Source organism: Vombatus ursinus, unplaced genomic scaffold, assembly GCF_900497805.2.
Source record: "Vombatus ursinus unplaced genomic scaffold, bare-nosed wombat genome assembly UNPS02014772.1, whole genome shotgun sequence".
NCBI classification, from domain to species: domain Eukaryota; kingdom Metazoa; phylum Chordata; class Mammalia; order Diprotodontia; family Vombatidae; genus Vombatus; species Vombatus ursinus.
In genome coordinates, this window is record NW_020954550.1 from 33485608 (window position 1) to 33629786 (window position 144179).

Genomic DNA, 144179 nt, shown 5'->3' on the forward strand with positions numbered 1-144179 from the left:
GCTCCCCCGCCCCTAGTCCCCACCCGTAGCCCCTCCTATCTCTGGCGCGCCCGGGGGCCGCCTCCCTCTCCTTCCCCCTTCCTCTTTTCCTCTCCCGTCTTCTTCCTTCCCCTTCCCCCTCCTTCCTCCCCCTCCTCCTCCCTTTTACCTCCCCCGTCCCTCCCCCCATTCCTCATTCACCCTCCCTCCTCTCCCTCTCCCCTCCTCCCTCTCCTTCCCCTCCCTTTCTTTCCCCGCCCTATCCCTCCTTCCCTCCCTCCCTCTCTCCTCCCCCGCCCTCCTCTCTGTCGTCCCCCCTCCCCCTCCAAGGCGCCATGCGCAGGCTCAGTTCCTGGAGGAAGATGGCGGCAGCGGAGAAGCAGAAACACGACGGGCGGGTGAAGATTGGCCACTACATCCTGGGGGACACGCTGGGGGTCGGCACCTTCGGCAAAGTAAAGGGTGAGAGGCCTTGGGGCCGAGCCCTCCCGCTGCCACGGAGCTGGGGGCTGCCCTCACTCCCCCGCGCTTCTTCCCCCGTTTCCTCGCATCTCCATCCCTCGGGTCCCCTCCTCCCCCTCCCCCCCGCTCTCCCTCGCGCGCCGGGACCCGGGAACTCTCGCGCCGCGTCCGGGAACAGCCCGGGAAAGCCTCGGTGCCCCCCCGGATCGACATGGCAACTGGGTGGGGCGGGGCCGGGGGCTTGGAGGCGCCCCTGGCCGCGCGGGCGTCGGGGGCGGGGGGGGGGTGGTGGTGCTGTTGGCCGGCTCTGCGTGACTCGGACCCGGGTCCTGCTCCTGGGCAGCGGCCAGATGCTCGTCGCCTGGCCAGCGGTCCGAGGGGGTCTGTGGTTTCGGAACGGGTCCGACCCCGTCGCTTCAGGAAGTGCGAGCCCCAGGGCGGTGGGGGTCCCCCGGCTCCCGCTGCTTCCTTCGCTGGACGGGGCCAGCCTGCCGCTCCCGAGATCCTCCCGATGCCCAGCATTGACTGTATTTCCGTCCTCTCATTTACGAGGCGAATGTATTTGGCCGTCGCCGAACAAATTAATTAATCAAGGCGACACGAACCCCACCCGCCAGCCTGTTAAGCTTTGCGGGTGCAGTATAGGACACGCCACCTGGTCTTGTTGGAGCACTTTTCATCTTCAGGGGTCTTGAACTGCTCCTCCCATTATGATGTATTGCTAGGTCTGTGTTTCGACAATATACTCCATGTCTTCAACTATTTTTGGATAATCAGCAAGTGTCCTGTATTCCATGTATGCCAAATCTGTTAACTATTTTGCATGCTTACACCAAATAAGGTTTTTAGTTTATTGTTGCTACTATTGACAGCATTTACCATACATGATGTTATTAATTTTTTGAGAAACAAAATAAATTACATTTTTTTCAACTGATTGGAAAGAAAAACTATACAGGGGTTCTCTCTGCCAGCCCTCCTGTTTCAACACCATGTTTGTGAAGTGAAATATCAAGGAACTTTCTGTCTCCTGTTTTTAACCAAATGCTGAAACATTGCAAAACAGGTGCTGTTTAAACATTTGACACTGGCCACTGGGTAGAGTAATAGATGAAATAAATATGGTGTTTACGATAAATTGTAACAGGAAATTTATTTCTCTTCCCAATAATTTTTCTGTTACATTAGTTTTGTGTATGTAACATACCTGGTACGTAAGTGCTCAGTAAATATTTGTTTTGATTTGAAAGGTATATAAAAGTTTGGATGGTGAAATAAATAAATCTTGCTCTTCTAGAGCTAAATAAACATTTTCTGATTTTATCTAGGGATGGGAGAGGAGAACCCTCCCTTCTCTTGCCCTTTCTGAGTCATAGAGGTGAAAAATTGCTGTATAGCTCACAGGGAGAAACTACCTAACACTACTTGTGAAAATCATCAAGGCCAACAGTAAGTTGAATAAATGTAAGGAACTTAAGCAAAATATCAGAATAGGTTAATTATAGTCATTAAGGTGGGTCTCTACTAGTCTAGGATGTGTGTGATCCTGATGTGAGTTGTTTGGCTCTGGTATTAGAGCTTATGAGTTGTTTATTAGTATTCATGTTTGGAAAAAATACTTGTTAGCATCCTAAAAGGATATTAAACTATCCTTGTTATTTCACCTGAAATTCTACTTGAATTAACACTAAGATCATCGACCTGATAGAAACATGGTATTTCATTTTGTCATTGTAGAGATGCACCCCCCCTTAAAAAAAAAAGATTTCAAACATAGAAACATTCATTTAAGATTTGAAAACACCAGAGGTTGGAAGGCAGAATAAATGAGTTGCTCAAGCAACAATTTGTTGTGAATTCAATGAGATCTTTTTGTTTGCTGTTATGATTGGCAGGGGAAAAGAGATCCTTTGGTAATTTTTAGCTATAGCATTTTGTGAGAAAATGCTCCAGAGCATCATTGGTAGTACAAAGATCTTCTTGCACGTAGTAGATAGGTGTTAAGTAAACGGACTGTTAGCTTTGTGCAAACTTTTTTTTTCCACTATAGCTATCAGGATGCCTATTTTATTTTATTTTTTTTAATACAGATAGAACCATTGGAAAAGCATTTTGATCTTGTTTCCTTTATATAAAACTTAATAGTTTACAAAAAGTACTTTTTGGTTGTTGTTGGATCCTTACATCACAAGTATTATTCCTGTTTTATAGGTGAGAAAAACAAGCTTAGGGATGTTACTGACCTTATTCCAGGTTACTGGGTAGTATCATAGTGAGTCACTGAGCCCTGACACAATCACAGGTCTTAGATAGCAAGGTCATTGCACTTTCCCTCCCATACCACAATGTTGAATTCTATTGTTCCTCAAAATTATAATGGCTCTTTTTGTTCTTGGTTGCCCAGCCATCAATACCAGTAAGAGACAGTCCTTTAAATTTTGTCTGTGTGAGATAGTTGTGAATTTCCTGTATTTTTAATTGTTAAAATTTAAATTCCAAGTAATAGTGTTTTACCTGTAAACATTTACCTGTAAATGTTTCCAAACAAAACCAGTTTCTTTTAGGTTGAAATGGATTGGTATAGAAAAAATTTTTAGTGTTTTATTTCAAAAATTATATTTGCTAGTTCTTCTTTTAAAGTACTTTTCCCCTCCCTGCCCCTCTTAGCATAATTGGGTCACTACTCTAACTCTATTTTCAGTTAGTGTAAGTAGAAGCATTGTAAAATGGAAGGGAGACACATTTTTAGTACAAGTGCTAGACAAAAATTGCCTTAATTTGGTGACTAGAAACTACACTATCTACCTGATATTTATTCCATTTAGAATCACATTCTATCAGATTTTAATCTTTTATAAAATCAAGATCATCCATCTGGTCTAGGGGAAAGCATTTGTTACAATGTTCTAATGCATTTAGACAAAGTTACTTGTGGAAGAGATAGAGATAACTTGGTCTTATTAGTTATTCAGTTAACAGTTTTGCAGTTTGGAAGTAGGAAAATTTGAGTGTCAGGACCTTTGCTGTTATGACTTGCAAATCCTCAACAGAACTCTCTGTGGCTGTAAATAAACATATGCTTTTATCTTTCTTGTTTGGACTCCAGGCTGAATGTTCCAGCTGAGCATTGTCATAAGCAAAGCTCTTGGGAGCTTTTGGAGTAAGATTATCAAGTATTGAATAAAGTGGGGAGTATTTAGTGATGCAAATTTCAGATAAAAGTTTTTCTTAAGTACCTAAATGGCTGGGGATGGCTGCTTAGGCAATTATTAGTGTGTTATAGATAATAGAAGAAACTTGAGCTGGATTTTTGTAAAAGTTTGTTCTGACTTGTAGAAATAGCACTGGACTTGTAGTCAGAAAACCTGTATTTGAATCTTGCCTTATAAAAGCTATGTGAGTTTGGAAAATCAGTTAATTCCCTGGATCTCAGTTTCTTTATCTGTAAATTGAGTACTTGGAAGAAAATAAACATATATTAAGCACCTACAATGTGACAGGCACTGTGTTAAGTGCTATACAAATATTACCTCATTCAGTCTTCACAGCAGCAATGCAGTGTAAGTGTTCTTATATTTCCATTTTACAGTTGAGATAAAACTGAGGCAGACAAAGGTTAAGTGACTTGCCCAGAGTCACACAGCTGGTAAGTGACTGAGATGGGATTTGAACTCAGGTCTTCCTCACTCCAGGCTGGGTGCTGTATTCACCACAGAGCCATCTGGCTGCCTTTATAAGAACTCTTCCAGTTCTAAATCCAGGTGACTATGGTCAGAGTTGGAAAGGACCGTGGAAGCTATCTTGTCTGACTCCTTCATTGAAAAATTTTTATTCATATATTTTGTTTTTACATTGCTTACATTTTCCACAGTCTCTCTAATCCTCCCCCCTCCCAGAGAGCCATTCCATAAAGCACAGAGTTATTTTAAGGAAAAAAGAGGAAGAAAAGGGAAAAAAAAATCAGAAAAAGTGATTAGTCAACTGAAAACATTTGAAAATTTATGCAATGAAAATATTTGCTATGTGTACCTCTTAACTGCTCTCTCATCTCTCTTCTTTTGGGACATTTTTATTCTTAGTAATTTTGCAACATTCATTTTCTGTTGATTGTACTAGCTTCCTTGTTTTGCAGATGAGGATGCAGAAGTCTAGTTAACTGATTTACCTTTTCACAGATGTAGCAAACAAATAGTAGAGCTAGGATTTGAACTCTAATTTGCAACTCTAACTTCAAATCTATTGCCTGTCATAGGAGAGGCACTCAGGCCTGTACTCTGAGCCTAATTTTCTTGTTAGGTACAGTTCTAAAATATCTGGTTTCCCATACCGCAGACAATGAAAGAGAATAGTGTTGGCTAGAAGCACAGTGCTAACAACAAAGGAAGAGACCATTTTTTTCTACTCCTTTAACTTCAGTCTCTGGCATCCTTTCTCATGTTTCTGAATATACCCTTGATGTCATCTTCTTTCATCTTTTCCTGCATATTGCTTCTGTAATCATTCTTCTCTAATCTTCAGTCTTTTCCCTTCTACTGACTTTTTCTCTACCTTAAAATGTCTTTTCCAACCTTAAAAAAAAAATCCTGTCATCCCTTTAAGCTGTCATCCTATAACTCCTCCCTTCCACAGCAAAAAACTTTTTATACTTTATCTTGACTTTTTTTCTTCTCACTCACTTCTGAATCCTTTGGACTCTGGCTTCCAACTTCAGTCAATCAACCCAACTGAAATTCTCTCTTAAAAGTTGCCATTGATTTCTTAACTGCCAAATTTAATAGTCTTTTCTTAATTCTTGGCTTCTCTGCAGCATTTAATGCTATTGATCACCTGTTCTTCCTGACTATGTTCTCTTCCTCATGTTTGCCTCCTGCTTGTCTGTCTTGCCTTCTCAATCCTCCTTGCTGATTCATCATCCATATTGTGCCCTCTAACTGTAGGTGTATCCCTAAGACGCTGTAGGCTTCCACCAAGGCTTCTTAATCCTTTTTTATTTCATGGACTTCTTTGGCTGTTTGATAAAGCCTATGGACTTTTCAGAAATGTATAAAATCAAATTCATAGAATTACAAAGCAAACCAATTATATTGAAACAGTTACAAAAATTGTTTTTAAAAAGATCACAGATCCCACATTAAGAACTTCTACAGTCTCTCTTAGTCACCTCAGCTCCTGTGGATTTAATATCTTGATGCAGGTGATTTCTCCATCTATATACCCAGCCCCACCGAGCTTTTGTCCCTCATCATCAGTGCTCTATTGGACATCTCAAACTGACTGTCCTGTAGACATCTCACACTTACCATTTAGAACTTTAGAATTTAGTGAGTTCTAAAATAGAACTCACTAGCTTTCCTCACAAATCACCCCTATTCTGAACTTACATGTTATTATCCAGAGTTGCATTCTTCTCGATCAGCTAAGTTTGCAACTTCTCTGTCATTTTCTAGTCATCATTGTCACTCACTTTATGCAGCATGTCCCAAAGTCTTAGTATAATTTTAAGTTATAAAAGCTTAAAATTGCTGTGATACTTTTGGGACACTTTGCATATCCAGTCGTTTATCAAAATAGTCATCTGGATTGCACAGTGGATAGATAGACCATGGGTCTCAGAGTCAGGAACGCTTGAGTTCAAATCTTACCTCAGACACTAGCTTTCTGACCCTGGGCAAGTCACTTAACCTCTTTGTGCCTCAAAAAAATCAGTATTTATATTAAGTGCTTACTAAGTGCTAGGCACTGTACTAAGTGCTGGGTATACAGAAAGAGGCAAAAGACAGTTCTTGCCTTCCAGGAGCTTATGATCTAGTGGAGGAGACAACATGCAAACAAATACATAAAAAGCAAGCTATATATATGATAAATAGGAAGTAATTAACAGAGGGAAGGCACTAGAATTAAGAGGGATTGGGGAAGAGGTAGTAAATGAAAGGATTTTAGTTGGGAATTAAGGGAAGCTAAGGAGATCAGTAGCTGGAGTGGAGGAGGAAGAGTATTCCAGGCATGAGGGACAGCCAGAGAAATGACCAGAACCAAGAGATAGAATGTCCTGTTCATGGAACGTCCAGGAGGCAGTGTCATTGGATCAAAGCGTATGTGTTGGGGAATAAGGTGTAAGAAGACCGGAAAGGTAGGAGGGGGCTAGGTTATGAAGGGCTTCAGCTTTGAATGCTAAATAGAGCATTCTGTATTTGAACCTGGAGGCAATAGGGAGCCACTGGGGTTTATTGAATAGGGAGGTTAACTTGGTCAGACCTGTACTTTGGGAAAAATCACTTTGGTGGCGTATTAGAGGGTGAATTGGACTGAGGAGAAACTTAAGGTAGACAGACCCACTGGTAGGTTATTACAATAGTGGTGGCAGTGTCAGAGAGAAGGGGGCATATGGAAGAGATTTTGCAAAAGTGAAATTGACAGGCCTTGGCAACAGATTGAATACGGAGAATGAGAGCTAGTGAAGAGTTGAAGATGGTTGTTAGGTTGTGAGCCTAAGGTACTGGGAGGATGTTTTTGCTCACTACTGTATAGGGAAGGTAGGAATGGGGAATGGTTTAGGGGGAAATATGAGTTCTGTTTTGTACATATTGAGTTTAAGTTGTCTGTTGGACATTCAGTTTGAGATATCTGAAAGACAGTTTGGAGATACAAGATTGGAGGTCACTAGAGAATTTGGAGCAGAGTAGGTAGATTTGAGTCACTAGCATAGAGGTGGTAATTACATCTGTGGGAACTGATGAGATCACCAAGTGAAGTAGTATAGAGGGAGAAGAGAAAAGAGCCCAGGACCCTGAGGGATGCCTGTGGTTAAAGATGTGATCTGGAGCCTCAGTTTCCTCATCTATTAAATAGGGATAATAACAGTACCTAATTCACAGAGTTGTTATGAGGTTCAAATGTGTAAATCTCTTTGTAAATCATAACACACTATATAAATGCTACGTATCGCCATTATTATTATTAATAAATTTTGTCATTTCTAGTTTAGCAACATTTCTTATAGATGTTCCATTCTTTCCACTTGTTCACACAACTACCACCCCAGTTGATTTCCCTCCCTCAAGTCTCTTACCACTATAATCTGCCTTCCATGCAGCTGCCAAAGTGATTTTCCTAAAGTGTCGGTCTGACCAAGGTCATACCTCTCTTCAGTAAATTCCAGTGGTTTCCTATTACCTCAAGAATCAGATATCAAGTCCTTTGTTTGGTATTTATACTCTTCATAACTTGTACTCTTCTTGCCTTTCTGCTTTTCTTTATTCCCCTCCTTCCTAATGTTCCTTGCACAGACCACTCCATCTCCTGTCTACATGCCTTTGTACTCTCTGTTCTCCATTCCTGGAATGCTCTTCCACCTTCTACCGCTTAGAATGCAGCCCAGGCACCACTTTCTGTAAAAGGCCTTTTCCATTCTCCAGTCTAGGCAGGCATAGAATGAGACATGCATTCTGAGATATGGCTAGTGTTTGACAAAGCATTTTTTTTTAAATGCACAGAAGAAAAAAGTGAAAGGGGACACAGATATAGCACTTTTCTTACTACTTTATTAAACTCTGTATCTTCAATGCAGTTAATGTTTGTTGATTGATTGAAAAAAAAACGCACAAAAGTACCAGAAAGAGTTTCTGATACAGTCCTCTTGCCTGTTTTTTATACCTTGAAAAGATTGTGTTTATTGGTTAAATTCACAATCAAAAAGAAAACTTTAAAAAGCTATTAGACATGAACCAAATATAATGTAAGTCAAATGATAGTCTTTTCTTTAAAAAAAAGTTTTACCTTTTAAAAACACTATAGTCATTTCCCCATATGCTCCTCTTTTCTCATTGGATACTCCCATGCAACAAAGAAAAACAGTTAAATAAAATTGGCAGACAGTATTACTGAGTCTGCACATGTGGTTACATAAGCAGCATTCTTTGCCTCTAATCCCACATTTCTACCTAGTGGACAAAGTGTGTTTATCATCTGTTCCCTAGGGCCAAGATTGGTTGTTGCAGTTAATTTGGGTCTCGTTGCCTATTGTTTTCATTTATGCTGTTGTAGTCATTGTGTTTACTTCATACTTATCTTCCCTGTTTCTCTAAATTTCCCATATATTATCATCTCTGTGTAATGATACTAGATCATGCTCATCTACCACAATTTGTTGTTTTTCTTCAACTGATGAGCGCTCTTTTTAGTTTATTTAGGTATATTTGGGACCACAAACGGTACTATTTTGCAAATTATTCAAAGAATGAACAAGTAGGGCTAAATGGAAGCAGCCTAATATATGTGACCTATTAGCTCAGGAATGATTTTGTGGGCCTCTTAGTTAACAAGTATGTATAACACATACACACATATACACATATACATACTCTACATACCAAATGAAATTTTTGTGTAATATTTGTCATTCATTACATTAAAGGGAAAAAATACTGAATAAAAGTTTGTTGTAACTTTGAAAATGACAAACTTTTGCTAGAAAAGAAATGATCAGAAGGACTTAATGATTCTTGTGTATTCCACTCCTGATTACCTATGGATTTTACATGGACTTTATTGTTGAAGTAAGTTATGGTTGTCCTTTAGGCCCTAAATAAATGCTAGTTGGATTGCTTTGGACAGGATTGCATTCACTGCTGGCCTCTGTCATACCATGGAAATAGACCTGGCATATTCCTATAACCATTGTCCTTCCTGTCAGTAGCTGTAAAGATGGGAAGCAGTGTATGATTTTTTGATTATGTACGTTTAAAAATTTATTATCTTTATCATGTTCCCCTCTGGTAACTTTGATAATAGCCTCAGGGCGATAGTAACCTAATTTATCTTTTGAATGAATAATAGGAGATAGGCAAATTGTCTACTGTCTATAGCAAAAGTAAATTGGAATTTAAATATACTTTGGTGAAATGCAGGCAATATTTAGTAAGTAATAATTTTGATCATGAAAAATCATTTAATCATGATTTATGATTAAAAATTGAACATCTGTATGCTACTCCAGTATCTTTAGATGTGTTGTCCAAAAACCCTCAAGAAGTTTGGAGCAAGCCAGTAGCTCTGTGTTTAAACTAATGATTCAGACAGAAGAATTTTTTTCCTAATGTTGTGTTTTTCTACTTGGAATATAATTAAAAGTACTTAGGGTTTTTGTTTTGTTTTATTTTTTTAGGAAAAAAATATGCATTTTATTGAGGGCATTTTTTCTAACATTACTATAGCTTTTCAATAAGACCTTCCCTTTTGACAAGCAAAGCAAAAGTATTTTTACTTTGTTTACTCTGTCTTGACAGCGTCTGCCTCATTTCACATTTGTAGCCCCACCACCTCTTTAATGAGTGCAGAGTTATATTTCACTATTAGCCCTCTAGAAGCAACTTGTTTTGCACTTAATTTGATTTCTGATGTTGTTTAGTGTTTTTCTTTTACATTTTTGCGAACAAGGAATATATGTTCTTTTGGAATCTATTGGAGGTAGCTAGGTAGTACAGTGGGCAGTGCACTGGATTTGGAACCACCAGGAAGACTCCTCTTCCGGAGTTCAAATCCAGCCTCAGATACTTACTAGCTGTGTAATCCTGGACAAGTCACTTAACCCTGTTTGCCTCAGTTTCCTTTTATGTAAAATAAGCTGAAGAAGGAAGTGGCAAACAACTCTAGTATATTTGCCAAATAGGGTCATGAAGAGTCAGGCATAACTGAAACAACCGAACAACAAAAACTTTAACCTGGTAGTACCAGCACTGTTCTTCTCTTTTGCTTTGGACTCTCTACTGTGTATTTTTTACCTGTGCCATTGATGCACTTTTTTTTCTTTTCTTTTGCATCAATATCACTAGTCAGTTAGCCATGAAACATTTACTAAGTGCCAGGCATTGTGTTAAGTGCTGAGGATGCAAAGAAAGGCAAAAGGCTGGCCATTCATCCCCTCCACCCACCCAAACTCCCCTCTTCTTCAATAAAAACCTTCTCTTGTTGCCAATATAGTCAATCAAGACAAATTAGTGTTGGTTGTGTCTCCTTCCATACCTGCAGTACATCACCTCTCTAATAGGAGATGGGAAGAATGCTTCATCATCACTCTTCTGGAATTGTGAATAATCATTGTATTGATCAGAGTTAAGTCTAGGTTATTTTTCCTTACAGTGTTGTTTTTATTATGTAAGTTCTCCTGGTTCACCTCACTCTACAAGAAGTTTGTCTGAATTCATCCTTTTTTTTTTTTTCATTTCTTAAGGCACAGTAGAATTACTTTACATTCATATACCATGATTTGTTCAGCTGTTCCAGTGGATGGCACTCACTTTGTTTTTAATTCTTTTCTGTAACAAAAGGTGCTGCTATAAATATTTATGTGGACAATAATAGCTAGAATTTATATGGCCCTTAAAAGTTTTCAAGGCATTTTATAAGTATTATTTCATGTTATCTTCACAGAAACCCTGCAAGGTATTTGCTCTTATTATCATTATTCTTATCCTCAGGAAACTGAAATGGATAAAGGTTAAATGACTTGCCCAAGTTCACACAATTAATATGTGTCTGGAGTAGGATTTGAACACTGGTTTTTCTGACTCCAGGCCTAGTGCTCTGTCTAGTATACCACCTAGCTGCTTTATGGTCCCTTTCCGTCTGTGTTTGATCTTGTTGAGGAATAAGCCTACTATTAGTATTGTTAAGTCAAAAGATATGTACAGTTTAGTGACTTTTGGAATATAATTCCAAATTGTTTTCCACAGTGGTTGGACTACTTTACAGGTCCACCAGCAACAGTTGTCATTTTCCTCTTTTCTGTTGGGTGTGAAGTGAAATCAGAGTTGTTTTAATTTGTATTTCTCTTGTAAATAGTGATTTGGAGCATTTAAAAAAGGGCTACAGGTAGTTTGTGTTCCTTCTTTTTAAAACTTTACATCGTTTGGCCGTTTTTCTGTTAGTTTTATAGGTTAGTGCCTTTTCCCTTTGTATTTTAGCTATCAGGCTTCAGATATTTCATTGGAAGATTCCCCCTCTCTGCATCGCAGTTTCTTTCTTTATTCTAGTTTTGTTGATTTTGTCCTAGGAAAAAGTCATTAGCAAAATATTTCATCTTTTGTTGTTCATTCTTTCTTTGGTTATGAAATTTTCCCTTAAACCATAGATTTTTAAAAGTCTGACTTTTCTCCTCTTGGGTTTTTTTGTTTGTTTGTTTGTAAATTATGTGACCTTTCATGTTAAGGCAGCTTATCCATTTGGAATTTATTTTTTTAATGGTGGAATGTTAGTCTAAACATAATTTCAGTCATACTGTTTTCTCAGTTTTCCCAATAGTTCCGGTTGAAAAGGAAATCCTTTCCTAGTAGTTTTTTTGTTCTTAGGTTAATAAATACTAGGCTACTAGTTCCTTTGCTTGTGGATCTTGGTTATTGAGTCTGTTCTATGCATGAATTTACAGTGAGTTAACTTATTATAGTTCCTGAATTTCAATCCATAATTAATAAGACCAACATGCAAGTAATTTCCATCTTTTTCTCCACCCATCATGCTCTGAGATGAAAAGAAAATGATTTTCTCTTCTTCAAAAATTAAAGCCTTGAAGCATTTTTAAACTGATTCAAAATTATTTGAGGAAGTAGGGCAATAAAGGGAGGACCTTAAATAGTCTTTTCAGAGTATCCTTAGTCCTTGTGGAAGGTGACTTATAGGATTATTGGTCCAACTGAGTCCTAATTTTATCAAATTTTGTTTTTCCTACAGTTGGCAAGCATGAGTTGACTGGGCACAAAGTTGCGGTGAAGATCTTAAATCGACAGAAAATTCGAAGCCTTGATGTGGTAGGAAAAATTCGAAGAGAAATTCAGAACCTCAAGCTTTTCAGACATCCTCATATTATTAAGCTGTAAGTTAGGATTGTGTTAAATTAGATCCACTCTTTTCTGTCATCTTTTGTTGATTTCTTTACTGTTTAAAAAATAAGAAAGATGGTTAAAATTCTGTCTTTCTGTCTTTGTTTTTTCATTCATTAATAATATTTTACATTTCTCTAAGACACTTCTGTGCACAAAGCACTTCAACATAGATTTGTGAGGAAAGCGGGGCATGGATCAGGCTCCTTTTACCAGTGGGGAGGCTGAAACCTCAGTGAGGAAGTGGGTGACTTCCTGAAGAAGATGCAGATAATAAAGACCTGAAGGAACCAGGACTTGGACTAAGAGCATCTGAGCTGTAGCCTTGTGCGGTGGTCTCCAAAGCAGAGACCACACCATGTTCTGTTTACATGCTTTTGTACTAGTTGTCCCACATGTCTGAAATGCATCCCCTCCTTACCTCTGTCTCTCAGAATTCCTGACTTTGAAACATCCAGACTCAGCAGCACTGCCACCTTCCTCATAGAACCTTTCCTGAGCATCCCACGCCAGCTTCTGATCCTTTCTCCCCTAAGTCACCTTGTATAAAATTTGTATATACTTATATAGCCAACTCTGCCAAAATGCTACATATGCATTTTCCCAAAACCACTGCTCTATAGAGTATAACACATTAGCAACTATAATTTATGGGGAAAATGAGGTTTGGGGCCTAACACTCAAAAATTTTGTCAGTAACACTTTTGAAAAAAGACAGGAACCTTAAGAAAAAAAGTAGCACAGTTTTCTCCATGATAAATGATTAAGAAATACGTAAATGTTACAGTAGTGGCCCTATCCGTGGCTTCTGGCTACTGTTCTGCCTGCCCCTGGAACAAGTTGGGTTGGCCTCAACTCTGGGCCTTGGGCCTAGAGACCCTGAAGGGGGAATAAAAGTGGGGTAAACCAGCCTATATATTCTGTACCAGAATATATAAAATTGTGCTTTACAAAGAACTGAAATTTAGTTGTGGAAGTGGGTGTTGGAAGAGTTGCAGCTTGTGAGTTATTATGAAATGGTATAATTTTCTGACTGTCATTACAAAGAAATTATGAAGAAGCTAACTTGAAATTCACGTTATGCTCAAAATGTTCCCCAATATATCAATCCCATTGGAACAGATTCCCTAGCTAGATTGTAAGCTCTTTGAGTATAGGTACCGTTTCAGTTTTGTCTTTGTATCTCCAGTACCTAACACTGTGCCTGCCACAGAGTGATGCTTAAGAAATGATGAAATATTTTCACCATGGAACACTGTTATGTTAGCATATTTACACATTTTAAAAAATATATTTTAGGGGTAACTGGTAACATTAATTACTAAAAGATACCATTACCTTATATTGTTAAGCCTTTTAAAATCTGTTTTGAACTTTTTGTGAAACTTTAATTTGCTACTAATTGTTTTGAATTTAACTAGATAATTATTTGTCTCACCAGGTATCAGGTCATTAGTACACCATCTGACATTTTCATGGTGATGGAATATGTCTCAGGGGGAGAGCTATTTGATTATATCTGTAAAAATGGAAGGGTAAGTGATTCTAACTTCATACAGAAGTGGCGCGTTTTATAATTATGCCTTAGAAGTATAAAAGTGTCAGTTGGAGAGGGGTTGTTTTTTTTTTGTTGTTGTTTGTTTTTTTCATGATAGGTTGATTTAACTCAAATGCTGTGATCATTTAGTCCAAATGGTCCAGTCCAGTTTCCTCAGTCACTCTTTTCTTTGAAATCATGGAGTCTCATACAGTTTTTAGAACCGGAAAGATCTTAGAGATCTAGTCCAAAACTTAGTTCTTGGAGACGCTGACTTGCCCAAGTTCTCTCATATGTTTATATATATCTATATCTATCTATCTATCTATCTATCTATCTATCTATCTATCTATCTATCTAAATCTATCTATACATATATATATATATATATATACTATATATATATATATATCTATGTGTGTGTGTGTGTGTGTACCCTCCATTTATTAGTAGTAGAGTTGGGTGGTTTTCTTCCTTCCTTTCTTCTTTACTTCCATCCTCTTTCTCCTTCTCTTCCTCTTCTTCTCTTCTCCCTCTCCTTCCTAGCCTTGTGCTAGGGGCTAACTCCCAGTACAATGCTTTTTCCAGTTTACTACAGATAGAATTGAGAAAAAAGAAATCAGATGGCCTATAATAGGTAGAACAAGCTTTATGATAGAGGTAAGATTTAGAATCATAGAATTTTAGAATTGTGAGGGACCCCAGAAATCGTCTTATTTAGTCACATTTTATAGATAAAGAAAGATGTTAAGTAATTTCCTTAAAATCACACATTTAGCAACAAAACTAAAACTAGAATGCAGGTCCTTGATTCTTAGTCCAATCTGCTTCCCATACCATTGCCTGTCTTGTTTCCAGCTAACCCAGGTTGATTCATTTTGTTAATATCTGTTTTACATGTTTCATTTCACATTTGCTTCCAGGTCTTGTCTGCATCAGTAGATTTGGGGGAGTGGATTAAGTCTGTAGTAGTTGTTTGGGTGTGGTGCTATGATAATGGTTACTGCCATGTTACAGGCAGAAAATTAAGTATTGAGAGTAAAATGGGCTCTAGGAATTAAGTAGCTCATAGTAAAACATAAGTCTTCCAAATACATTTAATATAGCCAGTAAATATTGAAGAAATAGATGCTCTTTCATAGAAAATAAGCAGTTTATTTTTTTAAATAAGCAATTTAAATAGACAATTTTAGAACTATGAATTTAAATTTTTTGCTTCCAAGTCAGTGGTATGCTTTTAAAAGAATTTGAAATAGACACTTCCTATCAAAGCTATTTTAAGATATTTAATTTTAAGACAGTAAAAATGTCAATAAGTTCTGGAGGTAAAGAAAATATTGCCATTCCCAAGCTATATTTTTCTGTCTACTACTAACTTCCTATGAATTTAGGTTAAAATAAGCAACAAGTTGTTGGCTTTTTCACAGATTCTTTCTTCCCTTGGTGTTTCTAGTCATCCCCCTAGGAGAACTTGTAAATATTTCTTACTTTGTATTTTAACATTTAGGAAATTTCCCTTCCATTTGTGGCAGCTTGGTGACTCTATGTGAATAAAGCTCTGGGCCTTGAGTCAGAAAGACATGATTTCAAATCCAGCCTCAGACACTTACTAGCTGTGTGATCTGGGCAAGTCATTTAACCCTATTTGTCTCAGTTTCCTTATCTGTAAAATATGCTCTAATTTCTACTCTTAAGTCTTTATTTCGCATTTTGTAACTTCTACCTAGTTTTCCTCTGGGACCAAATAAATCTCTTCTTTGTGATAGTTCTTAGTGTACTTGAAAACAACTATCATGTCTCCTCTAAATCTCTTCTCCAAGCTAAATATTTAGATTTCCTTCAGCCAATCTCCATATGGCATAATCTTGAGGCCTGTCACCATCTGGTTGCCCTCTTTTGGTTACTTTCCAGTTTATTGTACTTCTAAAATGTAGCACCCAGAACTGAACATAATCCAAATCTTGCCTGATTATGGTGGAGTACAATAGGGTTATTGCTTAGTTCTGGATAGTCTATTATTGCGTCTCAGATAACATAGCTTTTTTGATTGTTCAGTTACTCTGTTGACTCATTGAACTTTAATTCCACTAAACCTCTTAGATTTAAGACAAACTACTGTCTTACCATCCCTTCTATGTCTTATATTTTTAAAAATTTTTTAAAATTAATTTATTTATTTTTAGTTTTCAACATTCACTTCCACAAGATTTTGAGTTCCAAATTTTCTCTCCATCTTGTCCGTCCCCCTCACCCCAAGATGGCATGCATTCTGAATACCCCTTCCCCTAATCTGCCCTCCCTTCCATTTCTCCCCCCTTCTCTTATCCCCTTCCCCTTCAGTTTTCCTGTAGGGCAGGATAGATTTCTGTATCCCATTTCCTGTATATCTTATTTCCCAGTTGCATGTGAAAATAATTTAAAAAAAATTTTTTTTTTAACATTTGTTTTTCAAACTTTGGGTTCCAAATTTTCTCCCTTCCTCCCTCCCTCTCTCCCTTCATTGAGAAGGCAAGCAACTGGATACAGGTTATACATGTGTAGTCATACAAAACACTTCCATAGTAGTCATGTTTATTTCCCGCAATCCTATCCTGCCCCCCCATTTATTCTGTTCTCTATTTTGACCCTGTCCCTCCTCAGAAGTGTTTGCTTCTGATTGCCCCCTCCTCCAGTCTACCCTCCCCTCTATCATCCCCCTGTTCTCTTGTCCCCTCCCCCCCATTTTCCTGTAGGGTAAGATAGATTTCCATACCCAATTGACTGTGTATGTTATTCCCTCCTTAAGCCAAATCCAATGAGAATAAGATTCACTCATTCCCTCTCACATTCCCCCATTTCCCCTCCACTGTAAAAGCTTTCCTTTGGGGATCTCTTTATTTCAATTTCTGTTTTGCCCTCTGGTTCTAAAATATCAGGGCAGTTTTCCTTGATAATTTCTTGAAAGATGATGTCTGGCTCTTTTTTTGATCATGGCTTTCAGATAGTCCAATAATTTTTAAATTCTCTCTCCTGGATCTATTTTCCAAGTCAGTTGTTTTTCCAATGAGATATTTCACATTGTTTTCTATTTTTTCATTCTTTTGGATTTGTTTTACAGTGTCTTAATTTCTCCTAAAGTCACTAGCTTCTAATTGCTCCATTCTAATTTTTAAGGAAGTATTTTCTTCAGTAAGTTTTGGACTTCCTTTTCCATTTGTCCAATTTTGCTTTTAGGACATTCTTCTCCTCATTGGCTTTTTGGATCTCTTTTGCCATTTGGGTTAGGCTATTTTTTAAGGTGTTATTTTCTTCAGTATTTTTTTGGGTCTCTTTTAGCAAGCTGTTGACTTGTTTTTCCATGATTTTCTTGCATCACTCTCATTTCTCTTTCCAGTTTTTCCTTTACTTCTCTTACTTTGCTTCTCAAAATCCTTTTTGAGCTCTTCCATGGCCTGGAACCAATTCCTATTTTTCTTGGAGGCTTTGGATGTAGGAGCTTTGACTTTGTTGCCTTCTTCTGGTTGTATGTTTTCATCTTCTTTGTCACCAAAGTAAGATTCTATGGTCTGACTTTTTGTGCCGTTTGCTCATTTTCCAAGCCAATTACTTGAGTTTTAAGCTCTTTGTTAAGGTAGGGGTCTGCTTCCAGTGTGGAGAATGTACTGTCCCAAGTTTCAGGGGTTTTGTGCAGCTGTTTTCAGAGATACTTCTAGGGACCTGTAAATTTTCAGTTCTTCCAAGGTGGTATGATAGGGAGCGAGACGAGAACTCTTTTCTGTCTTGAAACTGTGAGGAGGGTTTCCTCTCCACCACCACTACAAGTTCCACCATGCCAGCACTCCTCCTCGCCCCAGGACCGCCACCCAGAACTGTGATCCATATCCAAACACAGGCAAAGCAAGAGAATCCTGTACCAGCAGAGAGATCCCTGCAATCCCCCTCTGATCAGCCAATCTATTCCCTCTCAGTCTGTAGGCTGGAAGCTCTGGAATCAGGTGCCACCCGGGGCCTGCGCTCAGGGACTGGGGCCGGGACTGAGCTTCACGCTCTCTCTCTCTCATCACAGTCACAGACTTTTCTCATTGACCTTCTAAGTTGTCTTTGGCATTCGTGGGTTGAGAAGTCTGGAAACTGCCATAGCTGCATGTGATTCAATCTTCTGAGGTCTGCTCCATGTTCCCTGAGGCCTGGTCTTTGCCTGCACACCCATGCCGAACTGCGTTCCTCTCCCCGCCCCACCCAGCGTGATATACCTTTCTGATCAACCATCCAGTGGAAATTTGTTTCATTCTGTCTTTTTGTGGGTTCTGCTACTTTAGAATTTGTTTAGAGCCATTTTTACAGGTATTTGGAGGGGTTTGTGGGAGAGCTCAAGCAAGTCACTGCTTTTGCTCCGCCATCTTGGCTCCACCCCCTATGTCTTATATTTTTGAAGCAGACTTTTGAACCCAAGGAAGTTTTTATGTTTATTCTAACTTAATAGAGTCAGCCCTACATTCTGGTCTGTTGAGATCTTGAATCCTGACTCTTAAGCATTATTTTGGCTCATTCTCCTAACTTTGTGTCATCTGTACTTTTTTTTTTGTTAGGTAATGGGGTTAAGTGACCTGCCCAGGGTCACACAGCTAGTAAGTGTTAGGTGTCTGAGGCCGGATTTGAACTCAGGTCCTCCTGAGTCCAGGGCCAGTGCTCTATCCATTGCGCCACCTAGCTGCCCCTATCTGCACTTTTGATACTGTGTTATCTATATTGGCAGTTATGTAAGTTATTGATTAAAAAATTAAACAGTAGAGGGCCTAGAACACATGCTTGGGACACTGCTCTGAAGACTTTCTTCGAAGATGATAATAAGCCAATTATGACAACTCTTTGGGTTAGACCACCTAATTGTATTATCATCTAGCCTGTATCTCTTCTTCAATTTGCTTAAAAGAATAGAATGAGTGACTTTGTCAAGTGCTTTGCTAAAATCTAGGTAAAATATATCTTTAGCATTCCTCTGATTTACCTGTCTAGTAACTCTGTTAGAAAAAAAAATGAAGTCAAGTTGAGATGACCTGTACTTGAAGAAGCCCTTTGTGATCATTGCTTTCATTTTTGAATGTTCACTATCTCATCAATGATATATTTTAGAGTTTTACTAGAAATCAAAGTTAATGTCACTGGCCTATAGTAGACTACACTAGTATTCTTTCCACTATACCACAGCTTCCTTTCAATCTAAAGAAAACTAGTCAGTAATTGGGCAGCTAGGTGTGCAGTGGATAGAGGAACAGGCCTGGAGTCAGAAGACCTGAGTTCAAATCTGGCTTTAGACATTTACTAGCTCTGTGACCCTGGGCAAGTCACTTAACCCTGTTTGTCTCAGTTTCTTCATCTGTAAAATGATCTGGAGAAGGAAATGGAAAACTACTCCAGTATCTTTGCCAAGAAAACCTCAACCTCAAGTAGGGTCGTGAAGAGTTGGACATGACTGAAACAACAAAGTCAATAATTATATCTAATACCTGATATTTACATAGTGCCTTATATTTTTCAGAGTTGATGCATTTCTCTCTCTTTCTCTCCCTTCCTCCTCCTTTTCCTCTCTCCCTCTCTCCTCCAACCCCTTCCTTTCTTTGGAATTTGAGACGTTTGCCTTAGTTAGCTCTTTTTTTTTTTTCCTTCAAACCTAATTTGACCTTTATCAGGACTTTTTTTTTTTAACCTTAGTCTGTGGTTTACAGGTCTGTGGATTAATTTTGGGAGATGGGGAAAAATTAAATCTTTATTTTCATTAACCTCTAACTGATATTTATCATTTCCTTTAATTTTGAAAGTAGGCAGTGAAACATTCTAAGAAAGGAGTCGATGACATTAAAAAAACAGCTAAGAATCCCTGGTCTCTGAATTCCTTGTGTACCTACACTGATGTCTTCAGGTAGCTTCCTCTTTTTTCCTCATCAGGATTATTTCTTCAAAATTTCATTCTTTAGAACTTCCCATCCATTCTGTTCTTATTTTACATTGTACTCCTACCTATCCTCTTTATTTTTATAATGAAAGCAAGCATTTATTCAATGTTTTCGGTTATAAAGTACTTACATAAATCCCCTTTTGATCTTTCCAACAACCTTATAAACTTGTTAACATAAATATTATCTCCATTTTACACATGGTGAAATTGAGTTATTATGTTATTGTTAACTAAATCTCAGCTTAATTACTTCATAATCATACAGTTAGGAAATGGCAGTTAGGACTAGAATCCAGATCATTTAACTGCAAATCTAGTATAATTTCTACTATACTACAGTTCCTTCCCAATCTGATGAAAATTAATCAGTGATTTAATCTAATATCTGATATGTGTATATATGTGTGTGTGTCATAGATAGATCAATCGATTGATAGTACTTTCTGCTTTTCAGAGTTGATACACAACTCTCTTAATGCTCCTGATGATCTCCTTGTAGGCAAGGAGAGTGCTGTTTTTGTCTTTGAATCCCCAGTGCTTGGCTCAAAATATGCGCTTTACAAATGCTTAATGAATTGAATTAAATTGTATCCTCTGTAGTATCCTTGCAATAGTGAAGAAAGGTCGATACTGTCTGCATTTGTCACAAGAGGAAGCTAAGCAGAGATTTGACCAATGTCAACAGAGGTAGTAAGTAGTAGAATTTAGATTATCCAGGGGTAGAGAACCTGTGACCAGGAGGCCACGTGTGGCCTTCTAGTTCCTTGGGTGCCACTTTTTGACTGAGTCCAAATTTTACAGAACAAATCCTTTTATTAAAGGAATTTATTCTCTGAAGTTTGGATTCAGTTAAAGGGCGCACTCGGGGATTTAGAAGGCTACATGTGGCCTCCAGGCCACAGGTTCCCCACCCCTGGACTATGCCTTCAGGACCCTAGACTCCCAACTTAAGTTTTCTTTTCACTGTTTTGGCCAAGTGCTTAGACTAGGCATTTGACATAAGTCACTATACTTATTCAGAGTTTGACAGTTGGGCATACTAGCATATTTAACCAATTATATTATTCAATTATATCTATTTCCTTTTTACTTACTGGGTCTGATATCATTAGAAATTATTGTATCTACTATGTACCAGCATCCAAATCCTCCATTTTTCAACATCTATTAGTTATATTTTATTTATGGATATTGAGGTTATAACTTTCAAGTTTGTAGTTTCATTGGTAGACATTTTTGGAATTAGAGAAAACACAGTGACTCATTTCATTTTTCAGGTAACTTTCTAATGCTAAGCTAATTTTCAGAAATATAAATTCCATAACTTTGTCAAGTGTCTTAAGTATCATTAGATTCAAGTCAGTAAAGTGCACACATTTGTATATTTCTGTGTGTTTCTACACATACACACACACACAAACACACACATTTAGATTTTCCCCTTTTCATGTGTAATATTCTGCATTTTTATTCCATTTGTTTACTGTTTCTATTTCTAACACACTTTTTTTTTTAAATAAAGATTGAGGTTAAAAATGATGAAAAACCTTTGGCTTTTTGGTTATCATAAATCATAATCTTTTCTTTTTGAAAGTCATTTTCCTTTTTTTCTGTTTTTATACTTTATATCTTTAAAAACAATTATTTTAGGAGATAGGTCTGTAGATGAGTATGCGGAAAGAAGTTTTTGGAAATGAAGATATAAAAAATATAAAAACAGATTTTTAAGAATCTGTTTTCATAATTTTAAAAGATACTTTTGTGTTTCTTTTGTCATTTGATCTTTATGGTACTCTGTGAAGTAGGTTTCATTCTAAATTTCAGTTGAGGAAATTGATATATGAAGAGTTTAGGTAACTTGCCTGGGACCAACATTCAGTAGTTATCAGACAGTGTGTCTGATTTTATCTTTGTTTCCCTACTGCCTTACTCTTTATACAGTTTGTAGTAAATGTTTATTGGTTTGAATTTTTCTTTTGCTTTTCCTTTTCTAAGCTTACATTTACAAACTTTTCTTTTCCGCTGTACCATACTTTTCTCTGTATGACATAATATCCATTTTTTTAATAGATTTTTTCCAATTAACTCTCCTTGGGAACTTCTTTAATCTTCCCATCTATTCATTAGGAAAGCTTTTTTTCATGTATATTTTAAAATGAAAGGCCAATTTTTCATTTCTTAGAATGTAATTTTACTTAAAGATTGGCAGTCTTTTTAGGGAAAGGATATCATAATTCTTCATTTTTTTTCTTCTTTCAAAATAACATCCTAGTTTATTGTTGTTTTTTTTCAAACTTCATACAATTTAAGATATGAAAGTTTGTATTTAGAATGTTTAGCACATTGACCTATTTAAGAATATACTTAAATCCCCTGGAAGGGTTGGGGCTTAATAGCTTATTTGTTAAGTGGAGCATCATAGTAATAGACATGATCCAGCAGTCAGTATCTATCCCAGATAAATTTGTGGGGAGATTTTGGTAAACCAGGAAATGTGAATAGATGAGAAGAAAAGCATTAATGAACACTAAAATTACCATTAATATTTTGATGGCATGAATTATTCTATAAAGATGTGGTTTTTTTTTTTTAGTAAGCACAGAACATATGGTGACTATGTTTTATAATATGTATTTAACATTTTCTGCATTTAGATTAGAAAGAATGTATGTGTAATAAAGACTATAAAGAATATAGGCTCTAGTGAAAAGTATCATTATTACTCTTTCTGGTCCTCCTAAAACAATTACTTATTTTCTGAATTAGTAATGTTACTTTCCAATACAAATAAGAAATCTTTTAATCTAAATATTTCTGCAGAACATCTTTAAAAAAACCTGTGGTTTTGTTGATGCTTTAAAAAAAAATCAATAATACTATGATTTTCCAATCCCTTCCCCTAGTTGAACCTTCTCTTGTAACCAGGAGGTATAGTTAAAACAAATTGAAACACTGAGCATGTGTGACAACATTTCTCATTCCATATGCTATTGTCAGTGGAAAGTATACTACAAAATAGTTAAATCATGCTAATAAAATGAAGTCAGAAGACAAAAAAATTTAAGCTTTTAAAAATATTTGTAAACCCCTCTTCATCCCGCCAGATTATAGATTTTAGTACATAGTTCCCATCAGCACCTCTGTAATGGGCTATAAGTAAAATATCCTCCTTTAATAAATTGGCTTAGGACTGCTTTTGCATTAAGAGGCATAATAGGAATAATGGATAATGTAGTTAAATTACAACCAGAAATGTTTCCATAGTATAATGAAAGTACTATTTTATTGCCTTTTAAGTTTGTATCCATTCTTTTTTTTTTCCCCTTCAAAGGTATAATGTATGTATGAACTCTAGATTCTTAGTTGTTCAGTGTAACTGGACCATTTAAACATTGACTTTTTTTTTCTAATACGATTACTTTAAAAAAGTATTGCTGTATTTTTTTACATTGCATTCGTTTCTAAATATACCTTTCCTTCATCTCCTTTGTTACAAACCTCCCTATATAACAAAGATTAAAAAACAACAACAAACCAGTTTAGTAAGGTTAACTACATAAGACAATGTATAAAATATTCCACATTAATATTTTCTAATGTCTTCACTGGAATGAGAGAGATACATTTTCTCATATCTTTTATTGCCAGAATTGGTCATTCTAATTATAGTGTTCCATTTCATTTTAATTGTTTTTTCCATTTATGTTGTCATTGTGCATATTATTTTCCTGCTTCTGTTTACTTCACTCCATGTCAGTCTCCTAATGTTTCTCTGAATTTCTGATATTTGTGTCTTCTTTTGGCACACTAGTATTCCATTACATTCATATACCACAGTTTGTTTAGCCATTTCCCAGTTTATGGGAATCCACTTTGCTTTCAGTTTTTTGTTATCACAAAGAATGCTTTTGTGGATATTTTGGTATAAATGGGAGCTTTCTGTCTTTACACCGATGGAGAATATATACCTAGCAGTTGGATCTCTGAGTCAGAGAGTATTTTAGTTGTTTTTTTTCACCCACATAATTCCAGATTGTTTGCCAAAATGGGAAGAACAATTTATAGCTCCAGTGGTATGTCGGTATGTCATTGTGCTTGTCTTCTTGCAGCCCTTCCAACACTGACTATTTTAATCTTTTGTCATCTTTGCTAATTTTCTTGGTGTGATGTGAAAGTCCAGAGTTGTTTTAATTTTCATTTCTCTTATCAGTGATTTGGGAAAAAAAACTTTTGTATGGATGCTGGTAGTTTTCAATTTTCCTTTTGAAAACGGTTTGTCCACAATATGCTAGATTTTTCCTACTTGATAGTTTCCCTTTTTAATCCTGGCTGCATTGATTTTGTTTATGCATTTTTTTTAATTTCAGGAAATTGAAATTGTACATTTTATTCTGTACTCATCTGTCTCTTGTTTACGAATTCTTCTACTAACCATAGTTTTGAAAAATAGCTCTTTCCACTCCCCTGAGTTTAAAAACAAACAAAAAAAAAAGAACTTTTATAGTTGAATCTCATATCCATTTGGAACTTAATGAAATATGTGATATGATATTTTCCCAAACTACTTATCAATTTTCCTAGAAATTCTTAGATAAAAGGAGTCTTTCCTCAAGTAATATGGTTACTTTGAAAGAATCACATCTACAAAGTTGTTTTCCTGACAGGTTTTGTAGAATAGTGGGTTTGGGTTTTTGTTTTGGGTTGGGGGGAGGGACGGTTTGTTTTTTGCTGAAAAGTATAGTTTTCTCCCCTTGTTCTTCACTTTTGTAGATAATTCACATCTTATGACTTTGCCCTAAGTTTATTGTATTGTCTTGGGCTCTGTCTCTTAATTTTGAGATAAAACCTTTTAATCAAATGAGAGTTCAGTGAGATCCAAGAAGATCTAGTGTTTGTATGAATATTTTAGTTAATAGGGTCAATGTTACAGAGAGGTAATAGACATTTTTCCAGATTCACAAAATTCTATCAGCTTGCTTCTTCCTTGAAGAATAAAGGAGTAAAGTTTTACTTACTATTTGTATTTAATTTTCTTTTCCTGTTGTGTTTTTTTATTAGTTTATTTACTTTTAGATTTCAACATTCACTTCCATAAGATTTTGAGTTTTAAATTTTCTCCCCCTCCCGATTCTTTCTCCCACCCCAAAGACGGCATACAGTCTGATATAAGCTCTACATATGTACATTCATGTTAAGCATATTTTCCCATTAGTCATGATGTAAAGAGCAATTAGAACTAATGGGAGGAACCACGAGAATGAAGTAATAAAAGAACAAAGGAAAAGGAGAGTAAATAGTATGCTTCCATCTGCATTCAGACTCTATATTTCTTTCTCTGGGTGTGTATAGCAATTTCCATCATGAGCCTTTTGGAGTTGTCTTAGATTCTTGCATTGCTGTGAAAAGTCATGTCTATCACAGTCAGTTATCCCATAATGTGGCTGTTACTGTGTACAATGTTCTCCTGGTTCAGCTCATTTCACTCTGCATCAGTTCATGTAAGTCTTTCCAGGTTTTTTTGAAGTCTGCCTGCTCAGCATTTCTTATAGCACAGTAGTATTCCATTACATTCATATACCACAACTTGTTTGAGTATTTACTTTTCATTAGTAAAATAAATACAATCATATTTTGTAATTGCTTCCTACACATTAATGCTGATCTCAGGCAAGTTTAATAAGTTCCTTGGCAATATGAGCTTTGTTTAGTTATGTTATTTTGTATATAATAGTGGTATATAGTAAACAATTCTACCACCAAAAGTGTCATGGAAAACTACTTCCTATATACTTATATTTTTATTTGGGACTTACAGTACTTTTCCTTTGCCAATTTCAAAGCAGTTTTATTAACTCATGTTTTTGAAGATGATGGGGTTAATTAAGCATTGTTACTGTTTTATAAACAACAGTGAAGACACCAACAGTTAATATTCTAAAGGTATATCAGTGGCAGTGTTACCAAAAAAAAATTATACCTTGATAATTCAAATAGTGATACCATAATGCCATTTTGTCAAATTATTATATCTTGAAACAGAACCAGCTTAATTACATTTTTTTAAATAGCATAAGTATTGTCATAGCACATTTATTCTTTTTTTTTTGAGCTGGAGAAATTTATTAATTGTGACTTCAGTTGAGTGAAATAAACACAGTCGTTTTTGCTAAATTGTACTTTTGTTTCTTTAAAGAAATTGTTATAAAGGATTGTGGAAGTGGGGAGAGATATTTGGAAATGAAAGTTGTATAAAAACAAAATATAAAAACAATTTTTTAAAGAATTAGACACTTATTAAGTTTCTGCCACGAAAAAGGCAATGTATGAAATGTTAGAAATACAAAAACGAAATGACAGCCCCTTGCCCTTAAGGTATTCTATTCTACTAGGGAGATGTGACATGTACACAGATAGCACAAGGTAGGGAATGGTGATCTAACCAAGATCTAACCAGAAAATTTTGGAGAGTTGTGGATTATTGGCATCTGAGCCTTGAAGGGAGAGAAAGATTCTGAAAGTTAAGAGATGAAGAAAAAAGGAATGAGTTCTAGCCTTTGGGGAGGGGAGGAATTGGGGTTTACCAATACAAAAAGCATGGAGATAATTCAGTCGTCAGTAAAGTAGGAGACAGGGTTACCTACTGGAGAAGGGGAGAAGGTTTGGAAAAGCTGCTATCGGGTGTGTGACAATGGATGTATAGTTTTATTCACAGAAATTTAGCATCTATAGCTGTTGGAATGAATGTCTGTCAAATACTTACACTGCCGACCTCACAGGTTTGTTGTGAGGAAATAAATTTGTGAATTTATGAATCGTGAATGGAAGCTGTTATTGGCTGTCTCTTGTGAACTCATGGAGGGCAGAGACAATGTCATTTTTAATCTTTTTATCCCTAACATTGGCATGGTGCATTGCCTGTATTGTAGATGTTTAACAATAAATGTTTGTTGGGTTTAGTTGAACTTATTCATGTGCCTGCTAATAGGAAGTAAATATGGAAGAATTCATATTGCTTGATAGTTTTCTTTCAGAAGGAATCCCTTAAAATGCTTTTTTCCTTTTCTTTAGCTGGATGAGAAAGAGAGTCGGCGTTTATTTCAACAAATCCTTTCTGGTGTGGATTATTGTCACAGGCACATGGTTGTCCATAGAGACTTGAAACCTGAAAATGTATTGCTTGATGCACACATGAATGCAAAGATAGCTGATTTTGGTAAGAATTTTTAAAATTTAAAATGTCAATTCTATTACTTATTTATTTTTGCTATCTTATATTACTTTTCCTCATACAAAGTATTGCACTAGTCATCCAAAGCCATATATAATCTGTCTTCTCACTTGTCAACCAATTAAGACAGCAGAGAGGAGTCAAAGGAGTTTTCTCTCATACTGTTCAGTTTTATAACCTTTAAAAACTTAGGTTGAGTATTATGACAGTAGATTGTATGACAGTAGTTTTTGCTAGGAATTTCTATGAAATTATATTTGCAAAAAATGCAAAGGTTGTAAGATAAATATATTTCATTAATATTCAATTCCTGTTTTTTCTTTTTATGCTGTTTGGGGAATCTTTTAAACAATGTACTCTGTTATGCCTTGTTCAGTTATTTCTCTCATATAACCTTTTAAATAAGTAATTTTCCTACTTAATTGTAGGAATTTTCTCATTCTTGATACAGGTAGCAGAGGAAATAGCCCAGTTTGTTTTGACTTTCTTGTTCAATACTTGATTAGAAATGTTCTGCTTAATAAACTTCTTAACTATTTTTAGTTCAATAATTTATTTTAACATTTTTTTGCAGTAAACATTTATACAGGGTGTCCCAAAAGTCTTAGTGCAGTTTTAAGCTATTAAAACTATTTAGGCTTAAAACTGCACCAAGATTTTTGGGACTCCCAGTAGGCATCAATTTAGACAATTTGGCATATTAAGAATGTTTAAAAATATGTTTTGTGCAGTTATCTTTTGAGAGTATTAATGCGGCTTTATTTAAAAGTTTTTAAAAAGTGAATCCTAAACAGATGGAACAATGAATGGTGTACTTTTGTAACATCATGTTCTACTATGATATTTCTGCTGGATATTTTCTTTTAATATCTTTCATCCGTACAGAAAAAAAGTTTAATTTTTTAAATAAATTGCATAAATGAGGTACAGTTCTCATATTTGGAATAATAACTGTACACTGATGTTTTCTTCAGGTAACTTACATATATTCCCTCTTAAAAGAATTTGTAGCATTATACAACAGACATACAATGTCCAGTGTATGTTACGTTAACATGTAATTCTATCTTCTCAATTCCATCTCTGTAGCATCGTTGGAATTCATCTCTTCCTCAATTCTCTCTGTTACTACTCTTATACACGCTCTCATTACCATCTGTCTGGACTGTTATAGTAGCCTTCTAATTAGCCTTTTTGTTTCCACTTCCCTCCTGCCACCCTGTCCTTTATCTTGTGTGCGAAATAATTTTCTTATAGATACATTTGGTCATAGCATTGCCACTCATATTTTCTTTATGGCCTCCCAAGTAAGTTCAGATTCCTTTGCCTAGCATTTAAGGCTTTCCATATCCTGTTACCACCCTACTTTTCCAGTTTTAGATCATATTTATTTTCCTCCATATTTCAGCTTGAGGAAAAAACCCCTTTAACCTGGAAATTGAGGGAGTTATAGATTATTTGGTATCTGGGCCTTGAAGTGGGAAAGATACTGAAAGTTAAGAGATGAGGAGGTAACAATGTGTTCTAGGCATTGGGAGAGGGGAGGAATTGGGGTTTTATCAGTACAAAAAGCATGGAGATGATAACTCAGTCTTTTGAACACTCACTGCTCTCATGCCTGTGCTCAGATGTTTACTCTGTCTGCTTTCTTTGCTTGTTAAATTCCTACTCATCCTTTGAAGCCCCACTCAATGCCATCCCTTCTATGAAGCGCTCCTAATTTCCTACTATTAGTAATAATCTTCCTTTTCAGTTCCTACATAACCTTTTATTTTCTAATTTTTCTTATACTTAACCGTGTCCTATTATGCATACTATAGGTATCTGTCTTGGTGTCTTACCTGTCTCCTAGAGTATAAACTTCTTGAAGATAGGTACTGTGTCCCTCAGTTTTGCATTTCCCTCTCACAGTGGTCTGTGCACAATAGCAACTTAAAGTGTTGTATTTATAAAACAGAAAACAGTGTTAGTGAAGGGGTGTATGTGTGTGTGTGTGTGTTATCTATTGATACTATGGAAATGGGAAGAACAGAGTGTATATTAATGAACAGATCTTCGAGTATTAAGTGGTATTTTTTAATGGTCACCATTGGTAAAAGAGAAAGGAAGCAACCTTTTTTTCTTTTTGTGTCTTTACTCATTGAGAACATAGAAGAAAGCTAATATGGCAAGGTTGAATGGGACTAAATGATGTTAAACTTTGAAACACTTGAAAAGACATTATTTAAAATAACTTAGACCTTATAAAATTATGAAAAATTACAGAAATATGAAGAGAGGAAGGTCATAGGTATAGCAGGGTACAGGTCAAAATATATGTCATCATTTTTGAGAGAATTATATTTATTGCAAAGAATACCTTATTACCAATAATTGAATGTATGGAAGAAAACATTCAAATCCAAGGGAATGCTTAAGCATTTTTGTTAGTTTTGAACTGGAAAACTTTAAAAATCAAGTGAGGGTGGACCAGCCTCAGTAACAGCCATTAAGAAAGAAAGTACACGGTATATTTGGGGTAGAATAAAATGAAGGGGAATGACATGAGATAAGGTGGGGAAGACAGTGGAATAAGTTTGTAGAGGAACCTTGAATGCCAAGTGGAGAAGTTCAGACTTTATTTGGTAAACAAGAGGGAGCTATTGAAAAAATTTTTATCAGGAGTGTGACATGACCAGGTGTTGTCCAGAGTGATGGAGCTGACTGTTCAGGTTTGTCTGGGCCAGATAATACAGAGATTTCAGTTCTTGGTGCCATATTTTCACGTGGACATCAAGTTGGAATGTAGCTAGATGAGCATAGTTGTGGGACTATGCCCTACCTTACAATAATTGGTTCATGGAACCGGGGTTGGTTGAACCTAGATAAGAGAAGACCTAAGGAAAATATGACTGTCTTCAAGTATGAGAAGGAGCTGTCGTGGTAAAGAGCCCTTGGATTTGTTCTGCTTAGCCCTAGAGTGCACTCCTCCTAGAAGCAATAGGGGAAAATTGAAGTTCAATGTAAGTTTAAAATTTCCTAATTATCAGCTGTCCTGAAGTGGAATGCATATGCTTGGGAAGTAGCATGTTCCCTTCACATAAGGTTTGTAAGTAAAAGCTGGATAATCACTTCTTAGGCATGTTATTTATGTTCCTGATATTGTTCAGATTAGATGCCCTCTGAGGTCCCCTTCCACTCTGAGTCTGATAACCTACCAATGATTTCCTTGATTAATACTTAAAATTTAGACCACTGTTCTATTGTGTAACTGAAAATTACTTTATTTCCTTGTGCCTCAGTTAATTAAAAAAAGACCCAAAAAACATTTAATATATGCAGAGTGTAGTACCCATAGCAGGAGGTAGATATAAAATTTAGATCAGAAAAAATCCTTGTCCTCATGGACAAGGTTAATAGTTAACAATGTTAGTTAATAATAGTTTATAATGGAATATAAGTTAATAATGGAATAAAACACCATTATAGATAAAATATATGATAAAATATAGATTGTGAGGATCGCATACTAGTTAGACCTCATGCAGAGGTTTGAAACAAGCTTTAAAGAAAACAGGATTATAGAAGGCTGAGGTGAAGATGCAGTATGTTCTGGGCATGAGAGACAGCCTGTGAAAAGTCAAGGAAGTCAGAAATTAGATATCATGTCTGAGAAACAGCAAGAAGCCCAGTCTGGCTAGACTTCAGAGGACAGGAAGCAGGAGTAATGCATGAGAAGACTGGAAAGGTAGGTTGGAGTCAAGTTGTGAAGGAACTTAAATGTCAAAACAGATCCTAGAGGAGCCAGTGGAGCTTATTGAATAGGGAACCATCCTGGTCAGATCTGTGACTTAGTATTATTACTTTGGCAGCTGTGTAGCAGGTGAATTAGAGTGGAAAGAGACTTGAAGCAAGGATACCAGGATAAAGTTGATGAGTTGAACTAGGATGGTGTTCTTGTTGGGGGAGAGAAGGGTACAAGTTTAAGATACTTTGGAGGTAGAATTGCAAGACTTGGTAACTGATTGACTACATGAGGTAAAGAGTGTAGTGACTGACGTTGTGGACCTATGTAACCTGAAGGATAGTGGTACCCCCAACAGAAGCAGGGAAGTTAAGAAGAGGGGTGGGTTTGTGGGGGAAAATAATTCCTTCTATTTTGGACATGTTGAATTTGAGAAGCTTACAGTACATCTAGTTGTACTTGTCACTTGGTGAAATGGGACTTGATATAAAGATGTGGATCATAGAGGTGATAATAATAATAATAATAATAATAATAATGCATGGGAGCTGATGACATCATTGAGAGAGTTATACAGTTTCTTATGAGAACTAGGACAGGGTTAATAGATAATTTTGAATTTCCATTCTTATGTTCAGCTTTTCTAGATTCCTGTTTTTCTGGTCTTTTCTTGATTGGTAAACTTTTTACATACACAGTGTATCCTATTAACCAAAATAACCAATAGCTTACATGTCTACTATTTAAATACTAGCTGTTCATTCAAGGTAAAACTATCATGTTGCATGTTGAAATGATTAAATGTTTAAATGTTTGGGGATGATAGTGATGATAACTGATTTTGTTGAAGCAGAATACAGGATGAAGCTTTAGTCATTAAATGCAAACCCTCAGTTGTTAAAAACAATACGGTGCCACTGGGAAATCCTTGAGTAGCTGCTTTTGTGCACTTTCAGGTCTTTCAAATATGATGTCAGATGGCGAATTTTTAAGAACAAGCTGTGGCTCTCCCAACTATGCTGCACCAGAAGTAATTTCAGGAAGGTAGTGTTTCCTTTTTGTTGTTGTTGTTACAGCCCCTATCCTTTAGACTTTTGTTAGTCTACAAATGTCATATTCCCAGTGAAAGAGAAGATAGTAGTTAGAATTTTCACTTTTCTTCAAATCTGTTAAATTGAAATGTTTTTAGTTATATTGTATGTAACAATATATAATAATACATATCTTATTTTATGATACATTAAGGTTTTATAGAACATGTTTGATAAGTTTAATAATCCCATTTATGGTAACATGCATTTAGGTACAAGCTCAAATTCAGCTAATGTAAATATAGTATGTACTTTAGTTTTCATTATTTTTCCCTAATGAAAGAAACCTAATGTTCTTAAAACACATGAAGGGATGGTACATGTTTAAATACATTAAGGCATAAGAGTGTAATAATGCAGACCTACATAATGCTTTAGAAAAGTTTTCCTTATTCATAATATGAATCTAATAAAAATGAAGTTCAAGTTCAAAGTATTTTAATGAGCATATTAATTAAGCTTTATGAAAATAGTACTTGATAGAGAAATTGCTTTAAATGTTGATTTAAAACTTGTGACAGTTAAAGTTTCATTTAACTTTGGATAAATCACTTCACCTCTGTGGACCTCGGTTTGGTTATCTGTAAAAAGACAGTGTTAGACTATATTATTTCTAAGGTCCTTTCCAACTCTAAATCCTGTGAACATCTGAAACTATACCTGCCACTTTAAGTCCATAGTTACCACAACTTTAAAAACACAGTCCCCATTAAATATTGTTCAGGATTCTTGCTTTGTTAGCACTTAGCAGACAGAATTGTTTTAATAGATTAGAAGGCAGGGAAAATATGAAATTAAATATTATGGAAGTGAAACTATTTTCACTAGTTTTTTTCCATTAATTTTTAGTAACCTATCTAAAATATGTTTTTATTTTTTTAAACAATCTCTTGTGTTCTAGCTCTTCAAAATTGTTGTGGCAATATTTTGATTACTTCAAAAATCACTGAGGAAAAGTAGTTTAGCATGAACAATATTTATATCCCTACCTAGCTTGTCCAGAGAAATGGTGTTTGTGTGATTGCCCTTCTTTGAATAAAGCAGGTGGATCTAATTTTAAACCTACAAGCTTCATCACCTCCTCTTTATAGCAACATGATGTGCAAAATCCCTGACTCCTTTCCCCTGGCTTTCGTTTGTGTTGTCTGTTGTCTGTCACAGTTTGTTATATTGTAACCATGTTTTGGAAAGGCAGTGGTGGTTAGGACCTAGACATTGTGGATTAGCATTAAATAATTGGCTTTCTTGTATAAAGAATGGGATATACCTATGCTGTGGAATGTTACTGGAATCTTTTTCTCTGTCCTTGGACAGGTTGTTTCTGCCAAGCCTGGAATGAATAGCAGTTACGACTGGCAACATTTAAAAACCTTTTAACTTTTATGAAAGAATATTCTGATAAGTGGAGTAATTAAAATTTTATCAGTTTAAACAGAGAGAAACCATTCCACAACGTTAATGCATTGTTCTTGGGGGAAAAAGACATGAAACAGAAAGTGGTAAAAATGACTGGTTTTAATAATTTAATAATAATGAATTTAGCATATGTTTATTAAACCCCTACTGTGTACTAATACGGTAATATTCATAACAAGATATAGTATGTTGATCTTAGTCTATGAATAGTTAGCTCAAATGATTAACATATCATGTTGGTGATGCCAAATTCTTAGAATCATCCCTTCTGTATGCTAGTTAGGTTTTCTTTATTTCTTTAGCACAGACAACACCATTAATCTTGTAATCTGTAAGACAGGAATGATAATAGAACCTACCTCCCAGGGTGGTTGTGAAGATAAACTGAGATAATATTTGTAAATCACTTTACAAACCGTAAAGCACTATGTAAGTGCTTATCATTATTATTAATTTTGGTTTTTTTAAAATTTTTTTAATTTTAATTTTTTAAAATTATTATTAATTTTGGTCAGCTTGACCTGGAACCCTATGTTGTTGGTCACAAAGAAATTTAAGTGAGAGTGTGGCTGTAAAAAGTTCAGGAGTATCATCATGAATAATAAAAAAATTAAGGCACATTCTCTACTTATGATGTATCTCTAATGACATTTTTGTTGTTGAAGGATGCACTTTGATGCTCTCAGTCCACTGATTTAAAGTGAAAACAATGCTGTTAATAATAATTTGTCTCAGGTTTAAAAGGCTTGTCAGAATGAGATTATGTGAAGAGAACCAGATTATTTGAACAGTCTGTAAGTTTATATATTGATATTCTTTGTTTTAAAGATTGAGACTACTGATAATAATTATGTTCTTCTATTTGGTGTGACTACAAAGACCATTTTGTGACTAATATAATTTTTTCCATACAGTGCAAACTTAAAATTACGATTAATTCTCTTTTAGATAATAATTAAACATATCCAAGTTCTGTATTATTTAATGGCATGTTTTTTCTAGGTTGTATGCAGGTCCAGAGGTAGATATTTGGAGCAGTGGTGTTATTCTTTATGCTTTGTTATGTGGCACCCTTCCATTTGATGATGATCATGTGCCAACCCTTTTTAAGAAGATATGTGATGGGATCTTTTATACCCCTCAGTACTTGAATCCTTCTGTGATTAGCCTTCTGAAACATATGCTGCAGGTGGATCCCATGAAGAGAGCCACAATCAAAGACATCAGGTAAAAAAGCAGCATTGTGTCTACTTAACAGGTTTAGAAGTTCTTCATACAAACTGATTTTGAATTCATTATGTATGTTTCACTACTGTTGAGTGCTATCATTATCTTTTTTTAAGAGATAAGATAATTTTTATTACCCAAATTATTAATTGGAATATAATAGAGTTTTGAGTTGATAGTCAAATACTACTATAATGTCCAAATAGACAAGAAGTGGAATAAAAGATTTTATCCACTTAAGTATTCAGAGAATTAGGAAATTGGTGGGGGTTTCATACTACCAGCTGGTACATGAAGATGTAAATTAAGAAAGCCCCTCATCCCAGGTATGAAAACGGCCGGGCTTCCTTCCTCAGTCTATGGCGAAGGAGAGTCTTTGGGCCTTATTTAGGCAGGTGATGGGGTCATGACAGGGTCTGCCACAGGTACATAGTTCATAGAGCAATTCTGTGAGGGACATATGTTCTCATTGTCCTTCAGCACTTCACTCCTCTGTCAGCTTCCAGATCTCTCCAAAGTGAGGTGTTTTCTTGCTCCAAGCTCTCTTACTTCTCATGAAGTTTATCATCTTTTTGGGTCTGCTTCTCCTGACTTCTCTGAGCAGCAACTCCTTTTTTTTTCTTCTGGAAATCATTCTCAGGGCTTTGCAACTGTTCCCGGTTCATGTAAGTAGAGACATTTCTGTAGGATGCTGTCAGTGACTGGGAGCCCTTTTGACATGCTAGGAACTTGGCTCTCACATGCCATCTTCCAGTAGGGCAGTGTTCCACATCTTCCAGGAGCCATTATTATTTTTAAAATAAGGACCCTGACTAATTTCTTCCCCTTTACCTCTAAAATTCTTTGGTTCTTTTGCAGACTGATGGGAGTTTGAAAGAGAATCTCTAGGTTTTTATCTTCAACCAGAAATGTAATGGGAGTTAGAATGATTTAGAAACTGGGGATATATTCAGTTATATAGTCTTGGATACATAATACCCAATATGTAATATTAGATACAGCTTTATATAAGACTTTAGTAAAAAGTGTTAACTAAATAATAGAACATTTCTTTTAGTACTTTGGTGGATCCTTGGTTTTTGGGAGGTGGTTTCATGATTTCTGCTGATGCAGATCTCAACTCCCATACACCTTCTTCTCCTGTGTAATTGTTGTCAGTGTTTTCCTAGAGAACCTCTACATAGGATCTATTCAGTGGGCTGGAAGCTTTCTTCTTCTTCGGCTAATATTGCACTTGAGCTGCCCATCTGTTCCTTCATTATCTTTATATCACTGATCCACTTCTTTGTCTAGTGGGTATAAGTAGGCATCAAGATGTTTCTAACAACTTTCATGCCAGAAGTGGTATTTCTTAAGTTTTTTTTTCCTTGAGAACTTTTTCAAAATATTTGAATTTGTATACTGTGTTCTATATCTGTTTTCTGGGAAATTAATACTTTTTGAGACTAGGTAAAAGACTGTTGGATTCAGAACTACTTAATGCTGTATACTGTATCCTACTGGTGAACTCAAGACATTAGAGTACTACTCTTAAATAACAGACATGCTTCTATCATTTATGTTCAGACAGTAATTAAAAAAAAGAAATTGAGAGATCTAGTCTATTGTAAGAGCCTCTTCAAATTTGGATATATCATACTGAAAGTAAGGGTCAAATAGGATTGGAGTTTAAGTTTTTAAAATGTGTATAATATATTGAAACCAATATTTACTTTATAATCAGGGGTTCTGGCTCATGAGTTTTTCCAAAGAAAAATCAGCAAAGATGTGATCATTTCTGTGGCTAAGAAGGTGAGGATGCTGCTTCTCAGTTTGGGGAGGCTGTGGATACTCAGCCTTAGGAGTATATATGGGAGGTTTTCATGGCCATAGAGGAAAGAGTGGCCAAGAGTAGGAGACAGCCAGAGATAAGCTACTGAGAGTACAAGAGTAAAGGGTGAAAGCCAGGTATGGGCCTAGCTTCTAAGTGAACAATGGTATTCAGAAAGGCAGAGGAAAAAATTGAATAAAATTTTTAAAAGGCCAAAATACATTCAAAAGATATTATATTAGGAGCAGCCAGGTGGTACAGTGGATAGAGCTCTGGCCTTGGAGTCAGGAGGACCTGAGTTCAAATGCAGCCTCAGACACTAGACACTTATTAGCTGTGTGACCCTGGGCAAATCACTTAACCTTGATTGCCTCACCAAAAAAAAAAAAGAAAGAAAGAAAGAAAAAAGAAATTATAGTTTGAGATAAAATCAACCAGAAATCCTAAATGAAAAATAATTTTGTAAGGTTTCTGAGGAGTTTGGAACAAGTAAGAATAGTAAGAAATTCCAGAATGGTTCAAAAATGATCCTAAAGAAGTTATTAAAATAGAAATTTGGTCAGTAATCAGAGGTCTCAAAGCAGAAGTAATGAAGGCAATCAACAGTGTAGACAACTTAGAAAATATTATATGATGGAGAATCTAAAGTCTTTGAAAAGAGAATGACAGATTTGGAACTCAGAAATACAGAAGTGAAAAAACTTGGCAGAAAAAAGCAAAATACAATAACTTTTGAAAGAACATATGAATTCTGTATAAGCAAAGCAATGACTCATCTTGAATAAAGAGTGTGCTATGCTAATTTAAGGATCATAGGTCTCCCAGAACACAAGATACATTTTTAAAAATTAATTTTTAGTTAAAAAATTTTTAAATAATATATTAAATTAAGTAAACTACCTAGAACTTTCGAATACAATGTATTAATCAGATTCATAAATCCCTGCCAGAGAAAACCCCAAGCTTAAAATTCTGAGGCACATTAATAGTTGAATTTCAAAATTGCTATACTAGATAACATGTTATAAGCCGTGAGGAAAAAAGGGGAAAGGAAGAAAAAGAAAGGGAATAAGCATTTATATAGTATCTACTGTGTACTAGGCACTGTGGTAAGAGCTTTTTACAAATATATAAAAGCCATCTGCTATTAAGGACTTTAAATTTATGTAACTCCAGATTGCTTTATGGTTATGAGAAATTGGAGAAAAAGAATGAAATAGAATGTTCCTCCCCTCTCTCTTCCCCCTCAAAAAAGTAGCTCAGATTGCAAAAATAGTGTGACTTGCAAATGAATGTAATTGCCAATGAAAAATAATGGACTTTCAGGCAAAAAAGAAGCATTTAAGGAATTACTCTAAAGCAGAACAAAGGAAGCAGAACATTCATATTGCAAACCTTTCAAATAAGAGAAACATAAGAAAAGAGTAAAATTATCCGCAAGATACTTAAGCAATGAAACAATTGTCATGTTTATAGATTATTGTTTAAAGAAAGAAAGGATTGACAGGTGAAAAAAAGAAAAAGGACAGATTTAAGGAGGGAAGGATTTAAGGGGATCCTAAAGAATCAGGAGAAGGGAACTTTATTAATACTCTATGGACTAAATCCAATGCTTTTCAATAAAGCATGCACAGTGCAGTAGAAAGATTGTTAGAATTGAAGTCATAAGGCCTGGAAAAAATAACATAATCATATTAAAAAAAAACAACCAAAACCTTTTATTAACCATATTAAGCATAAGTATAATATATTAAGCATATGTATAATATGCTTCAGTCTGCCCTTTGAGTATGTCAGTTCCATAACTACTCCAGTATAATTAAAATGATGATACAAGCTAAGTGAATATTACAGATCAAGTGCTTTGCTAGTCAGATTTCCAAGGGGTTACTTTGTAGAGAGTTAGATGAAGTAATAAAATTCATTTGGAGAAACAAAAGGTCTAGAATCTCAAAAGAAACAAAAATAGTGGAGAATTCTTAACCAAACAAGAGATAGAGGGGATCACAAAACTAAAATAGGACATTCTGATTTCATGAAATCAAATAACTTCTCCAGAAACAAAATTAATGCAGCTGGAATAAGAAGGAAAATTGTAAATTGGTTAAAAAATATTTGCATCAAATATCTCTGATAAAGTTCTGATATTAAAACTATATAGGGAACTAGCTCAAATAAATGTGAAAAGAGCCATTTTGTATTTGTTAAGTAGTCAAAGATAGGAGCAAATGGTTCTCAAAAGAGAAACTGAAAAATCTTAACCAAATGAAATGTTGCTCTAAATTGTTATTGATGAGAAATTAAAATTAAAACAATCCCAAGTTTCATCTTATATCCAGCAAATTGGCAAAGATGACAAAAGAAAGAAATGTCCATTTATAAGGGGAAATGGTAACTATACTCTTGATGGAGCTATGAACTGGTCCAGCCATTCTGATAAACAATCTGGAATTATGTTTTGTTTTGTTTTATTTTGTTCTAAGACTAAAATAGGCTTTGATTCAGAAATCCTATTGGTGGACCATAACCTCAAAGAAGACAAAAAGGCCCCACATATACCAAAATAGTCATTATAACACTTTTGTGGTACTAAAAAACTAGAAACACAATGGTGCCTGTCAATTGTGGGATGACTAAATTGTGGAATATGAATGTAATGGAGTAATATTGTCCCATAAGAAGCAATCACTTTGAAGAATTCAGCAAAACATAAGGTAACTTAGATAAGCTGATTCAGAGTAAAATAAGCAAAATGAAGAAAATAATATACACAATGTCTACAAAAATGTAAACACAGCAATAAGACAAAACTGAACACTGTATAATTATAATGACCATGCTAAGCTCTGGAGAATAGATGAGAAAATGCAGATCCTTTCTTTCATTAGATAAGAGGGGAACTATAGGTTTGGAATGTTGCATGTGCTATCCTTTGGGATTTGTGTGTCAGTTGGTTTTGCTGAATTTAAAAACATATATATTTTTTCCAATTACATGGAAAAACAATTTTTAACCTTCACTTTTTTATAATTTTGATTTTCATGTTCTCTCCCAAGCTCCCTCCCCCTCATTAAGAAAGCAAGCAGTTTGATAAAGGTAATACATGTGCAGTCATTAAAAAAACAAAAAACAAAAACATTTCCATGTTAGCTGTGTTGTGAAAGAAAACACTGACAAAAAATTTCAAGGAAAATAAAGAAAGTAAGAAGACAGTATGCTTTGATCTCTACTCAGATTCCATCCATTCTTTCTCTGGAGCTGGACAGCATTTTTCGTCATAGGTCCTTCAGAATTGTCTTGGATCTTTGTATTGCTGAGAATAACTAAGTCATTCACAGTTACTGTATGTAATGTTCTCCTGATTTTGCTCACTTCACTTTTGCATCAGTTCATGTAAGCCCTTCCAGGTTTTTTTGAAAGCTTCCTGCTCATCATTTCCTATGGCACAGTAGTATTCCGTTGCAATCATATGCCACAACTTGTTCAGCCATTCCCCAATTGATGAGCATTCCCTCAATTTCTAGTTCTTTATCAATACAAAAAAAGCTGCTATAAATATTTTTGTACTACATAACTCCTTTTCTTTCTTTCTTTCTTTTTTTTTAAAATCCCTTTGGGATACACACCTAATAGTGGTATTGCTGGATCAAAGGGCATGTACAGTTTTATAGCTGTTTGGGCATAGTTCTAAATTGCTCTCCAGAATGGTTGGATCAGTTCACAACTCCGTCAAATGAGTCAGTGTCCCAATTTTCCCACATCTCCTCCAACATTCATCATTTTCTTTTTCTGTCATGTTAGCCAATCTCATAGATGTAAAGTAGTACCTCAGAGTTGTTTTAATTTGCATTTCTCTAATCAGTAGTGATTTTGAGCATTTTATTCCATATGATTATAGATAGCTTTGATTTCTCCATCTGAAAACTGCCTGTTCATTTCCTTTCTCTGTTTATCAATTGAGGGATGACTCATAGTCTTATAAATTTAACTTAGTTCTCTATATATTTGAGAGATGAGACCTTTATCAGACTTGCTGTGAAAAGTTTTCCCCAGTTTTCTGCTTTCTTTCTAATCTTGGCTGTATTGGTTTGTTTGTACAAAACCTTTTTAATGTAATCAAAATTATTCATTTTATATTCCGTTATGCTCTTTATATCTTGTTTAGTCATAAATTCTTCATTTCTCCATAGAGCTGACAGGTAAACTATTCCATGCTTCCCTAATTTGCTTAAAGTATCACCCTTTATGTCCAAATCATATACCCATTTTGACCTTATCTTAGCATATGGCTTGGGATGTTGATCTGTACCTAGTTTTTGACAAACTGCTTTCTAGTTTTCCCAGAAATTTTCTTCAAATAGTGAGTTCTTGTCCCAAAGGTTTGAATCTTTGCTTTTATCAAACATAGCATTACTATAGTTGTTTCCTACTGTGTATTATGTATCTGTTCCATTACTATAGTTGTTTCCTGCTGTGTATTATGTATCTACTCTATTCCACTAATCCACCACTCTGTTTCTTAGTCAGTACCAGATTACTGCTTTGTAATGATTGTAATGATGATTACCACTTTGTAATACAGTTTGAAATCTAGAATGGCTAGGCTACCTTCACATTTTTTTTCCCGTTAATTTCCTTGATATTCTTGACTTTTTGTTCTTCCAGATAAATTTAAGTATTTTTTCTAGCTCTACAAAATAATTTTTTGATAGTTTGATTAGTATGACACTGAATAAGTAAGTTAATTTAGATAGAATTGTCATTTTTGTTATATCGGTTCAGCCTACCCACGAGCAATTACTATTTTTCCAGTTGTTTAGATTTGACTTTATGTGAAAAGTGTTTTGTAATTATGTTCATGTAGTTCTTGGATTTATCTTGGCAGGTAGATTCCCAAATGATTTATATTGTCTCCAGTTATTTTTACTAGGATTTCTCTGTCTCTTGCTACTGGACTTTGTTGGTTATATATAGAAATGTTGGTGATTTATGTGGGTTTATTTTATATCCTGCGACTTTGTTAAGGTTGTTAAGTATTTCAGCTAGTGTTTTAGTTGATTCTTTAGAACTCTCTAAGTAAACCATCAAATCATGATCTTATTAGGAAGGTTTCAAGTTTATCCCCATTATAGATGGTTATATATATTATTCCATAATAGATGGAATGCTCTCGGTTTTAGATAAATACTACTTATCATTTAAAGGAAAGCTCTGTTGATTCCTATGCTTTCTAGAGTTTTCAGTAGGAATGAGTTGTATTTTGTCAACAGCTTTTTCTGCATCTATCTGTGATTTTTGTTGGTTTTGTTATTTATATGATCAATTATGCTGATAGCTTGTTTTTTAAATATTGAACCAGCCCTGCATTCTTGATATAAATCCCACCTGGTCATGGTGTTCGATCCTTGTGATATATTGCTATGATCTTCTTGCTTGCATTTTATTGAAAATTTTTGCAGCAACATTCATTAGAGAAGTTCTATATTTTTCTCTCTCTGTTTTTGCTTTTCCTGGTTTAGATATCAGCACCATATTTGTGTCATTAAAGGAATTTGATAGGACTCCTTTTTTGCCTATTTTTCCAAAGACTTTGTATAGTATTGGAATTAATTGTTCTTTAAATGTGTGCTCAAATTCACTGGTGAATCCATCTGGTCCTGGGGATTTTTTCTCAAGAGCTCATTGATGGCTTGTTCAATTTCTTTTTCTAAAATCTTTTTCTAAAATGTAGGCAAGATTGTGCTGAATCTTAGAAAATATTTTTGTTATTAAGGAGGGCTCTTTGGATAGCGAAAAGGAGTAGAGATTTCTTTTTTTTTCTTTTTTTTATTAATTTATTTTGATTTATCAATAATCACTTCCGTATGCTTTTGAGTTTAAAATTTTTCTCCCCCTTCCTCCCCACCACCCTCCGCAAGATGGCGCACAATCTGATATAGGCTATACATTTATAGTCATATTAAACATATTTTCACATTAGTGATGTTGTAAGTAGAAATTAAAAGCAATGGGAGGAACCATCAGAAAGAGGAAACAAAACTCAACAGAAAAGAAAAAAAAAATAACAATTCGGCTTCCATAGTTCTTTCTTTGGGTGTGGATAGCATTTTCTATCACAAGGCCTCTGGAGATGTCTTAGATCCTTGTATTGCCAGGAAGGGTTAAGTTTATCAATATTAGTCATCACACAACATGGATGTTATTGTGTACAACGTTCTCTTGGTTCTGCTCACTTCACTTAGCATCAGACCATACAAGTCTCTCCAAATTTTTCTGAAGTCCACCTGTTCATCATTTCTTACAGCACAGTAGTATTCCATCACATTCATATACCACAACTTGCTCAGCCATTCCCCAATTGATGGGCATCCTCTCAATTTCCAATTCTTTGCCACCACAGAAAGAGCTGCTATGAATATTTTTGTACCTGTAGGTCCTTTTCCCTTTTGTGTGATCTCTTTGGGATATAGCCCTAGAAGTGCTATTGCTGAGGAGTAGAGATTTATATGGCATAGGATGTAATGTGAAAAACAAAAGGCATCAATACAGCTGTTTAAAAGTAAGATGTGGGCCAATGATAGATAACAACCCGCCAACATTAGTGTAGCAGGGATTCCTGTATTGAGTGCAAAGTTCTAAGGTTTCTTCCAGTTTTTTTCAGCTTTCTGCTCCAGTTACCATGTATTATTCCTTACTGCCTGTTTACCTTCCCTGGCTCAACCATTTTACTGGCAAACCTTTTACTTCTATCTTTATGTAAGTAATTTCTTGTCCTAGTATATCTTTTCCTCTCACTCTTTATCACACCTACAAGCCAGTGCATACCTTGACTTTTATTAGAAACCTACATCTACCATAGTAACTGCCTGGTTGCAGAATCATAAAATATAAGTTGCAAGGGTCATTAGCAATCATCTGCCCAACTTCTCTCTACCTGACTTAAGCATGAACCTCTCTGCAGCATCCCTGACAGGTAGTTATCTGCTCAACACATGTAAATACTGGGAACTCCTTGCCTTTTTGAGGCCAAGCAAACTAAGCCTTAGGATAATAAGATTGTAGACTTGAGGGTTGATAGGGACCTCAGAAGCATCTTGTCTAACTCTTTCATTTTACAAATGAGAGAACTCATGCTCTGAGAGGTAAAAATAACTTTAAAATGTCACACTGAAAGTAAATGGCAGAATTAGGATTCAAACTCAGGTCCAGTCATTCTAAATCTATCATTGTGTTAGATTGTGAGCTCCTTGAGGGCAGAGACTATCTTTTGCTTCTTTTTGTTTGCCTAGTGCTCAGCACAATGCATGGAACATAGTAGACATTTAATATGTTTGAAAGCTATAGTCATGTTCCACGGAAGACATATTTGAGTACCAATTCCTTTATTTTATTAGCTGTCTAATCTCTTATCTTGTCTCTCTGTGTAACAGTTCCTTTTCTTCGGCCTGGAAATGTGCTCAGGTCTCCTTTATCTTAAAAAACAAAAACAAAAACAAAAAAACCTTCTTTTAACTGTACCATTTTTTCAAGCTATTGTCCTATATCTCTCTTTACTTCTATAGTAAAATTCCTAGAAAAAGTTGTCTGTACTTAATTACCTTCACTCTCCTCCAAACTTCACTTTTTCTGATGAGGGCATCATAGGGCATCGTCATCCTTTCAATTATTTAACTTACATTTGTTAAGCATTTGCTTTGTCAGGTCTGTGCTAAGCACTGGGGATACAAACATAAAAGATAAAACAACTTATACTTTCAAGAAGTTTAAATTCCAATGGGACCATACAAGTATGTGTCTGTTTATATGTGTGTAGGTTTATGTGGAATAAATATAAAGGATAAGCATAAAATTGTTAAATCAAAGTGTGGAGAGAAGGCATTCGAAGTTGCAGCATCAGGAAAGGTTTCATGTCTAACATGGTGTTTGAGCTGTGTCTTGAAGGAAGAGAGGTATTCTAAGAGGTAAAGGTAAAGAGCCAGTACATTTCAGGCATGGGGGACATTTTAGTACAAAAGCATGAAGATAAGCAATGGAGTGCTATAATGTGTGAAGAATTAGAGAAAAGGCCAGTTTGACTGAATTGTAGTGTATGAAAAAATGAGGGGTGACATGTAGTGAGTCTGAAAGAGTAGATTGAGGCCAGGTTCTGAAGGTCTTTAAAAGCTAAATAAAAGCATTTATATTTTGTCCTAAAGGCAATAGGGAGCTACTGGAATTTCTTAGGAGAAGAGTGACATCTGCATTTGCAGAAAATAATTCTGACAGTTATATGGAGGATATAGACTGAAGGGAGGAAAAGGTAGAAACAAGGACACCAATTAGTTTGCAGGCTATTGTAATAGTACAGCTGAAAATTATGGGAAGTCCTGAACTAAGGTGGTGGTCACATAAGCAGAGAGAACAGGTCAGATGCAAGAGATGTCTTGGGGGTAGGAAACTGCAAGATTTGTCAACTGATTGGGTGTGTGGAGTAAGGGACAGTGAGCCCACTCAGGTTCGCAAATTTTGGAGTGATTCTTGACTCTCCTCTCTCACTGAAAGTCTCATATCCAGTCAGTTGCTAGGTTTTGTAAACTCTTTCTCCACAGCATGCCTTTTATTCATTTCCTTCTCTTCCCTCATACAGGCACCACCCTAGTTCTTCATCCACTCTCACCTGAACTATGTAACTGTGTCCTAATTGGGGCTTTCAGTCCTGTTATACTCTTTACAGATAAAAATGAGGTCATTTCCTCTTTTCCCTTTTGAGCATTTTGACTGAATTATTTAAGGTGAATGTAATCAAACAGAACATTTCCTGAAGGAAATTATTGTTATCGTTACTATTTTTATTGATGAGGATAATAATAGCTATCATTTATATAATGATAGTCACATTATTAATAATTATCTCATTTTATCTTTATAACCCTGGGAGGTAGGTGCTGTTATTATCCCTATTTTACAGATGAAGAAACTGAGAGAGACAGCAGTTAAGTGCAGCTTGTACTCTCACATCTATTGTAGAGTGAAGAAATAGAGAAATTCTAATAAAGAATTTAACAAGAGCCTTCAAACCAATTCAGTATAACAAATGTGTCTTGATGCTTGGTGACTTCATTCTTAAGTGGGCACAAAATTAATCATAACCTTCTTTTAAATAGTATCTTTGATATAACTTCTGCTTTTTTTACCCTTTTGATTCTCAAGTTATTCCATTCATGAGTTTCATATTTCCAGGCCTCTGTAGTAGCTATGAGTTAATACTTGGCTCATTGCACTGAGATCTGAAGTTGATCTTGTTTATTTTATTACCTGTATTCTGCTCATTGCTAGAAACATGGAATCCTATGAGCACAATTTTCCCCCCTCTTCCCATATATTTTCTTCAAATCACTGAACCACCTCTGTTGTTTTTCTCTTTTCTAGTTTCCATACTTTTTATTTTCTGTTATCTCAATTAGCAGTTCTTTGTGGTCATTTTTTTCTCTTTCCCTTTCATTCCCAGTCTAAAGTCTTCTAATCAGATAAGGAAGACTCCAGGTTAAATTAGATTGTTCCTTACCATTACTGTTGTGGTCTGAGAGATTTAGACCCCTTAAGGACCAGAGTGTAGGAGGATGGGGTCGTCTGGAATGAATTCACAGATTCAAGCATTCTTTAAATCAAGGTGGCAGAGATTTATTGTTACGCTATACAGCAGGCAGAGGTCCTTAAGGAATTCTGCCATGGTGGGCAGAGCTCCTTAGGAAACTTGCAACCTAATAGGAATGATGCTAAAGCTTATCTAGGAAAAGTAGTGAATTATGTGTCAAGTATGCTAATTAGATGGTAACATACAACTATGTCATTCACTACTGGAAACCATGGGGAGGGGGGTTTCCTAAGGGGTGTGTTTTTGGTATGTTATGTCTGAAACAAGATAGCTTTGAGAGTTGTCTGTAGCTTGACCTCTGGATTCTATATGGTAACTGTGAGCATCAGTACTTGATAGTTCTGCTGGTACAAGATAGTCCTGTTCATACAAGGGAAATTCTACAGAGGTCAGCTTGTTCTTGTAACAGGGAGAGATAGTTTGCCTCACTGGGCCCACTCATGAGTAATTGCCAGAGATAGGGTCCTTGGCCTGGAGGGAAACTGTCAGGGATAGTGTTTCTGAGGCCAGGGAAAAATTTGGGGTCCAAGCACAGGTACCCAAGCACCTCATCATTACTATGTCCGTTCTGTCCTTGGGCAAGAGTTCATCATTCTTGTGTCTAGAGTGTGGTCTAGAAAGTGAATTATCATCATCTGACACTGTCTTCTTAGCCAATGTTCTCTTCCAGTGTTTTCCTTTGTTATATGAGATATTCATTTAAATTGGAAATAATGGGTAAAACAGTAACTGTGTTTTAATGTCCTAAAGTTGCCTGCCAAAAACTTCATATTCCTTAGAGATTTTTTCCAAATTCTTTCATGTAATATCATTGATTCCCACAAGAATGTCTAGAAGCATAGCAGTCAGCAGATTTGAAAAATTCCGTTGTATCACTTTTCACAATTCTAGATTTGTACATTACAATATAATGTAAATACCAACTTTAAAACATGCAGCTTACAGAATTATCTAAATTACAAGTGGTTGCCACTCTTTCCCCTTCTCCACATCCAACTCCTTCCTCCAAAATATTGGAGGATTATGAGAGAACTTGGATCTTTTTGAGAATTTGTGACTATAGAAATAGTGAAAGAGAAGAAATTATATGATGCATAAAAAAATCTTAGGAGATGTGACTCTGGGCAGCTAGGTGGCGCAGTGGATAGGGCACTGGCCCTGAAGTCAGGAGGACCTGAGTCGGCCTCAGATCAGACACTTGACATGTACTAGCTGTGTGACCTTGGGCAAATCACTTAACCCCAATTACCTCACTAAAAAAAAAATTAAAAAAAAAAAAAAAGAGATGTGACTCTGGGGCAGACTGCCAGATAGATCTGACTTTTCTTATTCCAACATGGTTTGACTTTCTTCACTTTACTTTGTTGCTTTTTTGTAAACTTCAAAGTGTTGTACAAATGAGTTATTGTTAGTATTTAAATACTTTAAAAGATATATAAACTAATGTAGGCACTCCTACCAATTCAGATCATGGTTTCTTTATGACTTAGATGATGAGTTAATGAATTGCTGTGACCAAAAGAATTCTTCCCTCAGAAACTGTCCTTGAGGTGGTGTATCTCTCAGAAGTAGGTACTTGAATGACAGTGCCTCATGGGGCCTATCCTCAACGCTTTTCCAGCTCAGTAGTACCTTTGAGAATTCAGAGTGACCTCCATACTGTAGTGAAGCATTATAATGGGGCTTTTTATATTGCTTAAAATTCTGGGAATGAAAGATAACACAGAAATACATCTTAGAGGATTATAATCTGTGAGCTCTAACAGATTGCTCTTTTCTTTTTTTTTTTTTAAAGGCAGTTGGGTTTAAGTGACTTGCCCAGGGTCACACAGCTAGTAAGTGTCAAGTGTTTTGGTCTGAGGTCGGATTTGAACTCAGGTTCTCCTGACTTCAGGGCCGATCCTCTATCCACTGTGCCACCTACCTGCCCCTGGATTGCCCTTTTTTAAACTCCTAGTAAAGCGAAGGAATGATGATTTGGTTGTGTGGTGAAAAGAAAGATATAGGATTTTGGAACATAGAGCACTTTTCAGGATGGGCTTAGGCAAGCCTAGGTGTTGAGCCAGTGGGAAGGCTTTAGAGTAACATGCTAGTACTGGAAACCAAGGGGAGAATGGCTTAAAGAGGCAGGAAAGGAAGGAATAAGAGAGTGCCAAAGACAGACATGACTACTTTCAAAATTTTTGCTTCACTATGAATCTGCACCTATGTAAAGAAAGACAGTTTTTTCCTTCCCTCTCCTAAACCTCACTACTCTTAGGACTAGAGCATAGTCTAGTACTGCTATTAATGTTATAGTTCAGTTATGTTGCTTTATCAGTTTTTTTGTTTGTTTTTGGCTAGCCTCCTGAATCTAAAGTGTTACACAAATATGAATTGTTATCATTAGTATTTTAACTTTAAAATGTATATGATTTTACTGATGGTCACCACCATTACAACATTGTTTGCCACTCTGAAACAGCTTACAGAATATAACTCATTTTAGAATATAACTCATTTGAAATTTGGCAGGGAGTCTGCTTCTGGGAGAGTCATAATGACATGTAAATAAGAGCCTTGCAAGGAGATTAGAGCATGTATAAATATTGACTAACTACATGGTAAATACGAGGCTCTTGTATTGGATGAGGAAGCATTCAAAAAGGACTAGCAACCAGGCTTGCAGTCATTTTCTCTCTGACTGCTTATACTTGGTAGATCTTTTGGTTCCTTTGTGGACAACACACAGTGAGAAGCAGTGCTCTAAGGGCCCTTAACACTTCCTTCTCCCCTAAAACCTTGAGGGACAATCTCAAGTAAATCTTTTTTTTTCTCCTGACCACTTTTTTTTTTTAATTTAAGCTTTTATTTAGTATTTTATTTTTCCCTAGTTACATGTAAAAACAATTTTTAACATTTGTTTTTAAAACTTTTGAGTTCCAGATTTTCTCCCTCCCTTCCCACTCTCCCATTGAGAGGAAAAGCAATTCAATGTAAGTTATATATGTGTATTCATGCAAACCATATTCATAATTGTCATATTGTGAAAGAAAACAGATAAGAAAAAAACTCAAGAAAAATGAAGTCTTTTTTTTTAAAGTATGCTTCAATCTGTAGTCAGAGACCATCAGTTCTTTTTCTGGGCTGGATAGATAGCATTTTTCATAAATCCTTCAGAGTTGTCTTGAATCGTTGTATTGCTGCTTCATGTCTGATCATCTTGCAATATTGCTGTGACTTTGTACAGAGTACATTTGACTTTGAATCAGCTCATGCAAGTCTGTCCAGGTTTTTCTGAGAGCATCCTGCTCTTCATTTCTTATAATACAATAGTATTCCATCATAATCACATACCACATACCACAACTTGTTCAGCCATTCCCCAATAGATTAGCCTGTAAAATCTTTACAACCTGATTTCCTCCTATCTTTTCCAGCCTTCTTTTCATTTTCATAACCTCTCCCCCTGTAACAACCCTTCCCCCATAACAAACACACACACACACACACACACCCACACACCCACCCACCCACCCCCAATCTAGCCAAACTGGGCTTCTGATTTTCATACACAGTGTTCCATATCAAATCTCTGAGCCTTTGCATTGGACATATGTATCACATGCTTTGAATGTACTGCCTACTCACCTCTGCTTTTCCTTCAACATATAATTCAGATGTCACCTTCAGTACAAAATCTTTCCTTATCCCTCACCTGCTAGTACCTTAACTTCCTTTTATTTATTCTGCATATATTTATGTGTGTACATGTTGTCTTCCATGATAAAAATGTAAGCTTCTGAAGAGGAGAGATTGTTTTATTCTTTGTGTTTATATCTGTGGTTCTGAGCACAGTGCCTGGCATATAGTATGTTCTTAAGTGTTTATGAATTAATCAGTTGCTTATATCTGCAAATATTGATTCATAAATTAATAGGAAACTTCTTTGTGGTCTTCAAAATAAAATTTAAAAAATAGCTTCCCTGTGACATTATTTTTGACTGTATAGAAAAACTGAGTACATATAAAATGGAAAAATTTACTGCCAAATGTCGGTTCTCCTGTGTTGCCATTATGTTTATACTTGATTCCGAAGATCAGAATAGTGTTTGTCATAAGTTATGTTGTTTGGGGGATCTTTTTGAATGTATAGTAGTCTTTGATTTCCCCTCTATCAACTTATTTCTCTCCTTTGATAACATCCACGTTATTCACCTTTCTAAATGAGAATAAGTATTTCTTTGGGAAAGTTAAAAGTATAGAGGAAAGTTTTGCCCAGGATTGGGAGGAATAAATAGGAAAGTGCTGGAGGAACATGAATGGAAAGGGAAAATCATTCAATTCCTTTGATACTTTGAAAGTGATTCTTTTCACTCTCCAAAAGCCTCAGACAAGAGGTCTTAAGGCAAAAAAAATAAGTTATTTTAAATTTCATTTCAGACACTCACTAGGTATGTGACACAGGGAAGTCACCTTTAACTTCTTGGAGCCTCAGTTTTCTCATCCGAAAAATAGGGGTAATGATAGTTGTAGTATATACCATCCAGAGTTATAATAGCTAGTATTTATGTAATGCTTTAAGGTTTGCAGAGCACTTTACAAATGTTATTTATTTTTATTCTCACCACAACCCTTGGAGGTAAGTTCTAATCCTTGTTTTACTGATGGGGAAACTGAGGCTGAGGGCAGTTAAATGTGACTTGCCCAAGATCACACAACTACTGAATGAGTCTTCCTTATTCCAAGTCCAGGGCTTTCATTGTTTTAAGGCCCAAATGAGATAAAGTATGAGATAAAATAAGCATCTTGGTTAAAAACATAGTTAACATCAGTTGTTATTACCTTGGGAAAATAAAAAATAATAGTTCTTTAAGGTGAATATTTTTAAAGTTTCAATTAAAAGGAATAGTTTTTTTCCTTAGCATTCAGAAATGACACCTTAGTATTAAAAGACATATCTGGTCAGTTCCTAGTTGTTTTGTTCTTTAATGCTACGGTTCTTTGTAAAGAATAAAAGGACATTTTTGTTTTCTTAGTTGTATTTAATTAAATTGTGTACATTTCTACTTCTGTTCCAAAATCACTATTTTTCCCATTCCAAACAGAAGATGAAAACATTTTCTTTGAATGTACTATGAAATTTATACTTTAAAAAAATTTAATTGCTTTTTTAAACCAGTATGTCTATGCATGACCCTTTGTGTTTGAAATGGTTCGAAATTATTATCTCTATACCATGCAAACTACTCAGAATCTTTGAGCCTATGATTTTTGTTCTTTTCCTTACGTAGGGAACATGAGTGGTTTAAACAAGACCTTCCAAAGTATCTCTTTCCTGAGGATCCATCATATAGTTCAACTATGATTGATGATGAAGCCTTAAAAGAAGTGTGTGAAAAATTTGAATGTACAGAGGAAGAGGTTCTCAGCTGTCTGTATAGCAGAAACCACCAGGACCCTTTGGCAGTTGCTTATCACCTCATAATAGATAATAGAAGAATAATGAATGAGGCCAAAGATTTCTATTTGGCTACAAGCCCACCAGATTCTTTCTTAGATGATCACCATTTTTCTCGCCCACATCCTGAAAGAGTGCCATTTTTGGTTGCTGAAACACCAAGATCACGCCATACACTGGATGAATTAAATCCTCAAAAATCCAAACACCAGGGTGTGAGAAGGGCAAAATGGCATTTGGGAATTCGAAGTCAAAGTCGACCAAATGACATCATGGCAGAAGTTTGTCGCTCAATTAAACAACTGGATTATGAATGGAAGGTGAGAGGATTTTTTTTTAATCTACATAAGTCTATACATTTCCACAGTGTAACTGAACTATTCTGTATTGACTAAGTATACGGTGTAATGTTTCTATAAAAAATTCATTCAATAAATATATCTTCAGCGTTCACACATCTGCAAAACAAATTTCCAACATGGGATGCAAGAAGTCTATGCTGTACCTTACAGTATGATGGCAAAGCTCCTTCTTTTTCTGCTATGGCTAAGACTTCTAGATCTAAGCTGTTTATAGTGGTTTCTAAAGTAGGGGATCTAAGTTACAGGAGGACAATTTGTAAATCATATTGCAAACATCAAGACCTTGTATAATGCCAGCTGTTAACTATTATTAAGTTGCCAGGGAGCAAAAAATTCAGGGGAAATTTTTTGATAACAGCAGGCTCTTCCTTCAGCAGGCCAGTTCATTCTTTCCTTTCCACTGCTATAATCTGTTTTAAAATTTTCTGTTATCTAAATCCAGCAAATATCTTTTTCCACTTTTGATACCTGTAATGAAAAACAAGGTCACAAAGAAATGCTTGTATGTAAGATGCATGTATGATTCAAAGGGAAGCCACTGTCCTGTGAAGTCTCCAAAGCATACCCTTCACTCTCCTCCTTTCCTTACCACCCTCTTCAGTGGATCTAAAAAAGGACTTAGTTCGTAGTAGTCCCGGAGCAGCCTGCAGAAGGAAAAGCATATTCACAAGCCAACATGGAGGAGTGAAAGAGCCAGTAGTAACAGTAATCTGTAAGCACAAACATCAATTACCTCAGAGTATTTATTTAACATGGCCAATAAAGTTTCTGTCTAAAAGCAAAATTCCAACAAAATTCACACTCTGAAGTCAAATTCCAACTGGATATAAGATTCTACAGGAAAAGACAATTTTCATATGACAAAAATATGACATTTTGTATTATAAAGTGAGTCACAGATGTTGAGATGATCAATACAGAAAATCCCAATCATTTTCTGTTTCTGTAAAAGAACCAAAACTTTAAGATACAGCAGATCTGCAAGTACTCACCTTATTTGCTTTGAACTACATAGCCACATTATTTGCTTTGTATAGTTTTTGTGCCTAATAAAGTATACAAATTGTTTTAATGAAGAATTGCATATGATAATTTTTTCTCTTAATTTGATATGCTAGGTTGTAAACCCATATTATTTGCGTGTTCGAAGGAAGAATCCAGTGACAAGCACATACTCAAAAATGAGTCTACAGTTATACCAGGTGGACAGTAGAACTTACTTACTGGACTTCCGAAGCATTGATGGTATGTATGACATTTATTCTTATGGAAGAATGAATTCCAAATGAAGTGCCAACAAGCAATTATAAATTTCAAAAACTCTTTGAAATTTGGGGATTATCTATACTTAGAAATAAAATGTTATATTCTCCAGTGTTCTGTATATAATTTTGAGTACATTTTAATATAATTATTTTGCTATGATAGTTTTTTAAAAATCTCTTATTTTCTCTTCTTTCAAAACCTTAGTAGAAATTCTAACTTCTGAAACTGGGTGAAAGGGCGTTGTAGCTGCAATTGATTAACTCCTATATTTAAGAGCTATTTGCCATCTAGGATTTTTTTTTTTTTTTTAAGGAGGTCCATGAAAGGCTTCTTTTTGTTTGTTTTTTTTTAATTAATTTATTTTGATTTATCAACAATCACTTCCATAAGATTTTGAGTTTTAAATTTTTCTCCTCCTCACTGCCCCGCCTCCCCAAGATGGCACGCAATCTGATATAGGCTATACATATACATTCTTGTTAAACATATTTTCGTGTTAGTGATGTTGTAAGGAAGAATTAGAACCAATAGGAGGAACCACAAGAAAGAGAAAACAAAACAAAACAAAACAGAAGAAAAAAAATAGCAAATAGTATGCTTCGATCTGCATTCAAACTCCATAGTTCTTTCTCTGGATGTGGATAGCATTTTCCATCATGAGACCTGTGGAGATGTCTGAGATCTTTGCATTGCTGAGAAGGGCTAAGTCTATCAACATTAGTCATCGCACAACATGGCTGTTATTGCGTACAACGTTCTCCTCGTTCTGCTCACTTCACTCAGCATCAGTTCATATAAGTCTTTCCAGGTTTTTCTGAAGTCTGCCTGCTCATTTTTTCTTATAGCATAATGGTATTCCATTACATTCATATACCACAACTTGTTTAGCCATTCCCAAATTGATGAGAATCCTCTCGATTTCCAGTGCTTTGCCACCACAAAAAGAGGTGCTATAAATATTTTTGTATATGTAGTTCCTTTTCCCATTTGTGTGATCTCTTTGGGATATAGCCCTAGACCATCTAGTATTTCTTAAAGGGAACTAATGTGAAGGAGGATTTTTAGTCTGGGAATCTCCTCTGCTCATTTTTTTCCTTTGGACCGTTAAGCTCGGGGACTAATAAGGAAATAAACAATTTATCAATTACTTGGGAGTTGCATGGTTCTAACCTAGGATTTCTTAACCTGGGTTCCCTAACCTTTTTAAAACATTTTATAGCTGTACTTCGGTATAATTGATTTAGATTGCCAACCCCTCTACAAGTACCCATGATTCTATCTTCTCCCGAGTTCTCCAGCAGATTTGCCACACTATCATTTTCAGTCTCTTCCTATCTTCTGGCTCCTCCCCTACTGCCTACAATCATGTCCATGTTCCTTCCATTCGTAATAGAATGGAACTCAATTCTACCCTACCTCTCAGCTGTTATCCTACATCTCTTATCTCTTTTGTGACTAAACTCTTTGAGAAAGTTTCCTATATTCAGTGTTTCCACTTCCACTCAACTCAATTTAGAATCTCTGCACTCTGGCTTCCAACCTCATCATTCAATTGAATGTTGAATTCAGTGATTTCATAATACCCAATAGTCTTTTCTTCTTTCTCTGATATTTAACACTGGTCATCATTATCCTCTCAGATACTCTATTCTCTGTCTGTTTTTGCACTTACCTTGTTCACTGTTTTATGATTCTGGGTTCTGTTATGCCCACTAACCTTTGGTGTCCCTCAATGCTTTAACCTGGGTCCTCTGCACTTTTTGCTACTCTGTCCCTCTCCCTGATTTCATCAGCTCCTATGATGTTCAATTATCATTTCTATGTAGATGATTTTGAGGTCTTTATACCCAGTATAATCTGTCTCTTGGGCTACTTTCACATATTATCATCTACCCCATATGCATCTTAAACTCATCATGTCCAGAACAGAAATGATTATCTTTTCCCCCAAACCCTCACCTCTTAACTTTTGTTTTATTGTCTATATTTACGACTATCCTGGTCCTTCATGCTTTAACCTTGTTGTTATCCTCAACTCTCTAATCAGTCATCCCACATATAAACAATCTTTTATCAGATCTTTCCATATCTACCTTCACAACATCTCTTGTTTTCTCGGTTCACACAGTCACAACCCTAGTCCAGGATGATACCACCTTTCACCTAGACTATTGCAATAGTCTAAAAGGTCTCCCTGCCTCACTTCTTTCCCCACCCTAATCTGTTCTTCCCTCAGCTTCCAGGGTGAGTTTTCTAAAGCATATATCCAACCATGTATGCTCAGTGAGCTCCAGTAGTTCCTTTTTAGTTTCCAAACGATCTGTAAATCCCTCAATTTGGCATTTAAAGCTCTTCATAACCTGGCCCCCTCCTGCCTTTCCCTCCACAAACTATGATCTAGCTTCACTGATCTATTTGCAGTTCCTTGAATACAACATTCCACCTCTTGTCTCCATGCTTTTGCACTTGCTATCCAAAATTCCAGGAATTCTCTGACCTTCACCTCTACCTCTTGATTTCTCTGGCTTTCTTCAAGACCCAGCCCCAAGTCCTAGCTACTGTAAGAGGCCTTTCCCAGTCTTCCTTCCCCCAGCCACTAGTGCCTTTCCCTCTTAGATTACCTTTCATCTAGATCCTTTAGATTGTGTATCAAATAATCTTCGTATGTCTCTTCTGTTACAATGTGAGGTCCTGGAGGGCAGGGACTTATTTGACCTTTCTTTGTATCCACAATGCTCAGCACAATGCTTGGTGCATAGTAGTATTTAATTAATGCACGTTGACTGACTGACAGAACTGGAAGACACCATAGGTTTATTGACTGCTCATAATCTTCATGCCTTGACTTATGAATAATTTATTCAAGAAGAGGGCTAGAAGGTGATGGATGCAATGATTGCCAAATGGTACAATCAAAAAGAAAATGAAATTGACTAAGTCAAAATAATAACTAAAATTTATAAAGGGCCTCAGGGTCTGGAAAGTGCTTTCCACGTATTGTTCAATTTGGAAACAGTTGTGCAGTCTGTCAGCTACTTAGGGCAAAGGTCAAAGTAAAAGCCAAATTAGAAGGGATAAAGATGAGAAGGTAGCATAAGAGTGTAACAGCTATTGACCTTGAAAAATGAGAAATCAACAAAAGTAAAATTATAGACTTCAATTATTGTTTGTTAAAGAAGTTTTAACTGTTGCAAAACATTATTTGCAACAGTATTCTATTTGTTGAGCAAAAGTTCTGTGACTACCAATGGAAACATGGAGCCTAGATTTTTAAAATTTGTTACAGCCAAAAGAGTAAGAATGTAATAATAATAGAGAACTAGGGAATTAGATATAAAGTAAAGCGATCCCTACCCTTGAAGAACATACATTCTGATAGGGGATATAGTAGTTTTGGGAGAGAAGACGTACACTTGGAAGAATCAGGAAAGGCTTCATGTAGAAGATGGTGTCTGAGCAGAGGTTTGAAGGAAAAAACGGAATTTCAAGAAATACAGGATTCCAGGCATTGGAGACAGACAGGTGATGGACCATCTTGTGCCAACTTGGCAGGCAGTATTACTAGACCACAGAGTATGTGAAGGGAAGTAATGTATAAGAAGACTGGAAAGGTAGAAAGGGGCTAGGTTGTAAGGAAGTTTAGATGCTAGGGGAATTTAAATCATATTCTAGCAGTAATAGGGAGCCACTGGAATTTATTAAATAATGAGACTTTTGGAAAATTACCTTGGGATTTTACAGAGGACAAATTGGAATAGGGAGAGTCTTAGGGAAGAGAGACCAAATAAGCTGTAAATCCTAGTAAGAGGTGATGAGGGTCCAAACTCGGATGATTGAGAGTTAGGAGTGAGGATTATAGCAAAATTGTAAACCTGGTGGTGCCCACAGTAATAGGGAGTCTGGAGGAAGGGTAGGTTGGGGGAGAAGTAGAATAAGTTCTGTTGTGGCTGTGCTGTTTTTGATATGCCTATGGGAATATTAAGCTTTAAATGTCCAATAGGTAGTTGGTGATATATGACTGGAGTTTAAGAAAGAGACTAGGTAGGAGTGTATATGTAGATCTGAACATCATCTGAAAATTGAATTCATGGCAGTTGAGATTACTAAGTGAGAAAATAGAAAAGCAAAAAAGTCCCAGAAGTACACTGACATTTGGAGGGCAAAAGGAGAATGATATGATTGATGATCCAGCAAAAGAGACTGAGGAGTGGACAGAGAATTTTCAGTTAAGTGATGTCAGAAGCCAGATTACAGTGGGTTTAGAAGAGAATCACAGGAGAGAATGAAATTGAAGCACTGAGTGTAGATGACCTTCTCAAGGAATTTGGATGAGGAAGGGATGTTTGTGGGCATCAAGGAAAGAACCACTCAATAAGGAAATATTGAAGATTAGAGACCGAAGGAATGATGTGGGGCTATCTGCGAGAGCAGCGCTTCTCAAACTGTGGGTTGTGAAAAATTTGGTTATAGTAAAAGGTTTCTGAATGGGCAATGACCAAAAATTAATTCAAAATCAAACACATAGTGAATCCGAAGTGTTTCTGGCAGAGCTTGCCTGTGTTGCGTTGTGCAACTTCACTGCAGCCTTGGTTCTGAACACAAAGCATACAAATTTTGCACTGTGCATGCCCTCAGGCCGTGCATCACCAAGGAATGCTGCTGAAAACCCTGTGCTAGAGAAAACAGGAGGAAATGGGGTCAGGGAGAGTTGCAAAGAGTTTGCCCTTGAAGAGAAGGTTCACCTCTTCATCAGAAACGAGAGCAGAGGAGTCAATAATAAAGATGATGTCCAGATGTTATGATTTGAAGGGGGTGGGGAGAGTGCATGGTAATGGTTTCTGTTCTCATGGTAAGATATTAGGTGATATACTCATATGGGAGGGTGGGAAGTGGTATGTTGCTTGAAGAGAATAGGTTTGGAACAACTATTGTGGTGAGTAGGATAGAGAATCAATTAGGGAGGAATAAAAGAGTTGCTTTGCTAGAGTGAGGCTTCCATAACTTTGTAGTGGAAGTGGGGATAATCTAAAGTTGGGATTTGGCAAGATGTAAATAGCAATAGGAAAGGGGAGCAGGGGTTTTGGGAGTAGAAAATAGAATAAAGTTGAACTTGGGGCATTATTGGGAAGGAAAGTTGGTATCAGTGGTGGGATTTGAATTTAGGTCCTCCTGACTGCATTTTCAGCACTTTAATCCTCCAAGCTAGGTTGTATAATTGGCCTGTAGATGATAGATTTTTGTGTTCTATCTTCAGCATTATAAAGATGTTTTTGATTTTAAAGTGCTCCATCAGTTGAAAATGTAAACTTTTCATTAGCCAATTTAATTTTGAAAAGACAAGATAATGCCTTTTTCCAAACTTGTACAAGACTGCTATATAATAGATATTATGTACAGATTATACATAACATAATATATAATATAATAGATTGCATATTGTAGAAATGTGCAGTCTTTTCTATGCACATATTACACTAGTAATCTACTGTCAGTGGGCTATGACCTTTAAAATTATGTTTACAGTAGAGATGATGGGCCATGATCCAGTCGTCTGATTATCTGCTTGTGTAACATTATGTTAGATGACCCAGTTAAGGAATGATGTATCTGACTATAGAAGACTTTTCTGCCCTGTGTTTCATTTTCACCCTCAACTTTAATTTTATTAGGAACAGCTGGGTAAATAAATGTGAGATTGAATTGCTGGTAATTGTTTTGTTCTGTTGTGGTTTTTAAAAAAATTATATTTCTTGTTTTTCGGTTTTCCTTAGTTAATTTAAGTTGAAATTGGAATTGTTCTTACAAAAAATCTTACAGTGCAAATGATCTTACTGCTGGGAATGTTCAAGAATTCATTTGGTGCTAACAAAACCATAGTGTGTGTTCAATCCCAATTAGCTTTGTGTAGAACAGACCCATTCTGTAGTTACAGGCTACACTTGGCTCTCGGTAGTGATTACAAAAATGCATTCCCATGGGTCATAAAGGGGAACCATTAATAGGCTGAGGATGGCTTAGCTCAGAAAAAAAAAATCATTTTTTCAAAATCAAAAGCATATATTTTTCTGACAAGCTTGTTAAGTGTAATCTTGTTATACAAAAACTTTTTCATCTTCAAAATTTGATGAATTGAAATTTAGTTCAAGTGTTTCCTTTTCTAGATGAAATTACTGAAGCCAAATCTGGAACTACTACTCCACAAAGATCGGGTTCTGTGAGCAATTATCGATCTTGCCAAAAGAATGATTCAGATGCTGAAGCCCAAGGAAGATCCTCAGATGTTTCCCTTACCTCATCAGTGACTTCACTCGACTCTTCTACAGTTGACTTAACCCCAAGGCCAGGAAGTCACACAATAGAGTTTTTTGAGATGTGTGCAAATCTTATTAAAATTCTTGCACAGTAAACATAAAAGTTTGCTTATTTCTTTCATAGCAATAAGCATGCAGAAATCATAGCCAAATGCTTCCATTTGTAATCAAGTTATAATTATGGCACTGAGAAGAATAGCCCTTTCTAAATGCAATTTGCACAGAGATTGGAACGTGATTAATAGGTTAACATGAAGAAGTGAATTGTGATTATTTTATTGTTCATTTTTCAACAGGTATATGGTATATAATACAAAAGGCACAATGAATTCTAAGTCTCTCAAGCTCACTTGAGTTTTGGATATTTTACTGCACACTGGGCTTTGTAGAATATTACTGTTTTACCTCAAAGGCCTTTATATTTCTCTTATGTTTTGTTAAATTTTTGCTTCAAAATTTAAGTCAATAAATACTCGCCTCCTAGTCCCTAGAAAACTAAAGAAGTGATTGTTTTTCAACTCCTTTAAGTGCTTGTCCTTTAAGTAATCATCCAACAATTTTAACAGTCTGAATGACTGTATCTGTCCCTTCCATTATCTTATAATGTAACTGAAACTTGTTACTTCAAAGACATAAAATGTAAACACACTTTAATTAAGTTTGAGAAGTCTGAGCACAAGAGTGCTTCCACATTCAGATACCTTTGGCACTTAATTTATTCTAATAGTAAGTGCTAATACTTTCTATATATAAGTTGCTCTTTCTGTCATAAGGGATGAGTTGCATATACTGTAAATAAGACATTGGGCAATGCTCTCCAATTTTAAAAATACTCTATTTACCTTTTATAATGTATGTTGACAATTCATTATTAAGTTAAGCATGATTCTTTAGCCAATTGATTATGTATCTCTTTTAAATTGACAATGCAGATAACATCTACATAGAGTATTTAAGTGCCCAGATATTTGGGGGTTTTATTTCTCTGATAAAATTTAGCATGAAAAAAAAAATCAGTCTTCTGAAGGATCACTTTCCCAAACTAGTTCCAGGTTTTGGTTAATTTTTTAAGATAGCATTATATGAACTGAATAAAATGCTAAATCACCTCAAGATATGACTTTTAGAGACCTGTTTCTATAGCTGGAAGTATTCATTTTTTCCTTTTCGGTAATGGTGTCATATAGCTATGGTAAATACAAATTTAAAGCCATTTTAGAGGAATTTGATATCACGTGTATGCTAATAAATATAAACAAATGCTGAATCTAATATTCTTGCCTTATATATGTTACTTTCAGTTTGATTTATTTTATGAATAATATAGCACTGTTGCATATCCCCAAGTATTTCTTTCCTTTATTTAAATACCTTTACTTACTGTTTGTTTTAGGCAAATACAATGCCTATCTGCCTTATCAGATGATAGTGTGTCCATTTGAATATCATGATAACTTACATAAATGGTTACTTTAATTGTTGAGTTCAACTCTGACAATTAGTAACATGCACTGAGTTGAAAAGAAGCATGACACTGCTTTATGTCCAGGGGTTGCTGTACTTACCTTTACATGTGGAGTCTGTACAAAATATTAATATATCCACTTAATATAAATTTAAATTTTCTTTTAAAATTTTCTGTATAGCCCTTCATATTTAGAATGGTATTTTGACACATGCTCTTCAAGTAAAACATAATGTCCCTGGAAGTTAGCAAAAGATTGTATTTTTTAAAGTTGAAGATTTTGGAGTGTGTATATAATACAGGGGACATTGCTATAAAATCTATATATGCTAGAGGAAGAGGAACCAATTAAATTGAACTTTCTAAAATACTTTATTAATCTTATAAAATTCAATTCTGATATATTCTTTTAAGTTATTGTGATCCCTTTTAGCATTTGAGTTTTATTTTGAAGATGTTTTAATATTGCACTTGTACAAATAGTATAATAAATGCACAGACTTTATTGCAGTATATTACTTTTTAAGCTGGGATCTTTTTGAAATGAAATGAACTTTTGGTTGTATATGTCAAGGTTGTATCAAAACTTTCACAATCTGTTGTAGTCTGCAAATTCTAACTAATGTTGAAGACCTACAAGGAGTCAAGATGCAAATGGTTTTTAATCTTTTTTTATATCTTTTCAACAATTTATATTTTTTTGTGCTTTAATGCAACCATGTTTTTTACTTTGTCTTGACAGGTGGAAGATGTATAGGTTTTTGCCACAAAATGTATTGTATACATAGTTTTAAATATAATGTAGATTCTTCTGGCATGTAAAGATTTTGCCATTAAAATAGATGATTTCTCATTGAAAGGAATTTTTATACTGGGTTTGGGGGAAACAGAAGCTTATACTACTTACCTAATTTAAATGTGATTTCATTAAGATATAACTCCATCTTTTATTTGTTCTACTTTTTTCTTGAAATGTATGTAGTTCAAGATTTTGGATGGTTTTTTACAATGATTTCCCCTTTTTATACACTGTTGTCTTTGAGGTTATAGTGATGTCATGCATGTTGAATTGATGCCATGATAATGTGGGTAAGCTGCAGGCTTCACTAAACTTCAGAGAACTGATTGGCATTTTTGGGAATCAGAACAGAAAAGATTTGGTCAAGTATATGCTATTTGTATGTGTCTTAAATTTTCACTAGTATGAAAACATCTTGACAGATCTTTCCTTTTTATTATAATTTCTCATTATATTCATTGATAAACTGAAATTCTACATGCAACATTTTATAAACTGGTAGTAAGGTAGAAATTGATCTTTGTGGTGCAATATTCTGAGAATTTTCATGTATGTTTTGACTGGAGTGTATTTCAGTATAAATTTTCAAATAAACTATTTACTCTGCTTTAGAGCCACTGTACATTATAGCACAGTGATAATTTTTCTTTTCTTAAGAACATTGTACCTAATTCCTTTCAAAATATCTGACAATACCAAATGGAAAAAATGCTTGTTTGTAGTTGTGCAGCTGTAATGTTTTTAAAAACATGATATCTAAATGTTACTATTTTTGAGGTTTTAAAGTTGTGTGCAAATGATTTTGTCCCTTGTAACTAAGTTACCTGACAATTGGGGTTAAGTGACTTGCCCAGAGTCACACAGCTAGTAAGTGTTGTGTCTGGGACCGGATTTGAACTCAGTTCCTTCTGATTCTAGGGCTGGTGCTCTATCCACTGTGCCACCTAGGTGTCCCTACAGTGAATTTTTAGTTCATTTAAAATCAAGAACAGCTCAAAATATTAGAAATATATAGAATGAAATTACAGCACCTACCTTACTTACTCACTACTAGTATTTATATTGGTATATTTTAAATTGTTATTATTGTGGGTTTGTTTTTTTTTAATAGTGCTGCCTAATGGAGCCTGTGCTAATTAGGTGTTGGCCACAATCTTATAAATGATAGTCTTCTGATTTTTATTAAGATTTGTACCAAATAGACTGCCATGTCTAACATGCAGTGCCAACCTTTTAACCTTGTACCAACTTTTGAGTTGCTATATTTGTCAACTTTTTAAAATTATATGGTTTTTGTTTCAAACATTTTATCCTTGTTCATAATACTGTTACCCATAAAGCAAACTTAGGTCAAAGAATATCATTCTATTCATCTGAACAGCTTCTTGGTATATTCCTAATATACTATAGATATATTAATTAGTAATTAAATGATAACATCTCTTGATTAATGGTGGAAATGGCTGTTATTTTCTTTGTCACTGAAATGAGTGTGTATATTAAATTTAATTTAGTTTGTAAACAGGAAGACTAGGAATTGTTATTTTTAAAATTGATTTAAATGGCTGTTAAAAATTTAATTTACAATACACAGTGTCCCAAAAGTTTTAGTGCAGTTCAATTAAGCACTAATTTCTTAAAATGGCACTAAGACTTTTGGGACAACTTGTATTTCATCTCAGATTTTAGAATTAACCACCTTTGAATGCTGCAGATATCTAGCATATGTTGGGTGACTAGATCAGATAGATAGAAAGAAAGATAATCTATATCTCTACATACATATGAATATGTTTCTTTTCACCCAAAATAAGCACTAAAATTTTTTGCTAGATACACTTCAAATGTTTGCCTTTTTGAAGTTTAATATTCATAGCAATACTACTGTTAGGCATTTTGATGTGAGCTTTGTGTAGAGAGTGTTATAAAGATATCATTAATTTTATATCATAGTAGATTTGAGTTAAATGTCATTTTACAGAGATTTAAATAATTACTTTTTAATATGCCACTGAACTTTCATCCATGATGTGAAAGAGTGGATATACTTAGGATTCATTATTCTTAGTGTATGACTTTATATTCCTGTACAGTATATGATAAATTTCACTCAGGTTAAAAAAAAAAATTCTTCCAAATTGGGGTTGATATCCTGGCAGCTAAGTCCTACCTTTTTGCTATTCCTGCTAATTATAATTTTGGCCTTACTATCCACTGGTAATGGGGGAATCTTTTGTAGTCCATCAGTCACCATTGCTGCAAACGATGTCATTAGGTTTGGTTTATATGGGAAATACAAGTTAAAATGTGAATGTGTAAAAATAAAAAAAAAGCTTATATAGTTTGTTCTTGGTAATAGATGGTATCCATTTTCAGTCACAAAAGTACAAGCTGAGTGAAAGGAAAAAACAGTCCAGTTTTACAAGTGCCAAAATTTGAAAGGAAGTATGCGCTAAGGCTAGAAAGCCTTCCAGATTTGAATGGTGGTCTTGAATACCAGGCTAAGAAGTTGAATTTTATTCACTAGGCAGTAGGTAGTCTTAGGAAGGGAGTTATTTAGTCACGTGTGTGTACAAGAATCATGACTGGTAACAATTTGAAGCATTGAGGTGCAAGAAAATTGACAGCGAGCCTTTTGTAATCCAGATTCGTTGTGAGGGATTGCCACTTCAAAGACCCAGGAGATTAATCATTATTCATCTTTGGACAATGAGCTTTTTACAATCAAAATATGTCACAAGAAAAAAACATAGATGTTAATGTGACTATGTATAGGATTGACCTTTATTAACATGCCATTCCAAAGAATGCCCATTTGCTTTAAAGCAGTGTTCTTCAGTAGTACAAAAAATTTAGTTTCCTCATGGCAAGTCATCTCATGAGGAGCCTCTGGTCAGTCATCCAAGCTATATTTGAAGCCATTCGAGCTTGGTATTGTACTTTTCAAAGCTTGTATTCTACTAGCCTAACCTTGAAAGAACCTAAGCTCACCTCCGTGCCATTGGAATAGTAAATCCAAATACTGCCACAAATAAGAATTATGTATGTGCCAAAGTCAGTTTACCATTAGTTTATAGTTTATGTTAAAGACTTCCCCTCTTTCCCCAATAACATAAGGTTATCCCTTTCTCAAAGAAGGAAAGATAAATGGAGAATTTCAACCTCCAAATAAATGAACTGTTTTTAAATTTTTAGAGAAACAAATGATAACTTGATCCACTGTACAGTCTTTGTTTTCAATAATATATTTTAATTTTACAATTTTAATCCATCTCTTAATTTGAACAAGTACTTCTCTTAACAAGATGATGCTTAAAGTTTGAGTTCTTAAAACCACTGTTTTGGGTAAGGCTGATATATAAGTCTTGGCTCTATCCATTAGACTACATTCAAATTCTATTTAGATTATGCTTTTATTTTTAATTTTTTTTCAGTCAGAAAAATAATTTCTCTCCCCCACTTGCACCTCCCCCCAGTTGAGAAAGAAAAAAACAAGGGAAAGCTGGGTGGTGCAGTGAATAGCGCTCTGGCCTTGGAGTCAGGAGGACCTGAGTTCAAATGCAGCCTCAGACACTTAATACTTACTAGCTGTGTGACCCTGGGCAAGTCACTTAACCCCGATCCGTCTCACCAAAAAAAAAAAAAGAAAAAAACAAAGCCATTATTACAAACACATATAATTAAAACAAATTCCTGCATTGGTGACACTGCCCATCCATCCCAAGTGTCACTATCTATAGAGTCCATCACCTTTCTTTCAGGAGGTAGGTAACATATTTCATCTTGAATTCTCTGATCTAGTGGTGTCAAACTTAAATAGAAATGGATCTCTGCTGGCATACTGACTTAAAAAATCACAAATTTATATCTGTTGTACTGTATTTTTATTTATTTTTTAACATTTCCCATTTACATTTTAATCAGGTTCTGGCTGTACTCAGGATTTTTGCAGGCCTTTTTGACACCTCTGCTCTGGAATCATGGTTGATCATAGCATTTATCATAGTTTTTGAGTCTTTCAAAGTTGTTTTGTACAATACTGTTGAAAAAATTCTAGAGGCAGCTAGTTGGCACATTAGATAGAACTCCGGCCTTGGAGTCAGGAGGACCTGAGTTCAAATGTGGCTTCAGACACTTGACACTTACTAGCTGTGTGACTCTGGGCAAGTCACTTAACTCCAACTGCCTAAGCCAAAAAAAAAAAAAAGAAAAGAAAGAAAAAATTCTGGTTCTGCTTACTTCACCCTGCATCAATTCACACAGGTTTTCCCAGGTTTCTCTAAAATAATCCACTTCATCTTTCTTACAATGCGATAGTATTCCATCCATATATCATGATTCATATTGCCCTAACTTGTTCAGTTATTCCTCAGTTAATGGACACTCACTCAGTTTCCAATTCTTTGCCATCATGAAAAGCTGCTATCTATATTTTTGGACATATGAGTCTTTTTTCCTCATTCACTAATCTCTTTGGAGGTATAGATCTAGTAGTGTTACAACTGAGTCAAAAGTTACGAACAATTTAATAACTTTTTGAACTTGGTTCCAAATTGATTCCCAGAATGGCTATACCTATTTACAGCTCTATCAACAGTACATTAATGCACCTATTTTCTCACACCCCCTCTAGCATTTGTCATTTTCCTTTTTTTGTAAGTTTTACTTATCTGATGAGTGTGAGATAGAATCTCAGCTTTAACTTCCATTTCCCTATTCAAATTTAGAGCATTTTTTCATATGGTTATGAAATATAGAGAAACATTCTCTAATAAGTTGTTTTATAGAATGAATTTTGTAGCAGAACAAAATAGGTTTAATTGTATTATAAAACTTTTGATACGTTTTAGCATTATTTCTTTCTTATTTATACATTTAGCATTGTTTCTGTCTTAAGACAAAGAGTGCCACAAACCTGTCAGAGTTTCTGAAAAATATGTTCCTCTAAATTTCCTATTAATCTTATGTTACTTGTAGCACTAGGCTTAACCCTTCACCCCCCTCCCCACTGTCTCCTTTTATTCTACTAATAATTTAATGTCTTTTGTAATTTAATGTCCAGATCTGATTCCTACACCAATATTCTATTTATTTGTCTAGTTCAACCTTACCTCACCCCTCCCAAACTTTTTGCTAGACTATTAAGTACCTTGATATAATCCCTATTACATTGTGAGGAAACTTCTTAGGTCCGTAACCTTTTCTAGGAGCTCTCCTTATACTTCACATTAACTAAAGGCTTTTTGCCCTTAAAGGAAGTAGGCCAATATTTCTCCTGCTCTAAACTGCTATTTATAGATATATCACCTCACTTCTTTAACAAGCTCTCCTCTTTAAAGTCCACACTGTCCTCTTAATACAGCTTTGTGACCATGTTTCATTGATGCTTTGTGTGTGTGTGTCTGTGCTTACCCACTAACTCCCTGTCCACTCTTCCCAACACAAATATTCCACCTTCATAAAAAATAAGTACAGTGAAGCAAAACAAATCACACATTTGCATTGTTTCATTCTACACCTCTACTATCTCTCTGTTAAAAGGTGGGAATTGACTTCATCATCAATCTTCTGGAGTCATAATTGATGATTGTAGTGATCTAAGTTAAGTCTTCCAACATTCTTTATAATGTAGTTATATAAAATATTTTTCATTTCTGCTTACTTTCAAGCGATTGACAAGCCTTCCTCATTGCCTAATGGCGTCAAGGTGGCAGAGCCTTACGGAGTCATTTCCCCTCAGACTTGGCTGATGTCTCACTGCTGTTGAAGTCATGCCGCCTTGTTGACTAGATGAGTTTCTCTCTGGAGACAAGGAGTGTTCTATCTACCCAAACCTAGTCTTGTACCCTTGCTAATTATCCTTCCCGTGCTATAGCAAAATAATAATAAAACAGAAAAAGGTGGAACTGCAATTAATATATACAATTTACTTTTTCTTTTTAAGTATATATTAGATTCAACATATAACTTTCCATGATGTCTTTCAAAACCCTTTTGATTTTCAAGACATCAAGCAGACACCATTCTTAATGTTGGTTAAGAAATAATCTACTTCTGACCAGGAACCTGGCATTTCTGTATTTTAAGCTGTGGTCCAGAAATCCAAATCCTATTCTTATCTTCTTAGCCAACTGTTCACTTTCCAAATCAGCTTTTCTCTTGCCTGTCTGTACAAATACACTCTTAACGTTTTCTTACCTTTTATCACCTTTGGTTCTGAAAGGACAATCTAGTTGATTATGATCTTCAGTTTCTTGTCCAAGAATTCATATAATCTTTGATGATGTTTTCTAGAAATCTTTTGGAGTATCAGGCATACTGATGTAAATCAACAGAAGTGGGTAGTAGTTACCTATTTTGACAATTTCCATGCTTGCTGCTTTTACTTTCTTAACTTTTTTAGCTACCTTGGAGACTATTTTTATCTGGGAATATTTATATTTGTTTTTATTAAAGGGAAAATTTATTTGAACTCTCAATTTAATTAAAAAATAATTTATTTTATCAAATGCAGAATGGTGACTTGAAGGGCTCATTACAAACTTGCCTATGGAACTTCTTTGACTACATCCTATAGATTTTGATATGTTCTCTCTGAATTGTAATTATCCTTGATATAATCTGTTATTTTTTGGTTATTTCTTCTTTCATCCAAGTATTATTTATTTATTTATTTTGCTTATGACAATAGTAGCACTTTAAAGTTTGCAATAATAATTGAGCTCTTTATATAATAATATAGCACTTTAAGGTTTTTAAAGTGCATTGTAAACATTATCTCATTTTAGCCTATCAACAACTCTGGTAGGTATGTGTTATTATGATCATCCCAGTTTAACAGATAAGGAAACTGAGTCAGGCAAAGATTAAGTGATTTGCCTAGGGTCACACAAGCAATTAAGTGTCTGAAGCAGACACTTAAGATGGTTCAGGTCTTCCTGACTCCAGGTCAAGCTCTCTATCATGACTCTAGGTCAAGCTTTCTATCAACTCTATCACTTAGCTGCCTCAGATAGAGCCTTTATTTACTACTGACTTTATTGAACTAAGCTCTAAAAATATGATCTATAAAATCTATGCTTTTGTAAATTTACCTACATTTTAGCTGTGACCCAATATGTGACCATTATTTTTTTTTTTGCATATTCTTTGTCTTCTATAAAAATAGTTAAGTTAGAAGGATTGGTTTGAGTTTGGGGGAGACGAGCAGAAAGGTATAAAGATAATGATTTGTGACATTTAGATAGCTGGATGGAAATGCTCAGTAGGAAATGTGTGATTGGAGTTCAGATATTGTCAGTGAAGGTAAAGACTAGAAATCAATAATATAGAAGTAACAGCTAAAGGTATGGGAACTAATGAAATTGCCAAAGTAAAAAGTATAAGAAGGTAAAAGGACTGAGAAAATCTTAGCGATGACCTAATTGTGTGAAGTGTGAGGAGGAAGAAGTATAGTCGTTTAAAGAAATTCTGCAAGATAGATCAGAGAGTTAAGAAGAGAATCAGGAGGAGGGAGTTAAACCAGACAGGCTTTTAAAGAAAAGTGGGAGTGGACAACAGTGTGAAATGCTTTGTTGTTGTTTAGTCATTTTTTGCAATTTATTTTATTTTTTTTGTTTAGTCATTTTTCAGTCATGTCTGATTCTTTGTTACCCTTTTTTGGGGTTTTCTTGGCAAAGCTACTGGAGTGGTTTGCCTTTCCTTTTCCAGCTCATTTTACAGATGAGGAAATTGAGGCCAACAGGGTTAAGTGACTTGCCCAGGGTCACACAGCTAGTAAGAGTCTGTGGTCTGATTTGAACTCAGGTCTTCCTAACTCCAGGTCTGGCACTCTATCCACTGATGATAAGGACTAGGATAAGGACACTCAATTTACAGATTAGGAGGTCAGTAATAACCTTTAATAGGACAATTTCAGCAGAATGATGGGCATGGGACAAGAGATATTGTGAGGCTCAAATGAAACAATGGATGTAAAGTACTTGGAAAATCTTGAAGCATACTATAAGTGCCAGCAATTAGTGTCATATCAGCTTCAGTCCTCAGGCCTTCTGTCTGGTGGCAATTTCATTCCTTGAGCCTTCTATGGCACTCCTGTTGAGCTCAAGCAATGTTTACAGGGCAATAAGAGCTGTGCTGATTGATGCTTAACAACAGGGCTGGTGGGTAGTGGTGGGGGAGATGGGGAAATGTATGCACACACACTTTTAAGTTTAATTATTACATTGTTAACACTTTAAGCAATTAACAAAACAAATCAAGTCTTGATTTGTAGTTATTTCCTGTGGATTTCTTAGGTGTAAATGCTCCCAATGAAAATTTAACAAATCACTTAGTTGGTTAGAGCTGATTGCAGGACACCTCTGGCTAGAAGCCAAAATGCCAGGGCTCTTCAGGAATGAATACGTAATAAGGAAGTACAGACAATAAAATTAACACTATTCTTTTATACCTTTGACCAATAAAAGAAAGGAGATAGAGCAACAGTTCAAAGGAATAGGTTTTTAGTAAGTTTTTTTTTGCATATATATAATGCAGGGCCTTCTACAAAGGGAATATTTATTTCATAAGGTATAATCACAAATATGTAAACTTATTTCCCCAATACTTGGGAGGAGGCATAATCCCTCCCTCCTGCTTTGCTCCACTTCAGTCTCTGGCGCTGAGAAGAGGATTAGGTTTATAGCTTAATTGGTTCCCCTAGAGCACAAACCCAATTCCAAGTTCAGACTCCCCTTAGATTTGAGTCCCAGCTACCTTGGCTTCTCAGGCCTTCCATGCCAAGCTGGTTGGTGGCACCATTTCTCTTCATTCCTGGCTCCAAAATGCAATGGCTTTTAATTCCCAGTCCAGTGGGGATCACCACCAGCACCTGAAGCTAAGGAGAAGCAACATAAAGCAGACGCGAACATCCTCAGATCCATTTTTGGGAGGGGTGGAGGTGGTAAAAGGGAGGTAAGTAAGGGAAGGAAATCCTTCCAGTCTCATTAGTTCAGTTCATGGCCTCCATACTGGGGACAACAGCTAGGAGTTGCCAAAAAAAAAATGGCAGAAAAAAAACAATGAGTTTGTCTAACCATTTTTGACTACATTGGTGACCAATCAAGGAGGCTTCTCATATGATAGGGGACACAGTGAACTACACACTAGCCAAACTGGGGATGCTCAAAAGGACAGCTGGGTTACATTTGAGGGATATGCACATGCCCTGTGATGTCCACTAGAACCTTTTGCCTGTATCTTCTTGTAAGCCTCTGCACAATCTTCATGGATGGTCAAAGTGTGTAGGTATTGGGTCTCAGTTTGTTGCTTGCTAGAATTTTGAAAAGACTTGAATTAGTTCCAGTCAGTACTGACATGGCGGTGGATGTTGGAGAGTCTAGATATAACTAGAACCAGAATGTACGCTTTTTTCAATAACTTCCTTAAGAAATTTCAAGCTCATCTGGATATACTCAAGTATGGGTAGTCTTTTTCACTCAAACCACCAAATCCAAGCCCTGTCATAGGATTGAAAGGTATTTTACCTAAACATTTGTCATAAAAAGATTGGAAAATGATGGTAACTTAAGATTCACTGTCCAGGACAGCATTGTAGTCCACATTCTCAATTTCTACCATCAAATCTGCATGAAGTCCTATGTTTTCAAGTGGAATAGACCCATAAGGAATTGATGATGAGGTCAGTGTACAGGCCTTGAAGCCCAGGGTGGTCCTCTTGTCCTGACTTTGCTCTGGTTGCCCAAAGCTGGATCAGATTTTAAGTTCTTCGTGACCAATGCTGCATTTTCTTTGCCAGTTCATCCAATATAAGTATGGCCATCTAGTCTACAATTATAACAAAAAGTTGATCTGTTACTCTGATGATTACCTGATGAAGATTGTCTTTTATTAGACTTTTGTGCTTTCCATCCTCTTGAACCTCTACTTCCCCAAGGAGAATAGGATTGTGCACTGATCGATCCATCTCTTATCGGATTGTCTCAGGTTCTGTGACTGGAGCTCAGTACTGGTGGTATCACTTTGCAGCTTTTCAGCTGCAAAAGCTCCTTTCTTTTCTAGAGATTCCTCTTACAGGTACTCTAGTTGTAGAAAACAATTCCTATTTAAACTCATTCCAAGCTAGCAAAAGTACAAACAAGCCTAAACAATGGGCGTTATAGAATTGAATTGAGTGGTTATCAATAACAGTCTGCCATGTGGGATAAAAAGGTATACTGCTCAAGTAGTACCATTCAGAAACAATGAACTGAACCACAGCAGTTCAGTGAGAAAAAAAAAATTGTCCAAAGTTTTTTTTTTAAGCAAAACTAGCAAAAAACCAAAATTTCCTGCAAAAATAAGCAATCAGAAATTATATTCTTACAGAACTCCTACATATATATAGTGAGGCCATCTCCCACATGTAGCATGGGGGTGTCATTGTGTAGCTGGAAAGGAGGCAAAACAGAGAAGTTTAGCCTCTTCTCCCCTGACCCTTCGTCCAAGAGAGATTTTCATTTCCTGCCAGGAGGAGAAGTAGGAAGTGGAGGACAGAGTCTGACCACTACGCTCTCCTAAGAGAGAGTTCTGGGCCTCCCCTGGAGGGAACAGGGAGCCACTGCAGTTTATTGAGTAAGGTGCTGACATTGTCAGACTTGAGCTTTAGGAAAATCACTTTGGTGGCTGAGTGGAGCGTGCATAGGAGTGGGGAGAGACATGAGGCAGGCTATCCCACCAGCTGACTATTGCGGTAATTCAGGCCTGAGATGATGAGGGTCTGCACTAAGGTTGTGGCGATGTCAGAGGTGGCATATTTTTGAGATGTTATGAAAGGGGGATGGACAGGGCTTGGCCACATTAGGGGCACAGTCAGAGCCCAAGCATTCTGCTGCATTTGTACGGCATTTCCGGCTCTGAGCAGCAGAGCTCGCACACGGGACGAATTCCCCACAGCTCCAGCAGGGGCCGCTCTGGCGCTCGCAGGCATCCGACCTCCGTTTCCTAGGAGACCTCATGACGCTTCCAAGAAACAACTCCCCCTCCCTCGCTCTTTCAAGAGAGACGGAAGTGCGAGCGGAGCCGCTTCCGCTTCCGGTGGATGGGAGTGCAGTGGAACGTAAACACTGACTGTAGGGAGCTGTCGCCAGGTAACCCGGGGCTCTCGGGGTGGCCTGGGTAGGTGGGGGCGGAGAGAGCCTGGCTTTGGTGAGGAGACATCTCGAGGAGTCCGGGGGACCTTCTGCCGTGTGGGGGGAACTCCCTGTGGGTTGGCCCCCCGAGGTTGAGGGGGGAGGCCTGCTGGCCCTTAGCGGACCCCGCTTTCTCCGGAGATGGGAGGCGGGGGAGCGGGCTCTCGTGTCCCTCGCCCCGGGCCTGTGTTGGGGCCCCGGAGGGCGGTTTGGTGGATTCTGGGGTGAGTGAGATCAGTGGATCAGTCCCCCCCTTTCTGACGTCCATGTACACGCTTTGCATGGTCCTCGACCCCCGCCGGGTGCGGGAGGGGGAAAGTTGCTGAGCCTTTTCTATGTTTTAAAGGAGAGAAATCATTTCCCGGAGTCACCTCTGTCTGACCACACCTCAGGGATGAAAGGATGATGAGCGTCTGGAGCTGTGCTCACTGTTCTTGCCTCTGTTTTGGGGTTAGGTAATGCAGTGATCAGCTGCGCCCTCTAGAGCCTCAGCATTGAATAAAAAGTAGTTTATAAATAGATAAAATATCCATCAGGCGTAACTTCGAGTGCCCACTGTGCACTATTGTAGGGTACCTTCCAGGGCAATGACAGACCAGCTAGTAAATGTTTATTAAACACCTACCTTGTGCCAGGCTTTGAGCTAAATATTAGAGATACAAAGAAACGCACAAGACAGATCCTGCCTGTTCTCATGGAGCTTACCTTTTTAGTATTTTAGTGGCATTCGGTAAATGCCGAAGGCCTTGATGTTCAGAGTTTCTTTGGAAATTAAGGAAGTATTATTGTATTATTTTGAAAAAAAAAATCTTTATTAACCAAAAGTACGAGAGTGGAGAAAAAAAATTGTAGTATGCCTAGGTATTCTTTTAGTTAAAAAACTGCTTTGAAAATTATAAAGTGCTAAAATAATTAGAAATTGATGTTTTAATTTCTCTCACCTTGTGAGGTTTATAGCTTTTTGGAATTCCATTAGACTGTAAGTTCCTTGAGGGCAGGGACTGTTTTATTTTTGTCGTAGTATCACTAGTGCGTTGCTCCCTGAGAAGTTAAATGACTTGCCCATAGTCGCAGAGCCAGTATGAGTCAGAGGAGGGCCTTGAACTGGATCTTCATGGTTTCTACGCCAGCCCTCAATCCATTACTCTTTTTTACCTGGCACATACTAAGTAATTAATAAAAGCTTGTTGATTAAAGACCTATGCAGCCTATCCCCTACCTATTTTTCCACCCTAATCTACTATTTCCCAAGTATGCTTTATATTTTTAGCTTCATTATTCACATATGTACATATATATGCATATGTATATACATACATACATGTGTATATATTTTAAAAATTATTCATTTATACCTTTCTTTGTATCTTGAAAGCCCCAGTCCACTATTGTATCAGGTATTGAAATTCTTCTTTAAAAAATTATCAAGTAAAATGCAACTTTTCCTATCCTTTCTCAGTGGGGAAAAAAATTCTTGTACCAAATATGGATAGTTAAAACAAATTCATATCTTAGCCATATCCAAAAATATGGGTTTTATTCTGCATATTTAGTGCATTAGACCTCTCTGTCAAGAGGTGGGTGACATTCTTCATAATTGGTCATCTGGAGTCATGATTGATCATTGGTTAAATGAGATCAGTGTTCTTAAGTCTTTCAGACTTGTTCATTTAAAAAAATGTTGTTAGAGTATGTTTATTGAAATTGTATCTGTCATTCAAGGTCTGGTGTTACCTCTTTCATGAGTGTTTCCTGATCATACCAGTGAACTTTTCCTTTCCACATACCTGTTGTAAAATTCCTAAAACACTTGTTATCCAAACCAGTCATATGGAACTTGTATATTGCTTTGTATTATAATGATTTATACGTGTCTAATATTCTCTAGATTGTAAGCTTCTGGCATCCTCCAAAGGCACCTGATATTTATTGTTGAATGAAAAGTAACAGATGTTGGCTAGAAGCTTAGACTAAGCAAATTTTAGAACCCTTTAGAACCCTGAGATTTTATATAGTCGTTCCATTTGTGTTTTAGAATTCATTTATGGTTTCCAGGGTGGCTGTATTGGGAAGATGTTAATCCATAGAAGCTATTTTGAAAAATGTACTTTAACTGACACGAAAATTTTTTGTGGTCAAAATATGTAAGCCTATGTTTGAAGAACATTAGAGCTTTTTGAATCTGTAATTTTGCTAGTCTTTTACATATTTCCAAGGAATGAACAAGCAGCTTTTATAAATGTAGAAGTTAAGACACTGATCTCTCAGCTTATATTTTCTTTGAATTTGGGCCTACTTTTAATGTTGCCAGATCTATCTGGTTTAATTAAAATCAAAATAATATTATTAGAAATATAATAAATAACTTATTTTTGTCTAAGTTTTACTTGGTTCTGGTACTACTCCCTCCCTTCTTTGCAGAGGTGGAGGACTATGGATGTAGGATTTTGCATATACTGCAATGTATGGTCAGATATGGTTGATTTACTAAGCTGGTCTTTTCTCTTTTTAAATCTTTGTTATAAGTAAGGAATAATTTGCTGAGTAGGGAGGGAGGAAAGGACACATTCAATAAAAGATAATAAAAATAACATTAAAATAATCTGTGTGCTGTTCTTTGTACATGAAGATGGCACTACTAATCTACAATCAGTAGGACATACATTCATGAATTACTCTAAGAGTGTTGTTATAGTTACATGGATCTAGTAACACTCTTCTGGTCAGTATGATCTGTAATACCGATTTGTGAATCAGCCATCTGGGACTGAATAGAACTCAGGCTGTGAAATGAGCTGTTGCTTTAAGGGCCAGTCTTTGGTCTAATAGCACATTGTAGTGGGCCAAGAGTTCTCTAGGAATCTCTCAGATCTCAATGCTTTACTTTAGGGGTTCCCAATCTTTTCAGATTTTAGCATCAAATCTAAGTGTAACTCATTTGATCCTAGGATCACAGTTCATGCAGCATCTTTTGTTGGAGTTGAAAAAGGAGAAAAATGAGTGTTTGATATGCATATGAATTCTCAGACCCCTTAAAATAGCTCAATGGCCCCTTAGGAGTCCTTATCCAACAAACTGGGAAGCACTATCTTACCTCATAGTTTTCCAGTCTAGTTGCCCTTGCCTAGCACAGTCTCTGTTCTTTTTTGGAAATTCTCATCAGGGAAGGAAATGTAGCAGGCAGATGTTTTTCTGTTGTCTGCTTAGGGGCTTTACTGTCAGATTTAATATTCTTACACATAACCCTCCGCCATTCCTCCCACTGCTCTTCATTATTGAAGATATCACTCTCAGTACATCCTTCACCACCATTCCAGGCAATCTTAAAGTTTTAGGGAAATGATTAAAGTTGGTCATCTGTAATTTTCCAGAATGGCTTCCTTTGGATGGAAGAGGAAAATTGGTGAAAAGGTCTCAAAAGTCACATCCCAGCAGTTTGAAGCTGAAGCTGCTGATGAGAGGGGCTTAGTGGAGAATGATGACGTTAACTGGCTTCATGCAATTAAACGAAAGAAAGCAATTCTCCTAGAAGACTGTGCAGAGAAGAGTAAACAGCTAAAGGATGAAGGTGCAATTTTGGCAGAAAATAGGAGGTATGGTATATATTTCTCTGTGTCAGGCAATGGAGTTTGCGTTTGATTTTCTGACCATGTAGTCATTAGATGAAGATCTGTATATTCCCACATTTCCCAAGGTGAACCTTCCTATGGGTAGTGTAGATTAAAAATTTAATTTTGATTATATTATTTCACAGGTTCAGAACTGTGCCTTGGTTTTGCTCTGTCACCATTTATAGCTTCTTCTAAAAAGGCAGCTATACTCGATGAAACACATCAGACTTACTTCTGGAGTGCTTTTTGACTTCTAGAAACTTTCTTATGGCGTTAACAACTTTGAATCAGGACTAGGCAAGTTAGCAGTTCTCTGTAATAGCTTTGGGAGTATATAATCTCATTATAGCCCTTCTTCCCTGTCCAAAGGATCCCCAGGTGGGAGATTCAATTATAGTATTCCTCCAAGAATTCTACTCCTTGAAATTTTTGATTTGGTAATTAAAAAAAAATCTTTAGTAGAGTGGGGAATTAAATTATCTATTTTCTTTAGGGCAGGAATAGGCAACTTTCAGACAGTGGTACAATGGAATGGCATCTGAGATAGCTTTTAGTGGCCCACTGCCTTTCGACTGTGGGTCTCTTTTGTCTTTTTTTCCTTCTTTTCTTCTTTTAATCTTCCTTTTATTCTCCTGATTTCTTTTTCCTTTCTCCTTTTGTTCTGCTGATTCTTGCTGGTAGTAGTCCCACCACAGCCATTATTTGGCCTCAACAATGACTATGGGTCTAAATGTCCTAATCTGTAAAAGCATTAGATTGTACTAAATATATCTAAAGACCTTTCCAACTCCAGATTTCTTTGCTTCTGTGTAGTTTGTCCTAGAGAACTTGGTGTCCCCTACTATAAGACATCTTTTGTATCTGATTTCATCCAAGAACAGACCCTTTAGTGTGAAGATGATGGCTGAAGAGCATGAGATACCAATCTACATCTTCATTCACAGGTTCTTTGAGGAGCTTCTGATTATGAACTGGGAAACTCCATAGCCTTATAACATTTCCAGATGGTTGTTGGGGAGTGGCTGGATTATCATCTGATGATTGAACTATTTTTGCTTTCTGTAACTAGAGGATACAGGGTAAAGAGTAGTGACAGAAGTATGTATGTGTGTGTGTATATATATGTGGTATGTATACGTAGGGATGCATACTTACGTGTTTGTACACACATAATGGGCAGCTAGGTGGTGCAGTAGATAGAGTGCTGGGCCTGGATAGGGAGACTCATCTTCCTGAGTTCAAATCTGGCCTCAGGCAGTAGCTATGTCACCGTGGGCAAATCACCTAACTCTATTTCCCTCAGCTTCCTCATCTCTAAAATGAGTTGGAGAAGGAAATTGAAAACCACTCCAGTATCTTTGCCAAGAAAACCCCAAATGGGGTCACGAAGGGTTGGATACCACTAAAACAACTGAACAACAACAACAATACACACGTAATCTTGCTACCAGAGTAGCCAGCAGGACTTCAGTTTTACTTTGAATTATCTCTTCAAAATTCTAAGTTTTAGGTAAATTTTAGTAAATGATCCCTGTTCTAAGAATTTATGCTATTCACTTTTGTTAGTGATCTCTACACTGTTTTATTTTAGTGATTAAAGAAAAAAAGCAAGGAAGGAGTTACTGTCCATGGTACAGCTGATGGGAAGAGTTAGATTATAAGATGTAGCATCACATGCTTATAATCACTGCGACTACAGGCTGACCCTGATGGATCCCTTAAGCTCTGCAGTTTTGAGAGCTAAGCCAGTCAAGTCTGGTATCAGTATGGTGGGAACAAGAGGCCACCAGGGTGTCAAAGGAGTGATAAACTGGCCTACATTGAAACTGAGCAAGTCAGAGCTCCTCGTAGTGGTATTGAGCTTATGAGTAACCTCTATGTTTCAGCCTGGGAGACCTAGTCTTAAGAAAAAAAAGATCGAAGATGTATATTTTTATTATGTTTTCTAAGAGTGTTACTTTGTGCTTTATTAATTTTTGTCAAGTACAAAATAAACAATCCTTTTGATAAATTTTTTTTACTACTTTAGAGCTTTTTCTCTTTTTACAATGCGTTTTTTTTTTTTTTAATTAAAGAGTAGAAGGCAGTAGAAAAGGAATTTTGATAGTGGAAAAAAGGCAAAATATTAACTAGAAGTTTTAGTATTGAGGCAAATTTTTAAGAATTGCACCCCCCCCATTGCAAGCTATAATTAGCACTTCCTTCCACATTATCAATCTCATGTGTCCTGTGCAGGGCCCTCCCCCCACCCCTCCGCGCCCCTGCTTTGTTCCCATACCTAGATTTCTTAGTCCTCTGGTGTTTTATTTGTTTCAAATAAACTAAGGGGGTGGAGTATATGGAATTTTTTGCCATCTTCTGTCTCCCTCGTTATTTCCAATAACCCTTTCCTTAGTACCTTCTATTTTTGTAATTTCTACTACCAGTGGTAGAACTGGAGAATATTTATTTGTTCCCTGTTGCAATTCTAGCTGCCACCTCTGTGTTTAGTCTGGTAATTCCTGTTACCTTCAACCTGTTCTCAGAGTTGTCTGGATACGATTGCCATATATCTCAAATCCCTTTAATATGGTGAATCATAGGATCAGAATGTCAGAACTAAGAGGGGCCTTAGAGATTAGATAGTAGACTATCCTTCCTTTTTCTCCTCCATTTTATCAAAAAAGGCACAGAGATGTGAACTGACTTGGCCAAGGTCATATAATTAGTTTGTAATGGAACAAAGTCTAGTATCCTAGTCTCCCAATTTCCATTCTTGTTTTGCAACTCTAGCTACAGTGGTACTGGTTGGGAACAAGAATATCAGTGTTTAAGTTTAGGTGGCATGTGATTGAATCAATCAATTTCTAAATTATTGCACCTACTGTGTCTGTAAGAAAAACAAAAGATGTACAAGTCATAGTCCCTACTTTAAATGAGTTTACATTTTAGCAAATATATACCTAGGTTACAATTATAAGACAAGAGAGTATAAAATAAAGTGTAGATAGTGAAAACCAATCACTCTGGAGACATTACAGTTGAAATGATAAATGGTAGCTCCAGTCTTTGCAGCTGTAATAAGAGAGAGAGCCATAGAAGAGAAATTTTATGGTTAGAGTTTGAAGGAATATGTGAATGCTGGGCTACCCTGAGAGCAACTTCTCGCTGGTAGATATGTTCTGCGCTGTGTTTTAAGATGTCCTTGTGACATCTGTCCTCCCATGATACCACTCTATTTATTCTACTGAAGAAATGCATAAGGCAATGAGAGTGTAGAGAGGCTAAGAATGGAGGGAGTAGAGTTAGAACATTGGATAAGTTGATGAGCTAAAGAAGATCCTTAATAACAGGAAGTGAAGAGAGAAGAAAAATAAAATCAAGTCCACCTTTGTTCTCTTAATGGGCTGTGTGTGAGGGTTATGCTGTTTTTCTTGGTATAATTCTGCCTTTCATTGCATTTTCACTACTACCTTTAATGTTACAGCCTCCTTTTTACTCCTTACCATCAACATGATGTTATATTAGACTTAATGGTAAATATTTGATGAAAGCGGGTTGGCTTACCCTCATGGCTGGCTCACTTATTCCAACTGCTAGTGTGGCTGTTAGAAACTGAACTAATTTATGTCGTTGCATGTTCATGATACTTGTCATCTGTTGAAAACAGAGGGATAGGATCTGTACCTCTAGTTTCATTGGTATAGAGAATTCCCTGGATGAAGAAACACCCTCTTCCAGTGTGGGTTGGTGCCTTCTCTACCACTTACAGTCCTAGAGAGCTTCCTAGAGCACAGAGAACTTTAGCACAGAGAGTCCAGAATCACAGCCAGTGTATGTCAGAGACTCGAACTCATGTCTTCCTGGTTCCAAGGCTGAGTCTCTAGCCACAACATCTAGTTGCCTCTCCTGAAAACAAAATTTCTTTTAAAAAAAATCCTTTGATAGACTGAGAAAACTGTAACATTCCTGCATTAATCATTTGTGGATTATAGTACTAAAAGCATCATAGATGTTAAGTAATTTTTATTTTATTGTCCCTATTTTTATTTCTGATTTTGGAGACAATCTTTTGTAAAATTCTAATATAAATAGAAACCAAATTCTTAGCTTAAAGATTATTAAAAGAGAATAAAGAGAAACTCCTAGGTTAATATGTTATAGATTGTGAATTAACAGTCTAATAAAAAAACATTCCTACTATAGGACTTTACAAAATTGGCTGTTATGTCTTGAGCACAAAAAAGGCTAACTGTAAATTTCCACATTTATGAAATCACTTTTTGAGCATCCACAAAACAGAACTTTAGGACTTTTTGTAAGTGCCATTTAATAACTTGTTGTTAATGTTCTTTTTCTAAACTGCACAAGAGGGAAGGAAGGTAAAGGCAAATTAGTCATTGCTATGATATCCCCCTGAATTTCCTGTGTAGTTGTCAGAAAATGCAGCCATATAGATAAACAAGATGTGTATTACCTGCCCACATGATCCCCAAATATTGTTAATTTGATGGAAAATGAGTCAGTCCTCTTGTTTGACGTCAAATGGAGAAAATAACCAGATGTTTCACTGATTTTTTTTCAGCTATTTGTTTTGGCAGAATGTATACATGGCTTCATAGAATAACTAAACATTAATTAGAGGCTTGTAGAATAGACTAGTTTGGCTGCTGTCAGACAAACAAAAGTTGAAATAATTGCCTGCAAATAGATGATGAATGTAATCATCAAAGCAGGAAAGAAATACTTACCTTAGTACAAAGTTATATAAATTGGAAGAATGAGATTTCAGTTAAGAAAACAAATTTTTAGTCTAAGAGGGGAATACTCAGGGCAGCTAGGTGGCACAGTGGATAGAGCACCGGCCCTGGAGTCAGGAGGACCTAAGTTCAAATGGGGCCTTAGACACATGATAACTCACTAGCTGTGTGACCCTGGGCAAGTCACTCAACCCTGATTGCCTCGCAAAAAAAAAAAAGGGGGGGGAATACTCTATGTTAATTAAGCCACGTTATAAACTAGGTTCTGAAGGAAAAGCAAGAAAAGCTACATTCTTTAAGGAATTTGTTAAACTGGATAAAGCATTAGATGACATGAGAAACAACTTTTTTCTAACTTCACAAGTTAGTCAATCTTATAGAAATAGAAAAAAATGGAAAAACATTAATGGTTGTCTTAACATTTGCATATTTATAGATACATCATTTTTAGTGTCAGAGGTAGGGCATAAAACAAAAAAAATGCATCTGAAAACCTACAAATATTAAGAAAAACAAAAAATGTGATTCCATCGTTCTCTTTCTATAAGGTCAAGCCTCTTATACATACTCACTCTGTGACCATGGGCAAATAACTAACCTTTAAGTGCTCTAGGCAGTTGTCTAAGGTGATAAATGACAAAGATGGGGCCAACTTGCATTGGTAGGTGGAATTTCCTCATGTGGGAGTTCCTTCTATATCTGTGGAGTACTAAGAATTGGACCTTAGCCAAAGTCTAAGATTGCTCTAGAGCAGGGTGTTTGTCATCTGGAGTAGAGTGGTTTGTTAATTGTTGTGGGGATATGGAGGTAGAGGTAGGTAGCCAACATGGACCAATTGCTGCCTTGGGCTGATGGAAAAAAGACAACTTAGAGGAAAAGGAAATCATCTTATATAGCATTGCATTTCAGAATTAAAAATAAAAACAAATAAGACTTTTCTAAATTTTATAATTAAAAAAAAATTAGTTACTAGTATGATAGCCATGTTGCTTTCTATTATTTTTCATTGAATACAGTATTTCAGCTTTGTTATGGGTTAAATAGAGAGACTTTTGTGGGCTGTTTTGGAAACCTAACCACCATTTATAATATTGCTTTCATGGGAAAGTTATTTCCAAGTTCCAAATGATGTTACTTATTCTAAAAATTGCTTGTAAAAATTTGTTTTCATGTTGTGAACCAAATAATATTATTTCCATATTAACTAGTAATAATAAATTCATATAAAATTATATATCAACAGGAGTTTCTACTTTGATTAGTAGATTTCTAATTATGGAGAAGAAGATAACATCAAGGAGATAATCAACATTAGCATATTTCTAGTTGTGGGGAAGGAATAACAATATTAGAAACTATCATTACCTCTGTATTAGACTAGGCTGAAATGAATAATTTTGTAACTACTGTCTGGAACATACTTTAGCATAAAACATGAGAAGCCTGTTTACTGAAAAATTCAGTATGTGTGAAATTCAATAGAGTAGGCAGGTGTCATTGTTACTTCCAGAATTACTGCAGAATTATCACAAAAATCCATTTAGTGTTATATTGAAAAGCAAATAAATTAAAATAAATAGAAAATAACTAGCCAAAAGAATGCAACTTTTTTCCCTACCCTACATGCATTCGCTATTCCCCTCACACCAAGATAAAGAATATGGTTTGCTTATTGGGGAATAACCTTACTGTGACAAATCTATGATTCAAATATTAGTTAATTTGTTTCAACAAATGATAAGAAAAATACATATAATCTCTATATTTATAGCCTACCTTGTGAGGCTGTGCAAAAAGCACTCTGTAAACTGTAAAGTGCCTTAAAAATTTGAGTTATTTTAATCTAGATTATTCTGGGTATTACAGTAGTGCAAGCCTGCACAACTTGCAGCTTACGGGCCACTCGGACTGCTTGCAGCATGCCAAAGGATTTCGGGAGGCCAGTGAGAAGTGTAGAGGAAAATATCCTTTGTGTGTAGAGGAAATCCTTTGGTGTGCTGCAAGTGGCCCTTGCAGTAAGAGGGCTGCAAGTTGTGCAGGCCTGCAATAGTAGGTAATCTGCTTTTATGGTTTACAGAGACTCTCATTTGGGTCAGGCACCAGCTCTTACACTGTTGCACAGCCTCTCCCTGGGCACTAGAGTACTCTAAGGGTGCGAATGTGTTTCTGTCTCAACCCCATTGCCAGTGTCAGCAAAGCTTTCTGTCTCCCTGTGCCAAGTTAGGCCTGACAAAGAACATTTTCTGGATTTCCTCATTAGGATGTGAGTTGGTGCATTTTTTAGATCTGTTAGAAGAGTTTTTGTGGAAGGGAACCTGACTATTACTTCCTGCTGCTGCATCATCCAGGTCCCTTGTGTTTTAAAAAGGGTGTCCTGAAGACTGAAAAGTCTATTTTGGTAGAATTTCAGACATCATGACAGGATAGGGAGACCTATAAAACATCTCTTAAATTATACCACAGATAGTTGCCTACACATAAGGCTCAATCTCACTTCTAGTATATTGCATATTTTATACATTCTACATCAAAATGAAATTTGACATTCTTTGGTAACCTTCTAGTATAATATCCACATCATTTTTTCCTTGTAGTCCAGATTATTATAGGCATTTATAAATTAAAATGTAATGAGTAGGATCTTGATATTTTTTGACTAAAAAAAATGACAAGAGAAATGAATAGAGACATATCATGAGTACCTGAATTCAAAATGGAGAAGTTGAAAGTATGACCCGTTTTTGAAAGAAAATTGCAGTAAGCAACGAGATTTGCTAATTGACTAAAAATGTTTTTTTAATTTAAATTTTTCTTGTACTTAAAGGTGATTTTTTAAAAATTATGTTCTCTTTTGTGATTTCTAAAACTAATTTGATCTGAAATTTTCATATAAATATAATTATCTTTAAATTATAAATGTTTTAGTTTAATATTTTATTTTTCTTTTCCATGAAAATAAACAACTTTTTAGCAAAATTAAAATTTCAAATTTATTTAATCTTGTAGGTCATTTAATTTTATTTAAGTGACAGATTTTAAAACTATCTCTGAATAGTTTCAAGATTTACCTTTTAAGATGATACTTTGTATAGTTTTTCCTTCAGAAAAAGGGATCAAGAAATCTTTGGTCTTGACTAAAGTTTTTAAAACCATAGCTGTCATATCTGTCTGAATATAGTACACACTTTGCTCCCCAATCTGAATTCTATAAATTCGTGTTCTGCAAACATTTGTTAAGCACATATTACTCTTCCAGGTTCTGGGGATACAAAGATGAAAAATGACAGAGCTCATGTTTTTATGGGAGATTACAATCTTGTTTGATATTTTGGTGGCCACAAGATAAAAATTAGTTAAAAATTAATTTCCTATCCTGGGGATAGGAAGAAGCCAGAGAACAAGGCTGATCCAGGCTCAGGTTAGAAGGAAAGGGTCCCTCAATGGCACATTTATTTACCTTGCCACTTTCATGGTTAGTATATGTTATTTTGAAAAATGCCATAGGCTATGGAAGAGACAAGACAAAAAGAGAAATAGGATTCTTTCTTAAAAATGAACACCAAATACCTGTAAGGCAGATACTACTGGAAAAATAACCGGAAAGATGATAATGAAAATAGCAGCAGAATCAGCAGCAGTATCAGTGGAATCCAAAATGAAAGGATCCCAGGAGTTTGGGCTTAGATTAGTCATGTCTAAGGCTGTTTAAAAACAAAACAAAACAAAAACCTGAAGTAAACACTAATTGAGGCTGGAAATTTGGAAGGAACAACTGAGTAATTTTTAGGAAGAAGCTCAAAGAATGCTTTCAAACCTGATGTGAATGGGGAGGAAAGTAGAATGTTACTTCAATGTACCTATTGACCTGTGTACAGAGATAGCAGGTAGGCTGGGATCATTTGTCTACATTAAGCCTGTTCCCCATATCTTCTAGCTGAAGTTATGTATGCTCATTAAAGTACTACTACTTGTAGGTTTTCTTTAAGGTACGTTTTAACCTCAGAAGGCCACAGCAGAGGGGGAGGTGTGGGGAAGAAGTCGGGAGCTAACAGCTGGGGACAGTTAGCTGTGTTTCAGAAATAACTGTGCCATACAAATATGAAAAAGGGCACAGGAGAAGCCAAACATTGGCATGAAAGATCAGGGTAGGAAGAGATCACTTCTTAGGGATTGGGTAGGGGATCAGAGAACTCAATCACCATGGCACTTGAGCTGAGCCTTAAGGAAGGAACAGAATTAAAAATATATACAACCTTATGACATATGTGTTCTTAGTGGAAAAACAGCTAAATACTTCTTGTTCTTTCTAGAGGCACAGAACTAGTACAACTGATTCTCTCCCTCCCTCTCTCTTGCTGCAGGATCCTGTACCTGACACCCTTGCTATTGGTGCTGCAAAGTAAGGGAAGAGATCTCTCGAATTTCCTTTCATTGAGATCTAATTTTAGAGGTGTGAGCTAGGTTCTGGAATAGCTTATATTTTGACCAGTGTTGTGATTCAGTTTTTTTTCATAGTTTTCACTCATTTTTAAAGTCAAAGTCTTTGTTATTTTTGTTTATTTTGAATTAATTTAAGTTAAAAATTGTGTGAAATTTATACTTATTTCATAGTGTGTTACAACGGGTAGAGACCTTAGAGAACATTTAGTCTAATCCCCTTATTTTATAGATGAAGAAGAAGCTAAGGTGGTTTGGCCTTTTTCAGACAGCTGTTTTCTATTTGAGGGAGATAAATGCTACATTATCTAGATGTCTGGTTTAATTTCGAAGAAAAATTTTGGTGTCCAATTGACTAATTTGGAATTTTAATTCACTACTTTGGAAAGGAGATGATTTTTGCTAAAACAAAATTTTTTTCATTGAAAAACTAATTTAGCTAACTCTTATCATAGCAATAGGAATCCATTAAAAAGTACTTTCAGTATCATATCTCCATAATACCCATTGCATAATTAAAACAGTAAGCAAAACAACTTTCAAATATTGCTGTAATGTTGTGCAAAAGAAATCTGTCTGCAGAATATTAAAATGAATCAGAAGGCCATTGACTATAAAATTTTCATTAATAAGCCCATCAAACAATGGAATAAAAAATAAAACCTGAGCTCCTAAGAAAGGTGTTGACAATAAACTTGGAAACAGCTAAGTAAGACTGTTTGAAATCTGAAAATATTTAGTAGAAGGAAATGGAATGCGGGACCTTCATAGTCTTTACTGTTTTCCTGTAAAGTTAAGTGGATGATAGTTTGAAATTTTGTTTTCATAATTTGCAATTTATAACTAATTTAATATGGAATGTATATTGCAAACTATGGGAGAGGAGTCTTCTAGCTTAGCTATCCTTGGTAATATTAAAATCATCAATTGACATCTGATTACCTTCTAGTTATTCTGAATGGGAAATAAGGTTAATAATGTTCCTTTCCCCTACTTGACTTCCATAAGAACAGTGGGTTATGTGACTGGGATGAAACATCAGCTTTTTATTTAAAAAAAGAATTGGACCTTCTCAGTTCAAAGCTAACCTGCCCCTAAAAAGGGGCAGCAACCTTTGGTGTGGCAGAGAGCTTGAACTGAAAGTGTGATTATGTATTCAAACTTCAGGTAAACTCACACCTACAGAGGAGCAAGTGAGAAGCACTGAGATGGACATAGGGCTTCTGCTATGCCTTTCATCTCTTTTCTTTTCTCTGGTGACTAGTTAGATAAAATTACATTATTTTGCCTCTGCAGCAGAGGAATGCTCAGGCATACCTCTGCTTTCTATTCTTTACCAAACTTTTTTTTAAATTATTTTTTTCTTTTTTTGTTTAAATTTTTTTTCAATCAATAAAAATCTACCTTCTCTTTCTCCCACTTCCACTCCCCATTTAAAAAAGAAAAAAAACAAAACAAAACAAAACCATTTACAAACATGTGTAGTCAAGCAAAACAAATTCCCACATTGACCATGTCCAAAAAAAGAATATGCTTTAATCTGTACTCTGAGTTTTATCACCTCTCTGCTAGGAGGTGGCTTTCATTATGAGTCATCTGGAATTATATTTGATTATTTCATTAACCAGAGTTTTTAAGTCTTTCAGGTCGTTTTACTATATTGTTGTTGTTGCATAAACTATTCTCCTGGTTCTGTTCTGTTCACCTCACCCTATATCAGTTCATACAAGTTTTGCTAGGTTTTTATGAAACTATCTCCTTCATCATTTCTTATAGCACTATAATATTCCATCACATTTATATACCATAAGCTATTCGCTAATTGGTGGGCACCCCCTTAGTTTACAGTTTTTTGCCACTACAGAAACAACTGCTGTCAATACTTTTGCATATCCTTTGTTAGAATTTTTTTTCTTAGGATTAATGCCTTCCTTAATCTGTCTTGCTTCTTATTTCCTCTCCTTCTCCTCCTCCTCCTTCTTCCTTCCCAATCTTGAGTGGAATGTATTTCTGAACTTAACAGATGTGTGTGTGTGTGTGTGTGTGTGTGTGTGTGTGTACTTTTTTTTCTCCCTTGACTAGTTCATATGAGAGTGAGGATCAAGTGTGAATTACTACCTTGCTTCTTTCCTCCTTGTTTGCTTAGACTTCTGTTTGTGCATTCTGATTATGTAGATAATTTCCTTATCCTTCTTTTTCTTCTTTCCTCACCTTCTTACCCCTTGCCTTCCATTAATTCCTCTTTCCCTCTCTTTCTATTCTTCTTATAAGATACTAGAACATAAGAGAACTAATTCTAGACCCTCTGTCTAATTTAGGCTCCCTCGATTACCGCTAATGATGACAAGGGGACACATGTTTCATCTTCCTCATGAGAATGTAAATAGTTTATCCTTTTTTAATTCCTTATGATGTTTCTCTTGACTACTGTGTTTGTACTTCAAAGTTTCTATGCAGCTCTGATCTTTTTCTGATCAAGGATGCTTGATAGTCCTGGGAGCATGCTCAGTTTTTCTTGAATTCTTTCTTTGTAGCTGCTGGTAGAATTTTTTTTTTTTTTGGTTTTTCGTGAGGTGATCAGGGTTAAGTGACTTGTCCAAGGTCACACAGCTAGCAAGCGTCAAGTGTCTGAAGCTGGATTTGAACTCAGGTCATCCTGACTCCAAGGCCAGAGCTCTATCCACTGTGCCACCTAGCTGCCCTGCTGGTAATACTTTTAAAAATTTAACCTATATGCTGTTGATTTTGGCTGTACTGTTCCTGGGAATTTTCATATTCGAGTTTCTTTCAGGAAGTAGCCAATAGATTATTTCTATTCCCATTCTTTTCTCTGATTCTGAAATATCTGGGCAGTTTTCTTTTATAATTTCTTGAAATATGTCTAAGCTCTTTTTTTGGTCATGGCTTTTAGGTAGTTCATTGATTCTTAAATTATTAGTTGTTTTTGAGTATTCCTCTGCTGCAGAGGCAAAATAGTGTAATTTTATCTAACTAGTCACCAGAGAAAAGAAAAGAGATGAAAGGCATAGCAGAAGCCCTATGTCCATCTCAGTGCTTCTCACTGGCTCCTCTGTAGGTGTGAGTTTACCTGAAGTTTGAATACATAATCACACTTTCAGTTCAAGCTCTCTGCCACACCAAAGGTTGCTGCCCCTTTTTAGGGGCAGGTTAGCTTTGAACTGAGAAGGTCCAATTCTCTTTTTAAATAAAAAGCTGATGTTTCATCCCATTTCTTCCATTTTTTCCCCCAGTCTTTTGACTTTGTTTTAATATTACCTGTTGTCTAATTTTAATTTTCAGGGAGTTTGTTGTTCAGTCAGCATTTTGTATCTTATGCCAAACTAAATTTCCTTTTCCATTCTTTCTTTTCTAACTTATTTCTTTAATACTTTTTTTCCTCCAGTGTTCTCATTTCATTTATAAAAATGTATTTTTATATTTTAAAACTCTTTTTGTAATTCTTCTTTCACATCTTCTAGGAATTGTAGTTAAACCTGGGACCAAGCTGTGTCTGTCTTTGAAGCTTTGCTTATAGATATTTGGAGTAATTTTCTTTTTCTTGCTTTGTGTCTCAAGCCTCCCTGACACTGCACTAGCATTTTATGATTCGTTTTGTTTTTGCTTGTTTGCTTGTTGTTCCAAACTACTTTCTTCCTTCAGACTTCACATTAGGTTGGACTCTGTACGGAGGAGATGTCTAGGTTGGTCCAGCTGATTTTTTCTTGGGCTATTAAATGTGTTATTCTAGGATTTCAGGCACAGCTCAGGCTGAGGACCTTCAAACTTTCCGGGCTCCCACAGTGGTCTGATCTAGGACAAAGGCTGATGGCTGCCCTCCTGATCTGAGCTCCGCAAATTTCTGACCAGCAGCTTCTGTGGCACAGGCTGTGCCACAGGCCTGAGGACTTACTCCTAGTTAATGTTGCAGTGGATTGCTGCTAGACTCAGCTGCTATCAGCCAGCTAGAAATTTTCGCTCTACCATTTCAGAGCCACAGAAGTGCCAAGTTCCCTTTTGATTTGAGTTTTTTGTCTTGATTATTCTACTGCAGGGTGAGCTAGAGGCTGGAACTGAGACTCTGCTCCATTCCTAGGGTCAGAACCATACCACTTGCTTCGGAAGTGAGAAGCTTGCATGCTTCAGAACTTGCTCCTTGCTGGTATAAACAGCTGAAGGGCCATGACCACGCCTCACCTTTATGGGCAAGTCTCTTCTTTAGCCTGCCCTGGATGTGTGATCTAGAACTGGGTAATGAGCATCAGAGCAACTGGCTGTTACCTGTTCTACACCCTAAACAAGTTTGGCTCCTCTGTGCTGGATTGGGACCTCTTCTTGCCCTGAAATGCTCTGTGCAGCCATTCCTGGTTAGGCCCTATCCTCAGACCTCTCCATCTTTCTTCCAAAGCTAACTTGGGCTGGAAAAACGACTCACTGTGATTTTTTTTTTAATTCGTCATCAGAGCTTGGTGTGGTACATTTTCTGAGGAGAAATATTGGGTAGAACTTAGCTGTACTTCTGCTGCTGTGACATCTTGGCTGTGCCTCCCTCAGGGGGTGGGCAGGGTGAGAAGGGAATAAGCATTTATATAGCATCTACTAGGTACCAGGCACTGTGCTAGGTGCTTTGCAGATATCTCATTTATCCGGCTGGCAGATAGGTTAAAGGGACCAGATCTATACCTTCTTCCAGAAGGTAGAGTAGCTGCACATAGGAACTTTCTTTTACCCCCTGCCACTTTATCATTCCCTAAAAAGAATGCTGGACTTGAAGCCCAGGACGCCCAGGAGGCCCAGGTGGCCCAGGCTTGAGTAATGATGCTGACACTGACTCTGACTCTGTGGTCTTAAGACAATCTAAAACCCTCGATCTCGTTTATCTATTAAATACTCACATATTAAACAGGTATAATTATGCTTATAGTACTAGGAGCTGATTGCGAAAAGCACATTTACCTTAAAATATTGTCTGAAATAAGTAATTTAATCATTCTTTTAAGTCTTTGCAACTATTTCTTAGATATTGATGGTATTAGTTAACCTAATGAAGGTTTTGCCAGCTTACCTAAACTTAGATTTCCCTTTCCTTCAGGTTCTAGAATTTCAGTTTCATAATAGCATTACAAATTCTTTGGCTTGCATCACATAAGCCTGGTTCTTCATATGCTTATCTGATTAAACTTTTTTGGTTCCTTTTGCTGAATCATCATTCATTCCCTACTATTTGGTTCTCAGGGTTCTGTCCCAGGCTGGATTTTCTGTTATTTTATCAAACTCGTATGTCCAAAACATCATCTTTTTCTCTAAACTGACATTTTCAGCAAACTTCTTTATTTCTATAATGAGTATTAACAGGTTCAGAAACCTCAGAGTCATCCCTTCCCTTTGATCTACATATATAATATAAAAATCCACAATATCTAACATCCATTCTTTTCTCTCCAGTCATGTAGCTTCCCTCACCCTAACAGTGTTTACTTGAACTATTATAAAAACCTCTTAATTGGTCTTCTTGTTTCCAATATCTCCCTTTTCCTCCACATTTGTTATCGTTCAGTCATGTCTAACTTTGTGATCCCCATGGACTATAGCATGCCAGAACCTTCCATCCACTGTCTCCCAAAGGCTGTCCAAAAGTCATGTTTAATGCTTCCATGACACTGTCTATCCATGTTTGATGTTCCTTTTTCCTTTTGCCTTCAATCTTTCCCGATATCAGGGTCTTTTCCAGTGAGTCCTATCTTCTTATTATGTGGCTAAAGTATTCAAGCTTCAGCTTCAGTATTTGTCCTTCCAATAAGTAGTCTGAATTAATTTCTTTAAGTGTTGACTGATTTGATCTCTTTGATGTCTAAGGGACTCTCAACAGTCTTCTCCAGCACCGCAATTCAAAAGTGTTGATTCTGCAGCACTCAGCTTTCCTTATAGTCCAACTGTCACAGCCATACATTGCTACTGGAAAAACCATAGCTTTGACTATACAGACTTTTGTCAACAAAGCGATGTCTCTGCTTTTTAGTGTGCTGGCCAGATTTTGCCACAGCTTTCTTTCCAAGGAGTGTCTTTTAATTTCATGGCTGCAGTCACCATCTGTAGTGATCTTTGAGCCCAAGAATATAAAATCTGACACTGCTTCCATTTCTTCTCCTTCAATTTGCCAGGAAGTAATGGGACCAGTTAGCAAGATCTTTTTTTAAAAATTTTAAGCTTCAAGCCAGCTTTTATACTCTCCTCTTTCACCCTCATCAAGAGGCTTCTGAATTCTCATAGAGCACAGCTCCTTCTTTAATGCAGGCACGCCATGCTGGGTGATCCTGTGCCAAAGCCTTCTATGTCTCACAATCAATCCTAAAGTTTTTCAGAAAGACCTTGAGAGTGTCCTTGTACCACTTCTTCTGACCTCTATGAGTTCTTGCCTTCTGCAAATTCTTTGTAAAACAGTATTTTAGGTAAATGTGTGTTTGGCATTTGGGCTTCATGGCCATCCCATTGAATTTGTACTCTCTGCAGTAGAGTTTGAATGCTTGGCAGTTCAGCTCAAGGAAAGGACCTTACTGTCTGGTACCTTGTTTTGCTAGTTAATCTTCAGAATCTTCCTAAGACAATTCAAGTGGAAGTGGTTCAATTTTCTGGTGTGGTGTTGGTAAACTCTCCAGGTTTCACAGGCATACAACAATGAAACCAATACAACAGCTCTGTAGACCTTCAGTTTAGTATGCAGCTTAATACCTCTTCTCTCCCACATTTTCTTTTGGAGTCTCCCAAACACTGAGCTAGCTCTGGCAATGTGTGTGTCAACTTTACCATCTATATGGACGTCCTGGAAAGTATATTGCCAAGGTAAGTGAACTTATCCACAGCATTCAAAATTTCTCCCATTTGCTGTAACCAGTGGTTCCATATATAGATGATGTGGTGCTGGCTGGTGGGGAACCTCTGTTTTTTTTTTGGCTTCTGGAGATATCTTAGATCCTTGTATTGCCAGGAAGAGTTAAGTTTATCAATATTAGTCATCATGCAACGTGGCTGTTATTGTGTACAACGTTCTCTTGGTTCTGCTTACTTCACTCAGCATCAGACCATACAAGTCTTTCCAGGTTTTTCTGAAGTCAGCCTGCTCATCATTTCTTATAGCACAAAGTATTCCATCACATTCACATACCACAACTTGCTCAGCCATTCCCCAATTGATGGGCATCCTCTCAATTTCCAATTCTTTGCCACCACAAAAGAGCTGCTATGAATATTTTTGTACATGTAGGTCCTTTTCCCATTTGTGTGATCTCTTTGGGATATAGCCCTAGAAGTGCTATTGCTGGGTCAAAGGGTATGCACATTTTTATAGCCCTTTGGGCATAGTTCCAAATTGCTCTCCAAAATGGTTGGATCATTTCACAACTCCACCAGCAGTGCATTAATGTTCCAATTTTCCCACATCTTCTCCAACATTTATCATTTTCCTGTTTTGTCATGTTGGCCATTCTGATAGGTGTGATGTGGTACCTCAGAGTTGTTTTGATTTGCATTTTTCTAATCAATAGTGATTTAGAGCATTTTTTCATATGACTATAGATGGCTTTAATTTCTTCATCTGAGAACTGTCTGTTCATATCCTTTGACCATTTATCAATTGGGGAATGGCTTGTATTCTTATAAATTTGACTTAATTCTCTATATATTTTAGAAATGAGGCCCTTATCAGAGAGACTGGTTGTAAAAATTCTTTCCCAATTTTCTGCCTTCCTTCTAATCTTAGTTGCATTGGCTTTATTTGTGCAAAAACTTTTCAATTTAATATAATCAAAATTATCTCTTTTGCTTTTCGTAATGTTCTCTATCTCCTGTTTGGTCATGAATTCTTCTGTTCTCCATAGATCTGACAGGTAAACTATTCCTTGCTCTCCCAGTTTGCTTATAGTATCAGCCTTTATATCTAAATCATGAACCCATTTTGACTTTATTTTGGTATATGGTGTGAGATTTTGGTCTATGCCTAGTTTCTGCCATACTCTTTTCCAGTTTTCCCAGCAGTTTTTTTCAAAGAGTGGGTTCTTATCCCAAAAGCTGGAGTCTTTGGGTTTATCAAATAATAGATTACTATAGTCATTGACTACTGTGTCTTGTATTTTTAACCTGTTCCATTGATCCACCACTCTATTTCTTAGCCAGTACCAAGCAGTTTTGATGATTGCTGCTTTATAATACAATTTAAGATCTGGAATGGCTAGGCCACCTTCCCCTGCATTTCTTTTCATTAGTTCCCTTGATATTCTGGACCTTTTGTTCTTCCAAATAATCTTGTTATTATTTTTTCTAACTCCATAAAATAGTTTTTTGGTAGTTTGATTGGTATGGCGCTGAATAAGTAAATTAGCTTGGGTAGAATTGTCATTTTTATTACATTAGCTCGGCCTACCCATGAGCAACTGATGTTTTTCCAATTATTTAGATCTGATTTTATTTGTGTGAAAAGTGTTTTGTAATTGTGTTCATAGAGTTCCTGGGTTTGTTTTGGGAGGTAGACTCCTAAATATTTTATAATGTCTACAGTAAGTTTAAATGGAATTTCCCTTTCTATTTCTTGCTGTTGGGCTTTGTTGGTAATATATAGAAATGCTGATGATTTATGTGGGTTTATTTTATAGCCTGCAACTTTGCTAAAGTTGTTTATTATTTCAAGTAGTTTTTTACTTGATTCTCTGGGATTCTCTAAGTATAACATCATGTCATCTGCAAAGAGTGATAACTTTGTTTCTTCTTTGCCTATTCTAATGCCTTCAATATCTTTTTCTTCTCTTATTGCTAAGTACAATATTGAACAACAGTGGTGATAATGGACATCCTTGTTTCACCCCCGATCTTATTGGAAATGCTTCTAGCTTGTCCCCATTACATATTATGCTTGCTGAAGGTTTTAGATAGATGCTATTTATTATTTTAAGATGCTATTTATTATTTATACCTATGCTCTCTAGTATTTTTAATAGGAATGGGTGTTGTATTTTGTCAAAAAGCTTCTTATATTTTAAGGAAGGAACTACTGGTTTTTAGTCCTTGTTTCCTCAGTGCCTGTTTTGCAGGTGGTCAATGCCTAATAACTTTTTGATGAGTATTAATTTTAAACCCAAAACACACAAATGCACACTTATAAGACCAAATTCCTTAGCAGGATAGCCCTTGAAACCATTGACAGTACCTCTTCCTTCCCACCTGAGAAGTCAAGTCAACAAATATTTATTAAGTGTTTACTAAGGCACTGTGGTACACACTGAGGTTACAAAGAAAAACAAAAGCATAATTCCTGCCCTCAAGGAGCTTACATTCTAATTGGGGAGAAAACATGTAAACAACTCGGTACATGCAAGATATATACTAAGTAGATGGAAAACAATCTTGAGTGAGGAAGGCATTATCCAAAGGAGTGGGTGTTGGAGTGGGGAAGACTAGGGAAGGGCCTTTTGGACTAGTTGGGATTTGAATGAAGTTTTGAAGGAAGTCAGGAAAACCAAGAAAGGTGAAGGGGTAGAAATTTTCAGGCCTTGTGAACAGTCATTATAAAGGCATGGAAACAGGAGTTTGAGTGTTCTGGTTGAGGAACTGCTGGATTATAGGGTGTGAATAACTTTTGTAGGGAGTGATAGGTAATTAATTAGGGAGGAATAAAAGGACTGACCTGCTGCAGTGAGGACTGGATAGCATGAAATTTGCAATGTTTTCTGCCAGCACAGTTGTGAGACTTCCTCTAGTTGTGTTTAGTGGCTTGTGAGTAGGAGTGGAAAAGGCAGATGGGAGTAATCTGGAACTGAGATTTGGCAAGAGAAGAATGGCAGTAAAATGGCAAAGGATTCAACAGCAGATGACAGTGTAGAGGTCAAATGGCTAACTAGTGGGCAGAATTTGGAGAGAGAGAAAAACTGAAGTCAGATCAGGGATAAGAAGTATTGGAAGTTTTGATGAAAATGAATTTCTTAAGTTGAATATATCCCAAGGCTCTTTTCTAAGGCTGCTTCTCTCCCCTCTCAATCTTTCCTTTAAGAAAACTTCATGTACTCCTATGTTTTAAATTCATCTCTATAGTGAGGATTCCCAGGAGGTATCTGTCTCCATCCCTGATCTTTTTGCCAATCTCTGTACCCACATCTTATGTCTTACTGGCTCCTTAAACTCAACATGAGAGGCAGTGTGGTATCATGAAAAAGGCACTGGATTTGAAGTCAGAAGACCTTGCTTGAAATCTTAACTCTGCTTTGTTACCCTGGGAATCCTGTTTCCAAAACAGAGTTTATTTTCTTTCCCCAAAATATGCCTTTTATTCTTACTTCATTATTTTTGAATATTTCTGCAATATTTCTTGCTTTAGTCTCCTTTCTGCTGCCATCATCCTGCTACAGGGCCTCATTACCACCTTCCTGTACTATTCCAAGTAGCATCCTAACAGGTCTTCTCCTTCCTGTTTGCTCTCCTTAACAGTGCTGCTTGATCATTTTTCCTTATGATGTATGGTGTTACTCCGCTTGAAACTAGTCAGTACTGAGTAAAATTGAAACATTTTAGCCTGTCATTCAAGGTTCTGCTTTTCTAGTCTTACCTCTTATTACTTTCTTCCAGGTGCTCTAAACTCCAACCAAACTGATTACTCATATATGTGTCTTTCTTTATATTCTTCCCTTTGCCTGGAATTCCCTTGACATTCACTTTCTGCCCCATCCTGCCTTTTTCCATACCTGTTTGATTCAAATTCAGCAATCCCAAGGCAAAACTCATTATCTTTCCTCTTCCCCCCATTTCAAAACCCACCCCTCTTTTGAATTTTCCTGTTTCTGCTAAAGACACAATCATTTTTCCAGTCTGTTGTGTTTGTAACTTTGGTATTATCCTTGACTTTCCACACCCCACATATCTGATCAGTTACCAAATCTTGCCATGTTTGTGATCATAACCTATCTTGCCATCTGGTCTCTTCTCTTCATACATCCACCATCTTAGTGAAGGCCCTCATTAAGATTAATTGGTTTCCTTGTCTCAAATCTACCCTGCATTCCATTCTCCCTACCGTTGTCAAAATAACTTTAACATTCAGATCTGACCCTGTCACTTCCCTGCTTGATAAACTTCAGTGACTTTATAGCCTTGAGATCAAATATAAATTCTGCAGTTTGGCTTGTGAATCCCTTCACAACTTGGCTCCAACCTCTCTTTCTGGTCTCATTGCCACATTATTTCTTTTTATAGATGCTATGATCCAGCCATACTGGCCTTTTTTCTGTTCTTCCCACATGCCAGCCCCATGCATCTGAACTAGCTCCCCCCACCCCTGGTTTGTAATTCACTCCTTCCTCATTTCTGCCTTACAGAATATAAGATCCTTCTCTTCCTTTGAGACACAGCTCAAGCCCCACCATTTTCATGAAATCCTTTCCTGATTCTTTCAGCTATGAGTGCCTTTCCTGCTAGATGGTACTCGCTGAACTGGACCAGGGATTTGGTTAGTTTAAGAAAGTTCCAGGTGAAGAAACTCCCTCTGCTAGTGCAAATTGGCACCTTCTCTGCAGCGTAGAACCTTAGAGAGTTTCCTAAGGCACTGTTATTTGTCCAGGGTCACACAGCTAAAGGTGGCGTTTGACCTCAGTCAAGTCTTCCTGCTAAAAAGCGGAGATATCACCTTGCCATAAAAGTCCTCACAGTCAAAGCTATGGTTTTCCCAGTAGCAGTGGTATGGCTGTGAGGGCTGGACTATACAGAAAGCTGAGTGCCACCTGAATCAACGTTTATGAATTGTGGTGTTGGAGAAGATTTTTCAAAGTCTCTTGGAAAGCATCAAATCAGTCAATACTTAAAGAAATTAATTCAGACTACTTATTGAAAGGACAAATACTGAAGCTGAAGCTTAAATTCTTTGACCACTTAAAGAGAAGAAAGGACTAGTTGGAAAAGACTGATATTGGGAAAGATAGAAGACAAAAGGAGAAGGGGACATCAGAGGAGAGATACAAAAATACTGTCATGGAAGCGGGAGCTTGGACAGACTTTGGGAGATAATAGAGGATAGAAGGCCTGGTGGTGCTTTGGTCAGGATTCAGATACGACTAAATGAACAACAAAAGATCTTCCTGGCTTCATTTGAAGCTGCCTCTAGCCCCCATGCCATGCAACCCTTCCTCCTCCCCAAGCTACCTTATATTTATTTATATGTATTCTGTATATACTTATATTTGTACTTGTTTTTCCCTAGGAAAGATTGTAAGCTCTCTTAGAGTAGGGATTTTTTTATACTTTGTATTTTTATCCCATCCCCCTAGAACAGTGTCTGGCACAAAATAAGTGCTTAATAAGTACTTGTTTATTAATTCATTCCTATCTATCTTTGAAGTACCCTACTAAAATGTCATCTCTTCTAGGAAGCCTTCTCTGACCTCTCCCATCCTCCCAGGTTAGTAATAACTCTTCACCCACATAGCACATGGGATTTTACTTGTCAACTTTATTATGTATGTGAGATGTATACTTTTGTACTGTAGTCATTTATTGCAAAGGCAGAGTGGCATAGCAGGCAGAGACTTGTGTTTGGAGTCCTGAAAACCTATTTACAAATCCTACTTATGATACTTTTTAGCTGTGTGACCATGGAGATTTGCTCTTTGTTATTTCTAGCTTTTTTTTTTTAAGTTGTCAGACTGTTAAAGTTTCAGTCGTGTGTGTGTGTGTGTGATTGTTTCGGTTATGTTTAAAAACCAATTGATGGTGGGTCTTGCTGACCTGAACTAACAGTGTCTTGCTGCATTCCTCATACAGTTTGAACCACTGGTTTGAAAGGGTTTTTTCTTTGTATTTTTTAAGAACTCCTTCTTTTTTGGAGATAAGAATGTATGAAGCGAAGGGACAAGTAGAGATTCTTTAGAATGATAAGAGCTAAAAGTGAATAATTAGATTCTTTTCTCTTCTACAGGAATAAAATCTAAAAGTGACTTTTGATAGAAGCCTAGGTTAGTAGATGATTAAATAGCCTTTTATGTCACCCATATTTTTGTGTATAATTTCATTGTACTTAAATGAGTATTGCCTTTTGAAATTGTGTTTAGCCAGTAGACTGCTAGTGCTAATTGCTCTGCTTCATGTTTGCGAGGAAATTATGCTTCTTGTAGCAGTTCTCAGTGTTTTAGCATTTTTCTCCTTGAAAAGGGTAGAGATTACTTAAATGAACATAATAGTATGAGCAATTAATTTTCATTTTATTAATTCACTTATTGGCTTTTTCTTAACTATGGGGGAATCAGTGAGAATATCACATTCCCTCAGGATGGTACATTTACCTATCTTTGAAAGTGATGATATGTTTGTGATAGGATAGTTTTCTTATCAAAGATGATGTTGATTTGTTTAGGAGTCCCAAATATCCTCTTTTGGTTATTGTATTTCCTTAGGTGAAATTTAAAAATTATTCAAGCAGGGAGGAATTATTAACATACTGGGTAACAGAATCAAGGGTCAGAAAGATCTAGTTAGCCTAGGATGGTCCACAACTAACAAGAAGATGAAATAGGTAGTTTGTGAAGGTTTTTTTTTTTTTCTCCTGAACTCAGTAGTTGGCTTGAGCAAAGTACATGCAGTAGTTACTGCCTGGAATTCTCTCTCTCTCTCTCTCTCTCTCTCTCTCTCTCTCTCTCTCTCTTTCTCTCTCTCTCTCTCTTTCTCTCCTCATCTACATTTTCTGGATTCCCTGGCTTCTTTCAAGTCTTAGCTGAAATCCTTATCTTTGGCAAGTAGTTTTTCCTGTTCCTCCTTAGGAGGAATAGTGCTTTGCCTCTGAGCTTGCCTCCCATTTACTTTCTATTTGTCTTGTTTGTACATAGTAGTTTGTATATAATTTATTGCATTCTGACTCCCCTCTTAGAATGTGAGCTTCTTAAGGGTAGGGGCTGTTTTTGCCTTTCCTAGTATCCCCAGTGCTTAGCATAGAGCCTGACACATAATAGGGGCTTAATAAATGCTTGTTGACTTGACTATGAGCAGTTCATTTGGAAAAGGTTTCAGTTATCTTCAAGTTTAGCATTAACCAGAAAAGTGATATTGCAGCCAAAAGAGCAAATGCAGTCTTGGCTGCATTGATAGAAGTATAGTATCCAGATTAAGTAAGTTAGGTCCTACTGTACTCCTTGTTGAGGTCTATATTTTATGTGCAGTATTTAAAACTTTGTGAACAAGATGGTGAAGGGTCAAGGAAATCATATGAAATTGGGGATGTATAGTCTGGGGTCAGGGGTAGATTGGAAGGAAGACTTGAAGGCATAGAGCATGCAGTTATTTTAAAAACGTTTATTTGAAGGATTGTCATGTAGAATAGGGATTCACCTTTGTGTATCTCTAGACAGCAGAACTAAGACCTATCTTGTCCCAGATACTTCTCTGTAACCTTAGAAAAGTCACTTGACCTCTCTCAGCCTCAGTTTCCTCCTCTGTGAAATGAGGATGATTTTGTTGTGATGATCAAATGAGATGTGTAAAGTACTTTGCAGCCTTTAAAGCACACATAAATACTGGCATGATGATGTTATTGATTCTATGCATATTATTCCCAGATCCTCTTCAGTGGTTTCCTGTTGCCTCTAGGATAAAATACAAAGTCCTCTGGTGTTTAAACCCTTTTGCAATCTTCTTTCCAGAATGTTTTCCTGTTACTGACTCTCATTCACCTTACCTTCCTGCCAAAGTGGCTTCCTTACTAGCTCCCACCTCCGTGCCTTTGTGCTGGCTGTCTCTCAGTCCTGAAAAGTTCTCTTTTCTCGCCTTAGTATCTTAGAATCCCTAACTCCCTTCAAGGCTTGGCTCAAATGCCACTTTCCTAGACCCCAGAGGCCTTTCCTGCTGCTCAAAGCTGTTAGTGCTCTTCCCACTGAACTTATTTTGAATATATTTTGTATGTATTTGTGTGCTTGTTTTTCTTCAGCAAACTATACGTTCTTATGGGCAGTAACTTTTCGTTTTGTCCTGGTATCCTCAGAGCTTGGCACCTAGCATGCACTAAATAAATGTTTGTTAAATTGAATTGAATCGAGTTGAATTTCAGTGCACTAGGAGGAAGAACTTTCAAACAATTTGATCAGACCAAAAATGGAATGATCGGCCTACCGAGATAATTCACGTCTTGTCCCTGGGTGAGTTCAGCCTTCCTGACTACTTCTATAAGGAAGGGCCTTTTAAATGGAACTGCTCCTTGAGGTGAGAGGTGGAACCCCTAGATGACCTGTCGGAGCTAGATGATTCCTAGGGAGGGCCATTCTAACTAACAGATTCTGTGACTCTTGTAGAGAGTGTTGGGACAGGGAGAAGAGTCCTTCCCGGGAGCACAAAGGGATCAGGCTTTTTGTTATTCAGGGCCTTGACCAATCTAGGCCTGCTTGGTATAGTTCTGAGAAAATTATGGATCGTTTAATAAGTGCTTACTGATTGAAGTCAATGGAAAAACCTAACCAAAGTGCATCAAAGTTTCTCACCTTGAAAACAGCCCTGTATACTCCTTTTTCACAGCAGTCTTGGGGTTCTTAGCTTCTATCATTTAATATAAGATTTAGTCTAACCCTAGAGAGAGTTTCAAGGTTCTGTGCCTGTTCTCACCTATATCACCTCTCTCATCTTCCTGTGCTCTTCATTTCTCTCATTCTCAGAATAATCTTACTCATTTGTATTTCTTAATAAATACTTGTTTAATAGTATCAGTGAACTTCGAGGGACCTAGTGAAATTATAATTTATTTTAATAACTACAGGTACTGGGAGGCAATTCACAAATGGGATGAAGCACTTCAGTTAACTCCAGATGATGCTACACTGTATGAGATGAAATCACAGGTAATACTTGTACTCTTAGAATTTTAAAGTGGTAACAAGTGAAGAAAGTGGGTAGTCCCAAAAATTGGATTTGAATTTGAAAAAAATTATTTTTGTGTGTAATATTGTTTAAGAAGGATGGAAAATTTAAACCTACTCTGAACCTCTTTTTAGCTGTCTCTCTCTGACAATTTCCTATATCATCTCTCAAAGAGGACACTAATACATGCCTCTAGTTAAGGTCCAGTTAATGTAATTTAATGATGTATTGCGCTTTAACTGTTTCATGATTCTTTCTGGCCTTTTTTCATTTGATCCTCCCCACAACCATGTAAAATAAGTAGTTGGGATATGATGTCCTGTGACAAATGAGGAAACTGAGACACAAGGAGAATAAATGCTTTATCTAAGGTTATATAGCTAGTTAGCTTCATAGATAATACTAAATAAAACTTGACTCCCAGTTATGTTCTTTCCAGAGGATTAGGGCAAGTTAACACTCTCAGGTGAAGTGTTAATGAGTCTAGGCAGACTCATTAGATTTTTTTTTCTTGCCCCCTTCATCCCTCTGCTCCCATCTCCTCCAAAAGGGATAATTGTTGAGAAAACTTTGTCCTTTCTGCCTCAAGAAATAAAGAACTTACTTCAGGGAAGTAAGTTCCTTGAAGTCATGCTGTCAGTGTTACTGTTACTGTCACATCAGCCTTATTAGACATCATTTGAGGCTGACGACTTTGCAGCTCTGCCTCACTCAAATCCAATTCATGCGAAAGTCAGGAATCATCCTTGTGATGTCATTGGTCCTCTTTGAGAAGAAAGAACAAACAACAACAGTGACAACAACTTGATGAAGGAATTAAGCCTTAGAAGACCTGACTTTAACTAGAAATCTGCATGAATTCCCTGTGATGCTCAATGCCTCCCTATTGTGAAACAGTTAAAAGCATGCTCCATCATAGCATGATAGCATGAGAGCATGTCTCACTGCATGCTAGGCTAGGATGACATTATCTCTTGGACTGATTTATACCACCAGCCAGGGTAGTACTTCTCTTAAGATCACTCACTGACCTTAGAATTCACAGGAAGTGGGTTATGGGAAGATTAAGTTTTTGGGTGAAAGACCTAGACTTTGCTGGTGACTAAGCCAAGGGAAGGAGAAACAGCTGCAGTATTTTATTTATTCATTTGGCAAATATTTATTGAATTTTTGCTTTATGCTTCAGACTCTCTTGCCTTCCAATTCCTAAAAGCTACTTGCATAGAAAACTTGTTAATCAAAAGTTCTGGATTATTAAGATTTGTTTTTTTCTGGATTCTCAAAGGTGGTCTGAAGTATTGCTTGGGGCTCCTTAGATGGCAGCAAAAGTTATTTACATGAGACTTTTAAATAGCCATCTGTGACCTATGTGTATTTAATTTCTCTTACACACCTTTCCCACTTTTTTTTGGATATCTTATTGAATGCATTTTAAAATTATATGATCGTATTAGCACATTACTAATCATACTGAGAATGCATGTACCCTTTCTTTTATAATAAATATAATATTGTCAAAATTTATGTGATGCCACCTGCTGGAATTCATTGTGTAACTACAGTCTTTATTTGGTAGGCTGAGGTAAACTAATGGTGTTTTCTATCTTGCTTTTTTGTTCAAAAACAGTTTTATTTGGCAGAATTGTTTTTTAATAAGTATAAACAAGAAGTTCACAGGGTGGGCAGACCTAGTTGCATTATGATATGTATTATTAGAAAGAATGCCCACATTATCAAGATTATAGTTTCATTGGGTAATTGGAGTATTCTGCTTATTAAACTTATGTAATATACATTTTCATCGTGAGTCAGGTAGGTAGTACAGTGGGTGAGAATGCTGGACATGGAGTCAGGAAGACCTGAATTCATATCCTGCCTCAGATATTTATTAGCTCTCGTGTAACCTTTTTAAGCCTCAGTTTCCTCATCTGTAAAGTGGGATAATAAAAGCTACCTCACAGGGTTGTTGTGAGGATCAGATAAGATAATGTATTACAATTTGTAAACCTTGAAGTTCTATATAGATGATGATGATTATGAACCCACACAGCATTTGTTTGGTGGGCCAAGGTGAATTATAATAGCACTTTTGCTCTTATTTTTATTATTTAAAGACAGTTTTATTTGGAAAAGAATTAAAGCACATTTCAGTTACTCATGGATTATTTTTGGAGTTGTTCTGGACCTATGATTTCATTGGTAGAGGAAGCTTCCACTACCAGAACATAGCGACACCTGCTTTTCAACTTCTGGTTTTTGAGAGTTAGTGACCTAAGGCACAGAGAGATGACAAGATTTGCCGAGCACCTGGCAGGTAGTGTGTATTACAAGTGAGACTTGAATGCAAGGGTTCCTGACTCTCTGTTTACTCTGCCACACTGCTACTTCTGGATAAAAGTAAGAATTTATTTAAATTTTCATTTAAATCAACTCTTATAAAAACTAATTGTAGTTGTCTGTGAGGCAACTAGATTTCTCTTGGCAAGGGTCATCAATGATTTTTTATTAATTTTAAACTAGGCCTCTTCTTTGGGAACTGGCTGTGCTATATTTGGCATATAGCTTCGTTGTTTTCGAGATAGTCATATACTAACAGATAATAATAAACTAGGATTTGTGGCCACCTGTGTGAAATGAGCTCTAGAATCTGCCAGTGATCCTGAATTATTTGGATTCCCTAACACCTAAGGAGAACTTGAGCTTATGGACCCTAAAAATGGGTCCTACCAGATCTCTTGACCTGATGTGGGCTTTGTAGAACTTCTTGCTCTGGCTGGCTTGGTGGGATTGAAATAGGGACTCATTAATTCCTGGAGAAAGCACTCTAGAGAAGTTCAACCTTCCCTTTCTCTTCCCTCCCCTCTCTGTACAAGAGCAGAGACTTCATATGGCTAGAGTAGGAAAGCTGTTAGTCCTCTCAGCATTGGGCCGTGACTTGAAGGAAGTCTTTTAGCTTAGGTAATTCTTAGCAGTAGCATCACTGCCTTGGAAATGTGGTCATGGAAACCACATTTTTTTTTTGTCTTTATGTCTATAAGAATTTGTAATTAGAAGAAGAAAGGTAATGTATTTTAATGTTGACATAAGAGATTGCTTGTTACTTGGGGTGGGGGTGGAGGGGGTCTCCTAACTCAAAGCATAAATGGGAGAGGAGGGGAACAAAGGTTAAAATGATAGCATTTAAGTGTGACAAGAAATTTTAAAAAGAAAGAGAAGAGTCAAAAAGGTGTTTCATCTTAGTTTTTTATAGGGGACAAACTAATTGTTAGTTTTTGACATTAACTGATGGGTTGGTTCCTTTTTCTTTTCTTTTTTTTTTTTTGATGTAGGTTCTGATGTCTCTTCATGAAATGTTCCCTGCAGTTCATGCAGCAGAAATGGCTGTTCAGAGAAATCCACATTCGTGGGAAGCATGGCAGACTCTGGGACGTGCCCAGCTTGGTTTAGGGGAGATTGTCTTGGTAAGGAAATATTATCTAAGTCCTGAAGACTTGCATTTATCGAAGTTAGATTTGATTGGATAAGCCTGAATATGAAAGCCCATTGATTTATATAACTCATACGAATTGCTCATAGGATCATAGAGCTAGATCTGGATAGGTTCTTCCCCAAAACTGTGCCAGCGCAGTGGCAGCCCTGGTAGATTCTCCCATGCTGAAAAGGCTCCAGGTGCAGTCTGGGAACAGACTCTCTGTGTCCTCTGAGGACCAGTCTATTAAGTGTAGAGACTCTTATCACCAGTAAGCTAGCCACTGAGAAACTCTGGCCTGGGTAATCAGTGAAAAGAACAAATAGAACAAGTACAACCCCCATCTACTTCTATAGTAATAGTCACAGAGTGGTGCAAAAGCAACTTTTGCTGTTGGAACTCTAAATTCCATATTTTTGTTCACTGACCAAAGGAATTGAACTGCTACTGGGAATGAACTGGGTCACAGCAGCCTTGGCATTCTCTCTGTGAGAATGAGGCTGTATCTAAATGCAGGTGTGGCTCACATGCCTTCCTGGAGAGGCACATGAAGAAATTGGAAGAAAAGTTAGAAAAAAAAACCCCAAACATTTTTAGTGATATCTTTCCTGTATTGTTTTGATATTGGTATCAAAATAACAATTAACATTGTCTTTACATTGCCAAAATTTCTCCTAGTATTCTTTTCCTCTTTCCTTCCAGAAAGCCATTACACATAACAAATAATAGTTTTTTGAATAAGAGGAGAAAGAAAAATATCAGCAAAATTGAACAGTACATCAAAAATAAAATCTGAAAATATATGCAGTGTTTCACACCCGTGGACCTATCACCTCTGCAAAAGAGTAGAGTGTGGGGAGATGTCTTCTCTCTTACAAAGACTGCTTATTCTTTTTAGTTTTGCAGCATTCATTTTTGATTGTTTTGTGGTTCTATTGATATTGTTGTAGTTTTTGTGTATTTTATTTACTTCACTCAGCACCCATTCATATAAGTTTTTCCATGCTTCTTTCATCATATTTGGAGGAATTAGTATTGTTATTTATCCATTTATCCATTCCTTAATAGGTCATTTGGACATTATGTATTGTAGTACTCAAGTTGAGTATTAACACCAACAACAAAAAAAATCACTGTGAAAATAATTGGGATGAAAAATTAAAGGAAGTTCTGAAGATTTTGATAAGATCCTCCAAATCAAATCAATGTTTACTTTGATACTCATTAACTTAAATCAAAGGTGTGAATAGGCAAGCACAGTGAAAAATATGTTGGGAAATAATGGTTCAGGAATAAGGAATGAGAAGGGCCCAAAACTTGAAGAATATACAGAAATCTCATGCTTATATGTCATAAATACTGTTTGAGAAAAAGAATCTTTAGACTCTGGACGTGGCAAGCACTAAATAACATCACAGAAAATGAAATTGATTACATCTTTTTTTTTTTTTCTTTTTGGTGAGGCAGTTGGGGTTTAGTGACTTGCCCAGGGACACACAGCTAGTAAATGTTCAGTGTCTAAGGTCGAATTTGAACTCAGGTCTTCCTGACTCCAAGACCGGAGCTCCATCCACTGCGCCACCTAGCTGCCCCGAAAATTGATTACACCTTAATGACTTATTGATGTGGGAATGATTCCTGAATCAACTGTCTGCATACAGACTCTTGTTAGAACTTGTTAGAACAAATATTAAAATTTATACAAAGATAAAAGATAAACTTGATAAAAAGATACAGTATAAAGTTTTAAAAATTCCAACCTGAACTATTTGAACAGGTTATCATCACTGAAAAATGAGATGTAGATGAAGAAAGGGTAGAACAGTAGGCCATTGAAAGAAGTGTAGCTAATGTTAATCAGTTGCTATAAGAAAGAGAACAAAAAAAGCCTAAAATCTGCCCTACTCAGCACCCGGTTGATTTACTAGCTAAGCAGAGAGATATGGTAGCCAAGAGCAATACCATTTTAAAACATAAGCTCACTAGTAAAATCTCACAGTGAGGAATAGTAAAAAAAATTATGAGAAATAATTGCCTAATAAAATAGAAGCAGAGGATGTGAAAACCATTTTAAGGAAAGCTAGGAGAGAGGACCCAGAGTCATCATGAAGATATTGTAGAATGAAACTGGAAGAAGACCACAAACAGCCCAATGAGAGAAAGAATCTGCAAAGTGTTTTTTATGAACTTTTCTCACAGTGAAGGACAGTGGAGCCACCACTTTAGAGGTGTCACATTTTAATTCTGGATATTTTTATAAAGAAATTGTAAATAGCACTGAAAAAAACAAGTGTGGGAAAAGCAGCCGGAATGGATCACATATACATAGGGCAAGTCTGTACAGGAGACAACACATTTTGAGGGAATTAAAGGATTGATTCTTGAGATATATGAAAGAGGGTAGAAGATCAAAGTTATGGGAGAAATCTGGGATCTTGTTATTACCAAAAAAAGCTGACCAAGAAAACCTAAGTAAATACTAACCCATATTCTTACTTCTTATCTGTGTAAAATTTTTATGAGAATAATTGATGCACACACCATGGATATACTCGAGGAGGGCACTAGAAGGGAACAGGAAGGTTTTTACAAGTAAACCACCTAGACCACATCTTTGCTGTCATACAGTTGACTAAGAGTTGAATAATATAGGATCTCACTGTACTTATTGTTTATTGATTATAAAAGAGTATTTAGTTTGGTTGAGCAAAATGTTACCTTAAAGGCTTAGTTTCAACAAGATATCTCTCATGCATGTTAAAATTATTCAAGGTAACCTGAATACTCTTAATGACAGAGATCACCTTGTCTAATCCTGTGGTCATTAATAATCACAATAATAGCAACAACAGCAATAAACATTTACATAGCAAACAGGGCCAGCCACTGTGCTAAGTGTTTTCTGTCTCATTTTATCTTCACAACACTCTGGGAGGTAGGTGCTATTATTATCTCAATTTTACAGATGAGAGAACTGAGGCAAACTCAAGTGACTTGCCCAGGGTCACACAGCTAGTAAATGTCTGAGACTGGATTTGAACTCACGTCTTCCTGACTCCAGCCCTGGCACTATATCTGCTGTGCCAACCAACTGCCCCCGATATCAAGTGAGGCCTGGAACAAGGAGACATATGCTCTCCAGATGTACTCACTGCTGACATGAAACAGATCCAGGACAGAGAGCAAGTTGAGGAGGAAGTACCTGAGATGGTCAGATCCTGCAGATTTGTGGATAACATTTAGTGATAGGATCAAGCCCTGGAACATTTAGGAGACTGCAGAACCTCCAAAATGAAATCATTAGCCATTCCAAAGAATTCATCTAACTATCCACATAGATAAAACTTCCAAATCCAAACCCAAAGAAACTCAGTGAACAAAGAAACTCAAGACTATTGATAGTCCAGACCAGTAATTGCCAAACTATGCTCTAATGGTCCACCAGCCGAATCTTGCCCACTGCCTGTTTTTATACTCCTGTGAACTAGGAGTTGTTTTTAAATTTTAAAATACACCAAAACTTTATTTACAAATATAAAAAACACTTCTTAGCTTCCAGGCCAACACAAAACAGACTATGCTCTGGGTTTGTCCTGTGGGCCATAGTTTGCTAATCCTTGGTCTAGACCAGGCCTTCTCAGTTCTTGGATTTGGCCTTTTGACTGAGTCCAAGTTTTATAGAACAAATCCTTTTATTAAGGGGATGTGTTCTCTGAAGTTTGGATTCAGTTAAAGGGCTGTGCTTGAGGACCCAGAGGGCCATATGTGGCCTCGAGCTTCAGGTTCCCCACCCCTGGTCTAGACTATGATATGTAGCTAAATGGGCAATATAGAGGGCTTGTCCATTACTATATATTTGTATTTTAGACAGATACTTCATATCAGGTCTTCTTACTTTTTTTTGCATTGTAGATCCCTTTGACAATCAGGTTAAATCTGCAGACCTCTTCTCAGAATAATATTTTTAGGTGCATAAAATAAAAATCATAAGATTACAAAGGAAATCAATTATAATGAAATACAGTTTTCAAAATATATTTTTAAAAGTTCACAGACCCCTTGATTGTAAATGGACATTGAATTGGACTGAAAATTGAACAGGGGAGGAAAGCAGATTGGATTGCCCTTGCATAATTTTAAACAAATGGCCCCAAACAAATACTGTCTGTTTAATACCAATATTTTTCTGGTGTTTTCATGGAGTGCTGTAATCTGTATAAAAAATTGAGGATAACCCAAAGGACAGTGGACAGGCATATGGTAGCTGTGAGCAAACTGAAGTAAATTTTAAGTGGGGAATTAAAAAGGAGAAGCAGTGTAAAGAATGCCGTCAAAGAAATGTTTGGATGAAAAAGATGGTCTCATCATGTGATGAGAGATAGAGATAGTCAGTAGATAGTCTGTTTGCTCATTGATATACTGGTGATGTCCAGAGGAGTGAGAAAAAAAATTATTCAACAGAAAAACCCCAAAGTCTGTGGGTCAGATGAAAATGCAGGTTATAAGAGTTGAGGGTGATCTTGAGCTGAGTCCAAGAGTTTGAGGGAACATTAATGTGGATTTTGAATATTTTGATAAGGGTGAGGATTGAGTTTGAGAGAAAGATTATGAGCTATTAGTGAATCAGCAAGCATTTATTAAACATCTATTATGTACCAGGTACTCTTCTAGGTTCTAAGAATAAAAATACAAATAATGAAGCAAGCTAATTACTGGACTTGAGAAAGGTTGTAGAATTCCTTGAAAGCTGGTAGATGACTTCCAAGAAGGATTTAGGTCAGATGTTTTGGCTGAATGGAGTGAACTTCAAAGGAGGAGAATTTTGCTGAGTGATTGTCGCAAAGAGAAGGATCAGAAGTGGCAGTAAGGAGCATATCTGTTTTTCTTCCCAGAGCGGTGTTTTGTTGGGAGTGTGAGAAAAGGAGCACCCAGTATCGGAAAAGGTAGCCAGGGCCACAGTGTCTTCTAAAACAGGCCAGGTTTTATGGGTGCAAGATGAGAGCCTGAGATGAGATCTAGGGTAAAGGGAAAATTATTGATGACAGAACAAGAGTGGAATGTGAAGGAGACAAAAGATTGAAGTGAGATGTAGCAGAGGTGGAGGTTGAGAGATCAGGGAGTGGTAGCAGAGGAAGGAGAGTTTCTTCTTGGCAGACAATAAGTATCAATTTTAGGGATTGGAATTTGGTGTTTGCTCTATCTGTGATGATAGCAGTTTACAGGGCTTCCCCTCTCTGGGGCTCCATGATGACAAAAGATGATGATCAGTTTGTCCCCTGAACTTACCTTAGTTTCTTGTTACATAGTAGGTGCTTAAGAAATGCTTTTGTTTGTTTGATTTTTCTCTCCAAACCCTGAGTGAAAGGCGGTTGAATAGGATCAGCAAATACTTGGTGGGGGAAATTTAGAAAAAATCTTCTTGCTCAGAGACCCTCTGGTCTTTGGACTCAGAGGGGGGAGTTAATATTTTTTGATTGAAACATATTTCCTCAAAATAGCTATCACACCTTGACTTGTAGTATATTTGGATCTAGAGCACTCTGTTACTTCTAATTAGAGACCAGAAAATTCATGAAGCCCTGAACAAAACTGGTACTTATGTTGGGTTATAGAACTCCTCAAGGACCTTCTGTGTTATATGCTAGTATCAATACTTCTAAAATTTTTAAAAATTAGTTTATTAATGAAATTATAAGTGTGTCAAAACGTATCTAGCCAATGATGTATCTTCAGAAGCATTATAAATAAGCAGCTTCAAACACTAAGGAAAAAGCAATTGCTGTAAGAATAATAGCATTTATATAGCACCTACTATGTGCAAGGCACTGTGCTAGGCCCTTTTACAAATATCTCATTTGATCCTCACAACAACTCTGGAAGGTAGGTATTGTTATTATCCCCATTTTACAGTTGAGGAAAGTGATACAAACAGATTAAGTGACATACCCCAAGGCCACACAGCTGTACAAAGTTAAGCCTTATTGTAGTTGGTTCACATAATTTTGAAATTTTTTCACATAACTTTCCAAAAAAAAATTTAGCGGTATAAAAAAACCCCAAAAAACTAACAAATCATAAATTAAATTGAGTAAGCGGCCTCTTCTGAAAATTCTTCCTAGGACCCAGGTAAGCTAAGAAGAAGGCACATTAAAAAAAATTACAGTTGTGTTTTCTAAATAGTTGATGAGGAATAAAAGTTCAAATATAAATATAGGAGGATGCTGTTAGTTTTACAGGGAAAAAAAATTCCTTCCTGCTAGACAAATTTGCTATTGTGAAAAGGGGACCATTTTTGTTCTCTTTACCACAATAATCTTTCCTGAAAATTTGTTAGGTTTTTTTTTTATCAAATTCCATGTACTAATTACATCTAAAAAATACTAAGCCAGTCCAATTAATAATTTACTTTCTTTTTTAATAGTTTGATTACAATCTTTATTATTTCATAGAGAGTTGAGAGAGGCCCCCAAAGTGCTACTGTTTGGTAAGAAATACTGTTGTTTATCTACTCAGATGACTTAGAGTAGAATTGGAAATTGCTAGTCTTTCTAATGTGTGCAGTATATCATAGTACATTGCAACATCAATTGTCAGAAGTTTTGGTAATATAAATCTTGTTTTGAGTGCAGACATGTTATCCACGAGATAAAGACACTTAATCTGTGCTTACAGTGATCTCTGTAATATTTATTCAGATTCCTATTCAGTTTTCTTACAGTAGATACTTGCATTTATCAATATACTTTGAACTGAGAATTTACCCCACACAAAACTGATAAACTTTGGTTTTCTTCCCAGTGCTGTCTTTTTTTTTTTTTAAGAAATTCTTAGCTACACTGAATTTTTATGAAAATGCTTAAATATGTCAGCCGAAAGAAAAAAGAAAGGAAGGAAGAAGGGAGGGAAATTACAAGTTCAGAGTGTGTTTTTGTTGTGTATTTTTATTTTTTTTTAAATTGCCTACTGACATATTCCTTTTATAATTTTCTTAGATCAACTAGAATGGTGGCTTCTGCAGAATCTTCAAACTTTTTTATTGGCCCCCTTCATTTTTTAGAAGCGTTCATTGAAAAGCCCCTCTGCCATCTAAATTTCTTTACATTTTTCTCAATTCATTGCAACCTTTTATTTTGTACTGATAAAAATTGGATATACCAAAGATTTTCATTGTCAAAGCCATCAGTGTTTAGGTTCTGTAGAAAAAACATTTGGAAAATAAATTGTAGATTTTCTGTTAAAAATTCATCATAGGGGCAGCTAGGTGGTGCAGTAGATAGAGCGCCAGCCCTGGAGTCAGGAGGACCTGAGTTCAAATCTGGCTTCAGACACATGATACTTACTAGCTGTTGTGACCCAGGGCAAGTCACTTAACCCCAGTTGCCTCACCAAAAAGGGAAAAAAAAATCTCCATGCTTTGGAGCAGCTAGGTGGTGCAGTAGATAGAGCCCTGGAGTCAGGAGGTCCTGAGTTCAAATCCAGTCTGGTCTCAGACCAGACACTTGACACTTACTAGATGTGTGACCCTAGGCAAGTCACTTAACCCCAATTGCCTTGGCAAAAGAAAAAAAAAGAAAAAAAATTAATCATATATCCTGTTTTACAAATTTGATCAGTATAATTATTTATACACTCTTGAGATCATCCTGCTGAGCTTCAGGTTCCTCAAGGAAGCGACTACTCGGCAGAAGAGGTTCAGGCACTTCCTGCCCAGATGCCTTCTACAGGCATGAGGGGGCTGGCTCTTAGAAAAAGACGAAGCGATTACAGCTGCTGCGCTGTTTATTTCCTTCTTTGAGCTTGGTGGTGGTCGGGATGGGGGAAGTGAGGGAGTGGGAGGAGAGTGTGCATTTAATAGAGATCAGAACAGCTGCCAGCTTCACCCCCTGCTCTTCTGCTCCTCTCCTCTCATTCATCAGTGCCTTTTTGATAGATTTCAGTGCACAAGACTTTGATGAGAAGCATCAGTAGCAATTACCAAAGCCCCAGCCAGTCACTGGCTTGCACCCTGGGAAGTGTTGTCATCAACAAATAATATTTTTTTATATTAGGCAGTAAGTTGTTCCCAGTGAACTCATAATGTAAAACACAAATAGAAAACATGGAAAAGAGATGGCTAGTATTAAATAGATTGACTTGAACACCTCTAACCTCTTTTTTTGTAGGCAATTAGAAGTTTCCAAGTGGCCTTGCACATCTATCCAATGAATCCTGAAATATGGAAAGAAGACCTTTCCTGGGCAAGAACATTGCAAAAGCAGCAGAAGGAAGCACAGAGGCTTAAAAGAACTGAAACACCGGCTGAAGAAACACGTTTTTCACCAAAATCGATTCCAGACTATGACTTTGAAAGTGATGAGATTGTTGCTGTTTGTGCAGCTATTGCAGAAAAACAGAAGACGGTTTCAGCAAATAAAACCATGGTGATTGTGTCAGCGTCTGGGACTGTAGAGACCATAACTGAGAAGGAAGAAGGTGCCACCATTCCGGACGGTTCTGTTTTTATCAAAGCTCGATAAAACAATGCATGAAGCTTGAATCCAGCTTGTTGAGCATCACTTAAAAGTTTTAGCAGCAGAGAAATCCGTCCGTAAGAAGCAGGGTGAAACCTATAATTTTGAGATGAGAAATTTGAAAACTTAATGGTAGAATCATTGCATAATGTCTGGTCAGCATTTTGATGACTTGTGACTTAGAATTGCAACTTCAAGAAATGTTGAGTAAAATGTTGATTGATTAACACATTTTGTTTAGTTTTTGCATGTAAAAGCACTCATTTTATTTGTGTATAACTTGAAAAGTGAAAGCTTGTTAAAAATACTGCAGGTTCCTTTTGTCATTTGTGGATTGATGTGAAGACCATTGTTGTGAATTGACTGTTCAAATTGATATTTATTTTTTGAAATTGGAAAAAGTGACAGGCTTCCCCTCCCTCTTCAAAATATATTGTTATTTAGGTGAAAAGAAGATTGAATCCAAGAGGAACATAAAAATATTTAGGCATTGTAATGAAAAAAGAAAGTTAATATTCAAAGTATCATCAGGAATATAGAACCTTGGAAACTTCAGCAAAAAAGTATGCATGTCTACATGTTCTGAGCAATTTTTGATACTTCTCTTAACTCAGATCTGTACTTTTGGTTTTTTAAACCAAATTAAGATTTTTGTAAATTGTAAAACCATATTAGAAACGGAAAAAATTATTGATCTATAATGAAGTTTCCTCTTCCTTCAGCATTTGTCAGATATGTCAGTTGATGATTGAAAAGCATTATTCTGACATTAGAATGTTTATGTTGTAAGAAAAAAAGGAGTAAGTAATCTCTGCCACACATGAATCATTTTAAAAATGTGGACTTTTAAATTTATTATAAATGTTTTTTACAGCTAGAGCACAGCAATATGCACATCCTTTTCCAGTTTAAATTCTATATTTTCCTTAATTTTAAAGCTTAAGTTACCTTTATGGTTATTTTAATATGTGATATTTAAGATGGTAGATTTTTATTTTCAGCCTATGGAACTTGATAGGAGCTCAGTTGGGTAAGAACATGGCTCACCATTAAACAATAGGTAAATTCTGTCCCTAAAAAATGAGGATGAAGTTACTAGTTCTTAAGTCACTAACTCATTGTCATGTCTTTAACTTAGAATCCAAAAGTTCATTCTTTATATTGCCAACCATCAGGAATTACTGAAGTTATCTTTAAATGAAAACTATCAAATGCATACAAAAATAAACATCTTTGTTAATGCAAGTTGATTTTATAATCCACCTATGTAATAAACTGTTAAGTAGAAGCTTAACTTATTCTGAATCTCAGAAAGATTTTTTTTTGATGTTAAGATCAATTATCTTTGACAGGAATCAGAGTAATCTGCTTCATTATGTGGATTCTTTTTTCCTCTTCTACATTGGAGGCAGGTCATTTGATAGCTTTTTGACAGGATCTTTGGGTGCATTACTCAGAGATGGAGAATCAGCACATTAATTCTGCTGTAGAAAGTATTGTACTATGTATATGATCTATCAGGGAGGTGGTTCCGGTTAGAATGGTAAGTTTTAATATAGCCTAAAAACAAAATACTTATTGTTTTAAATAATTACTAATTACAAATTGATTGGGTAAGTATAGATGTGAACAGTCTTGTAATTTCACTTACTGTTTGTGTAATGGATGTATATGCTTTCTTGTTTATTGTAAAATTCATGTATAAATAAAGTTGTGGGGTTTTCTGCAGTTTCAAGTTTTTAATTTTACTTAGTGTGGTAGATTTTTAAAAATAATGCCATAAGCTTTTATTCTCCTTTCTTAGGAGACAACATAAATTCTTTTGTAGATATTTAGCCCTATTTCTTTTATTCTGGTCTGGGGAAGAGTGATGTAAAGACAGAGGGTAAACAGTTAAGTTGCTTTATAATCTTTCCTTCACATTAAGGTGAAACCTCTGCCACCCTCTGCCAGGGTATATGGTTCTTAGTATAAGTCATCAACCCATGGAGTTGCTGTATAGCCACTAGAATGTTAAAAAAAAAAAATTAACCCCAGACTTAATTTTTCATTTTTCCTGTGCATGCAAATCAGGCTATTGTCCCCTTTAACCAAATAAAGTGTCATACTATTGCTTCTGTTTTCTTTCTGCATGTGTGATTCCATATAATCTGAGATATAAGAATGAGAGTATCCAATTAAAAAGGAAATCTTACTTCCATGTCTAGAAAGTAGCTAGCACCATTTTCTGAATAATAGACATAATCTATCATACATATTATCAGTGTTCTCGTTCTTGTAAATAAGGTAAGAGACACAGTGAAAGCTTATTGATTTGATGGTCTTTCAGTTGAAAGTATTTATTAACCTAAGCCTTTCTTAACTGCTAGTATAATCACATTAACAGAAAAATAACAGTAAATTATGTTAGGCATAATTTTAGCATGAAGCGCATAACATGTTCTAATTCTTTGAAAAGAAGTGTGTGAATGTATATTAACTATGTCAGTTTTTAAGTAAATAGAATATTTGGTTAGCCAAATGATTATATTCTATAAATATGCCAGAAAAGTTTGCTATATAATTGTTTCCAGGGATATTGTGGTATAGACCTGTTAGAAGAAAAGATGAATTATAAAATTAATAAGCATTGAGATAACTTTTAAAAGATGAGAATGTAGATAGCAGAACCAAGATTTCCTGCACTTCTAGTCTTTTCAGAAAACATACCATGATGATTGGAGTCCACCAGGGGGCAGCAGATTCCATGGAATTTGGAGTTAGATGCTCATGGACTCATAGGAGAAAATACCTCTATACTCTTTACTCCCTATGTGACCTTGTGTAAGACACTTACCCCCTGTGGGCTATAATTAGTTATTTGTAATGTATTTGTAATATAGTTATTTGTTTGTAATGTAGTTATTTGGAAGATGAAAGAGTTGGACAAGATGATTTCTAAGGTGCTTTCCAAGCTCCAAATTCTGTGATCCTAAATGTATCCTATTTCATCTCAGCTGGGTCCTCTGGCCTCTGCTAAAGACTTATTTTGATGACTCCTTGTGATATGGAGGTGACCCTTGCCTTCCCAAAGGCTGGAGCACAAACTCTGGCAGGTCCCACTAAGGTGCAGTCACCAAGTCTTGGATTCAGTGAATGACTTTGCTGTCCAAGGACCAGTCTAGCTAAATTTAGAGAGAGAGGCTAATTGCCAGTTTGACTACTAGGTTTTTTAAAACTAAATGATTTAATAGTTGGATTCTGATGATTAAAACATTCTATATTAATTTTTTAAAAATGTTTTTTTTTGTTTACATTACTGTCATTTTTCATTGACTCACACACACGCACAGTTATTCAAGCAAAAGAAACAACCTATTGGCTATATCTATAAATGTATTCATCATTCCATACCTGCAGTCCACTACCTTTCTGCCACCTCATCAGGCCTCTGAAGTCACAGTTGTCTTTGCATTGATCAGTTCTAAAGTTTTTCAATGTTTTCCTTTCAATGAATCAATAAGCATTTGTTAAGTGCCTACTATGTTCCAGGTACTGTGTTAGGGATATAAGTACAAATGTGAAATAGTCACTAACCTCAAGAAGCTTTCTAATAAACATTATATTATGTTATATATCATCACATAAATTACTTTCTTGCTTTAGCCACAGCAATTCTTAAATTCTGTTTAACTGAGTCATGGAGGGTTTACATTCTGCTTTGGCAGAAAGAATAACAGATCCTTGAAATAATTGACCTCCAGTGAAGAAGAATTCATTGTCTCCCAAAGTAGCTCATTCCGGTTTGGGATAACTCTTAATTATCAGGAAGATTTTCTCTACATTTATCCCAAAATCTGCCTTTTTAGGAACCTCTACCAATGGCTCCTAGTTCTGCTCTCTGGGGCAAAGCTGAATAAATCTATTATCTTTTTTATGTTGACAACTCCTCAGATAACTTGAATACAGTCACTATGTCCTCCCCAAGTGTCCAGATAAAACATCTCCATTTCCTTCAATGGATCCCTATAGGACATGGTCTCCTGTCCCCTCACCTTGGTTCTAATCTCCTTTGGATGTGAGCCATTTTGTCAATGCTCTCCCTGATATAAACTGAATACAACATATATAATGTGCCTTGACCAGGGCAAAATACAGTAGGACGATCTCCTTTGTTCAAGTAACTGTATCTTGAATAATATATTAGATCACATTTGCTTCTTTGAGACATTGAACTAGCAGTCTACGAAATTCCCCATATCTTTTTTATAGGAACTATTATCTCGCCATGCCTCTCCCATGCAGTGTTATGGATTTTTTTGAACCCAAGTATAGGACTTTACATTTTTCTCTTACGTTTCATCGTATTAGATTTGGCCCATAATTCTAGCATATCAAGGCCCTTTTGGATACTAATACTGTACAGCATCCAGCATGTTGGCCGTCCCTCTCAGCTTGGTATCATCTGCAAAATTGATAAGTATTCCATTTATGCCTTTGTTCAGTTTACTGATAAATTATGTTAAACAGCCCAGGGTCAAGGACAGATCCCTGGGGCACTCTACTAGAGATTTTCAACTTGATTATGATCCATTAATGACAACTCCTGGCATCTGGTCATAACTAGTTTTGAATCTACCTTGTCAGTTTCTTCAATTTTACTTCTATATGAATGCCTCTTAAAGCTATAGCTTGAACTCAGATTTCTCCACTAAATTCTTAAATTGCATTTCTTTAAAAATAATCCTTATTTTTATTGTTGTCTTGTTTTTATGTTACATTCGTTTCCAAATATTCTTCTCCACAACCCTATCCAGTGTCGTTAATTTCATTTACATCATTGTAGTCTTTGGTATATTATTTTTACGGTTTTTTTTTTTTTACTTCTCTGCATTGGTTCATATGTCTCCCCATGATTCTCTGAATTTTTCATAATCTCTTTTTCTTATGGCCCATAGGATAGAAGAGACCTAGCCTAATCAATAAGTACCTACTTTGTTTCCAATGCGTTGCTACAACAAAAAATATCCATAGTTCTCCTATGGATATTTTGATGAATATAGATCATTTGTTTCTATTTTTGACCTCCAGAGGGTATTTATCTAGCAATGGAGTCTTTTTTTCGAAGAAAGTGGACATTTTAGTCACTTAAAAAATTCCAAATTTCTTAACAATAATTAGCTCCATCCACTGTGTAATTAGGGTGCCTTAGACCTACATTTTAAATTGTATCACCTGGATGTCCCACTAGTACCTCAAGTAGATGTCAATAATGGAATTTTTGAATATATTCCCCCCCATAATTCTCTTCCTCATTTTTTTTTCATGCCACCATTATAGAATTCAGATCCTTATTACCTCTCGGCTACACTATTCCATTGCTTCCTACTCCATCTCTCTTGCCACTTGCCCTTCTAATCCATCCTGCTAGTCACCGCTAGATAGGGGCAGCTAGGTGGTGCAGTGGATAGAGCACTGGGCTTGAACTCAAGAAGATCTGACTTCAAACCAGGCCTCTGAGACCTACTACCTGTGTGACTCTGGACAAGTCACAATCCCTCAGTTTTCTCATCTGTAACGTAGAGATAAGAATAGCACTTATCTCCTAGGGTTGTTGTGAGGATTAGATGAGATAATAATTGTAAAGTGCTTCCTTAGCGCAGTGGCTGACATATAATGCTGTACAAATGTTAGCTGTTATTGTTACTAATCTCTGTCGTACACTGATTTTGTCACAGAATTTCAGAGTTGAAAGGGAGTTCAGTGGCCGTCTTATCTAGCCCGCACCCAGTATAATACATCTGACGAGTAGTGACCTAGCCTCAGATTTAAGACCTGTAAGGGTGAATCTACTACCTTACTAGGGAGCATATTTCACTTTTTAATAGCTCTAATTGTTGCGAAGTTTTCCTGATGGTATTCAGTTTGCCTCTCTTCACCTTCCACATATTGTTCCTGGTTGTCCTTTAGGGCTAAACAGAAAAAGTCTAATTCCTCTTCTTTTAACAGCCTTTCAGGTACTTGAAGATATGTGTCTTCTGAGTCATATCCTCTCCTAACTAAATATCCCTAGTACATTCAACTAATTCTTGTATGACTGGAATTTGATTCTTGTATGCCCTTCACCACTCTGGTTCCCTTTTCTGTTTTTTTTTTTTTTTTTTAGGCAATTGGGGTTAAGTGACTTGCCCAGGGTCACACAGCTAGTAAGTGTCAAGTGTTTGGTCTGAGGCCGGATTTGAACTCAGGTCCTCCTGACTTCAGAGCTGGTGCTCTATCCACAGCGCCACCTAGCTGCCCCTTCTCTCTCTCTCTCTCTCTCTCTCTCTCTCTCTCTCTCTCTCTCTCTGTCTCTCTCTGTCTCTCTCTGTCTCTCTCTCTCTCTCTCTCTCTCTCTCTCTCTCTCTCTCCCTCTCTCTCTCTCTCCCTCCCTCTCTCTCTCCCCCGCCCCTCTCTCTGTGACCCCATTTGAGGTTTTCTTGGCAAAGATACTAGAATGATTTGCCATTTCCTTCTCTCTCTCTCTTTCTCTCTCGTTCCCTTTTCTAGCATTTTCTAGCTTATCAACATCCTTCTTAAAAAGTGGTGTCAAGAACAATACACTAGATGTGGTCTGATTAAGGACAACTCCTGGAAGCCATGCCTTTCTTAACGAAGCCCAAGATCACATTGGGGCAGGTAGGTAGGACAGTGGATAGAGTGCTGAGCCTCAAGTCAGGAAGACTCAACTCTGAATTCAAATCTGGCTTCAGATGCTTACTAGCTGTGTGACCCTGGGCAAGTCCCTTAACCTTATTTACCTCAGTTTCCTCATCTGTAAAATGAGCTGGAGAAGGAAGTGGCAAATCACTCCAGTATCTTTGTCAAGAAAACCCCAAATAGGGTCATGAAGAGTCAAACATGACTGAAAAGAATGAACAACAAAGATCACATTAACTATTTTTTTGGCCGTTGTTATCCTGTTGACTCATTGAGTTGCACCTGGAGTCTATGAATCCCCCTAAATATTTTTCAGACAAACAATTTTAGAACTCAATCTTTGATTTGGCTAAGTGGACTTTTTGAATTCAAGTGTGAGACTTTCCATTTATCCTTTTTGGAGTTCATCTTATCAGTTTTGGCTCAACGTTCTCTTTTTGGATTCTGACAGGCATCCAGTATTAGCTATCTTTCCCAACTTTGTGTCATCTTCCCATTAGATAAGGAGATCATTTTTGCTTTTATGTAAGTTACTGATAATAATGTTTGAAAAAAGCAGAGACCTTTGGGACACTCCACTGGAGACCATCCAAGTTGACATAAACCATTAATGACTACACTTTGAACCTGACCATTGCAGGTCCATCTGACTGTACTATCATTTAGTTCACATATTTTCTATGGGAATATTATGAAATATTTTATCAAATGCTTTGCTAAAATCAAAATAAACTGTATCTACAACGTTTCCCTAATTTACCAGTCTAGTCACTGTCAAAAAGGCAATTCCTGATGCATTTTTTTCTTTTCTTTTTGATGTCTTTTGCCTTTACATTAATCATTTCCCACTCCACCCTCTATATTGAGTCTTTCCTTGTGATAAATTATGAAAAACAAGCAAGAATATCTAATTCAGAGACCATATCTAATGATGCATATGAATACTGTAATAGGATCATACATCTAGAATTGAAAGGGACCTAAGTCTATTCCCCTCAAATTACTATTGCTACCAGCTATCCTGGCAGTCTTCCATTTCTCTTCAGTAAGGGAGGAGATATGTTTCATCATTTCTTATCTAAGACCTTCATGTTTTTTCCTTTCTTCAGAATTAACTTCCTTTAACTGATCTATTCACTTACACGTGTGTGTGTGTATGTGTGTGCACAAACACATACACACACATATAGTTCCTTTGGTTCTATCTCAGTTATATAATTCTTCCCACATTTCTCTGAACTCCTCACATTATCCATTCCTTACTGTACAATAATATTCCATTGCATTCATATAGCATAGCTTTTTTTTCCAGTCATTTCACAGGCAATGGATACTCACTTTGTTTTCAGTTCTTTGCTATCACAAAGAATACTCCTATAATGAGTTTGATATTTATTGGACTTCTGTTTCCATCTTGAAATTTATGCCCAGGGGTGGCATTACTGTATCAAAGGGTATGGACAACATAATCATTAAAAGAAGACACAAACAGGAGATGGCCCCATCCCAGACACAGACTAGGATGTCATGTGCTCCTATAGCTGGGCTACACTGAGTCAAAGGAGGATCCTTCCCATCCCCAATCCTTACCAATTCTCTGGACCTCAGAGAGTCCTCATATATCTTAAAGCTGTCAAGAAGGAGATACCTAAAGCTCAGAAATTGCTTCTTTAGTATATCCATTGAGTTATGACTTCCTGTTCTTGAGTTGTGTCCAACTCTCTGTGACCCCATTTGAGGTTTTCTTGGCAAAGATACTAGAATGATTTGCCATTTCCTTCTCCAGCTCATTTCACATATGAGGAACTGAGGCACATGGGGTTAAATGACTTGCCAAGGGTAACATAGCTAGTAAGTGTCTGAGGATAGATTTGAATTCAGATCCTCCTGATTCTAGGCCCAGCACTCTATCCCCTGTGTGACCTAGCTGCCCTGACTTCTGGTTTAACAGGCAACTAAAAGTATCATCATGGCTAACAGGAAGCATCCATACCTGCTCTAAAGTACGCCACAAGAGGATGCTACACATTGTGGAATTTTGCCTGGAATCAAAGATAAGTTGGCCTACAGTTTGCAGTTTTCATTCTCTTCTTTTTTTGAAAATCAGGACAATTGCCCTTCTTTGGTACTTTTTCATCTCTCCTCTTTTCAATGATCTTACTAAATGTCACTAATTGTGGAGACAATTCTTTTAGGACCTGAGGATCCAGTTCATCTGGGCCCTGTGACTTTCATCAAATGCACCTGGATGCTTTCTTTCTATCTTCTTATTTTATATTTCCTTCTCTATTTGCCATTTTTGTTCTGACCTTTCAAGTTCTTGTATCGTTTTCCTTGGCAGACAAAACCAAAGCAAAATAAAAGTTAAGCACTTCTACCTACTCTCTCTTGCCAGATATTGTCTTCTCATCCATTCCAATAGTGGTCCTATTTCTTCTTTGATCTTCCTCATCTTCCCAGTTGAGCTAAGTCCCCATTCTCCTTTTAGTTATGTTTAGTTTTCCTTGACAACTTCAGTTCATTCTAAGATTTACTACTCTTAATACAATTCTTATAGGTCTGTTTTTGTAATCATCAAGCAATGCTGACGTTGATTTGAGCATTAAAGATAAAGATGGAATTAAAGATAATTTGTTAGTTTGAAATAGTTTTCTCAAGGATAGAGAATGACTTAAAGTACACACCCTATTCTTTTTTCCTTTTTTAGCTTTTATTTAGAATTTTATTTTTTCCCAGTTACATGTAAAAACAATTTGTAACATTCTTTTTTAAAACTTTGAGTTCCAAATTCTCTTCCTTCCTCCCTTTCCACACCCACTCATTGAGAAGGCAAGCAATTGGAAATAGGTTATATATGTGTTCACACCCCATTCTATCTAGTACTCTCTACATAGACCAGGGCTTTGGATTTCAGGTTATTATTTTACTTACCATTTATACATAAGCCACTCCAGGAACAGCCAATTAGAACTTTTCTGGAGGTGATATTTGCTGTTTTCTGTTTTCTGAAAGAAAACAATATCTGAAACCAGTTCCAGATATCAAGGGAAAATACTGGCCCCCATATACACAGGTTTATCAATTCCCAGATGTTAATATGCCTGATTTGGTACTGGGATATATGAGTAAATGTTACTAATGTGAACAGTTAAAGCAGAGTCTGATGTGATGTAATGGAAAGAGTACAGAATTTTGGGGTAGGAAATTTGAATTCAAGCCCCAGTTCTCAACACATACAAGTTGTGTGGCCATTGAGATCTTTGTCTACAAAATGGGGGTAAAGTTTCACTACCTGCTTTTTTTTTTTTTGGGTGAGGCAATTGGGGTTAAGTGATTTGCCCAGAGTCACATAGCTAGTGAGTGTTAGGTGTCTGAGGCCGGATTTGAACCAAAGTCCTCCTGACTCCAGGGCTGGTGCTCTATCCGTTGCATCACCTAGCTGCCCCCCACCACCTGCTTTACAAAGTTGTTGTGAGGTGAAGAAAGCATTCTGTAAACTTTGAAATACTCTATAAATGAGTTATTATTAAAAATATAGTGGAATTTTCTGCCTTGAAATTTTTTTCTAAATGATATGAAACTATTGCTTGTTTTATGTTTCCCCCTCCCCCTTTGGCTAGGCAGTGGGGTTAACTGACTTGCCCAGGGTCACACAGCTAGTAAGTGTCAAGCATCTGAGCCCAGATTTGAACTCAGGTCCTCCTGACTCCAGGGCTAGTACTCTATCCATTGTGCCACCTTGCTGCCTGCTACTGCTTATTTTAGATTTTTAGATGAAATATTTTTGGACAGAAAAGGATGAAGAAATAGTAATTTGATGTTCTTCATGGTCATTTGTTATGCATCTTAGCAGTACCTGCTTGTGAGTGGGCATTGTCTCACTTGAGTACAAATAAATTAGAATATTTTCAAAAGTAATTAATGTTCCTATTCCTTGTTAACTTGAGATAATGCTTGAAAGCATATCCTTCCAGGCTTTTATTAAATTGACAAAATGGAAAGTTTTAGGTCTTTAAGCTCATTAAGCTCTCATGGTATTGTTTTTGACATGCGTCTAGGATTTCTATAAGCATATTCTAGTGTTTGTTAATTACTTGATGTTACATGATTTATGAGATTTAAGGTCACATTTTTCTAACCCTTTGGTCTCTCATTACTAACAAAAGTTTATTCAATTAAAGCACTCAAAGATGTTTTTAGTACCTCGCTTATGGGGTATATCTGTCTGAGAGATTTTGGGTTCCTGTTCTTGATTAGAAATGACGAGTGTTTACACAAGGAATAATGATCAAGAAACATGTTTACAGAATCTGCCTTATGTACAGAAAATCACTTATATCTAATGTCTACCAACTCATGTCAAACATGGGCATAGTCATGTTGCTTTCCAGTGCTATAAGAGAAGTATAGGATTTCAGAGCTGGAAGAGAACTCAGAGGTCTTCTAATCCAGCCACTCATTTTACTGAGGAGGAAACAGGCTCAGCTTGTTGAAAGGGCGTGGTCAAATCCACATAACTGTTAGTGGCAAAGCCAGGAATGGAATCTAGGCCCTCCTGACTCTTCCCCAGGGCTCTCCCCACTACACTGATGCTACTTTCACAGAAGTTGGTTTGTAGATACTCTTGGGAGTATGTTGAAACTTGTATGCTGATATCTACTTTACAGAACTTTCATTAATGAAGTATCTGAGTGGCTTTGAAAGCTGTGACTTGAAGCAAGTTGTGAACCACATGATTCAATTCTAAAGTTATAGAAACCTTTCAAAATTGTGGGGAGTTCATATCTGAATGAATATTCTTTTTTATTGTGATCGCCAAAATAATTTCACTAGGTACAACTTCTCAAACGGTACCAATAACAGGCTCAGAATTTAATTACAATAAAGCAATTCACAAAACACTTTAGGCAACAGAACATGCTTAATATTTCTTTGAAAAAGGCTCCTCCAAATTTCTGTACAGGATTAATGTGTGATACAATAAGCTGTTATAATGAGACCCCAAAAGAACGTCATTCTACATTCCTTATATAGGTACGCTTTCAGGACTGTCCTGTGGAAGACCAAATAGTCCGATCCTTCCACATATCGCAAATAGGAACTTTCTTAAATGATGACTCATTTTCCACTCAAAACAATAGATATTGTAGATTTTTTCCCCCTGCAACTAGGTGAAAATATGTACATTTTATTTTGATGGAAAAAAAGAGACCTGAAATTTTGATTTTTTTTTAAAATTACATACTTCAGTTTGGGGTTTATTCATTTAAAGACATACAGATTTATAGTATGCTACTAAAATGAATGTACTGGTGGGAATTTAAAAGGAAAATATTCACCAGCATATTCATCTTTCCTAAAAGAATGATTTCCTGTGAAGGATGAACATTGCTCTCTCTTTTAATATGTGTAGCACATACTTTGGAAAGAACTTTTATTACTTAAAATTTGAAAATTATAGCCCATCACTCCTTTTTTTTTCTTTACCCTTCTATATTGCTAAAAACTCTCATTACAATTTCAGATCTACTGATTCCATCATCAACAATCAACTAGTCACAGGTTGGCCTGAACATGCCTCATGAAAAATAAATCATACACCTGTAGCATCTATAACATCAGCAGATAATATTGGGAGGAAAAGGTATGCCATTATTCCATCATACTTTGTATTAATAATAAAACCTTCTCATGGAGAAGAAAATACATTAAATAATTTCATTCATGATATATACAGCAATAAAAATTCACATTTTCATGCTTTAGCGAGACACTGAAATTGTCTACCAAACAGTCCTTGTAGTTTATCTGAACAGAGGCCTCTTAGGATCTTACCCATTGCTTAGTGACAGATATGAAGTTCCCGATGCCAAAGGAACAACAAAGCGTCTATCATCTTGAGAGAGGCAAAGAGTAGACTCTTTCAGACATCAAGCCCTGGGAGTAGTCCTATGTCACAGACGCATGTCACAGCCACGGCACTGAGTATGTCTGGAGTCCAAGGGGACATACCTCATCTACCATCAGGAAACACCGCTCTGGAGTGGGTGGAAAGTCAAAAACAGCCCTTCGGAGCCTGACCAAATCCCTCCTAATGTGTCGAGTGCACTGGACCTTACTTACAAGATCCTCGAAACAGCATGGTTATTTGTCCTATACCCTCTATATACACTTTTCTGAAAAGTTTAATGTTTCATTAGGGAAAGTGACTTGCAAAGAGCCACCCTTATCTGCAGGGCCCATTGCCCCACAGTTCCCGCCAACTTCATCCACTAATATCACACTCTCTGAGTCCTGCCCCTGGGAAGAGTCTGAAGTCTCTGAGCTTCGCATAGTCCTCAGTGAAGTGGTTTCTGATGAGGGCAGCCCGGGCCCGGCTCCTGGCAACATATTACGGCCCCCAGTGCCAGCTTCACTGAGCTCTGGCATATAAAGGAGAGTCTGGGAGGTGCTGCTGACCTCTTTCAGTTCCCGGGACACGAATGACCTCGAGTGGCTGGACATAGCAGATGTCCGGGGGCCTGTGCAGTTGAAGTTGCCTCCTGACTGTTCCCTGCGACCTCCTCCGATGCGGCAAAAGAGACATTTTATTTTCTCTATGGCTTTACTGAGCACCGTCTTTCGGAGAAGGATATAGATCCAAGGGTCTAGAATAGGGTTCACTGAAGCAATTCGGATAGCCTGCAGGTCAGGGTTCTTGCTGACATCAGTCTCAGTTTTTGGTTGGTACAACTGGTTCACAAAGACACGCACCTAAAACAAGGAGATATACCCCAAATTTAAATTCGGTTCAGGGAAAAGCACTTTAAGAAAAAAAAAAAAAGCTTTGCCAAGTCATGACAAATTACAGCAAGAGGAAAGCAAAGGTTTCCAGGCAAAACTTTGAGAATTCAGTTTGTAAAATGAGAAATAAGCATAGACACAAATTATGCCACTGTTGCCTTTTAGCTAAGAGTTTAAAATTCTATCTTTTCTACATTACTGTTTGGTGCATGCAAACTTTTGCTAAATCGTTTGTGATACCTTTTATCTTTCACTTCTATAGTATTAATATGTGTGGGTAAGGCCTATCCACATGCCACATTATTACCATTACTGAAATGTGACTTCTTTCCTACCACTGATCTCCCTTCTCACTGTCATATGTTTTAAATGAAACTCTTGTTTCACACAAGTCTTCACAGGCAAGTCTAGAGTTGCCCATTTTTATATAGTTTAGAAAAGGCCGCTGTAATTTTCAGTCCTGGAATGTCAAGGAAACTATTTAATCCTTCCAAATGCAGCTTTACTGGAACTAATCAGCTAGGCAGCTGCATGCTGAATGACGAGGACGACTCATACGGATCTTTTTTTAAGTCTTCTCATATAAAAGCTATCTAATGATCCTAGGACCCAATATGACTTGGGGGAATTTTGTATTTCTTTTCTCTAAAGGTGACTGGACTTATTGGGAATGCACAATCTGATTACAAATATTTTAAAGAAACCTTCAAATGGAGATAATTTCTATTCGGCATGTTTTTTTTTTCTTTTTTTTTACTTTGGACTCTTTTGGCAAAAGAGAAAAGAAAGAAAGAAAAAGAAGACAAGATAGGGCAAAAGAACTAACTCTTGATTTCACGAATCTTTTAAATGCAGTTTATTTAACAATCAATGTTTCAAAAGCCACAGTGTGTCAAATACTCACTCACAGCCTGTTTATTCATATGTAAGGAATGGTTTTTAATAATTTGTTTTGCTATTTCCCCAGGTTAAAACAGATTATAAGCAGCAACATAGAAAATGGGTGAGGAGCTGTTAGAGGAAGGTACACTGAAAACAGAAGGAATTAACAAGTGGATGATGAAGAAAACAGAAAAACTACAAAAAGCAAACAGCAGGACTCAAAAACCATAATAGTACATTTTACTATTTAACATAAGGTCAAACACACTATTATCTTCAGGAGCCAATGAAGCTGTTATTGTCTGTTCTATGTCCAGGATTGCACAATAACATGACTTTTCATAATAATGACCCTGAATTATAAGGCAGGAGTTAAATGATATTTGATATCCTCTGCTCAGGAGGAGGAAGTGGGCAAATCCATTAAAAAAAAGATTTGCACAAAGTTATTACGATAAAAGCATTTTTGACAAAATTAAATTTAAAAAAAATCACTTATTGCCCAGTTAGTGAATGACATTCCAGATATTTTAAAAATGTCTTGTTTTTAAATAGTAATTCATATATAAATTAACCCCAAACTACAGCACACTAGCTTTGTGACCGAGAGCAAATCATCAAACCTCTCAGAGATTGTTTCCTTATGTGTAAAATAAGGATAATGAAACTGAAATGGTCTCCCTCACAGGGGTGTGATGAGGAAAGTGTTATATATTTAAGTGCTTTATAAGTGTCGGTTGTTATTATCATGATTACTAAAATAGAAATGGACATGGTGGTTCATATAGAATTAATCTTTGGAAAAGAGATGAGCATGTATTTTACGTGTAATTTCAGCTACTTTGGCATAATAACCTTTTAATGCGTTCTCTAGGTAATGTAGTAACATTTTAGAAAACACTCAGAAATATGTCTGTAGTCTGGTCATTGTTTTTCTAGATTTGGTATAGATATTAAAGAGACAAAGAAGCATAAGAAGATAGAAGGCCAGGACCTGGGTTCATGTCTTACCTCTAAAGTACTAGCTGGGTAACCATGAGCAAATCATTTACCCTCTCAATATCTGCAAGCAATCACTAGACTAGAAATACAAATGAGCTTCCAATCTGCATCAATAGAGGAGTTCACCCACTCTCCTCCACCCCTACTCTTTCCCTACACAGATGAAAATACAGGTCCTTATTCATTTATTTGTTTGTTTGTTTGTTTATTTTTTAAGGATAGATGTTACCATGGTTTCCCTACACTGGAGCTCTTGACAGAAAACACAAAGATCACTTCTAACTTACATACTTATTGGTATCTTCTTTGTTTACCTATCTACTTATTACCTAGAAATAATATAAATTGTTGTTGTTCAGTCATTTTTCAGTCATGTTTGATTCTTTGTGACCCCATTTGAGATTTTCTTGTCAGAGATACTGGAGTTGGTTGCCATTTCCTTCTCCAGTTCATTTTATAGATGAGGAAAGAGAGGCAAACAAGATTAAGTGACTTGCCCAGGGTCACATAGCTAGTGTTTGAGGCTGGATTTGAACTCAAAAAGATGAGTCTTCCTGACTCCAGACCCTGCACTTTATCCACTGCACCACCTAGGTGCCCAAATAATGTGAATACTGTATCTGAATTTTTTCTTAAAGTAAATGCTGTAAATGTCGTATCTGTATTTAAAAAAAAAAAAAAAAAAGCTTTGTCAGTGGTAAATCTATAGGCTATGATTTTAACAAGATTGGAGAATTATGGCCACTAGGTGGCAGGGCTACTCCAATTATCGCCTTAAAGAAAGCTAACTAACTTCGTTTTTCAGTTTCTAAGTCAGCTACTAAGGATAATCAACTCAGAAGTATTTGACTTGGTTAAATGGAAACTCTGTATCTAGCAAAAATCTAGCCTTTGACATGGCCAGGTGCTGCCTGCCTCCACCCTTTCCACCTCAAGAGACTAGTAAAAGAGGGCAAATTCTTGGAAAATTTATGGTAGAGAAGGTGTCAAAGAACACAATTCTTTGAAATGCATTTCAGTATCTTAGAGAATGAGGAATGTCACTGAGTGTTTAGCAAGTTGATGGTTAGTGCTAACTCACAGAACACAAGCCTCCTTTCACCACTGTCTTGGCTGTCTTCAGGTAAGGAGAGTAACATCTCTGTTTTTGTTTACCTAGTAGTCAAACTATAGTGGTAATGTTTAGAATGAATGCCTGCCCGCATGGTGCTAGAAGGCCATGGATGACAGTCATGTTAAGAAGAACATATTTCTATTTTAATCTTTTTTGGTAAAAATGGTTAAACGCGTCAAAGGTGAAGGGGATGCACTCTTGTTAAACCTTTTAAATAGTAGCTAATGGAACTCTTTCAAAGTTGAAGTTGAAATTTCCATGACAACTTATTCTCCATGGAGATTTTATTTCAAGATATAGCATCTTATACTGTCTTGCATAAATACATTATCATGGCTATTTGATCTGCTTTTCCCAGAGGGTAGAAAGCCTATAACAGAATGAATACATCCGGAGAAGCAATCCAACTTATGTGGGAAAATTGAGAGCATTTTTTTCTGAAATTCCCATTCAATAGGCCCTAAATGCTACACAGAATAAACATGCTCAGGCAGTTTTCATTGTGGAGAAGGTGCACTACTGATAAAACAGCATCTGAGTCAGGAAAGAAAAATCTTGAAATAATTTAGGTTAAAAAATAGAACACAGACAACCTATCACCATCCAACCTTAAGAAATTAATCTGGCTTAAAGTAACTTCAGATTTATATATGTGGTTTATTCTTGGCAAAGCTGGGTAGTAGCTTTACAACTTCTTGAATCTGTGGAAGCTTCGGTATTGCCTTCCCTGTCCCCGAACCTTTATCTCTGGGATAGTGTGGGAATGAGGCGTGGATGGTCATGAAGCCCTCCTACCATAACTATGCTTCTTTTTCAGGAACCTCTAGAGGTGCTTTTGTAAAAACCTGAGGTTCAGTGAAACACAATTCAAAAGTCACAGTGCAAAAATACAGACTTAGTCTACAATTATTGGACAGCTAGGTGGCACAGTGGATGGGGTGCCGGACCTCCAGTCAGGAAGACTCATCTTCCCAAGTTCAAATCTGACCTCAGATACTTACTAACTGTGTGACCTTGGGCAAGTCACCTAACTCTGTTTGTCTCAGTTTCCTCATCTGTAAAATGAGCTGGAGGAGGAAATGGCAAACTACTTCAGTATCTCTGCCAAGAAAATCCCAATGGGTCATCTGAAAAAACATCAGAGTAACAATAATAGTCCATAATTAACATCATTTCAACAGGAATCAAGGAATGTTGCACTGAGAAAGGAAGCTGACATTCTAATTAAGATGATTTAATAACCTAGTAAAGAAATTATGATTTCAAATGACTGAAAGCGGCCTGTTATTGAGGTTCTGTGGTACCCGTTTTACTTGAAGAGCATTAAATGGTTTGTATGCTCAACTAGCTAGATACCTTCTGAAAAGGCTAAAATTGGCACAATTGTTACTGAAATCCCTGAAAAAAAGATCCTTTTTTGTAAAAATACTTCTAAATAAAACCCTTACCTCAACACTGAAAGAATGCAGGCCATCACATTGTGATCAGTATGTCTTAGGAAACATTTGTTCACCAAAGAATTGACAGAAATGTCACAGTTAGGTACATGTGGTGGTACAAAAAGACCATTGGATTAAGAGCCAGAAGGTCTGGGATCAAATATTCTAGTCTTATTCTGTCATTAACTGGTAGCACACTGCTTTCTAAGCCTTTCTAAGGTCTCATTTCTTAGTACGTAAGATGAAGTTAATAATACCTGTGGTGAGGTTTGTATGAAAAAGGTGTAAAACAAGGGTGCAAGTGATTCAAAGGAGGTTGAAATATATCCAAGACCTGAGTATGTGGGGAATAGGTATAGAGATCTAAGCCTTTGATGCTGAGGTGACAAAACAATGGAAATAATATGCCTGCTAAAGATATAGTGGATGGGAAAGCCTTTTGGAAAATTCTAATGCACAATACAAGTGTATGGTATCATCTGGAAAAAAAAATCTACCTGCAAGAGTTGAAAACTACTGGAAAGTTGTCAAATCATTAGCAAGGATGGTACTGTGATAAAGTAATTACTATGACCAAAGGACTTTATCAATGAGGAAGAAAGTGAAGGTGTGAGGAAGAAGGTTATTGATGCTAAGTTTGGTTTCTAATAGTGAATTAATCTTCTTACCCACTTTAAAGCAACACCTGTCTAATGCTTCAACTTATCTAGTGATGGGTAAAACTCAGCTGTGGAAAATAAAATTGGAAGGAGAGGATTGCAATAATGGTGCTCTAATACAGCAATTTGTGTGTATTCATGTTAGTCATGGAGACATAGCAATGTATAAATATACACACCAGGAGGCTTACTGTCAGTCTTAAAATGTGCTATGTTTAAAGTTAAGGAGATAAAAAATAACAAAACATTTTAGGTTCTGCTCTAATGGCATCAAAGCATGTTCTTCTGTTATTTGTTTACCTAAACCTGCACTGCCTCCCAGGGCATTTTATTGCTCTCTTTACAGTAAGCCTACTATAAACAAAGAAGTCTTTTTTTTTTGACCTGGTTTTCATCTACTTTTATAAACCTCTCCTAATCATATACTAGCAAAGACTTTACAGAAACAATTGGTTTTATAGTAAACAAAAAACAAAATATGACATGGCCAGTCATTTTCTAGACTAAGGATGTATTAAGCTAGAGTTGTTAGTTTTGTCTAATTTGCCAACCTCCTTTTAGTAGTGAGATGGATTTTTCTTAAATTTGGAGTAATAATAAAAAAAAGACCAGTTCACATTTTGGAGATGAAAAAAATATTTTCCTGATCCTGCAGCAAATAGGCTGACCCTGAAGCATGATATTTGATTTCAGTGATTATTTTTGCTTGGAGAGCTGCAAACATGAGCAGCCAGCAATTGATCTAGCTATTGCGTTTAAGCAACCTTTGGTGGCAGTCTTCTCTGAAGCTTTCTAGAGTGAGCATTCCCTTTTGTTTATCCCATGAGTAGAGATATTATTTCTTCAAACCTTCCTGGGTTTTGAAACTGGCTATAAATGAAGGAATGGATGAAATGATCATAAGTGTATCATCCCCAATATCTGTTTTCTCTTTATAATTTTTTTCCAGAGGATTCTGAAGATTCAGTTCATCATATTATTCAACTTGAATCTTTTCAAGAGTGTGTGAACAGCTAATTTTTTTCTACTGTCTGCTTAGAGTATCTCAAAAGGTAGAGTTTTTCTGTTTACAGCTTAGTTCAGTAAAGAAATTTCAGTTTGTTATCCAGGTAAAAATTTCTTCAAAAACTTAACTAAACCCTGGAATAACTTTTAGCCATTCTCCTGAACAGAAACAGTTTCTTACCGATACTCTGGCAAAGGAGATCACAGCTGGTAAACTATCATTATTGTTTTTTTCTGGTACTCAACAACTTTTAAAAACAAGGCAAAATCTATTTTTTATTCATAGCATGTTGTTATTCTGGTTAATATTATCACAGCTTTTTGGAAATCCAAGTAAACTTTTTGTTGCCTATCATCTTTATCTGCTTGACTTAAATGATCTGAAGGGTTTGTCCCTCAGACAGACATCACTGACCCTACAGGTCCAGTTTACTGGTTTCTTGAAATTGAAGTTTAGGCTTAATGATTATTCACCTTTGGATTATTCCTTGGCTCATTACATAATTCATAAGCTTGTCAAGCAGTACATAGTCTTATATTGTAATAATATGAATTCTCAAAATAGTTAATTTTCATTAATTTTTTTCATTATCACTTATGTCTCTCATTTTTAAAAATCATGAACGTAAACGAAACCTATTAGTTCTCATTACTGCCTTTTTAAAGTTAAGAAAAGATTAAGCCATAGATTCCTTTCAAAGGTGTTTCAGTGCTTATCCTATTCAAATGTCTTTCATTCACAGACTGAACTTCCTTATTTTCTCTTTAACTATCTTAAATAGGATGGAAAGCGCTCAAAATGCATTGTAGCTTGCTAGTTTTGAGCTTTTTGCTGAGTTTTTTTTCCTTATTATTTCAAATAAGCATGAAAACTGTTACCAGAAATGAACCTGACTCTTACATTCATAGCAACCAGGAATCTGTCCATTAAAATGTTTAAGTCTTTTTAGATCCTTCCAGGTCTTAGAAGAAGGCATTTTCCCATTGGAAGATACTACTCTTTGTCCATTTGTCGTTTTAGAACAACCACAAGAACATTTTTGAATTACATGTTGTTTAACTTTCTAGTTCTTACTTCTGCAACGTAGATGTTCTATAGATAAAAACCATTTACACTGTCATTTACCATACTGTGAAGCCAAGGGAAAAGACCAAAGAAGGAAGCTTGTTGCTTCCAAAATCTCACTTCATTTCATACTACTGATAAGGACAGTAAAACATATTTATATAGCAAAAGTGAATTAACTCTGCAGATTATATTAGGTCCTAGACCCTTTTGGCCATATTTTGTGCTTCTGTTTATACACTCTGGCAAGATGCTACTGTAAGCTGGCTGCCATCCATTTTTAAGGCTCTTCCATTTACATTCACCTTTATCAGAGACACTATTTTAACAATCAAGATCCCTACATGGTTGGTGGTAAATAACAATAGCGTTGTTATATTTATTATCATACATCCTAACCAACTGACTTGACAGAAAGAACTGACTTGTCCAATGATTGAACTGGTGGTGAATTTCCAACTGAACACAACGGTAGTGAGACTAAAACGGAATTACTTTTTAGAAAGTATCATCAGTTTTAAGGTTTAGCATTAGCTTTCCTGACAGCCTACATGTACAAGAGACTATGTGGTACAATAATTAGAGAGATGGCCTCAAAGTCAAGAAGATATAGATTCAAATCCTGCTTCTGACACATGTGACAAAACCTCCCAAGTCTCTCCAAGACAGTGCTCTCAGACTGCAAGATGCAGAGAATCTGTAGAGGGAGTTTCTTCACCTGGGAGGGAATTCCCTATATGTGAAAACATGGGTTTATACTTAATCTATACCAATTGGCAAAAAAAATAATTTATGGTAAAATCAAAGTAAACCTGTTCTCTTAAAAATAAAGCATACAGGGGCCGCTAGGTGGCGCAATGAATAGAACTCTGGCCTTGGAGTCAGGAAGACCTGAGTTCAAATCCAACCTCAGACACTTAACACTTACTAGCTGTGTGACCCTAAGCAAGTCACTTAACCCCAATCACCTCACCAAAAAAGAAAAAGCCAAAAAAAATAAAGCATACCAAAATCCAATGATATTCATATACAGATGTCAGAATCATACTTATTCTGTGAAGGAAGATGTATATGGGTTATTACAAATGTATGTGAATGATCAGTTTTGCATTAGTGCTGAAATATGTGCTTCCTGAAAATTTAATGGAATTTTCTCTGTAAGAAAAATGAGGTGCAGTTGGAATAGCACCAGACTGGCAGTTAAGAGAGCCAGGTTTGAGTGCTGACTCTGTGTTGGAGATAGGTGGCTGAGTCTCTGTTTCTTTCCCTGTTGAACTACAGATGATCTAGGAATCTATCAGGACCCCTTTAAGCTCAAAATTACTGTTCTTTACGATTTTAATACAAAAGTCCTTTAAAAATCCCATCTTTGTAGACTACCACCAAGCTCAGGTTCTATCCTAACAGTGTGGGAAAAGAAGAGATAATACAGTTGTGTAAGGAAGAGAGCATTCTCTTTCTTAGGAAAGAAATACTCCGAAAAGAAATAATATGTAGAAAAGCCCCCTCAAATCCTTGTCGGCAAAATTCACCATGAAGAGGTGTGAAATGAGGGTGCAACTGATTCAAGGAGGACTGGAATGTATCTAAGACCTTGGAATATGCTGAGATGACAAAACAATGGAAAAAAGACACCTGAAAGGAGCAAATAAGGGGAGGATCCACCAGCAGGGTAAAGTTCACTAGAAATTATTGTAGAGGCAGCTAGGTGTTAGGGAAAGGGTACTAGACTGAGAGTCAGGAGGCCTGGGTTCTAGTCCTGTTCTAGTCTAGTCTAGTTCACTAACTAGCTCACTTCAGGTTAGTCAGTTTGCGGCTCTGAACCGGCTTCCTGATCTGTGTAATGAGTGAGTTTGTGTAGCTGTTCCCTTCCAGTTCGAATATTCCAGGATTCTAAGTCAGTAGAATTCTGGCTAACTCACCACGAGAGGGATGGAGCAGATGAGCACCACCAAAGAGGTTGCAATGAGTAAGATGACCATCTGGATCTCTGCACCAGCAATGCGGCGGAAGCTCCTACGCCTACGAAAATCACTTAGACGAGGGACAGCAGAGCAGGAGGCAAGGCCAGAGGAGGCAGCGGAGACCACGGCAGCGGCGGCGTGGTGGTGGCTGTCAGTGCCCAGCGAGGTGCGGCGCACAAACTGGCGGTGCATGCGTATGAGCGCCACGCAGACCAGAATGTTACAAAGAACCGTAACGAGGATAAGGAAGGAGCTGAAGCCAGCATACATGTAGGAGAAGGCGGCGTGTGTGGTCACGTTGGTGCGCCAATCTATGAAGCACCAGGTATTGGGGTATTGAAGCGTGGAGCTCCCAAGTCCCATGCTGGGTAGGGCGCAGAAGAGTACGTTGGAGACATAAACTGCAAAGAGCGTGAGTCCGGCCAGCTTCTTGTCCACGTAGTGGTTATAAAAGTAGGCGTGGTTGATGGCCAGGTAGCGTTCGATACTCATGGCGCAGATGATGCTGAGGCCAGAGAGGCCAAAGAAGAGGAGGATGAAGGTGCTGTATTCGCACAACCCATCGCCTCCGGGCCACTCTCCCTTCACGTAGGTGGCGATGGTGACCGGGCTGACCAGCGATGTGCCCAGCAGGTCGGTGACTGCCAGCCCGCATACCAATGTGTAGAAGGTCGTCTCCTTTTGTTCCTTTCGAGACTTGCACAACACCACGATAGCGATTAGGTTGCCCACTACGCCGAAGATGAACATCACCGCTGGAATTGTCACGGGAGGGAGAGGACCGGTCTGGTTCAAGAGTGCCACAATGGCAGAAGTGTTGGCATTGGAGAACATCGTGATGGCTAGAGCGGACGGAACCTAGGGCGAAAATCTGCGACCAAGAGGGATCCAGAGTGTGAGCGATGGAGAGAAGAAACGAGCATTGAGCAGCATTTAATTTTATTTTCTCTGGGGCTCAGCTTTCACACATTGCGTATAATAAGCGTAAGCATATTACAATTCATGAGGATGATAATCAAGTTTCATCTAGATAGAAATCTACAAGCTTAACCAATATTGCAGCTCGAAAGATAAAGGCTTTTGGTTCTTTTTTTAAAATCATCCTCTCCTTTTTTCTCTCACATCGTCTCCCCCTTCTTCCCCTCCCCTCCCCTCCCCTCCCTCCGTGCTAGTAGAAAAATTAGGACCCGGGCAAGGAGGAAAGCTTTCTTGCATAGGACTTGGTTCTGTTTAACGACACTCAATAAAAAGCAAACAAACAAAACCAAGTTAATTGAGGGCGCTGTTTGGGGGGGAAAATGTTGAACCCGCCAAACTTGCTCTGTGCCCTTGTACTCCTTTCCCGCTCCCAACTTAGGGAAGCGCCTCATCTCCTGTCAAAGCTACCCCCTTCCTCCCTTCTTTCATCCTCCTCCGTCCTCCCACCTCAATCTGTCTCCCCTCCCCAATCCCCCAGCTCTCACCTGCAGTGGCGGCGGTGTCACGAGAGGTTCCTCTGCGCCGTTAATTCCTTTTGAAACACCTTCACCCGCCTCAACAGCCTTTTGCCCTACTCAATGTGGAGCTTTGCCAAGCTTTTCTTTCCTAGGTAGGGTTCGACTCTGCCCGCCTGCTTTTGAGACTAAAGGTCAGCTCAGCCTGCCTTTGTTTTAGGAGAATCAAGAAAGACAGGAGGAGAGCAGGATGTGTAGGAGGATGTAGGTGAATTATCTGTTTAGGGTTCGGATTTCTGAGCCCCAAATTAGGGGCTGCGCAGCCTTCTTAACTCTTAACAGTGAAGGTCCCTGAGCTATGGGGCGCACGCAGGTAGGCACTGGCACTCAAAGATCCTGTCCCACAGGTGGACACAGGTGGTCCCAGGACTCCCAGCGGTCCCGCCGAGGATGGCTATCGAGGCCGGCGGCTGGGGCTGAAAGAATTTCCTGCGTTCTGGGGATCGCTCGGGATCCACTTTTGCTGGGGCTCGGACCTGGAGCCGTTCATCTTCCTCTGCTCTGTCAGGGTGAGTACTGCGGTCCGGCTCTCTCAGACTCTGCACAAAAGTTTTCTCCTCCTCTAAGTTTCCCATACGGGGGCGGAGACCGACGACGCACCTCCCGTCTAGCTATTGGTCTGATTGGGAGCGGGGGGTGGGGGGTGGGGAGAAGGAGGGTCAGTTCCCCCACCTCCGCAGCCAGACACTAGGTTCCCCTTGCTGTTAAGGGTAAAAAGAAGCTGGGAGTGGGAGTGGGGGGCGGGTCGCTAGGGCTTCTGTAGGCGGAGCTCTGTGCTGGGCAGGAACCTGACTTGGTCTCCCGCCTGCCTCCTCTCCGCTGTTATCAGCAGACAGCCCTCGTACGCACAGGGTGGCAGCTTCCTGTACCTTGGCCGCCCGTTGGAAGGAAGGTAGCTTGCACAGCCAGCAGCCGAATCACCATCCACTTGTGGCCGCCCTCTTGGCCCGAGGATGCACAGCCCGAGGGAAGCTGGGGAAGCTCCTTTCTCTCTCCCACTCTGAGCACCTTCTTTGCCTGTTTCCTCCCTCCTCTTTCCCCAGTCGGGGCGGGGCATAGAGAAGCATCTCTGGTAGATACCTCCTAATTCTCCTATATACTTAGTAGGCTATCTCCCAAATCTTCTTTCCCCAGAATGGGAAAGGAAGGCAACCTTTAGGAATAAGTTTGTCTTCTCGTAGCCTCAAGGAGTGCGAATTAGGATAGCATGGGAAGGTGTGCCCGGGAGGCGGTGGGTGCCGGGATGGTGATGGGAGGGTGCATTGTTATCCTTACGCCATAAAAGGAGCTGAAGATGCCCAGAAGAAGGAGCGGCGGTCTTGAACGCAGCAGGATGAAAAAGGGCTCAGTAGACCGGCATCCAGGACCAAACTGACCTCGTGGATGCGAAGATCTTTCTCCCCTGGCTTGTTTTCTCCGAAGTGTAGTAGTGTTTAACAGCAGGGTTGGTTTCTCCTGCTCAGACTCTGGGATTTCCCCACCCAGAAGTGAAACAGAATGACAACGTGTGACTGGATTTGGGTCACTAAACCTAAGATTAGTGATCTTCATACCACCTATTTCTTAGAAAGATTGGTTAGTTGCGGGTGTGGGAAGGGATAACTTCATTTAAATATAGCCCACCTCTGCTAGTTTCTGGGGCTAAATGTTCAAAGCTCTCTGCTCCCCTTACTATACCCTTCGAGTTTTAGTTTCTTTTTTCGTTCATTTGGCTTTTCGAAGAAGGCACGGAGAAAACACTCTTTTGTTGTGTACTTATGACTCTTTCCCCAACCCCATGTCTGAAAATGAAACTGTAATTTTTGAGTCCTAGTCACAAAAAAAGGCTGAGGCGGGGGAGGGGAACTTGCCCACTTAACTCTCCTGTAAATCACCCTTTCCATAAAGTCTTTTCTTAGTTCCTGTATTTTGTAACCATTTCTGGTCCTCTAGTCTATTTACAGCTAGCTAACTCCAGAGGATACTCCTAAAGGTAGGGAATGGTCAAGAAAGAAATCAAATATGGTGATTGTAAGATCATAGGTCTAAAATTGGGAGAGACTTCAGAGGTGGCCTTGTCTAATCCTCTTATTTTCTAGATTAGGAAACTCTTCCAGAGAGTTTAAGTGACTTGCCCAAAATCACTCCGGGAGTAATTAACAGGGGTGGAATTTGAACCTAGGTTATTTGACTCAGAAGGAGTGCTCTTCCTCTCTAGTAACTAATGAAAGACTTGGGCTGCTATATAGCCTTTTGAATTGAATTTATCCGTATAGTCTGATTTTTCACGAAAAGGAGTTACCAATAAACATTTTAAAGATATAAATGTGGCATAATGATTATTTAATGCCACATAAAAGTTAGCACTCTAGGTTGGAAAGTGTCTGTTTGTTCAACTATATATAAATTAATGTCAGTGGCTCAATTTCTCATGGTTCCAAGACAACTTCATCTGTATTTATCTGTGAATTTGACCAATCTTTTAAAAGTCAGAATTACAGAAGAATCAGCAATAAATTAGGAATTGCCCACTCTACTTCCTGATAATCTCATTACATCATTATTACTAATCATATTTTCCTTATGCTGATGGCAGTGTTCGGTAAAACCTTATAGTGGAAGTAGGAAATACTATGGTCATTATTTTGTGGATTATATATAAAGTTTCTTTGTCTCATAATTTCCATCCCAGAAAATAGCTAGAGAAAATAATGATCCACTAGATGATATTGAAACTCAGTGTTCATTTTAGATATTGGATGATAGATTAGAATGAAGAAACCGAGTTAAAAGCAATTAAAATAGTGGATTCCAGGCTGCTTAGAAGAGCACAGATGTAGCTGGAACAAACACTTTAGATGGTACTTCCTACACCAGATATTTTTTAGAGGCAATGATTTTGAAAGAAAGTGAACTAAACTAAAGCTCCATCGAGCAAGTGTGTAATGAAATTAATCATTACCCACAGTCATAAAGCAGAAGTTTAGATTGATAAAAACAACCATTTTGCTAATTTAATCTTCAGTCACAATTTTACAGTTTATTTTATCTAGATGGTGAAAAAGATAGGTGGCAGCTAGGTGGTGCAGTGGATAGAGTGTTGAACCTGGAGTCAGGAGACCTAAGTACAAATCCTGCCTCAGATACTTGCTATCAGTGTCGCTCTGGGCAAATCATGACCTCTCTGAGCCTCAGTTTCCTCATCTGTAAAATGAAGATAATACTAGCTCCTGCCTCCCAAAGTTGTTTTGCAGATGAATGAGATAACATTTGTAAATCATATAAATGTTAGCTATTGTAATTCAAGACAATTATTCAAGGAGGTGGTTTTGTTTTTGTTTTTTTTTCAACATTCTGAAAGCAAGGGCAGTGGAATTTTCTTTGGTTATCAGAGTGATTTGTGTGTATTCCACAAGGAAAAAAAATATAGATTGGCAAAGGCAATTTTATGTGTGTGTATGAGTGTGTGTGTGTGTGTGTGTGTGTGTATGAAAAATATATACTAGGAATTAAATTGGGGAGTGATTATTTGGATGATAGTTTTGAATCTCAATCATTTGAAATATCTAGTTAACTTTGATTTGTGCATGTGATTTTTTTCTTCCTTGAAGTCTCTATTACTGCTTCACATTTTTCTTTCTCTTTGCCAAGTGTTGATGCAGCTGCAGATTTTTAGTGCTCCAGCAGAGTATGGAGCACTGCCTGAAGTCAATATTCCATTATCAGGAGGAAAATGACTGTAGGGGGATATAAGTAGGAAAGTTCTCTTAATTAGCAGCAGGACCATACTTCCTTGGCAGTGCCAGTTGGGGAAGCTTAAGTATTATGCCAAAGGATCAGTCTATTTGATGTCTCAGTTAGTTGGCCCTTTTATTACTCTAGGGTAAACAGAGAAAGGGAAGAATTATTTTATCTTTTTGCCTGCTAGCAAAGGCTGCCTATCTCTATAGATGTGCTCAATTCCAACTTCCTGGTTCCATCCTCTCTAGGGGCCAAAGGAGAAAAAGTAGGGAGAAAAGGGATTTTTTTTTTTTCCCCAAAGAGGGGAGGAATCTGGAAAGAGCCAAAGCAAGGAGGAGAAGGGGAGGGGCGAAGAGGAGAAAAGAAGCATGTTAAGGAATAAGATAAATGAGCCCTAGGAAAAGACTTGGTGAAATGAATTACTAGGTCAGGATCCTCCAGTTAACCTAAGGTTGGTAACTTCCAGAACATTCCTGCTAAGACCAGAGTGCTAATCATTTTTGTATTAAAGTCTATCCAAATTGTGTCTGTTCTCACTTTTTCTTTGTAGGCCATGTCTACAATCACAACAGTAAGGAAAAGACTTTTGGGGTAGATAACATAGTGCTTGGATACATGCCTCTCTTACACTTGACCAGTTTGATCAGTGAGTTAGATATAGCTTGATAGTAAGGAAAACTAGCGGGAACAGGAGGAAGAGAGTATTTGTGGTTATGGTCCTGATCTCTTCTCTGTCTGTCTGTCTGTCTGTCTCTCTCTCTTTCTTTCCCCCTTCCCCCCTTGATATGTGTCAAATCTGTTGCTCTGAATTGTTTTCATTTTCCAGGTCTTCTTTTTTATGCAGAGTCTAGGGGAAAATATAACACATACTAGCACAGTTATTTTGGACTCATATGTCTTTGAAAATAATTGATGACTCCTTATCGCTTCCAGTTTGAAATACAAAATCCTTGTCTTGTCATTTAAAGCCTTCAATAATCTGGCTCCTACCAACCTTCCCAGTCTTATTTCATATTAAGCTCTTTTATGTATTGTTTCAGTCAAATGGTCCTACTAGCTGTTGCTCACAAGTTACATTAAATCCCCTTTCTCTGTGCCTTTGCCTAAATGATTCCGCCTCTCTAGAACAAACTCCCCTATACCTCACCAAGTAGAAACCCTAGTTACTTCAAAATACAGCTCCTGCATCACTTTCCCCCTCACCTTTCTAGTCCTACATCCTGGTAACTAGTCAGAAATTATTTTGTTCTGTTTGTGTGTTTTTTGTATATACTCATTTGTGTATGTGTTATTACCCTTCTTAGGAGAGTATAAGTTCCCTGAGGCTGGACACAGGGCCTCTGTGGTAGCCTCTTAATGTTTGCCAAATTAAATTTGAATAATAGTTACCATGAAGTCTTCTGTAGTGTTATCCCAGAAAGTGGTGTTTTCCCAAAAATGATTGATTTTTATTAAGGAAATGGGCAATACATAGGAGTCACTTGTTTGGTTTGATATCTTTGGGAAGAAACAGTTTCAGGAGATGTCCTACAGGCTGAGAATCGCTTGGTCTGGACATCTGCTCTGTAGGAGTGAGGACTTTCCAACAGTCTTTCTGTTTAGGCTTCCTTTTTGTTCTTGAACAGTTCTCCTCACAGCTACTTCTTTTTTAAAATAATATTTTACTTTTTCCAATTACATGTAAAAACAATTTTTAGCATTCATTTTTTAATAAGATTTTGAGTCACAAATTTTCTCCCTTCCTCCCTCCCCCAAGATGCTAAGCATTTTGACATAGGTTATATATGTGCAACCATGTAAAACATATTTCCATGTTAGTCATGTTCTCACAGCTACTTCTAAAGGCACACAAGTCTTTCTGTTTTCAATAACAAAGATGATGACTTTGTATTTGTTTAGCATTTTGTTCCAGAGCAATTTCTTTTCCTTTATCTCATGTGATGTACATATGCTAGGTAGCTAGACTAGGAAAGACATTTACCCCATTTATAGAGGAGGAAACTGAGGCATAGGGTTTATAAGATCATGGCACTTTAGAATTGAAAGAGAACTTAGAGAAAATGGAATCCAGGGGTTCTTAAGCATTTTTTTTTTTACATCAGGGACCCATTTGGTATTCTGGTGAAGCCTAAGGACCCCTTCTCATAATAATGGTTTTAAGTACATAAAATTAATACACAGGATTACATATATCCCCCCCCATTATATTGAAGCAGTCATTAAAATATTTTTTAAAACCAAGTTCATAGGGGCTGCTAGGTGGTGCAGTGGATAGAGCACCGTCCCCGGATTCAGGAGGACCGGAATTCAAATCCGACCTCAGACACATAACACTTACTAGCCTAGCTGTGTGACCCTGGGCAAGTCATTTAACTCCATTGCCTAACCCCCCCCCCAAAAAAAATTTAAAAAAAAGGGGCAGCTAGGTGGCGCAGTAGATAGAGCACTGGGCCCTGAAGTCAGGAGGACTTGAGTTCAAATCCGGCGTCAGCCCAAACACTTGACACTTGCTAGCTGTGTGACCCTGGGCAAGTCACTTAACCCCAATTGCTTAAAAATAAAAAACTAAAAAAAAAAACTAAAAAAAAAAAACAAACCAAAAACCAAGTTCATAGACTTCCAAGTTAAGAATCTCTGTTCTAATCTAATTCTTTCATTTTACAGGTGAAGAAACTAAGGCTTAGAGAATTTAAGGAACTTATTCAAGTTCCCATACATAGCAAGTGGCATAATTGGGATTTAAACCTAATTCTTTGGATTCCAAATCCAATATGCTTTCCTCTTACCCAGCCTAAGCAGCTGATTAGTAATGGAGCCCTTCCTAGTTCAGGTCTTTTCCTATCAAATTACAGTAACTCCCTAAATTGAGTATGATGAGAATCATACAAATAACTTTAATGGTATTGATTTTTTATATGTCAAATCTAAAAGATCTGAAAAACAAAAACAAAAAACTGCTTATTCGAAGATTGAGATAATTATTCAGATAAAGCAAGCAAAACCAGGGAAGGAGAGCT

General features: G+C 36.8%; 3 protein-coding genes across 3 annotated transcripts; 2 read left to right on the forward strand and 1 right to left on the reverse strand.

Annotated features, from left to right (window-relative positions):
* The first annotated feature begins 279 nt into the window (after positions 1–279).
* PRKAA1 (protein kinase AMP-activated catalytic subunit alpha 1) lies at positions 280–62186 on the forward strand. Its single transcript, XM_027863560.1, has 9 exons — positions 280–441; positions 12166–12307; positions 13756–13849; positions 26855–26999; positions 31695–31782; positions 34248–34472; positions 51190–51676; positions 52837–52963; positions 59146–62186. Exons 1-9 carry the CDS (start codon positions 315–317, stop codon positions 59388–59390), a joined length of 1680 nt encoding a protein of 559 aa, XP_027719361.1. The 5' UTR covers positions 280–314; the 3' UTR covers positions 59391–62186.
* Positions 62187–72606: 10420 nt separating this feature from the next.
* TTC33 (tetratricopeptide repeat domain 33) lies at positions 72607–115085 on the forward strand. The gene is made up of 5 exons (XM_027863630.1): positions 72607–72688; positions 76102–76323; positions 101278–101359; positions 104708–104839; positions 113010–115085. The coding sequence occupies exons 2-5, from the start codon at positions 76103–76105 to the stop codon at positions 113361–113363; spliced, it is 789 nt and encodes a 262-aa protein (XP_027719431.1). The 5' UTR covers positions 72607–72688; position 76102; the 3' UTR covers positions 113364–115085.
* A 9736-nt stretch (positions 115086–124821) lies between these two features.
* Positions 124822–137964, reverse strand: PTGER4 (prostaglandin E receptor 4). The gene is made up of 3 exons (XM_027863445.1): positions 137413–137964; positions 135908–136820; positions 124822–126788 (listed from the first exon to the last, which is right to left on the reverse strand). Exons 2-3 carry the CDS (start codon positions 136781–136783, stop codon positions 126198–126200), a joined length of 1467 nt encoding a protein of 488 aa, XP_027719246.1. The 5' UTR covers positions 136784–136820; positions 137413–137964; the 3' UTR covers positions 124822–126197.
* Positions 137965–144179: the final 6215 nt, after the last annotated feature.

Bases quoted from the DNA above. Each gene is read 5' to 3' on its own strand.
- PRKAA1 (XM_027863560.1), top strand. From the start codon at position 315: ATGCGCAGGCTCAGTTCCTGGAGGAAGATGGCGGCAGCGGAGAAGCAG. The intron at 442-12,165 runs GTGAGAGGCCTT...TTTTTCCTACAG, and splicing joins CACCTTCGGCAAAGTAAAGG to TTGGCAAGCATGAGTTGACT. The intron at 31,783-34,247 runs GTAGTGTTTCCT...TGTTTTTTCTAG, and splicing joins CCAGAAGTAATTTCAGGAAG to GTTGTATGCAGGTCCAGAGG.
- TTC33 (XM_027863630.1), top strand. From the start codon at position 76,103: ATGGCTTCCTTTGGATGGAAGAGGAAAATTGGTGAAAAGGTCTCAAAA. The intron at 76,324-101,277 runs GTATGGTATATA...TAATAACTACAG, and splicing joins ATTTTGGCAGAAAATAGGAG to GTACTGGGAGGCAATTCACA. The intron at 104,840-113,009 runs GTAAGGAAATAT...CTTTTTTTGTAG, and splicing joins GTTTAGGGGAGATTGTCTTG to GCAATTAGAAGTTTCCAAGT.
- PTGER4 (XM_027863445.1), bottom strand. From the start codon at position 136,783: ATGTTCTCCAATGCCAACACTTCTGCCATTGTGGCACTCTTGAACCAG. The intron at 126,789-135,907 runs GTGAGTTAGCCA...TCCTTGTTTTAG, and splicing joins TCTGCTCCATCCCTCTCGTG to GTGCGTGTCTTTGTGAACCA.